The following is a 122,944-nucleotide window of genomic DNA, read 5'->3' on the forward strand; positions in this document are numbered from 1 at the left end:
GACAACGTGACTGACTTTACTGAAGTCATTTTGCCGGCGACGCTGGCGCTTGCGATGGTGGAAACCTGTTTTCGCGCGTTTGCCCTTTCTCTCTTTTCGGCGGCGCCCGTCTTTCTTCTGCCTGCCTTTCATCTTTCGGCGGCACCCCTCTTTCTTTTGCCTGCCTTTCATCGTCGTTCGGTGACAACTCTCTCTCTTGAGTTTGCCTTTCCTCTCCTTTCGACGGCAGCACTGTTTGTCTATCACCTTGTGGTGATAGCTCACTTTTCGGAACTGGCTGTTACTTTCCTTCCGGTTGCAGCTTTCTTTCTTGTGCTTTCCTTTCATTTTCTCCTGAGGAAGCACGTGCTGCTTCTGTCGCCTAGGTTCCTGTTCTCTGACAATATCACTCTGATTGTCAGCCGATTCATATGTGCTACCTAGATCAGGCCTGTCTTTGGCGCCTTTACTAAGTTCCTCAAAGCTGCGCTGTTCCTGCTCAGCGTCTCTGAGTGCGCATTCGGCCTCATCTTTCTCGGACGGGTTGACGTCTACCGCCGCTATGTTGTCTGGAACGTTCTGTTCTCCACTGTCGTCCAGCGCCTTAGCTTCTTCAGGCGCAGACGAACCAGTGTTTTTTCCTGACATTAGTGTTGACACGCAGCTCGCGTCGTGCTCCTGGCGCGTTTCAGCTGATAGCGGATGAGGGTCGGCTCTGCACTCAGTCGCGGTGTTCCCGCTACTGCAGCTGCTTTCTGGAAAGTCGCAAAGCTCAGAGCAGAGCGAAAGCACGGGACTCGTTTCGCATCGCTCGCTGCAAACACCAGCGCACAACTCCGCGTCCGCAAACTCTATGTGCGTCCGCATCCGTTGATCGTAAGTGTCGGGTTTCTGCATTTCTGCCGAACGCGCTGCACAACACGGTGTGCCGACCTCATCTACTTCGCTTGCGTCGGCGCAGGCGTTTTCATTCATGTCCAGACGGACGTCCTCTCTGCCCTGTTCGGCAACTTCTCCTGCTTTCGACACGCTAGGAGATTCGCTTTCCGGTAACTCCGCCACAATTTCAATGGGCGAGACCTCTGTAAATGCATCGTCCGATGCTGTGACTACCTTATCCGATGGTAGAGAGGTTCCCTCAGTTCGCGAATGCGAGGCAATTCCCACTGTTACAGCAGCAGTTACATCTGCCACGTACGGACTACGTTCCTCTGTGCCGCACTGGCAGCTCTGCTCTACAGCTACGCACTCTACCTCTGTGTCCCGATCCTCCGAACCTTCCGCATTTTCGAGCCATTCTAAAATGTCGGCTTTAAACTGGTAGGGAAAATCGTTAAACGATGGAGTGCTATTCTCTCGCAGGTACCTTTGGCGAAGGTCCAGCGGTGACACGTTATATCTCGCCAGTAAGAAGCTTTTCAGCTCATCGTAGTCCGCCAAGCCGCCGTCCAACAGGTGCTTGACAACGTCATACGCTTCGCTGGAAAGCAGGGCTACCAACTTCTGTGCCCAACCATTCCGCTCAACGCGCTTTCTCTCGCAGACGCGCTCGAACTCCGCAAGATATTTCGCCATATCTTCGGCGATCACGAAGGGCTGCGGCCTGTCTCTCAGCTGATGGCCGTTGGTCTCACGCAGAGCGAACAATGTTCTATCTCTGTAATAAAAGATCTCGTGTGCTTCAGACTCCAGGTCCATCAGTTTCGTAGCGCGAGCATGCCGTTTTATCTCAAGCTGCCTCCGTTTTTCTGCCTCTTCGCGCTCAAGCTGCTTCTGTTTTTCTGCCTCTTCGGCCTCGCGCTCACGGCGTTCTTTGATCTCATCCCAGGCCTCATTGGCTTCCTCAGCCGTTACTTCCTTTGCCCGCATGATCTCAAGAATCGCATGCTTTCGTTTAGCGGGGCCCAAATCAATGCCCAACTCTTCACAAATTTCGATGAGTTCCTTCACTTTGAAGTTCTCCATCGCGCACAATAGCCTCTTGTAGTTTGCCCTTTTCTTAGAATTCCCTTGCCGTTCACTACTATAGCGCTACTAGTATGACACGCGCAAGTAATTCTTTCCAACAACGCCTCGTTTACTCCCTCTGCACCAGCTTTCGTTTCAAAGCGCTCCGACTTGGCTCGAAACAGCAAAGCTCTCCTACAGTGCTACACACACAGCCCTACTCTAAACTACAATCACGTGTGCTAGAGCAGTCTGGCGAATTGAGGGGAAAACGTCAGGCACTCACCGCGCCGAGGTAGCTGACGCCGGTCGATCCCGCAGCTGCCATCCACTGTTGAGTTTTGGGGCATCCCACTGTTGTCACCACTGTTGGGACTGGGTGTCCGAGCCAGGAAACGGTCGAGGCGACGGTGAGTCAAATGAACTTTATGTACAGTATGTACAAGGGCTTTTACATAATACAAGGGCCAAGAGCACCACGGGCAGCACAAAGACGAAGGGCGGCCCCGGCGGCGAGCGTAGCTCCGGCGTGATGGCTCTTCTGCTGCCCGTCTGCTGCTCGGGTTCAGCGCGGCTCCGTTTTTATAGCCGCTGGTAACGGTTACGGCAGCCAGCCGTTCAAATCCTCCAATCACTGGCCACCGTTCAAATTAGACCAATGGTCGAGAACCGGCGAGCGACGGAGGAGTTCGCACCGACGGAGAGGAGGAGAGGAGGAAGGGTCCGTGTCGGCGCCGCGGCGACGGGATGAGTCACGCTGCATGTCGCGACTTGTCCGAGAAAGTCTGGGCCTGCTTTGAGCGTCGGCGAGCGCGCAGCGCTTGTTTAGACAGGCCCGCCAGCGAAATGTGGGCGCCGGTACGACACTGCTCTTCAGAAGGCCACTCATCAGCTGTACTTGAAAACAACGGAGAAACCAAAGCTCCGCCCTCCAACCATCACCGCACCCCAGAAGCTCCCTACACTCTAAACAAGTGTAAAAAAGGGAGTAATCTCTTTCACCTAAAGCACGTTCCCATTTATAATATCCCATTTTTAATAGGGATTGCGCTAGAGGCCCGTGCGCTGTGCGATGTCAGTGCACGTTAAAGAACCCCTACAGCTGGTCGAAATTTCCGGAGCCTTCCACTACGGCGTCCCTCATAGCCTGAGTTGCTTTGGGACGTTAAACCCCATAAACCAAACCAAACCAAAAGATAGTTTACTCCCTTTTACTCCCATATAGGCGTACTCCTGTTTAGAATGGACTCGCTTGTTACGCACAAAATCAAAAATCCAAAGTGGCGACAGCCAACTTAAGTGACCGCAGAATGTCAGAATTCAGCAGTGCCGTACCACAGATCTCTCTTTGGCGACTTCGGCGTCTATCACTTTCTCCCGGTAGCAGGGCGTGCCCACGGATGCGAAGCGGAAGAAGCGGCCCGAGTTGTAGCAGCTGATGTACACGAACAGCAGGATGGAGTATGTACAAGGGCTTTTATGTGATACAAGGGCCAAGAGCACCACGGGCTAGCACAAAGAAGAAGAGCGGCCCCGGCGGCGAGCGTAGCTCCGGCGTGGTGGCTCTTCTGCTGCCCGTCTGCTGCTCGGGTTCAGCGCGGCTCCGTTTTTATAGCCGCTGGTAACGGTTACGGCAGCCAGCCGTTCAAATCCTCCAATCACTGGCCACCGTTCAAATTAGACCAATGGTCGAGAGCCGGCGAGCGTCGAAGGAGTTCGCACCGACGGAGAGGAGGAGAGGAGGAAGGGTCCGTGTCGGCGCCGCGGCGACGGGATGAGTCACGCTGCATGTCGCGACTTGTCCGAGAAAGTCTGGGCCTGCTTTGAGCGCCGGCGGGCGCGCAGCGCTGGTTTAGACAGGCCCGCCAGCGAAATGTGGGCGCCGGCACGACAACATAAACACTTGAGTGCAGTGGGGTCGTGCGGGGACCCTGGGGCGTACCCCGAATTCCTGTGTAAATAAAGTTTTTTCTCTCTTCTCTCTTGTCCGCCATGTGACTTGTGAGTCTCGCTAACACAACATGCTCGAGGAGCTTCCCGAGGCATGAGGTTAGCGAAATCGGGCGAAGGTTTTGAATGGTAAGTGGTTTGTTGGGTTTGGGTGTGAATATTACCTTCGCGTAGCGCCACGACTGCGGGAGGCTACCCTCCCTCCAGCACTGGTTGAAGTATTTCGTAATCTGGGTGATCGATCGGTCGTCCAGATTACGGAGCATGGAGTTTGTGATTTGGTCTGCACCAGGTGCGGAGTTGGCGCGGAGAATCAGGAGGGCCGCTCTGACTTCCATCTCCGTGATGTCGGTGTCGAGTGTGGGATTTGCTTGTCCTGTGTAGTGGGGTAGAGGTGTGGGTGCGCCTGGAGAGGTGTACATGAATTGAAGTGTGTCTAGGAGGGTGTCGGGATCGTCAATGTGTTCGTGTGTGAGGCGTGTAACGTGGTGCTGTGTTACTGATTTGGTGCGTGTGGGGTCAATGACGCGTCGGAGGAGTTGCCATGCGCGTTTGCTGGACAGGTATCCGGCGATGCCGTCACATATCTGTCCCCAGTTGGACCGGCAGAGCTCCTCAGAGTGTTGTTGGATTTGTGTCTGCAGTGCGGCCAGCCGCTTTTTAAATGTCCTGTTAAGTTTGTTAGCCTTAGCCGCGCCGTGAGGGGGCTAAAGGATTCCAGGCGATGTCCATAAGGCAGCGGCAAGGCAGCGATCAAGGCATCATCAGCGCGACGCGGTCAGTTTGCAAAAGCCGTTCAGCAGACATGTTGATGATGATGATGATGTCCTTTGGCTTAAGGCACATACCCACGGCGGGGATTGTCTCGCGCATTTGTCACAACCGCCTTTGTCCTCTACGGCGGTTGCCTGCACTGGGCTCGCACTAGCCAGCTATATTGCAATCACACTCTGGCGAAGACGAAGCCATCGGGCGACTCATGGCGAGCACACAACCTGGGGGTCGTAGCAGAGATTTAGGCGGTCGGCGTGGACAATTTCGCGCCCACGACGATGCCGATCCGATGAGGAGGCGAGTGGCTCGACGAGTTAGTTGACCGGCGAGGTTTGCTCAATGATGTTGTAGGGACCGTTTTAACGTGATAGAAGTTTAAGGCCAGAGGTGGAGGAATGAACCCAGAGCCAGACGAGCGAGTCTAGAGGGTAGGAGGGTGCCGGAGTGAAGCCGCCGTGACTGATCTGCTGGTTTTGCTGCGTTACTGTGGTCAATTCACGGGAAAGCTGGCGGCACAATTCGACGTACTCAGCAGCGTGGGAGAGTGGCATTGACTCGGAAGCGTCAGGGTGATAAGGGAGGATGGTGTCCATGGTGCACGTAGGGTCCCCGCCGTAGGGGAGGAAAAAGGGCGAGAACTTAGTGGTAGCTTTCACTGCGGTATTATACGCGTATGAAATAAAGGGAAGGATTTTGTCCCAATTCGAGAGAGAGAGAAAACTTTATTGTAAGAGGAATTCGGGGCACGCCCCAGGGTCCCCGCACGACCCCACTGCATTCAAGTGTTTATGTTCCTAAGGTCCATAACACTGGCAGCCCGGCCGGTGGCAATGGTCTGCACAGCCGGGTCCTCCGAGCGCAGCAGGGTCTCCCAGTCCTTCCAGGTCTTCAGGTTCTCTAGGTCCTGCGGGGGAGGGTCCGCCGGGCAGAGGGAAACTATGTGGTGGGAAGAGGCGAAGGGTTCTGGGCATAGAGTGCATGACGGAGTGGGGAAGGAAGGATGATAGTGGGCTAGGTTAACGGGTGAAGGGAGAGTGTGTGTCTGTAGTCTGCGCCAGAGTGTTGCGTGTCTGTTATCTAGGGAGGGGTGGGGCGGGGGGTAGAGCTGGCGTGAGGCTCTGTATGCCTGGGTCAGCTCACTGAATGAGTGCTTGCGCTCCTTCGTGAATCCCCGACCAGAGGCCACCTGAGCCCGGTTTAAAGAACCTCGGGCTAAAAGGTTGGCTTCCTCGTTTCCGGGATTCCCGGAGTGCGCAGGCACCCATATCAGCTCCACATGGCGGGGCGGGGGTGCATCGGGCGAGTCCAGTATGTCAAAAGCAGGGACATGAATTCGGCCTCGAGCAAAATTTTGTATCGCAGTTTTAGAGTCACTTAAAATATTTCGGGCTCCCGTGCGAGTGATAGCAAGTGCAATGGCGGCTTCCTCTGCAGCCTCTGGGGACGTGTCTGGAGGGAGAGGTAGTGTGAGGAGGGTGGATGAAGAGGAGTCCACCACAGCTGCTGTCGCTTCATCACCGTGCAGGCAGCGTCCACCCATACGGCGTCCGGCTCCGAGCCGTACGCTCGATGGAGTGCCTTCGCTCGGGCTCTGCGGCGCTGCTGATGGTGGGACGGGTGCATATTCCTCGGTCAATTAAATTTTTACAGAAAGATGATTGGGGTAGGACCCTATTGGCCCCTTCCCCTCACAATACTAGGTGGAGCCCCTATTCCGGGGCCCCATTGGCAAGCAACGCCGCCCTCACCTGTCACTACCGTTACTTAGCTTAAAGCATGGTTGAGGTGTCCACTGTTTCAAGAGGGCAGTTATGCGCCTTCCCTCTGGTTTAGGCGTCCACTGAGGTGTGGACTCCTCGCGCTCTCTTCACGCTACGTATATCCTGGCATAGCAAAGCTAAGCCACTGCCAATTTTATATACACCAGAAACCATGCAGATGGCGATATGCAATCGCTACTACGCCTCAGAGAGAGAGGGGGGGGAGACTGTCGGTGAGATGATGGAGAGCGCATGGCGGCGGCTCCGGCGGCGGCCCCGGCGCGCCAGCTGTGCGCTATGTGACGTCATCTGCTCCTCGCGCACGCGCCGCTTGGCTTTTCCAGAGCTCCGCGAAATGTCTCGCCGACTAGCGTAGGGTTGCTTTCGCAATAAAAGCAGGGACGCATCGTCGGCGTACGCGGAGACCTTAACCTGGCCTTAGCCTGGCATGGGGTAACCACGCTCGGATGGGCCTCTCTACGATGCGACGGAGTAGCGGCTCTATGCACAAAAATCAGGGGGCACTTTGTTGACCTAAAGTGCGGTGAGGCGAAAGCCTTAAGCGTGGTGTTGCTGCTTGTGTCTCTGATGTGTGGTTAAGGTGTTAATCTTCGTCTCTAAGAGCGGAACGCGACAGCGTCTTGCAACGCTGCCAGGGAGTCCATTGAACGCCATCGCCCGTTCGGCTCTATGCCTTGCTCGTCGGTAAATTGGTTTTTGAGGAAAGGAAATGTATCTGTCTCTCTCTCATATCTCGGTGGACACCTAAACCTCGTCGTACCGGGAAGGGAGGAAGATGGGAATGAACGAAGACAGCGTATTCACTAGACGCCCCTTTGTTCATTCCAAACCATAGAGCTGGCATGGCGGAGTGGTAGCCTGCTCGTCTCGCACTCCGGAGACCGGGGTTCGATTCCCGAACTCGGCGAATGTCCTACTCGGTTTTATTTATTTATCTGGTCTGACTAGAAATGTTAATTAGGCGAATTGGCTAAGTAAGCAATTAACTAAACTCAGTCTGACTTACTTGGAGCATCATTATACGATCCGTTTAATTGGTTGCATGGTTACTAGCCAAAGTACAATTGGCCCCGTTTGAAATTCGCGCACTGTGACGTCACGACAGTTTCGACCAATTGAAAAGCGTGACATTTCTGTCGACAACCCCTGCTTACAACGATGAGGCATTAAAGGCTTCCGCCTTAATACAAAAAGCATGGCGACAAGAGGCATACAGAAAGGAGCGCTAAGCGCTCCATTCAGTGCCAAACGGCCGCGAGGCACAAGTAGAAAAGCGATTTCCGCGAACCGTGATAAGACGAGAGTGCGCGATTAATGTGAAACGGCCGCCACAAGAGTCAATAATAATAATAATAATTTTATTTCTGCCTCAAAAAGTGACAGAGGAGCTGCAGAAAAAGCTGTCATAAACAGCTTGACTGAGCCGCAGCCCCCTATACCGGGCAGCAGTGACAGGCGACGAGAAAAAAAAATAACAAAAAACAAAAGAGAACAATTCAGAGAAAAACACATTATTAACACCAAGAAAAATGTTACCTCTAGTTTGTACATGTGTGCAATTTGCATGGTCATCCAAACATCATTGTATAAGTTAAGTATATTTTAGCAGTACAACAAAAGCACAATGAATCAAACAATGCAAATTAAAGAAAACAAAAAAACACCACTTAGCGCAGTTTAAAGAAAAAAAATCATTTTGTAACACAGTCTATGTATAAGCAACGCAGCTTACGATGAGTACAGGTAAAGAAGTTAAAATTGGCAGATTTGTATGCATTTAGAAGAGAAGGAAGTGTATATTGCAGGCGCTGTTTACCAGTATTTATGCGTGGTGTAGGCACCAACCAGGTTTCAGGCTCTCTATAAGGGTAACTCGCTTCTTTTTCTTTCAGATTTGCCAGACGTCGAATATGACTTATGTTATTTTTGGTTTCTAGTTTAAAACGAACACTCAGTCGATATTGATATAAATCAAAGATTTTGATTATGCCAGTTTCACGAAAGAACGCTTTGCTGGGTGCTCCATAGTCCGCATTAAAGACGTAGCGAAGAAACTTTTTTTGCAGAACATGAATTTTTTGTAATGAGGAATACGTTGCAGTGCCCCATACAAGCTGGCAGTAGTTAATATGGGCACAGAACAGTGTGTTATATAGAAGTAGTTTAATTGATTTAGGAAGAATGTATCTAATACAGCCAATCGTGCCTGTTACCCTGGCTAACTGCCGGACAACATGATTTGCGTGATCTTCCCAAGACATGTGCGAAGAAAATTCTACTCCTAGGCATTAGAAGTGATCAACAATTTCTATTTCTCTAGAGTTAAAGTTAATACTATCATGTGGGGGGGATCGGTTTGTTTCTTGGTCGAAATATTACAGCTTTAGTCTTTTTTTCATTCACGCGCATATAGTTTGATTGGGACCATCTTTCCAGTGTGATCATTGTCGTGTTGCACATTTGTATCAGGTCATGAATGTTACTTCCGGAGAAAAAAATGCTTGTATCATCGGCATATATGATGAACCTGACATTTGGGTTAATGTTCACAATATCATTAAGGTTGTTTATTTGAACTCTCGATCAAAAAGGGACATCCGTCCCTCTACAAAAACAACGATACATTGCGGCAACTGATGTCGCCCTATGCACACACACTCACAGGGAACGCAAGTGTCCAAAAACAAAAAGTGTGCAAGAAAGTTCTAGCGGATCCATAAGCGGGGGAAGCACGCCGGGTTGAAAACCGCGGACAAAAACCCGCGCACGAAGAACGCGCACCACACACGCGCGCCACACTTAATAAGGCAGGGGCCGCACCGCAACACGGCCCCTGCCTACGACGATGAAGCGGGTAGACCAGCGCCGAAGTAACTGGTGCTCCTCCAGTGACACGAGGTCCACGCACGCTTGGGCGAACATGCGCGCACGCACCCGCCGCAACATGGGGTACATGGCCCTCTGCGGCCGTCCTTGTAGAGCCGCTGCACCTCTCTGGCGCCACAGTACGAACGCCCCGACACAAAGAAGCATACGCACCAAAGGGTCGCGGAACCTTGAATTCAGGCCAAGGGTGATGAAAAAGCAGGACGCCGACATTCTGCCGACAAGTTTAAGGGGCCCCGCCATGAGCGGAGTCACACGCGCGCGCCAGCTTTTTGGGGAGGGACGGATCGGCCGAGCCGTCCGAGTCTGCGGACTGCGATAAGGCGTGCTTCCCCAACTGCCTAAGTCCATGGGTTGGAGGGTAGCGAGTCGGTGGCGTCTCTTACCGCACCCCGCGAGGCGTGGTCGGCAGGTGTCGTGGTCAGGTTGCGGTCGGCGGAGTCCTGAGCCTTCGATTCCTCATCCTCTGGTGGTGGTCGGCGCCGTGGACCTCGTGACGCGCCGGCGGCGCTCAGCTGGTCGGTCGCTCCGGGCTGTTCGCAGGGGACGTCTCCGGTGAGGCGGAGCGTCGCGTCACGTGAGAGCGCGCCGTCGCTCTCGTCCGCTGTTGTGGAAGAGTCGTCCTCGCCGGAGGAGGACGAGTCGGACTGGTTCGTCAGGGAGATCGGCGGGAGGTCGCCGAGGTATGGGATGGTCAGCGAGTCTGTAGACGCTGTTTCCGCGGCACTCTCCTGCGGCACTCTCCGGCTGCTCCTGCGATGAAGCTGCAGGCTCGAAACCGACCGGGGTTTCCGACACGTGAGTGGCGGGCGTGTCGTCGTCCTGGCGTGGCGTGGTCTCCACACTGGGCACCTTCGCCGGGGCAGGAACGGTATCCTGCGGCGGTTGCGCCGCTGGCGATGCCGGCTTCTTTTGAGGGCTGCTGGAAGCGGCCGCCGCCGCGTAGGATCGCAGTCGCAGGCGGTCAGCCGTCCCGTGGGCTCCGGAGCAGCGTCGGCACGCCGCGTCGCATCCGGCCGTCTCGTGCCCGAACTCGTCACAGCAGGCGCACCGCGGCGTGCGGCAGGCCGCGCCGACATGTCCGTCTTGGCCGCAGCGAGAGCACACCTTTCGGACGCCCCTGTAGTCGAACATAACGCGGTGTCCCTGCAGACATGAAGTTAGGTACCGCCTGCTTCATCTCCATACTGACGAGACGCTGGCCGTTGCTCACGTGGCGTAGCCCCTTCAGCGTCGGATGAGAGATCTCGAGCACCTTGCCGTAGAGGCCTAGTGCGGAGGCCAGCGCCGCGTCACCGACGAACAGCGGCACCCGGAATGCCGTTACTTGGACGACGGAGGGGCCCATGCAGGACACTGGGACAGAGGTCCCGTTCAGAGGGAACGATCCCTCCGCTAGGAGCTTTTGCGCCGCCGCAGCCGAGGACACGGCGATACAAAACTTGAGCCCTCCTTGATGTTGGAGGCTTTCGAGCCCTTTCGGGCCGACGACGCTTTCAATGCCGTCGACAACAGAGAGTTTTAGTATTGCGGGCTTTGCGCAATTGTGTGCATAGCGGAATAGCGGGTCCAGAGTGCGCATGCGCAGAACGCTAACGGGGAAGTAGCGTTAGCGTACGAACGCAATTTTCAAAAATTAGCGTTGCGGCCATGTTGCGGCTGTTGCGGCGTTTGCGCCCTTAGCGTAAAAACATGGCGGCGTCCTTCCAAGCGAGAGCCGCCCGCTTCAGTCGATTCAGCAGTCCTTGCGATTCCGGTCGGCATATTTACCGGCAGCTACTGATGTAGTTGCTTTTCGCTATGAATTACCTTGCTTCGACGATAAAGTATAAGCTGCCAGTCAGCCCAGTTTCTAAGCTACGCTCTCGATTCTGGAGCGTGCAACCCTAATGGAACCTCCAGCTGCACTGTTACCGTCTGCAACTGCCCGAAACGCAGCCGAAACCTAGCACAAACGTCCGGAACGAAACTAAAATACAGTCGAGCCCACTTATAACAGTCGCAGATATAACGAACGCTCGCTTAGTACGAACGAGGGCGGTGCTACCGTCAAAATATATATTGGGGCAATGGCACAGTGTCTCACATAGAACGAACTGTTGTAGCCTCAACACTCGGTTAGGGCGAACGCGAAGCTGTCGGGCCCCCGTAGTTGACCGAGCCGGCGGTGTTTGGCGCGGTTTCGCTCGACTGCGAACCCGCGGCAGGCGAATTTCGCGCACTTTGTGTTCCCCTGACACGACGCGAACACAGAGCGCACAAAGCGTCCCCCGGCGCTCCTTTGCGGGTAAAATAAAGTAAAAAAAAAAAGAAAAAGCGCGCGTTGAAAAATGCAAACGAAAAAGCGCGCGCGCGCGGTGACGCAAGAGAAAGTGGCGCCGCCCGCATCGCTGTGATGCATCCACGTGATTTGTTGCTCCGTTGCCACCCCGCGCTGAGGGCATTGCGCCGTCGATTCTTTCTGTGCGATGGCACTGCGTTGACATTGTTGCCGCATCCGTGCCTTTCCCAGATCGGGGAGTTGAAGGCTGCCTCAACGCGCGAGCCCAAGGTCTTGACTTGCGCCTGGTGCGATGGAGGACTGTACGCCGACCTCTTCAGGTGCTAAAGGTAAAGCTGTCGACATCGCAACGAAGATGGCCATTGTTAATGAACTTGCTCAAGGTGCAGAAAACTGGGAACTGGTCAAGAAGTACGGGCTGTCGAAATCGACCATTTCAACCATTGCTAAGGGCAAGGAAAAGATTCTTGGTGCTACCGTGAATGCCGACCCGACGACTAAAAAACGCCTTCGGAAGGCGACCTACGCGGACGTTGAGGACGCACTGCTGAAGTGGTTCGCTGACGCCCGGTCTCGCAACGTTCCGATCAGTGGACCGCTGATGCTCTCCAAGGCTTCGCCTCCCTTTTGACTTTCCCGATTTCAGCCCAGGTTTAAGGCTCGCCACGGAATTGTTTTCAAGGCGGTCGTCGGCGAGGCCGCGTCTGTGAACAACGAGGACGTCGATGCGTGGCTTTCCGACAACCTCCCAACAATCACGAGCTATGCTCCGCGGGACGTTTACAATGCCGACGAGACTGCATTGTTTTATCAGATGTTGCCATCTGCCGCAGCGGTGGCTCAGTGGTATGGTGCTCGGCTGCTGACCCAAAAGACGCGGGTTCGATCCCGGCCGCGGCGGCTGGAATTTCTTTGGAGGAGAAATTCTAGAGGCCCGTGTACTGTGCGATGTCAGTGCACGTTAAAGAACCCCAGGTGGTCCAAATTTCCGGAGCCCTTCACTACGGCGTCTCTCATAGCCTTAGTCGCTTTGGGACGTTAAACCCCATAAACCAACCAACCAACCAGATGCTGCCATCTAAAACGCATGCCTTGAAAGGCGACAAGTGCGCAGGAGGGAAGAACAGCAAGTTGCGCATAACCGTTCTTCTCTGTGTCAATATGGACGGCAGTGACCGGCGGCTGCCTTTTGTCATTGGCAAGTCACGTAAGCCGCGATTCTTTGGAAGCTACGTGCCCGTACGCTACAGGAACAATACAAAAGCCTGGATGAGTCGTGACTTATTTGCCGAGTGGCTTGTCGAGTTCGACCGCGACATGGCACGAAAAAACAGGAAGGTCCTGCTCGTGCTGGATAACTGTGCGGCGCACCATGTGCAGCCTTCCTTGAGTGCGGTGACAGTGCTCTTCTTGCTTCCCAATGCAACCTGCAAAATTCAGCCGCTGGCCTTGGCGATGGACATATTACCGCGCTGGAAAAATTAGAAACGGCAGTGATGCGATCAGCTTTGAAGGAGCAGACATGCATCACGGACTTTTTTCAAAAATAAAGTTAACTTTCGTCTCGCTTGCTCTTTTTGCCAGTATTATAGGTGGTCCACTTACTACGAACTTTGGATACAACGAACAAATGCCGCGTGACGATCAAGTTCGTTGTAAGTGGGCTCAACTGTAGATCTGGAGCTTTTTCGAGGTGTTTTATGGACTTAAATGACGTAAAACGAGTTTATATTAAATTTATAATAGTTTTTTTTTTACATTACACGTCATGTGATGGCAAATATTATTCCTCGAACGGCTTGTAGTTAACATTGCTTTGACTAGATGGCGCCACTGCTTTACGTTTGTTTTTTTTTCATTTTATTCAAATTTCGGGGTCATTTTGCCGACGAAAATAAGCACTACAGTGATAATTCGTTTCAAAACCTCGGAAATATTGTACTTTGGCAAGTTAGCGGCAGTGTCGACCATTTTAGAAGGACCGTTCGCATCCATGTGAAGCTGATGGCGTTTAACGTTTACAAAACGCTATACTAAAAAATTCAGGGGGCACTTTGGCTCTCTAAAGTGCTGCAAGGCGAAAGCGTTTCCTGGCCACAGTTTGTTTTTATTTACTTTTTATTTTTTTCATATTTTGTTTTTATTTATTTATTGCCCCTTTTCTTAATTTCATTGTTTTTTGTTTTTACTTTCAAATCCATTTTTATTTTGTTTTTATTTTTGTTTACTTTCTTACTCTTATTTTTTATTTTCCTTTTCTTGACTTTACTCCCTTTATTTTATTTATGAAGCCCATGCATTCACTAGATGCGCCTTTATTCATGCTGAAACCTTGAGCCTTTTAAGCAGTGACGCCAAAATGTGGACGAATCTGCCGACGCGTCTGCTAACGACAGTATGAGGCATTAAAGGCTTTCGCCTTAAAACTTACTGTGGGGATAAGTTGCTTGCGGCACGCTAACGTAATTTCCCTCAGGTCCGCTATCACGCTAACGCTATACTAAAACTCTAATGTTGTCGGCCGTGGCATTGCCGAGCTTACCCAGAAAGCGGCAGAGTACGCGGCCCAACTCGCCGACTCCAACTGGGTAGATAGATGCAACACGGCCGCGCGACAAATGTCCAGCCGAAACACGTGGCGTCTCTTTCGAGCCCTAATCGACCCAACCCAAACACGAACCGAAACACAAAAACATTTGCAGCGAGCCATGCACGCTTTTCCTGGCAACACGACTCAACTGGCACAGAAACTTCGGGACCAGTATCTGTGTACAGCCCAAGACCCCCGTGGATCTGCGTACTCTTATGCAGGCAGAGAGAACACGGAGCTGGATCAACCTTTCCAGCTCCATGATCTGCGGGCGGCTCTCGCCAAAATGAAACGGGGCACTGCGCCAGGACGGGATAAGGTCACCGTCAAGCTTTTGACGAACCTGCCCGACTTGGCATACCAGTCCCTCCTGGAATACGTCAATGCGATTTGGCGCGGGGACACCCCCCTGCCAATCGAATGGAAAACGGCTTTGGTCACTTTTATTCCTAAAGCTGGCAAACCAATTGACACAGATAACCTCCGCCCCATCTCTCTCACCTCATGTGTGGGCAAACTAATGGAGACGATGGTGCGGGATCGGTTATCTACATATCTTGAATACAAACATGTCTTTGCGAGCACCATGTTCGGATTCCGCCCACACAGATCCGCACAGGATGTCCTCCTGCAACTCAATCGGGAAGTCCTTGACCCCCTCGAATGCCCCCATAATGACCGGGTCGTACTCGCCTTGGATCTTAAAGGGGCATTTGACAATGTAACACATGAGATCATACTCACTAACCTAAGTCACACCGACTGTGGCCTCAACACATTCAGATACATAAGCCAATTTTTAATGGATCGTCAATCCTACATTCGAATTCAAGATAGAGACCATGGTCCTTACCTACTCGGCACGCGGGGAACCCCTCAAGGCGCGGTACTTTCCCCGCTGCTCTTCAATCTGGCCATGATGCACCTGCCGGCCCAGCTGAGTGGTGTCGCCGGCGTGCAGCACGCCCTGTACGCCGATGACATCACTCTGTGGGCCACGCAGGGCAGCACAGGGGATATTGAAACCAGCCTGCAAACAGCGGCGACGATAGTAGACCGCTACGCCCGCCGCTGCGGTCTTCAATGTTCCCCTCAAAAATCGGAATTTGTGCACCTCCGCCCCTCACAGAAGTGCACAACTAAAATATCTCTTTCTCTCGAGAGTGGTCCCATACGCGAAAGTGATGAGATACGGGTACTCGGACTCTACATCCACAAACACAGGCGGCCAGACACTACATTGGCCAAACTCCGTAAGGTGGGGGACCAGGTGGGCCGTATGGTCCGCCGGGTTTCCAACAAACGCGGAGGGTTACGAAGTAAGGATGCCTTGCGGCTGGCAAACGCCTTCGTAACTAGTCGAATTCTCTATTCGACTCCTTATCTCCACCTACGGAAACAAGAGGAGGATGCCCTTGAGGTCATCCTTCGCAAAATTGTTAAACGTGCCCTTGACCTCCCCATCACTACTTCGAACAGCCGGCTTATGGCCCTTGGGGTGGTGAATACTTTCCGGGAGCTCCGGGAGGCGCACCTTACAAACCAGTACACGCGTTTGTCGCTAACGGAGTCGGGTCGCCGCCTTCTTGCTCGACTCCATATACAACACACCCCTCCAATGGAAGACAGGTTTCGCATCCCGGAACTGTGGAGACGTGCCCTCCACGTGCGGCCTCTTCCAGCAAACATGTCACATGAAGACCATAATGGTCGGCGCCTGGCACGAGCGGAAGCGCTAGCCCGATATTATGGCAACAAAACAGGTGTATACTACGTGGACGCCTCCGGCCCTCACCACGGGGGATGGTACACGGCCGCGGTAGTTCACAACAGCAACACAGTTAACGGCCTCACTTTCAGAGCCCGCAGTGCAACACAAGCAGAAGAGGTCGCGATTGCTCTCGCGGCCTCACATTCCAATTCAAAATACATAATTACCGACTCGCGAGGGGCCTGTCGGAACGTCGAACAAGGCAGCACTCCCTTCCTAGCCTATCGAATATACCAAAATTGCATACGGGATACGGACCCCGCACACCGTCACCTCATATGGGCCCCTGCTCATCAGGGGTTGGCAGGAAACGAGGCAGCAGACGCAGCCGCCCGCGCGCTCTCTCACCGGGCTGTTTTCTCCTCCCCACCTGATCAGGAACCCGATTTTAATCCGGTTTATACGTTCAAAAATATCGCAACCTACTTTCAAGATAGCCATCGCCTTTACCCTAGCCCATGTAAAGGCCTCAAGAAGGCGGATGAGCGGCTTCTTCTCCGCCTCTTCACCAATACATTGCTGTGCCCGGCAGCACTAAAACATTTTGACCCCTCCTTTAGCGGCAGCTGCCCGCACTGTGGTGCGGTGTCTTCGGACACCTATCACATGGTGTGGGCCTGCCCCTCCAACCCGGCCATTCCCCCTATCCCCAACCCAACCCGGGAGGACTGGGAGGCGACCCTGCTCGGCTGCCACGACTTACAGGCCCAACAAGCCTTGGTCGGGCGCGCCCGGGCGGCGGCTACCGCCACTGGGGTCCCAAACTAGGGACCTCCACCTAGTGTTTGTGAGGATCGGTCCCTTACGGGCCGATCCAAACACCTCCTGTTCTGAATAAATGTTTTCACCACCACCACCGTTCAATGCGAACGAGAAGCAGTGCGCCTTGGGTGGAGGCGCCCGGGACTCCGGACCAGCAGGACCGGAAGACGGCATGGTGGCAGCAAGGTGGGGGCCTGGAACCAGCAGGACCGATCCAGGGAGGCTCCCAGGCAGCGCGGCGCAGGGACGGCGATCCTCCAGGGGCGACGCCTCTCCTAACTGCTGCTAAGCAGGAAGCCGGGAAGAAGCGCCAACTGGACGGACCATGTTTACTGGCCAAGAAAGAACCGACCTAAGAGCAGACAGCGTAACGCTGATGGAGCTTCCTTCTCCACGTCTGTTATGAACTTCAATTTTGCTGGATAATTTGATCTTAGCCCGTGCCAAGCATCGGTAGTACAACAGCGCGCGATAGAACCGCCGCTTCCTTGGCCCAAACTCCTCGATAGCATCCTCGTGAACCCAAGAATATTGACTGCCATTCCGTTGAGTTCTACATAAAATTTGCCAACTGCCTTCAGCTTTCTCTCTTTTTTTTACTACTTGCATTTATTTCATCCGTACATACAACAGTTTTAATAGAGTTTTGCAGAGCGCCTATTCTTGCACTCCTGTTGTAAAAAAAAAAATTGGCTGTGGTTTAACTCTGGTTAAATTTGCAGAGATTCCCAGGCCGCGTACCGCCACTACCTAAAGGGCGTGGCGACGCCGGCAACACATCGTATTCTTGCCACAGTCACCTCTCTCGACCGAACGGTTACTCTGTCGTGGGTCCCTGGGCATGCCTCGATCCCCGGTAATGAGCGCGTTCATGCGCTGGCCCGAGAACTCTCCTCCCGGACCCCGGATGATCAGCCACCCATCCCTGCGAACGAGGCTACATCGGTCCTGTATACATATCATAAAATTACAACATTCTACAAACTCAGCCGCATGACACTGCCACCACCCCACAGTACCTTGTCGCCCTCATCCAGCGCCACATGGCGGCAATTACAGACAGGCTGTTTTATTTCCCCCCACCGTCTCTCATGCTTTCACCCCACCTTTCCTCCTGATTGTACCACCTGTGGCGTGCCCAGATCTACACTTTTCCACTACCTTTCGGAATGTCCTTCCCCAAAGGCAGTACTCCCCATCCCCAATCCGACTCATCCTTCCTGGGAGGCTGCTTTACGGACCGCTCAGTCCGCCGGCCAGAAATGGCTAGTGGATCGGGCTTTACGTGAAGCGCAAGCCCGTGGACTCCTGGACCAGTAGGGGACCACCCTGGAAGATTTTTTATTTTTTTTGTGTAATAAAGTTGTTTCCATCCATCCATCCTCTGGTTGACGTAAATGGATGCGAAAGCACATTCAGCTTCTATCCTACTTCCGCCATGTTTCCCCAGAGTGCACTCTCTGCGGAGAATCGGCGGAAGTTGACAGTTGACAGCCGTGCTGTGCAGACGTGCGTTTTTGGTGCTCTTCGGATCACGCGTGGAGACCGGGACCGGACAGACTGCGAGTGACTGCGTAAAATAGATGAGTACTTTCCTTTAATAGTTTTAAAAGTGCGTTTAGTTTTTTAGGCTGTTAGGGGAAGTGCAGGTTAAGGAATAGAATTTAGGTCAGTGACCTAATTTCGGCCGGGACTATTTGGCCGACAGTTGTCTCAGTGTTTTTTTTTGTGCGTTAACTTTTAGAGAGATAGCTATTTTTTTCCAAGTGATTGATCGGCATTTGCGGTAGCCAGACTTTTATTTTAATTTTGCACGTGTTTTCAAATGTTTTCGTCTTGAGCGTGTAGATATCTGGGCATTTGGTGCAAGCAATAATCGAGTGTTGCTACGATGGTTAAGCTACTGAAGGTTAGATGTATGGAGTGTGAGGAATCGGTGAATTTAAAAGAAACGCGGTTCGATTCAGTGGAGGAGGCCGAAGGCGCAGATTTTATGTGCAAATTCTGCGTATTAGGTGCACGCCTGGACAGGGCTGAACAGGCGAACAGCGAACTAGTGCTAAGGATGGATGCTCTAGAAACGGAGTTACAGATAGAGAGGGCAGAGAAGCGTAAGCTTCAAGTACAGCTATCTCAGATTGAGTCAAAAACGGCGGACACCGCCATTGGAAGCCACAATGGCGGGCATTCCAGCGCCAGCCACGTGGATGGGGCTTGCACTGGCATGGACAGCGAGGGGCCAGTAGGTCAGACATGTTCAGGCAGGAACAGCTATGCACAGGTGGCAGCTGGGAATTCGAGAGGCGGTACTGAGAAGGGGTCCGAGCTATTTCCAGGAAATGAGGGCACAGTCGCTGATAAGAGGCAGCGAGATCCGGAAGTTAGGAGGGAGTGGCAGAGTACCCTAGTGCTTATCGCTGGTGACTCAAACATGGGGCGCTGCAAAAGAGCTATTCTGGACCGGGTGAAGGGTGATAGGCGGGTAGCAGTCGGGGTGTTTCCAGGAAAGACAATGGACGGTGTCCTGACAGCGACTAAATGTGAACTTTCCGAGAAGGCTGCAAGGCGTAACTTGGTAGTGGTAGCGGCGGGGCTAAATGATGTCCTGAATGGTAACGCCGCACAAGTAGGGAAAACATTAGCTGAGGGAGTTGACGGTATAAGGGCGATAGCACAGCAAGCGCAGATCGTGGTGTGTACAGTGCCGGAGGTACAAGGAAGGAATGCAGAGGTTGCTAAAGACGTTGTGAATCTTAATCGCGAGATAAGGCAGTTAGGCCTCGAGAAAGGCTTTGAAGTGGTAGAAATAAACAAGGAAGTGCACAGGGCAGGTTCGGGCAGAGACTTTGGACGAGATGGCATCCATTTCAGTGGAAGGGTAAGAGAAGAGATAGGCAGGCGCCTAGGAGGCCGAGCGGTAGCTTTTTTAGGGGGTCCACGGTGGCTCAGGGCGTAGGTGTAGGTAGAAGCGATGTAAATGTAACAATGGCGGCTGATCCCAACAAAATGGCGACTAGGAGGCCCAGAAAGAAAACTACGAAAAAGAAATTTAACGCCAGGATCAGTTACATAAACATGCAAGGGGGTAGAAAGAGAGCGAAATGGCTAGAAATAGAACAGCAGTTAAAGGACGAAGCAGTAGGTGTGTACGCTCTATGCGAGACACATCTGAGGGATCTAGAAGATCCACCTTTCATCGATGGCTATGTCTGGGAAGGGTGCAACAGAACAACAACGGAGAAGAAGGGAGGAGGAGTAGGTATGCTGATACATCAAGGAACAAATTGGCAAAGAATAAAATCAACTTGCAAAGAACATGTCTGGGTATCAGGTACAATTGCTGGCAAAAGGACATGGCTAGGGGTAGTTTATTTAGGGACCGGGGACAAATGCAGGCAAGAAAACAAGGATCTAGTTAAGTGCCTCAATGACGATATAAAGCAGATTGGAGACGGTGTCGATATTATTTTGCTTGGAGACATGAACGGCCGCATCGAGGATCTGGATGGATACACAGATTGTAACGGGAAGTTAATGCTAGACTTGTGTGAGCGGCACAACTTAGTTATTGTCAATAGAGAAACTAAATGTGAGGGACAAATCACGTGGGGATCCCGTAACAGGCAAACAACCATTGACTACTGTCTAATGTCGCAGGGCATCTATAGCAAGCTCGCAATAATGGAAATAGACGAAGAGGGGAAGGACAGCCTAGGAAGTGATCATAAACGTATTAGTCTACAGTTGGGAGCCCTAGTCAAAAGAGAAATGCAACGAAGTCCAAAAGACAACGCAAAATTAAATGATGAACAAATAGCGCTAATATCAGCCGATATAGAAGAAGTAATTGAGAAACGCCACATGGAAAATTGGGATTATAATCAGTTGGAACTGCTCATCGCTACAAAAATGAAACAAGTGAAAGGAGTTAACCGCTGGAGAGGAAAGAGGAAGCCACGAAGCTGGTGGAATATGGAAATTAAGGAGGCCATCGAACAACGACGGGTGGCTTCAAGGGAACACAGAGAAGCAAAGAGGGCGCAGTTATCTGTAGAGGAAATAGGAAAAAAATGGGAATCTTAGCGACAAAAGAAACAGCAAGTTCAGGTCCTAGTCCAGGCTAAAATAAAGCAGTCCTCTGATAAATGGCTGGCTGAAGTTCGCGAGGCAAATAAAGGGGGGCCAAGAAAATTCTGGAAACATATAAGCTGGTTGGGAAAAACAAATCAAAGAAAGCAGGAACAGATTATAGATGCTGAGGGAAAATGTTTGGAGGGAGACGATGCTGTGGACTACATTACGTCATTTATAGCTGCGTCTTTTAGCGACGCCAATGGGGTAATCTCCCCAAGTGAGGCGGCAACACAGGACAGCACAAAGGAGAACAGCTTAGAACTGACTAGTCTTAACTGGGAAAAGGCGGAAGCGAATATTCCTAAAACCACATCCGCAGGGATAGACGAAATTCCAATTAAGCTGATTAATGAACTTGGCCCAAGAAGCAAGGACGCGCTGATAAAAGCATTGGAGGCAGTCATAACAAATAAGCAAATTCCGCACAGCTGGAGACAGAGTAAAATGAATTTGATTTATAAAGGGAAAGGAGATAAGATGAACATAAAATCCTTCCGTCCGATTACGATAACATCTGTTATGTACAGGCTGGCAATGCAGGCGGTGAAATTAAAAATGCAGTCATGGGTAGAAGGGAATAGGATACTCGGAGAACTTCAGAATGGGTTCAGAAGGGGTAGGCGGTTAGATGATAGCCTGTTCGTGCTTACCCAATGCATAGAAATAGCTAAGGCGGAAAATAGACCTCTGTTTATAGCCTTTCTAGACATAAGCGGTGCATACGATAACGTGAACAGGGAACTCCTGTGGAGCATATTGAAAGATTTAGGTATTGGTGATGAGGTAATTGATTTTCTACAGGAAATCTACCGAGATACTGAAGTTGAAATTACATGGGAAGGGAAAAAAAGTACCACAACTGTACGGGTGCACAAAGGATTAAGGCAAGGTTGCCCTCTATCACCGCTGCTGTTCATGCTTTACGTGATAAATATAGAAAGAAGGCTAGAAGAAAGTAATCTGGGTTATAATCTATCGTACAGATTAGGCGGAAATGTAGTTGAGCAGCGACTCCCGGGTTTAATGTATGCGGACGATATTGTACTGTTAGCAGATAGCCAGGAAGATTTACAAACTTTGGTTAATTGCTGTGGAGACGAAGGAGACGCTCTAGGATTCAGTTTTAGCGCAACTAAATCAGGTGTGATGATTTTTAACGATACAACTGATCAGGTGCTTACAATACAAGGCCACGAAATACCCAAAGTGGCCGAATACAAATACCTCGGGATATGGCTAAACGAAGGGCAGATATACACGGAAAAGCATGAACAGGCTCTTAGGGCAAAAGGACGAAGAGACGCCGGGATAATGAAACATAGGGCATTATGGGGGTACAACAAATATGAAGTACTAAGAAGTATTTGGAAAGGAATAATGGTGCCGGGACTTACTTTCGGCAATGCGGTTCTGTGCTTAAGAGCAGAAGTTCAGTCGAGACTAGACGTAAATCTGAGAGCTGTTGGAAGATTAGCACTAGGTGCCCACGGCAAAACCACAAACGAGGCAGTACAAGGGGATATGGGCTGGGCATCGTTCGAGGCACGGGAAGCTAAGAGTAAAATACTATATGAAGAACGCCTGAGGAAATTGGACGATAACAGATGGGCAGCTAAGGTATTTAAATATTTATACAGAAAGAACGTTGACTCACAGTGGCAGAAAAGAACTAGAAAACTAACCAGTAAGTATGCCGGTCATGAGGACGGAGAAAGAAAGAGCATTAAACGACAGGTCAAAAACGCGGAAGTTAAAAATTGGATGAATTCAATGGAAAAGAAACATAGTGTAGAACTATATCGATTCTGGAAAAGGCAGATCAGGAAAGAATTCTTCTATGATAACTCAAGAGGCAGTGCCCTACTTTTTGAAGCTAGATCAGGGTGTCTTAGAACGCGCAGCTACAAAAAGAAATTTAACGAAGATGACACATGTGCAGCGTGTGGTAGATCTGTGGTAACAATTGAACACCTCATAATCAAATGTGATGGTATCCATCCGGATGTCGATGCAGGCACAGTCACTCTTTCTGAGGCCCTAGGGTTTAAAGATAACAATGGTCATGTAAATAAATCTGCAGTGGAAGTCAGCAAAAAGCGATTGGAGGATTGGTGGCTGAAAAGCAGAGATGTGGAATAAGGTTAGAATAGTAGGAAACCGTAGGCAAAGTTGATGGAGAATCTTAATGAGAATTGCCAACACAGTAAACAAAAAAAATAATAAATAAAAAAAAGCTGAGCATGGTGGAAATTGCCACCACCCCGTTTCAAAGGGGGCGCTCCTATCCATCCATCCATCCATCCATCGCACACCACCCTGGACCACATCCTCTTCGGCTGCCCTTCCGATCCTCCTCCGCAGGGACAGCCCGCCATCGGTACATGGGAGGAATGGGAGGCCCTCCTTGCGTCGCAGGACCCGGACACGCAACTTCGCTGTGTGAACCGGGGTGCCAGTGCCATGGCCCTACGTGGCCTGGACACATGCGCGTAATGTGAGGGCTGTGCGGTGGCCCTGAGACCTTGCATGGTCCAAACTCGCTTGCGTAATAAAGTTTTCCATCCATCCATGGTGAAAACCTAAATTGCCAAACTTTCGATGGAGGTGAAACGCAAAAGGCGGCTGTGCGCTGTGCGATGTCAGTGCACGTGAAAGATCCCCAGGTGGTCGAAATTGTTCCGCAGTCCTCCACTATGGCACCTCATTCTGTCTTTCTTCTTTCACTCCCACCTTCCTCCCTCACCTAACGGCGCGGTTCAGCTGTCCACCAAGATATGCGACACAGATATGCGCTATTCCTTTACCAAAAGAAAATTGGCTGTGGCTTAGCTAAGGTTAAGCCTGGATGTCTCCAAGCGAAAAGCTGCGGCAAAGCGGAGGAGGAGCCGCGCGTGTAGTGAATATAGGTGCTGTTTTAGAAGGTTGCTTTAGAGACATGTACTGTGGTGTGCATTCTTCTCGGGTGTACACCAAGATATGAGAGACAGGCATTTGCTTTACAGGAATTTGCTTTCCTTAAAGGCAATTTTCATTTCATTTTATTTTCCTTAAGGTCCTTACCGCGCGGTTCAAGGTATCCACCGAGATATGAGAGAGACAGGCGTCGTTTCCTTTCCTTAAAACCAATTTTCTCTTCATTTTCCTTCCCTTGCGGCGCGTTTCGGGTGTCCACCGTGACGTCATGCAGTTCGCGCATGCACACCTGTGGCTTTTTCTGACGACAGAGCCCACGCTAGCCTCGGTGTTGACTAGCCTATTGAAGCTTTTCGCTTCAAAATAAAAAAATGGCTGAGGCTTAGCTAAGGTTAAGCCTAGTCAGATGCGAAGCATATTGATGGCTAGGCTTGGTAATACATGGCTTTCCTTGGTTGACGTTCATCCCGCTCTTCATCGGTCTCTGTGGCACGCTGAAGCTAACGCTTCTCGTTCAAATCAGCCCTGCTTCTAGGCAGCATCCCAACACCTGGCCGCCTCGTAAGTGCCCGGAGTTGTTGTTGTTGTTGTGACTGAGAGAAGGATGAAAAGGAAATTGCACGGGCCTGCTACTGGCTCGAGCCAAGCCACCACCGCTGCCAGGGAAGAGCCGAAGGGTTCTGGGCATAGAGTGCATGCCGGAGTGGGGAAGGAGGGATGATAGTGGGCTAGGTTAAGGGGTGAAGGGAGAGTGTGTGTCTGTAGTCTGCGCCATAGTGTTGCGTGTTTGTTATCTAGGGAGGGGTGGGGCGAGGGGTAGAGCCGGCGTTAGGCTCTGTATGCCTGGGTCAGCTCACTGAACGTGTGCATGCGCTCCTTCGTGAATCCCCTATCCGAGGCCACCTGAGCCCGGTTAAAAGAACCTCGGGCTAAAAGGTTGGCGGCCTCGTTTCCAGGATTCCCGCAGAGATCTCCAGAAAAGTAATAGCCGGATTGAGAAAAATTCGGGGGGCACTTTGGCTCTCTAAAGTGCTGCAAGTCGAAAGCGTTTCCTGGCCACCGTTTGTTTTTATTTACTTTTTATTTTTCATATTTTTTCTATTTTTTGCTTCTTTTCTTAATTTCATTGTTTTTTATTTTAATTTTCTCATCTTATTTTTATTTTGTTTTTATTTTTGTTTATTTTCTTATTTTTATTTTTTATTTTCCTTTCCTTGACTTTACTTCTTTTATTTTATTTATGAAGCCCATGCATTCACTAGATGCGCCTTTATTCATGCTGGAACCTTGAGCCTTTTAAGCAGTGAGGCCGAAAGGCGGACGAATCTGCCGACGCGTCTGTCGACACGGCTGCTGACGCGTCTTTCGACACTCCTGCCGACGCGTCTGCTAACGAGAGAGAGAGAGAGAAAACTTTATTTACAAAGGAATTCGGGGCACGCCCCAGGGTCCCCGCACGACCCCACTGCACTCAAGTGTTTATGTTCCTGAGGTCCATAACACTGGCAGCACGGCCGGTGGCGATGGTCTGCACGGCCGGGTCCTCCGAGCGCAGCAGGGTCTCCCAGTCCTCCCAGGTCTTGAGGTTCTCTAGGTCCCGCGGGGGAGGGTCCGCTGGGCAGAAAGAAAGGATGTGGAGGGAAGAAGCGAAGGGTTCTGGGCATAGGGCGCAAGCAGGAGTGGGGAAGGAGGGATGCTAGTGGGTTAGGGTAAGGGGCGAGGGGAGAGTATGTGTTTGTAATCTGCGCCAGAGTGTTGCGTGTCTGTTATCTAGGGAGGGGTGGGGCGGGGGGTAGAGCTGGCGAGAGGCTCTGTATGCCTGGGTCAGCTCACTGAATGAGTGCATGCGATCCTTCGTGAATCCCCGATCCGAGGTCACCTGAGCCCGGTTTAAAGAACCTCGGGCTAAAAGGTTGGCGGCCTCGTTTCCGGGATTCCCGGAGTGCGCAGGCACCCATATCAGCTCCACTTGGCGGGGCGGGGGTGCATCGGGCGAGTCCAGTATGCCAAAAGCAGGGACATGAACTTGGCCTCGAGCAAAATTTAGAATCGCAGTTTTAGTCAGTTAACATATACCGGGCTTCAGTGCGGGTTATAACAAGTGCAATGGCGGCTTCCTCTGCAGCCTCTGGTGACGTGTCTGGAGGGAGAGGTAGTGTGAGGAGGGTGGATGAAGAGGAGTCCACCGCAGCTGCTGTCGCTTCATCACCCGTGCAGGCAGCGTCCACCCATACGGCGTCCGGCTGGGGGCCGTACGCTCGATGGAGTGCCTTCGCACGGGCTCTGCGGCGCTGCTCATGGTGGGACGGGTGCATATTCCTCGGGAGCGGCCTGATGAGAAGCTCTCGGTGAAGGGATCGTGGGATGGCGAGGAGGGTTGGGTCGTTGGCCGGTATTTTGATTCCCAGGGAGTCGAGGATATACCGACCTGTGGAAGTTTTTGTGAGCCTGATGTATTGGGCCTGTCGGTGGGCCTCCACCAGTTCCCCGATCGTGTTGTGGAGGCCCAGGCCTAGTAATCTGTCTGTGGGTGTGTTGAGGGGAAGATGAAGTGCTACCTTGAATGCCTTGCGAATCAAAGCATCCAAAGCGTTTATGTCATGTTTGGATAGTTGTAAGTATGGGGTAGTGTACAGTACACGGCTGAGGACAAAGGCATGAATGAGGCGACATAGGTCGCGCTCCTTCATGCCTCTATGATGTCCCGAAACCCTGCGGATGAGGTGCGATATCGCGCCTGCAACCTGCTTGAGTTTCTTGAGGGTAGTTGTGCTTTTGCCATCGTTCTGGATGTGCAGGCCCAATACACGGAGGGTGCCAACCTCAGGTACCGGGTAACCATTCAATTCAATGGCAATGGGGGAGCGGGGACAGCGGCGGTTCTTAGGCCGGATGAAGAGCAGTTCGGACTTCTCTGGGGAGCAAGACAGTCCGATGGTCCGTGCGTAATTTTGGGTGAGGGTGGCTGCTTCCTGTAAGGTGTTCTCTATGTCGCCGTCACTGCCGCGGGTGGTCCACAGGGTGATATCGTCGGCATAAAGAGTGTGCTTGAGGTGGGGAATAGTTGCCAATTTCCGGGCGAGGGGTATGAGGGTTATGTTAAAGAGAAAGGGGGAAAGGACGGACCCTTGAGGGGTGCCGATACTCTGAAGTGTGTAGGAGGGGGAAGACAGAGGGCCGAAGTGTATCTCAGCCGTGCGGTCAGTCAGGAATGCTTGAATGTAGGCATACGTGCGCACACCCACATTCAATGGGGATAGAGCAGTCATGATCGCCTGATGTTCAATGCGATCAAAAGCTTTGGAGAGATCCAAAGCTAAGACTGCCTTGGTGTGACCTGGAAGAAGCGGGTCAAAAAGGTCGTGTGTGAGTTGCAGCATGGCATCCTGTGCGGATAGATGAGGGCGGAATCCCACCATGCTATGCGGGTAGAGATTGTTGTCCGCCATGTGACTTGTGAGTCTCGCTAACACAACATGCTCGAGGAGCTTCCCGAGGCATGAGGTTAGCGAAATCGGGCGAAGGTTTTGAATGGTGAGTGGTTTGTTGGATTTTGGTATAAATATTACCTTCGCGTGGCGCCAGGACTGCGGGAGGTTACCCTCCCTCCAGCACTGGTTGAAGTATTTCGTAATGTGGGTGATCGATCGGTCATCCAGATTAAGGAGCACGGAGTTTGTAATTTGGTCTGCACCAGGTGCGGAGTTGGCGCGGAGAATTAGGAGGGCCGCTCTGACTTCCGTCTCCGTGATGTCGGTGTCGAGTGTGGGATTTGGTTGTCCTGTGTAGTGGGGTAGAGGTGTTGGGCCGCCTGGAGATGTGTACGTGGTTTGAAGTGTGTCTAAAAGGGTGTCAGGATCGTCAATGTGTTCATGTGTGAGGCGTGTCACGTGGTGCTCTGGTGCTGATTTGGTGCGTGTGGGGTCAATGAGGTGTCGGAGGAGTTGCCATGCACGTTTGCTGGACAGGTTTCCGGCGATGCCGTTACATATCTGTCCCCAGTTGGATCGACAGAGCTCCACAGAGTGCTGTTGGATTTGTGTCTGCAGCGCGGTCAACCGCTTTTTAAGCGTTCTGTTGTGTTTGTTGCCTTTCCAGCGTTCCAGGATGCTGTGATAAGCCTCCCAGAGGTGGGCTAGGCGTGTGTCAAGGGTCGGTGTTTCGGTTGTAGTTTCAATGTGTCGCGTGTTGTGGTGAACGTCATGCTTGAGTGATTGCACCCATGCATCGATGTCTGCGATGGGAGTGTCTGGGAGGGCGGTGCGTGCTGCGCGAAAGGCATCCCAGTTAATGAGTTCGGGTGTCATATTTGCGTGACGGGGTGGTTTGTATGGGACAGTGATTTCTATAATGTAATGATCATTGCGCAGTGTATGTTGTGTTCTGTTCTAGGTAACGCCGCGGATACAGCGGCTCAGCGTCAGGTCCGGACTGGTGTCCATGCTGACACTGCTGCCGATCCGCGTAGGCGTCTGAAACGTGTTGTGAACAGTGAGTTGGAGGTTCTGCAGGAGCAGCCAGAGCCTGCGACCTCGATGTGTCGTGGTTGTGTATCCCCAGTCAGTATGCTGACTGTTGAAGTCCCCACCGATGAGTAGGGGATGTTTCCCTGCTAGATGGTGTAGCTTTCGCAGAAGTGATTCTAGCGGGGCCATCGGCAGGGACGGGGGGTGGTATATGTTTGCTATAAATATAGAAGGAAGTGAATGTGTGTGATGTATAATTTCCGTGATCACGCAGGGCGTCTCAGACGTAACGTGATGAGTTTTGTAGGTGAGGCTGCGGTGGATGAGTGTGGACGCCCTGGGTGTGGTAGTGGTATCCGAGTGTGTAGATGTGTAGCTGGGGAGGGTTGCTCGGTGTGCAGTCTCCTGGAGAAGAAGTATATGGGGCGTGGGTGTGATGGTGGGAAGGAGAAGTTGCAGAGGTGCGCGCTTTGCCCGGAAGCCGCGGCAGTTCCAAGTTATAATGGGGAGATAGTGTTCCCCCCCGCCATATTGGATGGTGGGTGGATTTAGGAGGGTAGTAAGACGGGTGTCAATTGGTATGTGTTGCTCAGGAAAGGTGGCTTGTGCTTGCGGAGGCATGCATTAAAGGCTTTGGCCTTAATAAGTAGCCGGATCAGGCAGCGAGAGAGGCGATGCCCGGTGGTTAAGCGCGCAGTGGGGCCGTGCGGTGACGCAGGAATCACGCGGTGAGCGGCGGACAACGCAGCGCACATCGAAGGCGCGTCCGCCACGAAGCTTGCGGCTTGCCCAATGTGCAAGGCGTCTCGGCGAACGAGCGATGGCGTTCCATGTACTCGCTGGCAGCGTCCTCCAAATTTTTGGGAGGGGGATATTTCTCTCAACATCTGCGACTCAAAAACCAAAAAAAAAAACAAACGCAAACCACACCGCACACCGATGCGACGAGAACTTAGTGATACTGAAACCGACGACTCGCACATCAGTCACTGCGAGCCTTCATAAACAGCGCCCAATGCTTTCTTCAGTAAGCTGGGAAAATTTGCATGCACGGAGGAAAGAGGAATGCGGTATGTCCTCGACCTGAGCTTCATGCCTCATCTCAAAGGGCACTGCATTACATTGTTAATGAGCTGAAACTGTAAAGACACAGCGTGATTTTTTATTCGCCATCCATTTGAAATATGACATCATCGTTACCAAAGGAGATATAAATCGAAAGGTTTTGAGGAAAGAAACCCTTACTGCCTCACTTCTCTATGTTGAGCAGGCAATATAAAGGGAAAATTTCGTTGATAAAAACTTTTTTTTTTAGGATAGGTAATGGCGCAGGATCTGTCTCACATATCTCGGTGGACAACTGAACCGTGTACACCTGAACTGCGCCGTAAGGGAAGGGAGGAAGGTGGGAGTAAACGAAGAAAGAGGTGCAGCAGTGGAGGGCTCCGGGATAGTTTCGACTACCTGGGCATCTTTTAAGGCGAAAGCCTTTAATGCCTCATCGTTGTACGCAGAAGTTGTCGACAGAAATGTCACGCTTTTCAATTGGTCTAAAGGTCGTGACGTCACATTGCGCGAATTTCAAACGGGGCCAATTGTACTTTGCCTAGTAACCATGCAACCAGTGATGCTCCAAGTCAGTGGGAATGAGTTTATTACATTGCTTAATTACCCAATTAGCCTACTTAACCTTTCTAGTCAGGCCAGATAAATAAATAAAACCCCTAAGGAAATTGGTCGAGTTCGGGAATCGAACCCCGGTCTCCGGAGTGCTAGTCGAGCATGCTAACCACTCCGCCATGCCAGCTTTTTTTTTCTTCAACATGGTATTTATTACAGTGATGTAATGTTCTATGTACATGAACTATATACAAGCCATTATGAAAACAGTGTTAAACAATACACATTGAAAAGACCATGCACTAGAAAAGGGGCAATGCAGAGCACATCACTAATAATGAGTGCCACTCCGGTTCGTACTCAGTCTGGGCATACACGTCTCTTAGATGAACAACCATTCGACTGAAGTGATCCTTTGTAGACACAACAGGTTCACAGTGTCTGTCCATCATGCGGATTTTCCAGAGGCTGTGCAGTCCAATCAGAAAGAACATGTCCAGGGGTTCATCAACAAATGGCAGCGCAGTGAGTTAGCGAACAGAATGTGGAGTCAGATGAATTCTTTTTTTAAATGTGTGTTGCAGGATATCCCAGAAGAGTACTGCATCTTTGCAACTGATGAAACAATGCTCAATTGTTTCTGGTTCATCACAAAGGCGGCAATTAACGGTAGACACAAAAATGCCCTTTTTCTCTAACCATGTTCTAACGGGCAACGTACCGGTGTGTAACTTAAAGAAAAATGTCTGTACACGGCGAGACTGGAATCTTACGTACTCTTTTGATCACAAAAATGAACAAGGGAGGGGAAAACCTCAGGTTGCTTGAGCCAACGTTTCGACAAGGGGACTTGTCTTCGTCTGGGCCCAGACGAAGACAAGTCCCCTTGTCGAAACGTTGGCTCAAGCAACCTGAGGTTTTCCCCTCCCTTGTTCATTTTTGTGATCGCAAAGGACCATCAACCACACCCTATCTCTACCATGTACTCTTTTGAGTACGTCATGCCCCGGTAAACCAAAATACAGAGAGCGGTACATGGGCGGAGGGAAGAGCATACCAATCAAATCCTTATACAACTTTTTCCTGGACACTAAAAAAAGGAACTCAGGAGAAAAACGAACAAGTAGGAAACGGACAGCCAAATACACCTCTTGCATTATGCCCCACAAACACGGACGGTCACAAACATTGGAAGACACAATGAGGTTGGGTAAAACATGAACTAAATTTGTTTGCAGGAATGAACGTGCTATTGGGTGTGTAGTGTCGCGGAAAAACATGAAACGTGACACTATCTGTCGGACATACAGGTGAACTAGACCAAGGCCGCCAGCGCTTACAGGCCGAAAAAGGTTATCACGCCTCATGGATTCAAAAGACGAATCCCACACAAAAGTAGCGAAACCCCTATGAAAACGCTGGATAGGAAGTCTTGCGCAATGAATAATTTGCAGTACATGATATATTTTAGCGGCGAGAAACAGATTACAGGCGGTCGCCCTGCCAAAAATTGAGAGGCCATGGGGGACACACGTTTTAGCATAGCGCTGAAGAGTTGACACGCGGTCTTTCCAATAATGTGCGCTATGCTTATAGGCACTCAAAGGGACGCCAAGGTACTTTGGTGGCCTGCATGCCCATGTTATACCAGCATATTCAGCAGGTGTCGAACCCCAGCTACCAAACCAAAGACCGCAACTCTTAGAGCGACTAATCCGACTTCCTGACACCGAACCGAAGTCGTCCGTTAAACGAATAACCTCATCGATGCTTGGCTTATCAGTACAAAAAAACGCAAGGTCATCTGCATAAGCCAATACCTTCAGTTCGTGACCCATTATTCGGAAACCATTGACAGCTCTACTGTTTATAACACTTATGCAAAGTGGCTCCAATATAATGCGAACAGGAGCGGAGACAGTGGGCACCCTTGTTTCACCGAAGATTGAATTGGGACTGGTTGCGAGAGACAGCCATTAACAATCAAGCGCGTGGTACAGGATTTGTAACAAAGGCGTATGCCAGTAGAAAGTATTGAACCGAAATTGAAGTGATTTAAAAGAGCAAAAAGAAATGAATGGCACACTCGATCAAATGCCTTCGCCAGGTCAATTTGCAGCATTGCTAATTGTTCTTGAGCGTCACTGCAATACTGCAACACCGTACGCGCTACATGTAGCTTAGATTGTATTGATCGTCCCCGCAAGCCACATGTTTGATGAGGCCCAATCAAAGTAGACATTGCAAGCTGCAGCCGATTTGATTGTACTTTAGCAAAAATCTTATAATCTACATTAGAAAGCGTGATTGGTCTGTAGCCATCTACAAATCGAAGTTTTTCCTTATCCTCGGTTTTTGGTATAAAGAGAATATGACTTTTCGTAAATGACTGAGGCAGAAATTCAACATCAATACTTGTCTCAAAAATTTGGAGCAGGACAGGGGCTAGAACGGATTTAAATGCCTTGTAAAATTTTCCTGAGAGGCCGTCAGGCCCCGGGGTTTCCGAAAGCGGCAATTGATCAATTGCATCTTGCAATTCACCCAAGCTTAAAGAACCACTTATTGCCTTGCACTCATCCTCATTGAGTGGGTTAATCATGGACACCAATCGCGGTATATGATCATCATCAGCAGTGCTAGACGTGGCAGCAAACAGAGAGCTATAGTGGTTTTCAAACTCGGTAACTATGACATCTGTACTTGTGACCAGGGCACCACCACAGTAGAGCTCAGAAATTCGCTTGGCAGCCACGTGACGACGCTCATCTAGCAAGGCCTGTCTAGTAGGCTCCTCAGAGTGCAGAGCACGGTTGCTGCGGGATCGTACACGGGCCGCACGATAGCGTCCTACATCAAACTTTTGAAGGTTGCACTTAACAGCACCAATTTCCTCTGTGTACAAGCCAGGAGCCTCACATTCAAGCGCATGCAGATTATAAACACTCTGAAGTAACCGTTTCTCCTCACCATGCTTAAGATAAGACTTCACGGAGCCGATCTCAATAGCTATGCTACGAACTTCTAGCTTAAACATCTCCCAAGCTGCAAATAATGGGACATCCATGACCAAGAAAGATTCAAAAGCTGTCATCACTCGCTGCTGAAAATGCTCATCATTTAGAAGCTCGGAATTAAGCTTCCACAGTTCCCACTGCGGCTGAAATTTGGGACGGGTGCATTCTCCAATCTGCGCAATGACCATAGCATGATCTGAGAAAGAAACAGGCTTGACATCACATGAAATGTACCGTTTAAGGAGATCCACGGAAGCGTAAATGCGATCAAGGCGTGAATGTGAGGCTCCTTTGATGTATGTGAAGGCGGATGACAATCTGGCATCAATTAAACCTGCGTTTTCGGTAATAGACAATAATATACCAGAGCTCATATCGGCGTTTTGGTTAGGACCTGTGTAATCGCGTGGGTCGCACACACCGTTCAAGTCACCCATGAAAACGACATAACGATCACATCCTAGGAGAGTTACAATGTCATGAAAAAAACCTGCTCGTTGCACCGGATTATTTGAAGCATACACATTGATAACCCTCCACGACTCGCCACGCAGTCGAAAGTCACAACATATCAGACGCCCTTCTATGTCAACCTGGTACTTAAAGTCAGAAATAGGTAGACTCTTCTTTAAGAAAAGAAAGCAACCTGCCGAAAGACCCACTGAGTGCGACACACAGACGTTGTAATCTGTTCGGAAAGGTCGCAGGGCTATCTCTGTATCCACTTCACTTTCTATCTTAGTTTCTTGAATAGCGACAATCTCTAGCCGATTGCGCCAAAGCAATCGGCGTAACTGTACCTGTTTCTGCCTTGAACGGAGTCCGCACATGTTGAGTGTTGCGACAGTCAACTGCTGGTTAGACGCCATGGTGGCTAACTTGAGCTTCAATCAGGCATCCACGATGTCTGGGGGCATCACTCCGGAGGGTGAGACCCCCCTAGAGTTGACGCCCTTTATCCTTGATCTGGAACGCCGAGGAGGTTTCTTATTCTTTGACTTTCGACGGCATGCCAGTGATGGTTTCGAATGAACAAAGGTGCGAATAGTGAATACGCTGTCTTCGTTCACTCCCATCTTCCTCTCTGCCCGTTACGGCGAGGTTCACGTGTCCACCGAGATATGCGAGACAGATACATTTCCTTTCCTCAAAAACCAATTCGCCGAGAGAGAGAGAGAGAGAAAAAACTTTATTACAACAGGAATTCGGGGCACGCCCCAGGGTCCCCGCACGACCCCACTGCACTCAAGTGTTTATGTTCCTGAGGTCCATAACACTAGCAGCCCGGCCGGTGGCGATGGTCTGCACGGCCGGGTCCTCCGAGCGCAGCAGGGTCTCCCAGTCCTCCCAGGTCTTGAGGTTCTCTAGGTCCCGCGGGGGAGGGTCCGCCGGGCAGAGGGAAATGATGTGGAGGGAAGAGGCGAAGGGTTCTGGGCATAGAGTGCATGCCGTATTGGTGAAGGACGGATGATAATGGGCTAGGCTAAGGGGTGAAGGGAGCGTGCGTCTGTAGTCTGCGCCACAGTGCTGCGTGTTTGCTATCTAGGGAGGGGTGGGGCGGGGGGTAGAGCTGGCGTAAGGCTCTGTGCACCTGGGTCAGCTCGCTGAATGAGTGCATGCGCTCCTTCGTGAATCCCCGATCAGAGGCCACCTGAGCCCGGTTTAAAGAACTTCGGGCTAAAAGGTTGGCGGCCTCGTTTCCGGGATTCCCGGAGTGCGCGGGCAGCTCCACTTGGCGGGGCGGGGGGGGGGGGGGCACCGGGCGAGTCTAGTATGACAAAAGCAGGGACATGGACTCGGCCTCGAGCAAAATTTAGAATCGCAGTTTTAGAATTACTTAAAATGTACCGGGCTTCCGTGCGGGTGATAGTAAGGGCAATGGCGGCTTCCTCTGCAGCCTCTGGGGACGTGTCTGGAGGGAGAGGTAGTGTGAGGAGGGCGGAAAAAAGAGGAGTCCACCACAGCTGCTGTCGCTTCATCACCCGTGCAGGCAGCGTCCACCCATACAGCGTCCGGCTGGGGGCCGCACGCTCGATGCAGAGCCTTCGCAAGGGCTCTGCGGCGCTGCTCATGTTGGGACGGGTGCATATTCCTCGGGAGCGGCCTGATGAGCTCTCGGTGAAGGGATCGTGGAATGGCGAGGAGAGTTGGGTCGTTGGCCGGTATATTGATTCCGAAGGTGTCCAGGATATACCGACTTGTGGAGGTTTGTGTGAGCCTGATGTATTGGGCCTGTCGGTGGGCCTCCACCAGTTCCCCGATCGTGTTGTGGAGGCCCAGGCCGAGTAATCTGTCTGTGGGTGTGTTGAGGGGAAGATAAACTGCTACCTTGAATGCCTTGCGAATCAAAGCATCTAAAGCATTTATGTCATGTTTGGATAGTTGTAAGTATGGGGTAGTATACAGCACACGGCTGAGGACAAAGGCATGAATGAGGCGACATAGGTCGCGCTCCTTCATGCCTCTGTGATGTCCCGAAACCCTTCGGATGAGGTGCGATATCGCGCCTACAACCTGCTTGAGTTTCTTGAGGGTGGTGGTGTTTTTGCCATCGTTCTGTATGTGCAGGCCCAATACGCGGATGGTGCCAACCTAAGGTACCGGGTCACCATTGAGTTCAATGACAATGGGGGAGCGGGGACAGCGGTGGTTCTTAGGACGGATGACGAGAGAGAGAGAGAGAAAACTTTATTTACAAAGGAATTCGGGGCACGCCCCAGGGTCGCCGCACGACCCCACTGCACTCAAGTGTTTATGTCCCTGAGGTCCATAACACTGGCAGCACGGCCGGTGGCGATGGTCTGCACGGCCGGGTCCTCCGAGTGCAGCAGGGTCTCCCAGTCCTCCCAGGTCTTGAGGTTCTCTAGGTCCCGCGGGGGAGGGTCCGCCGGGCAGAGGGAAAGGATGTGGAGGGAAGAAGCGAAGGGTTCTGGGCATAGGGCGCAAGCAGGAGTGGGGAAGGAGGGATGATAGTGGGTTAGGGTAAGGGGCGAGGGGAGAGTATGTGTTTGTAATCTGCGCCAGAGTGTTGCGTGTCTGTTATCTAGGGAGGGGTGGGGCGGGGGGTAGAGCTGGCGAGAGGCTCTGTATGCCTGGGTCAGCTCACTGAATGAGTGCATGCGATCCTTCGGACTTCTCTGGGGAGCAAGACAGTCCGATGGTCCGTGCATAATTTTGGGTGAGTGTGGCTGCTTCCTGTAAGGTGTTCTCTATCTCTATGCCGCCGTCACTGCCGTGGGTGGTCCACAGGGTGATATCGTCGGCATAAAGAGTGTGCTTGAGGTGGGGAATAGTTGCCAATTTTCCGGCGAGGGGGATGAGGGTAATATTAAAGAGAAAGGGGGAAAGGACTGACCCTTGAGGGGTGCCGATACTCTGAAGAGTATAGGAGGGGGAAGACAGAGGGTCGAAGTGTATCTCAGCTGTGCGGTCAGTGAGGAATGCTTGAATGTAGGCATACGTGCGCGCACCCACATTCAAGGGGGATAGAGCAGTCATGATCGCCTGATGTTCAATGCGATCAAAAGCTTTGGAGAGATCCAAAGCTAAGACTGCCTTCGTGTGACCCGGAAGAAGCGGGTCGAAAATGTCGTGTGAGAGTTGCAGCATGGCGTCCTGTGCGGATAGATGGGGGCGAAATCCTACCATGCTGTGTGGGTAAAGATTGTTGTCCGCCATGTGACTTGTGGGTCTCGCTAACACAACATGCTGACGAGCAAGGCGTAGAACCGAACGGGCGATGGCGTTGAGTCCTGGCAGCGTTGCAAGACGCTGTCGCGTTTCACTCTTAGAGGCGAAGCTTTACATCTTAACAACGCATCAGGGACACAAGCAGCAACACCGCGGCTAAGGCTTTCGCCTCACCGCACCTTAGGTCAACAGAGTGCCCCTAAATTTTTTACGTGCACTGACATCGCACAGCACACGGACGCCTTTTCCGTTCCGCCTCCATCGAAACGCGGCCGGTTTCGAACCCGGGTACTCCGGCTCGGTAGACGAGTGCCTTAACCACTGAGCCAGCGCGGCGGGTAAAAGGAAAGGGGAACGAGGGACTCGTTATGACGTGCATGTGAAGGAAGCCAACATGAACCTATCGAGTTAGGGCAAGCGTCACCCATGTCTCATATTCCATGTCAATCGTCGTCTACGGGTCGACTGTTTGTGCAGCGTAATAAAACTTACGCGAAAGACGAGAAAATTTATAGACGCTAACACAAAAATTAGGCAGTGGCTTAGCTCTGGTTAAGCCTGGATATGCAAGCGAAAAGCTGCAGTTATACTTGGTTTGACGTCACGGCTGTCGCAGTTCGCGCACAATGCACTGGGAGCACCACGATAACGGTGGAGGCGATCAGCCGTCCACACATTGCCTGTACGGAGGCGGAGGAGGAGACGGAAATCGGCGCGGTTAAAATCCAGGGGGCACTTTGGCTCTCTAAAGTGCTGCATGGCGAAAGCGTTTCCTGGCGCACTGTTTATCTTTCGGAATTTTTATCTTTGATATTGTAATTTTTAGAGAGCAGCTCTTTGGCGTCCGTTCCTGGGTTTCGCGTCGTCGTCGGCCTCGTAACCAGCTCCGCCCCCCTTTCATCCCCCCAGCGCTATCGGCGTCAGCGGCATCAGTCAGTCGCTGCTATCTCTTCCCTCCTCCCTTTATCGTGTTGTCCGCTTGCTGCGCGCGCTTCTGCCCCCATCGTTTGCCGCTGGGTGTACACGCCGCCCCCCTCCCCCCTCTTCCTGCGAGTCTCCGGTTGTCAAAGCGCCGGCTCGAACTTAATTCCTTTCTTCGCTCCTCCTCCAATGCAACCCCTGTGCGGTGGCAATCAGAGAGCCAGATCGGTGGCGGCGGATCTGTATATGTGCACCCCCCGAGCCGAAATTGCCGCTGCCGTTCGCCACTGCGAAAAAATTACGAGGAACTTTAGCGGCTAAAGTGCTGAAAGGCGAAAGCCTGAGTGCTGCATTCTGCTACGTGATTGTTCACTGCACATTTTGTTGGTGCATTAATTAACTGCCAATTAATGACGCTTAAGCTTCGCCTTTAGAAGTGGAACGCGACAGCGTGTTGTTGCGCTGCCACGGAGTCCAAGGAACGCCACCACCCGTTCGGCGCGATGCGTTGCCCTTTGAACGCAACGCTTTTTGAGGAAAGGAAATGGGGCTGCAATTCTCTGTCATCTCGGTGGACACCTGAGCCGCACCGTACAGGAAGGTAGGAAGTGTGAGTGAAAGAAGAAAGAGGGGCCGTAATGAAGAAAATGAAAATTGTATTTGAGGAAAGGAAATTACGCATTAACTGTCTCACATATCTGAGTAGACACTAGTCGAAAATTGTATTTGAGGAAACGAAGTTGCGCAGTAACTGTCTCACATATTTCGGTGGACACCCGTCAAAATTCGCGCGCGGTGACGTCACGACAATTCGGAACAATCTGAAACGCGGACAATTACGCCTTGCTCGTCGGTAAATTGGTTTCTGAGGAAAGGAAATCTGTCTCTCATATCTCAGTGGACACCTAAACCTCACCGTAACGGGAAGGGAGGAAGATGGGAGTGAACGAAGACACCGTATTCACTAGACGCACCTTTGTTCACTCCAAACCATAGTGCTGGCATGGCGGAGTGGAAGCGTGCTCGGCTCGCACTCCGGAGACCGGGGTTCGATTCCCAAGCTCGGCAAATTTCTTACTTGGTTTTATTTATTTATCTGGTCGGACTAGAAAGGTTAATTACACTAATTAGTTAAGTAAGCAATTAACTAAACTGAAAGTTACTTGGAGCATCACTATACGACCCCTTTAATTGGTTGCATGATTAGTAGCTAAAGTACAAGGAATACGTGTGAAAAAAAAAAAATTCTGCTCTAGCGGTGGCGGAGGGCTATAGAACCGGGCGGTCGCTAACAATACTCACCGACTCTCAAACAGCCTGCCGAAATTACATGAATGGCAGGATAGGTCGTCACGCGCTCCGTATACTTTTCGCAGCGAGCGACAGAATTAAAAACCAGGAAAAACAAAGCGACAAGATCCCACACAAAATTGTGTGGGTACCGGGGCACACGGGGGTGGCAGGGAACCAAGAGGCCGACAGGATAGCTCGAGGATACATTACTTTCCGAGCATCCGATGAGCCCGCGGAACTCGCGCCAGCACCCAGGGATTACTCGGCCATACTACAAAACTACAGAGGCAGAAGATTGCGGTATCCCCCACCGCACAAATCTCTCAGCAGAGAGGAAGCTGTCACTTGGAGACAATTACAAACAGGCTCTTTCCCAAACCTACATATACTAAACAAAATGCACCCTACCATATACGCGGACAAATGTCCCTGGTGCGACGGAAAACCTACTCTCTATCACATCACATGTGCCTGCCAAAAGATAGACGTGGTCCCCAAAATACAAAACCCGAGTGCGGAGCAGTGGGAGACTCTGCTGTCCAGCGACCGCTGTGAAGACCAAGAAGGTCTGGTACAGCGAGCTCAAAGGGCGGCAGTGGCCAGCGGAGCCCTGGACTGAGGGCAACCGACCACTGATTAGAGGCGGACGACTTCGACAGAGAAGGCTCCTGGGGGTAAAATCAAGGAGAAAACGTCTCTGAAGATGCTCCCAAACCGCAGGAAAAAGGACTAGAGTAAAATAAAGTTTTTCCTTCCTTCCTTCCTTCCTCAATCTATCGAAAAGGTGAAACAGCTTATTTGCTGCGCTCAAATTTCGCGTTAGGACGTAACGTAATCGTCGGTAATTTTTTGTCATTTTATTTTTCATTTTTATTTTTTTTTCTTATTTTTATTCCTTTATTTATTTGTTTTTATTTACTTTTTGACATTTTAGTTTTTATTTTATTCCCAGCCTCGACGCAGTTTCTTCTTAAGTAGTGACGCTGAAACGTGACGTCACTCGGTCGCGGCATACGGCATACCCGAAGCTCGGCTCCGACACCTGGTAGTGAAGCTATTCGCTTCAAAAAGCTCATGAACAATCACAATAGCGCCAACGAGCATAGTCTTTTGTTCAGAACGCCTGTTAGGGACATGTCCGCATGAGATGTGTCTGCTCAGGGCAACAAATGTTATTTAAATGTCAATTATTTAAAAACTGCGAGAAGTAAATGTCAACATCGAAAATGTCGCGGCCCAAATGACAACTCTACATTCGATGCGAAAACGTTAAGACCTGTGACATCTTTCTCAAGTATTTAATCCTCTTCGCCCTGAGTTCACCCACCTCATGTTTTGCCGACTTATTACGACGCTTCAAAGAGAAACAACGCGACAAGAAGCGATCTGGTAATGACAGCTACCCGACGCGGTGGCTCAGTGGTTAAAGAGTTCGTCTACCGAGCCGGAGTACCCGGGTTCACTCTAAGCCCTTTGTCCGGTGTACCATGGATGTGGTCTCTGAGATCCCCCTTTCTTGTGGCAAAGTGTATACGTTGGCCAGACTGGGCGTTGAGTTAACGAACGTGCCAGGGAACATGAACGAACCTTGGAAAACGCATCAGACTCATGCATGCATCTATCCGCCCATTGCCGTTCTTGCAATGATCTAAACGATCACAACTGTTAGCCACGGCTTGACGAGGTCCAAATTCGGACCAGGAGCAAACATTAATGTCCTTATTTATTTTCAATACTGCAGGCCCCTTTACGGGGCGCTTGCAGGTGGGCATGTACAACATTTACACTGAGGCAAGAGCTACATCAAGCAACACAAGGAAATTTCACAATGCGGCAAGAACACATGCCAATGTAAATCCGGTAGAACAGTGGTTCATTTGCCTAACTGAGGACAGCCGATGTATAATCGGCTCTTGGCGAGGTTATCATAAGAAGTAATCAAACAGGGTTAACTGTGAACAACATGCACGTAGAAAATAAAATAAAAAATGATAAAGCTTTGGCGCTCAACACAAGATGTCTATATGATGAAAATAATATCAATCATAATAATATCAAAGATATATTAGCCCCGGAAATATCGGAAAGTCTTTACTATCGAGGCGAGAGGCGACATGTGTGTCAGCACCACCTCTGTCTCCCTGCATATCAGCGAATTCACATTCCTTAAAAATAGGGGACGAAATGCAGTCTGCTCGCCTAAATCTACTGTGCTTTATGTGCTGTCATCTTTGAAAGAGAGGGAGAGAAAAAAAGCGACCTCACTTTGCCCTCTCCCCCTCCTCTTGACCTTTCCTTCTGACGTCAGTCATAGATGCGCATGCGCTCACTGCCGTCTTTTTTATATGTTCAATGAAAATAAGTGTCAATAAACACAGTTGCAGTCAGCGCCCGTGCTGTCGTGTCTATCTGTGTAGTATATTCTTCTGAAAATTTAGCGCTGTTTAAATTAAAAAACAAGGGGCGTAGGTTTTTTTTTAATTTTAGGTGTTGCATGAATAGGAGATCAATGTTGTAATTATTTTCTCCCTTAAAGATAAGCGATAAAAAAGAAGAAAAACCAACCACATGCCGCCGGTAGGCTTCGAACCCACGACTTTTGGATTCGGATGTCGTCGGAGTAGGATGCCGGAGTTCGTGCGTTCGGATCCTACCGGCGGCATATCGTTGTATTTTCTTCTCCTTTCTCGTCGATTATCTTTAAGCGACAAAATGATTACAATTTTAATCTGTCATTGATCAACATCACAAATAAAAAAAAGCATCCTCTGCGCTTCTTGGTTTCCCTGATTGCTTTCTTTATGTTGTGCTGCTTTCGTTAGTTACGAGCGTTTTAATTATATCATTTGAGCGTACTGGTTAAACAGGAAGGGCGAGAAAATCTTGGAACATTAGAATTTCGTTGGCGCGAATAGACGGCAATAGCAAGTAGAAGTGTTACACGCAGGGCATACGTGTGCGTTGCGAATTATTGTTGCCAAGTATAATTTTTGTTTGCATAGTAGAAGCTGCAGAGAAAAGCATCAAGCTCAAAGCGACATTATTTGCATCCAGTGTAAATGAAATTTCACTGACGCTCATGAAGAAAAATTGTTTGGCGTATACATGCCCAACAATTGTGGGAGAAAACATTTTTGAGCAGGAAACTTTTTGTGAGCGCGATGTTATCGTATAATCGGAGATATCGCTGTAACAATCAGTATAACCGCGGTTTTCCCGACGGAAATCTTGTATTTTTTACCTGTTAATGGTTTTGCTATCGTCATGAGCGTTCCTCATTAATTTTTTTTTATGGCAGACTTAACTGTTCAATGCGATCGATGGAAACCCTTTAAAAGAAAGATTTTGCTACATATAAGAAGAATGGACCACTACCTTCAATATTTCCTAACAGTGTCTTATAATTCTTCAGTTTTCAAAATTCTTCTCCCAGAAGGTTGGATAGGATACAGTCTACCTCCCAGCATGTAGATATCACGTTGCAACAGCTTTATAGCAAGAGCGTCAAACGAGACGCAAAGAAAAGTGAAATGCCCGGAAGAAAACGAGACCTAATATGAGGCGTCGTAACACTAGAACTTTGGACGTTTATTTCGAAAGTGCGAAGATCGCTCGTGGGAATGCAATGAAAGCTGTCTACATTTACTACACCGTAGTAATGCATTAGTACATTAAAAGACTGCCTCTGTGCCTCATCGTGTGCGTTATTTTTGACTGCCCTCCTGAAAAAATCCTCATAACAAAAAATCTACCCGTATTATTTTAGGTACTACATGCTTGATACATTCGAAATAAGTCCCTTGAGGTCGGAATCGTAAGGGGGCGTAGTAGTAGTAGTAAAAGACCTTTATTCGACCATAATTTATAGGCCGATCATGTCGACCGCCTGGTCGACCAGAAGTCGCTGTTCTTCCCCTTCAGCGCAAAGCCAGTCGAGCCAGGTGGTGATGGATAGAGAGGGTGGGGGGGAGGAACCCGACTGTTGAGCAGTCGGGCAATAGAAGAGGCAATGGGCCAGGTCCGCATAGACACAGGGGCAGTTGGGACAGGAAGGGCCCGATAGATAGCGATAGAGAAAGAGGCGGGACGGGGTGATAGCTGCATTCATTTGGATGTGCCGAAGAAGCCGAGACTGCGGCACCGTGAGTGATGGATGAGGGGGAGGGTAAAGGCGTTTGTCGCGGCGGAGCTCAAGGTAGACCTCTTTTATGGTGCGGCGAAGGGTGAGTCTCCCACCGTCCTCCGAGGGCTTGGGCCAGGGGATCAACGGTGCCCGGAAAAGTGTGTCGCGGGCGAGCAGATGGGCCAGCTCATTGCCGTCAATCCCTGAATTCCCAGGGAGCCAGCGGAGGGAAACGATGGAAGGCTGCAGTGCGGTGACCGCTCGTTGGACCTCCTGTTGGAGAGAAGGGGTCAGGGTGCGTTTCTGTGTGTGGTGTATAGCGGCTGGTGAGTCTCAATAGACTGTGTACTCTTGGAGAGAGGGAAGGAGGGCAAATGATTGGAGGGCATGCGCAATGGGGAGGACCTCGAGGGACAGTGCATCCGGAGGGTGTAGATACGGCCCGCTGGTGTGGGTTTCAGGAGCAGGAAGGTGTGGATGGTACAGGGCGTAGCCGCAGGAACCTCGAGGAGCCACGAAGGAGGCATCCGTGTAGGCTACACCCTGGGTATCAAAGAGAGGGGAATGGTGCTGCGCGGCCGCATGACGACGGCCGGCGTGCAGGACGGGGGACATGTTGGCCGGGAGGGGAAGGATACGAAGATTGGGAGCGGGGGTGGGAATAGGAGAGGTAAACGGGGAGATTAGAATGGGCGAGATACCCGCTTGAGTCAATAACCACTGACCCTGACGGATAAGGGAAAGCCGGGCAAGCAGCGAGTCACGATGGAGAGAGAGAACGGAGAGGATGAAAGAGGCCTGTGGCAAAGATCTTAGCGGTATAGGTAGTGATAGGGAGGTTGAGAGCTGCCTTGTAGGGGCCCACAGGGGCGGTCTCGAGAGCGTTAGGTTGAGTCTGAGTGAAGGAAGCTTAGGTTGCAATGTAAAAGCCCTTGTTGAGTGTCACCACCTGCCACTCGGTAACTCACTTCCTGCGGCGCGTGGTCACTCGACGCTCAGGTCTCCACGAGGCTCACGCGTGCCGAGTTGCCCACGCGCTGGACCTCAACAAGATCTTGTACTTTGCACCCTACATTGCCTCGTTCGGCGTCGAGCCGAACGAGCGATGGCGTTCCACGGACTCGCTGGCAGCGCTGCAACACACTGTCCCGTTCCACTCTTTACGGCGAAGCTCAAGCGTCCTCGAAATTTCTGGATGGGGGATATTTCTCTCACCATGTTCGACAAAAAAAAAAAAAACGTGAAACGCACCGCACAACTCCGCCACGAAAACTAAGCGATACTGGAACCGACGACTCATACAACCGCCACTGCGAGCCTTCATAAACAGCGCACAATGCTTTCTTCAGTAAGCTGGGAAAATTCGCGTGCAGGTAGAAAAGAGGAATGCGGGATGCGCTCCACCTCAGCTGCATGCACTCACCTCAAAGAGCACTCCATTAAACTGTTAATGAGCTAAATCTATAAAAACAAAGCGTGACTTTTTATTAGCTATAAATTAAATTGTAAATTGGTTTTTTGAGGAAAGGAAATGGCGCAGTAACCGTCTCACATATCTCGGCGGACACCTGAACCGCGCCGTAAGGGAAGGGAGGAAGGTGGGAGTGAAAGAAGAAAGAGAGAAAGAGGTGCCGTAGTGGAGGTCTCCGGAATAATTTCGACCACCTGGGGATCTTTAACGTGCACTGACATCGCACAGCACACGGGCGCCTCTTGCGTTTCGCCTCCATCGAAACGCGGCCGCCGCGGTCGGGTTCGAACCCGGGTACTCCGGCTCGGTAGACGAGCGCCTTACCACTGAGCCACCGCGGCGGGTATCCACTTGAAATATGACATCATCGTTACGAAAGGGGAAATAAATCGAAAGGTTTACCTGCCTCACTTCTCTATGTTGAGCAGGCAAGATAAGGGGGAAATTCTGTTGATAAAAATTGTTTTTTTGAGGAAAGGTAATGGCGCAGGATCTGTCTCACATATCTCGGTGGACAACTGAACCGTGTACACCTGAACTGCGCCGTAAGGGAAGGGGGGAAGGTGGGAGCAAAAGAAGAAAGAGGTGCCGCAGTGGAGGGTTCCGGGATAGTTTCGAGAGAGGGAGAGAGAGAAAACGTTATTACAACAGGAATTCGGGGCACATCCCAGGGTCCCCGCACGACCCCACTGCACTCAAGTGTATGTTCCTAAGGACCATAACACTGGCAGCCCGGCCGGTGGCGATGGTCTGCACGTCCGGGTCCTCCGAGCGCAGCAGGGTCTCCCAGTCCTCCCAGGTATTGAGGTTCCCTAGGTCCCGCGGGGGAGGGTCCGCCGGGCAGACGGAAAGGATGTGGAGGGAAGAAGCGAAGGGTTCTGGGCATAGCGCGTGCCGGAGTGGGGAAGGAGGGATGATAGTGGGCTAGGTTAAGTGGTGAGGGGAGAGAGTGTGTCTGCAGTCTGCGCCAGAGTGTTGCTTGTTTATTATCTAGGGAGGAGTGCGGCGGGGGGTAGAGCTGGCTTGAGGCTCTGTAGGCTTGCGTTAGATCGCTGAATGAGTGCATGCGCTCCTTCGTGAATCCCCGATCCGAGGCCACCTGAGCCCGGTTTAAAGAACCTCGGGCTAAAAGGTTGGCGGCCTCGTTTCCGGGATTCCCTGAGTGCGCGGGCACCCATATCAGCTCCACTTGGCGGGGAGGGGGTGCATCGGGCGAGTCCAGTATGCTAAAAGCAGGGACATGGACTCGGCCTCGAGCAAAATTTAGAATCGCAGTTTTAGAATCACTTAAATTGTACCGGGCTTCCGTGCGGGTGATAGGAAGGGCAATGGCGGCTTCCTCTGCAGCCTCTGGGGACGTGTCTGGAGGGAGAGGTAGTGTGAGGAGGGCGGATAAAGAGGAGTCCACCACAGCTGCTGTCGCTTCATCACCTGTGCAGGCAGCGTCCACCCATACGGCGTCCGGCTGGGGGCCGTACGCTCGATGGAGTGGCTTCGCACGGGCTCTCCGGCGCTGCTCGGTGGGACGGGTGCATATTCCTCGGGAGCGGCCTAATGAGAAGCTCCCGGTGAAGGGATCGTGGGATGGCGAGGAGGATTGGGTCGTTGGCCGGTATTCTGATGCCGAGGGAGTCCAGGATATACCGACCTGTGGAAGTTTGTGTGAGCCTGATGTATTGGACCTGTCGGTGGGGTCGTGGGATGGCGAGGAGGAATTGGTCGTTGGCCGGTATTCTGATGCCGAGGGAGTCCAGGATATACCGACCTGTGGAAGTTTGTGTGAGCCTGATGTATTGGACCTGTCGGTGGGCCTCCACCAGTTCCCCGATCGTGTTGTGAAGGCCCAGGCCTAGTAATCTTTCTGTGGGTGTGTTGAGGGGAAGTTGAAGTGCTACTTTGAATGCTCTCTAAAGTCCTATAAGACAAAAGCGTTTCCTGACGCACTGTTTATTTTTCTGAATTTTTATTTTTGATATTGTAATTTTTTGTCATTTCATTTTTTATTTTTATTTCTTTTCTTATTTTTATTCCTTTATTTATTTGTTTTTATTTACTTTTTGTCGTTTTATTTTCTCGTTTCTTTTGTTGTTTCCATTCCCTTTATAGATATTATTTTTAATTTTTTTCTTATTTTCTTATTTTTTGTTGCTTTTTCTCTTTTTTTTCATATTTCATTTTCCTCGTTTATTTTTTATTTCAGTTTCCTTTCTCAATTTTATTGTTTTTTTCTTTATATCTCATTCCGTTTTTTATTGTTCATTTTCCTTTCTATTCTCAATTTTTATTGTTCTTATTTTTCTTATTTTCATTTTTTATTCGTTTTATTTTAGATATGAGTCTCATGCATTCACTAGATGCGCCTTTATTCACACCCAGACTCTGAGCATTCGAGGCGGCGCGGTGGCGCCTCCGCTTCAAATGCCAAAGGCCTTGATTCGATTCCCAGCCTCGACGCATTTTTTTTTTTTTAGTAGTGACGCCGAAACGTGTCGTCACTCTGTCGAGGCACACGGCGTACGCGAAACTCTAGTCCGACCTTCGTATTGAAGCTTTTCGCTTCAAAAAGCTGATGAACAAGCACAATAGCGCCAAGGAGCATCGTCTGTTGTTCAGAACACCTGTTAAGAGTCAAGTCCGCATGATATTTGTCTGATCAGGTCAACAAATGTTATTTAAATGTCAGTTATTTAAAAACTGCGAGAAGTAAATGTCAACAACCAAAATGTTGCGGCCCAAATGACAACTCTAAATTCGATGCGAAAACGTTAAGACCTGTGACATCTTTCTCAAGTATTTAATCCTCTTCGCCCTGAGTTCACCCACCTCATGTTTTGGCCGACTTCATTACGACGCTTCAAAGAGAAACAACGTGACAAAAGCGATCTTATAATGACAGCTGCCCGACGCGGTGGCTCAGTGGTTAAAGAGTTCGTCTACCGAGCCGGAGTACCCGGGTTCACTCTAAGCCCTTTGTCCGGTGTACCACGGATGTGGTCTCTGAGATCCCCCTTTCTTGTGGCAAAGTGTATACGTTGGCCAGACTGGGCGTTGAGTTAACGAACGTGCCAGGGAACATGAACGAACCTTGGAAAACGCATCAGACTCATGCATGCATCTATCCGCCCATTGCCGTTCTTGCAAGGATCTAAACGATCACAACTGTTAGCCACGGCTTGACGAGGTCCAAATTCGGACCAGGAGCAAACATTTATGTCCTTATTTATTTTCAATACTGCAGGCCCCTTTACGGGGCGCTTGCAGGTGGGCATGTACAACATTTACACTGAGGCAAGAGCTACATCAAGCAACACAAGGAAATTTCACAATGCGGCAAGAACACATGCCAAGGTAAATCCGGTAGAACAGTGGTTCATTTGCCTAACTGAGGACAGCCGATGTACAATCGGCTCTTGGCGAGGTTATCATAAGAAGTAATCAAACAGGGTTAACTGTGAACAACATGCACGTAGAAAATAAAATAAAAAATGATAGATAAAGCTTTGGCGCTCAACACAAGATGTCTATATGATGAAAATAATATCAATCATAATAATATCAAAGATATATTAGCCCCGGAAATATCGGAAAGTCTTTATTATCGAGGCGAGAGGCGACATGTGTGTCAGCACCACCTCTGTCTCCCTGCCTATCAGCGAATTCACATTCCTTAAAAATAGGGGACGAAATGCAGTCTGCTCGCCTAAATCTACTGTGCTTTATGTGCTGTCATCTTTGAAAGAGAGGGAGAGAAAAAAAGCGACCTCACTTTGCCCTCTCCCCCTCCTCTTGACCTTTCCTTCTGACGTCAGTCATAGATGCGCATGCGCTCACTGTCGTCTTTCTTATATGTTCAACGAAAATACTTGTCAATAAACACAGTTGCAGTCAGCGCCCGTCCTGTCGTGTCTATCTGTGTAGTACGTTCTTCAGAAAATTTAGCGCTGTTTAAATTACAAGACAAGAGCGTAGGGTTTTTTTTAATTTTAGGTGTTGCATGAATAGGAGATCAATCTCGTAATTATTTTCTCCCTTAAAGATAAGCGATAAAAAAAGAAGAAAAATCAACCACATGCCGCCGGTAGGCTTCCAACCCACGACTTTTGGATTCGGATGTCGTGGGTGTAGGATGACGGAGTTCGTGCGCCCGGATCCTACCGGCGGCATATCGTTGTATTTTTTTCTGCTTTCTCATCGATTATCTTTAAGTGACAAAATAATTACAATGTTAATCTCTCATTGATCAACATCACAAATAAAAAAAGCATCCTCTGCGCTTCTTGGTTTCGCTGATTGCTTTCTTTATGTTTTGCTGCTTTCGTTAGTTACGCGCGTTTTAATTATATCATTTGAGCGTAATGGTTAAACAGGAAGGGCGAGAAAATCTTGGAACATTAGAATTTCGTTGGCGCGAATAGACGACAATAGCAAGTAGAAGTGTTACACGCAGGGCATACGTGTGCGTTGCGAATTATTGTTGCCAAGTATAAGTTTTGTTTGCTTAGTAGGAGCTGCAGAGAAAAGCATCAAGCTCAAAGCGACATTATTTGCATCCAGTGTAAATGAAATTTCACTGACGCTCATGAAGAAAAATTGTTTGGCGTATACATGCCCAACAATTGTGGGAGAAAACATTTTTGAGCAGGAAACTTTTTGTGAGCGCGATGTTTTCGTATAATCGGAGATTTCGCTGTAACAATCAATATAACCGCGGTTTTCCCGGCGGAAATCTTGTATTTTTTTACCTATTAATGGTTTTGCTATCGTCATGAGCGTTCCTCATTAATTTTTTTTTATGGCAGACTTAACTGTTCAATGCGATCGATGGAAACCCTTTAAAAGAAAGATTTTGCTACATATAAGAAGAATGGACCACTACCTTCAATATTTCCTAACAGTGTCTTATAATTCTTCAGTTTTCAAAATTCTTCTCCCAGAAGGTTGGATAGGATACAGTCTACCTCCAAGCATGTAGATTTCACGTTGCAACAGCTTTATAGCAAGAGCGTCAAACGAGACGCAAAGAAAAGTGAAATGCCCGGAAGAAAACGAGACCTAATATGAGGCGTCGTAACACTAGAACTTTGGACGTTTATTTCGAAAGTGCGAAGATCGCTCGTGGGAATGCAATGAAAGCTGTCTACATTTACTACACCGTAGTAATGCATTAGTACATTAAAAGACTGCCTCTGTGCCTCATCGTGTGCGTTATTTTTGACTGCCCTCCTGAAAAAATCCTCATAACAAAAAATCTACCCGTATTATTTTAGGTACTATATGCTTGATACATTCGAACATATGTCTCGTGCGGTCGGAATCGTAAGCGGGTGTAGTAGTAGTAGTAAAAGACCTTTATTCGACCATAATTTATACGCCGAGCATGTCGATCGCCTGATCGACCAGAAGTCTCTGTTCTTCCCCTTCAGCGCAAAGCCAGTCGAGCCAGGTGGTGATGGATAAAGATGGTGGGGGGTAGGAACCCGACTGCTCAGCAGCCGGGCAATAGAAGAGGCAATGGGCCAGGTCCCCATAGATACAGGGGCAGTTGGGACAGGAAGGACCCGATAGATAGCGATAGAGGAAGAGGCGGGATGGGGTGATAACTGCATTCATTTGGATCTGCCGAAGAAGGCGAGAGTGCGGCACCGTGAGTAATGGATGAGGGGGAGGGTAAAGGCGTTTGTCGCGGCGGAGCTAAAGGTAGACCTCTTTTATGGTGCGGCGAAGGGTCAGTCTCCCACCGTCCTCCAAGGGCTTGGGCCAGGGGATCAACGGTGCCCGGAAAAGTGTGTCGCGGGCGAGCTGATGGGCCAGCTCATTGCCGTCAATCACTGAATTCCCAGGGAGCCAGCGAAGGGAAACGATAGAAGGCTGCAGTGCGGAGACCGCTCGTTCGACCTCCTGTTGGAGAGAAGGGGTCAGAGTGCGTTTCTGTATGTGGTGTATAGCGGCTTGCGAGTCTGAATATACAGTGTACTCTTGGAGAGAGGGAAGGAGAGCAAATGACTGAAGGGCATGCGCAATGGCGAGGACCTCGAGGGACAGTGCATCCGGATGGTGTGGTGGTGGTGGAAACTTTTATTGGCAATGATGTGAATCGTGGGGGCGCAGCCCCTACATGGCACTTGGATGCCTCCTCAATGTGAGGAGGAGGCACCCTTACAACGCAAAGGATAGCCCCTGGAGCGCAATCCTTATGTGAGCGCTGGAGATGATCCGGCGCTGGTCTTGAGCGGACGAGCTGGCCAGAAGAGACTAACAGTAAGACTCAGCCGCGGTTGGTGATGGGGGATGAGGGAAGGTGGGGCATGTGAGGAGGGTGTGTAAGAAGTCTCCTGGTTTGCCGCAAAGTTTGCATGATGACGGGAATTGGTCTGGGTATCGGGCATGCAGCAGTATTGGGTATGGAACAGTTCGGGTTTGTAGTTGTCGCCAATGTGCAGCCTGCGCTATGGTGAGGGATGGAGCTGGGGGTGCGTATTCCCTTTGTTTGTCTCGGTAGTACGAGAGAATATCACGGAAGGAGAGCAGGCACTCCGAGGCTCGTAGAGGGGGCTCGACTCCTGCCCGGAATGTGAGACCTCGGGCTAGGGAATGAGCCTCCTCGTTGCCAGGGAGGCCAGCATGTGCTGGCGTCCAGATGAGGGTGATGAGGCGCCGGGGCTGCCAGAAACGTAGTAAACGAGCAGCGGTGCTGGATATGTAGCCCTTGGCAGAATTTAAAATTACAGATTTGGAATCGGAGATAATTTTTGTGGCAGATGTAGAAATGAGAGCAAGCGCGATGGCTGCCTCTTCTGCCTCTGTGGTCGAATTGGTAATGATTGAGCTGGAGGTTAGAAGCTTTGCATTATTGTCGGCTACCGCCAGGGCCATACAGGAGCCTGTCGTATATTCCGCTGCGTCCACGTAGACCACCTCATGGTCCTCGCTATACTGTTTGTGAAGGGCGCGAGCCCTTGGTACTCTGCGTTCCCCGTCTCGCTCAGGGTGCATGTTCTTGGGGGATGGGGGTTACGTAGAGGTTAGAGCGGAGGGTAACAGAAAGGGGGACTCCCTCGGTAGGCTCTGTAATTGGGGTCAGGGATGGTGTAGATACGGCCCGCTGGTGTGGGTTTCAGGAGCAGGGAGGTGTGGATGGTACAGGGCCTAGCCGCAGGAACCTCGAGCAGCCACAAAGGAGGCATTCGTGTAGGCTACACCCTGGATATCAAAGAGAGGAGTATGGTGTTGCGCGGCCGCATGACGACGGCCGGCGTGCAGGACGGGGGACATGTTGGTCGGGAGGGGAAGGATACGAAGATTGGGAGCAGGGGTGGGAATAGGAGAGGTAAACGGGGAGATTAGAATGGGCGAGATACCCGCTTGAGTCAATAACCACTGACCCTGACGGATAAGGGAAAGCCGGGCAAGCAGCGAGTCATGATGGAGAGAGAGAAGAGAACGGAGAGGATGAAAGAGGCCTGTGGCAAAGATCTTAGCGGTATAGGTAATGATAGGGAGGCTGAGAGCTGCCTTGTAGAGGTCCACAGGGGCGGTCTTGAGAGCGTTAGGTTGAGTCTGAGTGAAGGAAGCTTAGGTTGCAATGTAAAAGCCCTTGTTGAGATCCAGCGAGTGGGCAACTCGGCACGCGTGAGCCTCGTGGAGACCTGAGCGCCGAGTGGTGGTGGTGAAAAACATTTATAATGCAATAAATATTTACAGAGAGGTGATTGGGGTAGGCCCTATTGGCCCTTTCCCCTAACAATACTAGGTGGAGCCCCTATTCCGGGGCCCCATTGGCAAGCAATGCCGCCCGCGTCCGGTGAACCAAGGCCTTTTGGGTCTTTAGGTCCTGACAGCCGAGCAGGGCCGCCTCCCAGTCCTCTCTGGTGGGGTTGGGGTTGGGGGGGATAGATGGGTTTGACTGACACGCCCAAACCATGTGGAAGGTGTCAGCCACCTCCCCACAGAACTGGCACGCGCCATCAAAGGATGTATTGAAATGTTTAAGCACCGCCGGGCACAGTACAGTGCTAGTGTGACCACACGCCGCAGGAGGTGAGTTACCGAATGGCAGGTGGTGACACTCGGTAACTCACCTCCTGCGGTGCGTGGTCCCTCGGAGCTCAGGTCTCCACGAGGCACACGCGTGCCGAGTTGCCCACGCGCTAGCCCTCAACAAGGTCTTACTTTGCACCCTACATTTCCTCGTTCGGCGTCGAGCCGAACGAGCGATGCACACTGTCCCGTTCCACTCTTTAAGGCGAAGCTCAAGCGTACTCGAAATTTTTGGATGGGGGATATTTCTCTCACCACGTTCGACAAAAAAAAAACGTAAAACGCACCGCACAACTCCGCCACGAAAACTAAGCGATACTGGAACCGACGACTCATACAACCGCAACTGCGAGCCTTCATAAACAGCGCACAATGCTTTCTTAAGTAAGCTGGGAAAATTCGCGTGCAGATAGAAAAGAGAAACGCGGGATGCGCTCGACCTCAGCTGCATGCACTCATCTCAAAGAGCACTGCATTACACTGTTAATGAGCTAAATCTATAAAAACAAAGTGTGACTTTTTATTAGCTATCCACTTGAAATATGACATCATCGTTACCAAAGGGGAAATAAATCGAAAGGTTTTGAGGAGAGAAACCCTACCTGCCTCACTTCTCTATGTTGAGCAGGCAAGATAAGGGGGAAATTTTGTTGATAAAAATTGTTTTTTTGAGGAAAGGTAATGGCGCAGGATCTGTCTCACATATCTCGGTGGACAACTGAACCGTGTACACCTGAACTGCGCCGTAAGGGAAGGGAGGAAGGTGGGAGCAAAAGAAGAAAGAGGTGCCGCAGTTGAGGGCTCCGGGATAGTTTCGAGAGAGGGAGAGAGAGAAAACGTTATTACAACAGGAATTCGGGGCACACCCCAGGGTCCCCGCACGACCCCACTGCACTCAAGTGTATGTTCCTAAGGACCATAACACTGGCAGCCCGGCCGGTGGCGATGGTCTGCACGCCCGGGTCCTCCGAGCGCAGCAGGGTCTCCCAGTCCTCCCAGGTCTTGAGGTTCCCTAGGTCCCGCGGGGGAGGGTCCGCCGGGCAGACGGAAAGGATGTGGAGGGAAGAAGCGAAGGGTTCTGGGCATAGAGCGTGCCGGAGTGGGGAAGGAGGGATGATAGTGGGCTAGGTTAAGTGGTGAGGGGAGAGTCTGCAGTCTGCGCCAGAGTGTTGCTTGTTTATTATCTAGGGAGGAGTGCGGCGGGGGGTAGAGCTGGCTTGAGGCTCTCTAGGCTTGCGTTAGATCGCTGACTGAGTGCATGCGCTCCTTCGTGAATCACCGAACCGAGGCCACCTGAGCCCGGTTTAAAGAACCTCGGGCTAAAAGGTTGGCGGCCTCGTTTCCGGGATTCCCGGAGTGCGCAGGCACCCATATCAGCTCCACTTGGCGGGGAGGGGGTGCATCGGGCGAGTCCAGTATGCTAAAAGCAGGGACATGGACTCGGCCTCGAGCAAAATTTAGAATTGCAGTTTTAGAATCACTTAAATTGTACCGGGCTTCCGTGCGGGTGATAGGAAGGGCAATGGCGGCTTCCTCTGCAGCCTCTGGGGACGTGTCTGGAGGGAGAGGTAGTGTGAGGAGGGCGGATAAAGAGGAGTCCACCCCAGCTGCTGTCGCTTCATCACCCGTGCAGGCAGCGTCCACCCATACGGCGTCCGGCTCGGGGCCGTACGCTCGATGAAGTGCCTTTGCACGGGCTCTGCGGCGCTGCTCATGGTGGGACGGGTGCATATTCCTCGGGAGCGGCCTTATGAGGAGCTCCCGGTGAAGGGGTCGTGGGATGGCGAGGAGAGTTGGGCCGTTGGCCGGTATTCTGATTCCGATGGAGTCCAGGATATACCGACCTGTGGAGGTTTGTGTAAGCCTGATATATTGGGCCTGTCGGTGGGCCTCCACCAGTTCCCCGATCGCTCTCTAAAGTCCTATAAGACAAAAGCGTTTCCTGACGCACTGCTTATTTTTCTGAATATTTATTTTTGATATTGTAATTTTTTGTCATTTCATTTTTTATTTTTATTTCTTTTCTTATTTTTATTCCTTTATTTATTTGTTTTTATTTACTTTTTGTCGTTTTATTTTCTCGTTTCTTTTGTTATTTCCATTTCCTTTATAGATATTATTTTTCATTTTTTCCTTATTTTCTTATTTTTTGTTCCTTTTACTCTTTTTTTCATATTTCATTTTCCTCGTTTATTTTTTATTTCAGTTTCCTTTCTCAATTTTATTGCTTTTTTCTTTATATCTCATTCCGTTTTTTATTGTTCATTTTCCTTTCTATTCTCAATTTTTATTGTTCATATTTTTCTTATTTTCATTTTTTATTCGTTTTATTTTAGCTATGAGTCTCATGCATTCACTAGATGCGCCTTTATTCACACCCAGACTCTAAGCATTCGAGGCGGCGCGGTGGCGCCTCCGCTTCAAATGCCAAAGGCCCTGGTTCGATTCCCAGCCTCGACGCAGTTCTTTTTTTCAGTAGTGACGCCGAAACGTGTCGTCACTTGGTCGAGGCACACGGCATACGCGAAACTCTACTCCGACCTTCGTATTGAAGCTTTTCGCTTCAAAAAGCTGATGAACAAGCACAATAGCGCCAAGGAGCATCGTCTGTTGTTCAGAACACCTGTTAAGAGACAAGTCCGCATGAGATGTGTCTGATCAGGTCAACAAATGTTATTTAAATGTCAGTTATTTAAAAACTGCGAGAAGTAAATGTCAACAACCAAAATGTCGCGGCCCAAATGACAACTCTAAATTCGATGCGAAAACGTCAAGACCTGTGACATCTTTTTCAAGTATTTAATCCTCTTCGCCCTGAGTTCACCCACCTCATGTTTTGCCGACTTCATTACGATGCTTCAAAGAGAAACAACGCGACAAGAAGCGATCTTGTAATGTCAGCTACCCGATGCGGTGGCTTAGTGGTTAAGGCGTTCGTCTACCGAGCCGCAGTACCCGGGTTCACTCAAAGCCCTTTGTCCGGTGTGCCACGGATGTGTTCTGTGAGATCCCCCTTTCTTGTGGCAAAGTGTATACGTTGGGTAGACTGAGCGTTGTGTTAACGAACGTGCGAGGGAACATGAGCGAACCTAGGAAAACGCATCAGACTCATGCATAAATCTATCCGCCCATTGCCGTTCTTGCAAGGATCTAAACGATCAGTACTGTTAGCCACGGCCTGACGAGGTCACAATTCGTACCAGGAGCAAAGATAGATTAGCTCGGGAAATATCGGAAAGCCTTTTTCATCAACCCGCCGCGGTGGCTCAGTGGTAAGGCGCTTGTCTACCGAGCCGGAGTACGCGGGTTCGAACCCGACCGCGACGGCCGTGTTTCGATGGAGGCGAAACGCAAGAGGCGCCCGTGTGCTGTGCGATGTCAGTGCACGTTAAAGATCCCCAGGTGGTCGAAATTAGTTCGGAGACCACAACTACGGCATCTCTTTCTCTCTTTCTTCTTTCATTCCTACCTTCCTCCCATGCCTTACGGCGTGGTTCAGGTGTCCGTCGAGATATGTGAGACAGATACTGCTCCATTTCCTTTCCTCAAAAACCAATTTACCAATTTGCCTTTTTCATCAAGGCGAGAGGCGGCATATGCGTCAGCGCCACCTCTGTCTCCCTGCATACCAGCGAATTCACATTACTTAAAAATAGGGTACGAATTGCAGTCTGCTCGCCTGAATCTGCTATGCTTTATGTGCTGTCATCTTTGAAAGAGAGAGAGAGAGAAAAAAAAAGCGACCTCACTTTGCCCTTTCCCCCTCCTCGACCTTTCCTTCTGCGGTGAGTCATAGATGCGCATGCGCTCAGTGCCCTGTTTCTTGTATGTTCAATGAAAATAAGTGCCAATAAAAAATTTGTTTCGTTTCTTTCGAACTGCTCGCACGCAGAGTCTCGTTCTGGCCGCCGACGGGTGCACACGTCGGCGGCTGGCGTCTCTCATTCATGCCCTTTGTTTTCGCTTATGGCGTCTATGAAGGCCCTTATTTCTTTGACGCGCGCCCAACACAGGCCCGCCACCCTGGATTACTCAACTGTCGTCCATGGATAACCTTCCTGCGCCTCCTCCTCGGTGGTTTTCAGCAGCAATACTCCTGCGCCCCTGCTCAACAGTGGTTTTACTAGCAGACTCTCTTCACCACCATCGAACGGATTACCAGTGTGCATTGTTGGCGTGTGTCTGCTACCCGGACTGCTTGCTCTGGACTCTGGACGAACGGTGACTTCTCTCGCTCGCACCTCGTGTGCCTGCCATTCTCTTTTATGCGAAGCATATTACTAGAGCTACACTACAGCCCGTCGAGCGTGGCGGTGGAGCTACCATTGACCTTTAGCGTGACTCGTGACACCACGTGACAACATGACGTCACAGCAGAGGAGAGATGGGCTGCCGGCTCGCGCGGTCGGCCGAGCGCGCTCCCGAGGAACATGCACCCGTCCCACCATGAGCAGCGCCGCAGAGCCCATGCGAAGGCACTCCATCGAGCGTACGGCTCCGAGCCGGGCGTCGTATAGGTGGACGCTGCCTGCACGGGTGATGAAGCGACAGCAGCTGTGGTGGACTCCTCTCTATCTGCCCTCATCACACTACCTCTCCCTCCCGACACGTCCCCAGAGGCTGCAGAGGAAGCCACCATTGCACTCGCAATCACCCGCACGGAAGCCCGGTACATTTTCAGTGATTCAAAAACTGCGATTCTAAATTTTGCTCGAGGCCGAATCCATGTCCCTGCTTTTGGCATACTGGACTCGCCCGATGCACCCCCGCCCCGCCAAGTGGAGCTGTAATGGGTGCCTGCGCACTCCGGTAATCCCGGAAACGAGGCCGCCAACCTTTTAGCCCGAGGTTCTTTAAACCGGGCTCAGGTGGCCTCGGATACGGGATTCACGAAGGAGCCCATGCACTCATTCAGTGAGCTGACCCAGGTATACAGAGCCTCACGCCAGCTCTACCCTCCGCCCCACCCCTCCCTAGATAACAGACACGCAACACTCTGGCGCAGATTACAGACACACACTCTCCCCTCGCCCCTTACCCTAGCCCACTATCATCCCTCCTTCCCTACTCCGGCATGCGCCCTATGCCCAGAACCCTTCGCTTCTTCCCTCCACATCCTTTCCCTCTGCCCGGCGGACCCTCCCCCGCGGTACCAAGAGAACCTCAAGACCTGGGAGGACTGGGAGACACTGCTACGCTCGGAGGACCTGGCCGTGCAGACCATCGCCACCGGCCGGGCTGCCAGTGTTATGGACCTCAGGAACATTAACACTTGAGTGGAGTGGGGTCGTGCGGGGACCCTGGGGCGTGCCCCGAATTCCTGTTGTAATAAAGTTTTCTCTCTCTCTCTCTCGCCTTGTCGTGCTAGCGTCCGCTCCCCTCTTCGTCTGCCACTGACTCCAACTCTGCGCGCTTCTCATGCCCGCAACCGCTTCGCGTTCTCGTCTTTCCTTTACTATTACTGCGCGCAAGAATTCTGCCCGCTATCTTCCAGCGCGCAATTCTGCTCGCTTCCGTCCACAGCGCTCAATCTCGAGCTCTCTTCTCTCTATTGGCCCTCCGCTCCTCGAATCAGCGGCTGCGCTTCCCACGGGTCCGCGCGTCCTTGACTTGCGGATGCTCGCTCACGCTCTGGCCTTGTTTTGCCCTTGTCTTTGCCGCTATATCTATTCACCCGGACCCTTTCCATCACTATCCTTTTATTCCCTCTTCCCCCAGCACGGCGCAACGGCGGAGATTCCCTCTCAAGAGGAGACAGTTGAACGCGCCGTGTTCCTCTTTTCAACTCATCATCACCAAGAACCTCTCTCTCTCTCTCTCTCTGCCAATAAAAAAAACGGAGTGTCGTATCTGTCCTCGCTTCGGCGAGCGCGGCTTCGGCCGCCTGTCTGTGTTTTGAGGAGCGTCCGCTCCGGCGGACGCAGTTGTTGCTGCGACGCGCGTCTTTTCTTTCCTTTTTCTCTTTCCTCTGATCTTTTAACTCTCCTCTATCTGCACGTGGCAGCGGTAGTGGCTTGGCTCGAGCCAGTAGTCAGGCCCGTGCAATTTCCTTTTCATTCTTCTCTCAATCAAAACAACAACACTGTCAAAACTCAGGGGGCACTTTGACTGTCTAAAGTGCGTAGAGGCGAAAGCGTTTTCCGCACCACTTTCAGTGCTTCTGTGGCACTGGTGGCGTCACATGTAATTGAGTACTAATTACCAAGTGATGACAAATCACTAATTAATGCTTAATTACTGATTAATGCCTGAATACTAATTCACTGCTAATTAATTACGCTTAAGTTTCTCCTTTACGAGTGGAACGCGACAGCGTGTTGTAGCGCTGCCAGGGAGTCCACGGAACGCCACCACCAGTTCGGCGCGATGCCTTGCCGTTTCAACGCAACGGTTTTTGAGGAAAGGAAATGGCGCAGTAAATCTCTGTCATCTCGGTGGACACCTGAACCGCACCGTAGAGGAAGGGAGGAAGTGGGAGTGAAAGAAGGTAGATAAAGAGGAGCCGTATTGAAGAAAATGAAAATTGTATTTGGGGAAAGGAAATTACGCAGTAACTGTCTCACATATCTCGGTGGACACCTGTCAAAATTCAGGGGGGGTGGGTGCACTTTTTTGACCTAAAGTGTGGTCACTGATGTGTGGTTAAGATGTTAAGCTTCGCCTCTAAGAGTGGAACGCGAGAGCGTCTTGCAACGCTGCCAGGGTGTCCATAGAACGCCATCGCCCATTCGGTTCTACGCCTCGCTCGTCGGTAAATTGGGTTTTGAGGAAAGGAAATGTATTTCTCTCTCATATCTCGGTGCACACCTAAACTTCGCCGGAAGGGAAGGGAGGAGGATGGCAGTGAGCGAAGACACCGTATTCACTAGACGTGCCTTTGTTCATTCCAAACCATCGAGCTGGCATGGCGGAGTGGATAGCATGCTCGTCTCGCACTCCGAAGACCGGGGTTCGATTCCCGAGCTCGACCAATTTCTTACTAGGTTTTATTTGTTTATATGGCCTGACTAGAGAAGTTAATTAGGCTAATTGGGTAATTAAGCAATTAACTAAGCTCAGTCCCACTTACTTGGAGCATCACTATATGGTGCCTTCAATTGGTTGCATGGTTACTAATTGATTGTAAAACATTTTATTCGCCGGGAAGAGCTTGGCAAGAGGTCGCGTTAAGTGGTCGAGAGTACATAGCCCTCGACGACTTTGTCAGCCCACTCCACCGCCAAAACTTGCGTTCTGGGGTCAGAGCTAGCCAGCACGGTCTCCCACCGCTCGAGAGAAGGAGCTGTAACTAGATCACCCGGAGGTTACTATTGATTGTAAAACATTTTATTCGCCGGGAAGAGCTTGGCAAGAGGTCGCGTTAAGTGGTCGAGAGAGAGGTGGTGGTGGTGGTGGTGAAAACTTTTATATTGTAAAAAAAAAAGAGTTTGGGAGCCACAGAGTGGCCCCGCTACATGGTCGGCGTCCCTAGTCCGGGACACCGCACGACGAGGCCCCGTCTCTCGCCCGTTGAGTGGGCTGACAAAGTCGTCGGAGGTTACTAGTTTGATTGTAAAACATTTTATTCGCCGGGAAGAGCTTGGCAAGAGGTCGCGTTAAGTGGTCGAGAGTACATAGCCCTCGACGACTTTGTCAGCCCACTCCACCGCCAAAACTTGCGTTCTGGGGTCAGAGCTAGCCAGCACGGTCTCCCACCGCTCGAGAGAAGGAGCTGTAACTAGATCACCCGGAGGTGGCTCTATTTTGCAGTCCCACAGGATGTGATCGTAGGTAGCACGTTGGCCACAGTGTTTGCAGTTTGGGTTGTAAAGATCTGGATAAATATGCGCGAGGAGTGATGGGGTGCGTATCGATCTCGTCTGTAGACGACGCCACGTAACCTCTTGTTCTTTAGTAAGTCTTTTGTCTGGAGGGGGGAAAATTCTCCTCTCTAATTTAAAATGATTGGTGAGATCATGATATGTGATCATTGAGTCCTTCGTGAAATTCAGGGAGCCAGACTCATCCACTGCCCGGTCGACGAAACCTCGGGCTTTATTGTGGGCTGCCTCGTTCCCCGGATTCCCCGAATGGGCTGGGACCCATATCAATTCGGAATAATTTGGTGAGAATTTGGTTGCGTTAAGGATTCTAAGGGAGGTGTTTGTAATTCGCCCTTTAGCGAAATTATTGATACCCATTTTGGAATCGCTGAGGATGATGCTCCCTTGGGTATGTGCTAGGGCAAGGGCTATAGCCGCCTCTTCTGCCGTTTCAGAGGATTTCGTTTTGATTGTCGCCGAGACGATGTGGTCACCATTCTCGTTCACAACCACAATTGCAAAGGCATTGGTATTTTTGTATTCTGCAGCATCTACATAAAGTGTTGCAGCGCACTGTCTGTATTTCTTATGTAAGGCTTTGGCTCGTGCTTGTCTTCTACCCTCATGGTGTAAGGGGTGCATGTTTTTGGGGAGTGGTTTGATTAGTAGGGCCGTCCTATAGTCGCGGGGTAAGTCTACTTTAGCATCGTTATTCGTAGGTTGATAGTTAATTCCGAGCCTGGTAAGAATACTCCTGCCAGTTCTGGAATTGGCTAATCGCGCTGTTTGAGCCATTAAATGGGCTTCTTTCAGTTCATTGTAGGTGTTATGTATTCCCAACCTCATAAGCCTTTCGGTTGAGGCATTTAGTGGGAGTCCTAACGCAGCCTTATAGGCCTGCCGTATCATGCTGTCCAATTTGTCCTTTTCTGCTTTCGAAAATTTGAGATAAGGGGTGGCATAGAGTATCCTGCTTAGCGCAAAGGCCTGCACTAGGCGGCATAAATCTCTTTCCCTCACCCCTTGTCTGCGGTTAGCTATGCGGCGGATTAATCGCGCCGTCGCTTCTACCGTGCGTTTTAGCTTAGTGAGTGTGTCAGTATTCTTTCCATTTGTTTGTAAATACAACCCCAGTATTCTCATGGTCTGTACCTCTTTGACAGATCGCCCATTAACATAGACGTTTATTTGCGGGGGGGATGTCGTGGTACGCCTACCTCTTTGTTTACGACGGATCACGAAGAGTTCAGATTTTTGCTCAGAACAAGTGAGGCCGGATTCCCATGCGCATGCCTCAATGATGTCCACTGCTGCTTGGAGTGTGTCTTCTATGTAGCCTTCGCATCCTTTGGTTACCCAAAGTGTGATGTCATCTGCATAGAACGTGTGATGTAGGTCTGGTATTTGTGTCAGTTTGGGGGGAATTTTGATGAGGGAGAGGTTAAAAAGGAAAGGGGACAGGACGGAGCCCTGTGGCGTTCCTTTACTTCCTAGTGTGATTGGGGCAGACTCTATTGTTCCGACCGTTATCACTGCTGTTCTGTTAGTGAGGAAGGATCGGATGTAGTTGTACGTCCTTTCTCCGGGGTTGATTTCTGACAAGTTTGTCAAAATGGCTTTGTGGGTGACGTTGTCGAAAGCTTTAACAAGGTCTAAACCCAATATTGCTTTCGTTCCTGTTCCCTCGTCAGCTTCAATTATGTCCTTGTTAAGCTGCAAGAGTATGTCCTGGGTAGATAGTTGGGCCCTGAATCCTAACATTGTTTCAGGTAGGAGGTTCATGTCCTCCGCATAGTTTTGGAGCCTATTGAGGATGACATGCTCCATGAGTTTGCCTAGGCATGATGTTAATGAAATTGGGCGTAGATTCTCAGTGCTGAGTTTCTTACCCGCTTTAGGAATAAAAGTGATTTTCGCGTGTTTCCACTCTGGTGGTATGTTGCCTGCATGCCAGTATTTGTTCATAAGGTCTGTAACCGCCGCGATCGACGTTGCGTCTAAGTTCCTGAGAGTCTTATTTGTTACTTTGTCTGGTCCTGCCGCAGATGTTGTCCGCAGTTTTCCAATTGCGTACCAGACCTCTGCGTCTGTGATGTCTGCGTCTAAATTTGGATTAGGAGTCCCCCGGTAGTCTGGTTGTGTGGTACCATCATCCGTGTTTAGATAACGTTCTGCTAGCTCTTTGATTAGGTCTTCAATTGTACCCTCATATTTATGTATGAGTCTGTACAGTTGACTTTGTTGCACGGGACGTGTTTGTTCTGGGTCGAGCAGGTGTCTTAGAAGATGCCATGTCTTCTTATTTCCGAGCTGTCCATTGACGCTTTCACATATTTGGTTCCATTGTTGTGTTTGGAGAGTAAGTGTATGTTCCTCGATTCGCCTCTCGATTTCAGCGATCTTTTTGCGTAGTCGCTTGTTGTGTTTTTGCTTCTTCCAGCGTTTTTGGAGGCCTTTTTGTGCCTGCCACAGGTGTAACAGCTTTGAGTCTGCAATCTGCTCCTCCTTCTCAACTGGCACCACAACGCTAGTGGAGCTGACATCCTCATTCAGGGAGATAACCCAGTCGCTAAGGTTAGAGATCTCCTTTGGAGCTGTTTTGTCGCGAAGTTGCCTGAACTTGTCCCAATCTGTGGTTCGTATTTCTTTTGCTTTGTTTTTAAGTTTTGTCGTGGGGAAGGTGATGCTAAGGATGAAGTGATCACTACCAAGGTTTTGCCCGGTGTTGACCCACTTTGCGTCCTTGACGTTTTTAGAGAGGGATAAGTCTGGAGATGTGTCTGCACATACACTGTTACCCATGCGTGTGTGGTCGCTCGGGTTGTTTAGCGTTGTGAGCCCTAGTGACTGTATGATTTGCCAGAGCAGGTTCCCTTTCGGAGTTGCTTTGGTATATCCCCATGCTGGGTGTTGAGCGTTGAAGTCTCCCACAATTATTACTTGAGCCCCAGCAGCCAGCTTTACTGTGTTTATCAACAAGTGTGGGAGTCCATTGCCTTTGTTTCTGGGCGGGTTGTATACATTAAGGATGAAGAGATTTGAGTCTCTTTTTTGCCTTGGTACTATTTCAAGTAGGGTGTAATCTTCTTCCGAATCATTTATAAAATGTTGAATTGCGGTGATATTTCTATGCACCAGAGTGGCTGTGAAGGAGCCAGCTGCGCTACTAGTATCATAATGAGGTGGCAGATATGCTTTATAGCCTGGCAGTGTAGCCCTGCCGCTAGCTTCTTGCAATGCAATCACGTCTGGGGTTGGAACAGACGGTGCTTGTTGGATGTGGAGCTGCAAGTGGGCCCGCTTGCGGCGGAAGCCTCTGCAGTTCCATTGCCAAATTTCAAATTTTTGGCGTGGTGCCATGTTGGGTTATAGATGGTTGTGGCGTCGTGGACAGATCCAAGATGGGGGGTAGGCGGGCCTCAATAGTTGTAAGCCTATCCATTATTTGCTGCATGCAGGTGGCTATTTGGGATACCTGTCCCTCTAGTGTTGCAAAGCGAATATCTATCTCTGCAAATTTGGTAGTAACGAGGCCTTGGAAGGTTGCTTGTTCTGTTGATATAGCGCTAGTTCTCTCTGACAGAGTATTGATGTCTGCCCTGAGTTTGGTAGGCGCTTTCGACGGCTGCGGGGTGTCGGCTTCCGAAGCCTCGGCCTTTCTTTTGGATTCCTCGCCTTCTTTTGTAGGAAGCGGTCTTTTAGTGGCTATTCTGGCGTCTGGGTCCGTCGCGTTATGGGCCGAAGACTGGGACGCGGTGGAGGGAGTGTGGCAAATAGCGTCTGTTTCCATCGCGTTATTGGTCGAAGCCTGGGACGCGGTGGGTGGCATTCTAGCCGCAGTGGCATTCTGTACCTGATGCGCTTGTAACAGGCGTTTAATGTCAGCCAACTCTTTTTTAAGGCTGGCAATCTCTCTGTCTCGGGATTGTAGTTGGATCTGAAACTCCTTCTCTCGAGCGTCAATAGATTGGGAGGCCTCTGCTGGCCAGCTCACCTTTTTATTGGAGCGGCTATCGCTGCGTCCGCGGCTTGAGCTTCTCTTGTCGTTCCCGGCAGGGTTCCCCAGGGGCGGGAAGGAGCTGGAGTTGTTCCGGCTGTGGCTTCCTCCATTTCCGGTAGCACCGTGTTCCTTCTTCCTGGGCCTAGACTGGTGTCCGTGTAGCGATGAGTCGTTGTCCCCTTGCTTGGGTGTCTGGTTGCCATGGGGCGTTCCTTGTTTGTTCTTGTTGATCAGCCGGAACTTGCAGTTCCGGCTGCCTGTGTTGTGGCCCCCGTTGCAGACGATGCATACGGGTTGACAGGTTGGCTGTTCTCCCTCAGGTGGAGGCGAGTGATTTTCTCCGCAGCGGCGGCAAAGGTTCGTTGTAGGTTTGTAGCAGACGTCGGCCCGGTGTCCTACCCTCCTGCAGTTGTAGCATACTTCATGTTGCTCCCTGAAGGGGTGGACCCGAAAGACGCCGCACTGATAGATTACTTGGCTGGGTAGCTTCTTTCCAAAAAAGGTGATTTGTATTGTTCTGGATTGCCCGATCCTTCGGGCATCCACAACTTCTATTCCTTCGTTTCTATTTCCGAAGCCTTGGCGAACCGCTTCGGGCGAGTCTCCCGCGTAGGCGTTGTAAATGACCCCTTTTACCGAGTCTTCGGGCGCCGCCACGTACGACGTTACGTTGTAGGTTTGACCTTGGAGGTTCAGTTTTTCAATCTTGGCGTATGCAGTCGCCCGTTGACGATCGGGCGTGCATAGCGTGAAGGTGTTGTTGGTCGTATTGACTCTGATAATGTCTTCATTCTTCACCGTATCATACGGCAGCCTGGCCACCTCGCAGGCGCAGAAGAGTAGTAGTCCGGGCGCAAAGTCCCTCAGATTCCAACCTTGTGGTCGGCAGACGATTTTGTAGTCATCGGTCGGTAAGCGCGGGAGAAGGGCTTTCTTGCTGAGTGCAAGTAGCTTTTTCCCGTTCTTTCGCGATGGAAAATTGGAATTAGACTTGCCTTGGCCGTGCCCCTGCGCAGGCTCGTCGTCGGTTGATGCGGGCCCTTTATTCTTCAGGCCTCGTTGTCGGTCGCGGTACCGAAGAATGGTTTCCCATTTTCCGTCCTCGAGCTCCGACGCTGAAATTTTCTCGCCTTCCACGGCGTACTCCATCTGTGCGGGTCCCTGGGCGCTCAGTTCCCGGCGGAGAGGTGGCGAGCTAGGTCGAGCTCGATGGCTAGGCCGGCAGTCAGCCGGCAATATGCCTAGGTGTCCGTAGATTGGCAAAATCCGGCTTCAGCAGGCACTGGACAATGGCCCGGATGTCGTCCAAAATATTCGAGCCCGAAGGCTGACTCTTTCTGCCGAAAAGTGGCTTCGAGGCGGGAGCCCATGCGAGACACGTCAGCACCGAGGTTACTAGCCAAAGTACAATTGGCCCCGTTTGAAATTGGCGCACTGTGACGTCACGACCGTTTCTACCAACTGAAAAGCGTGACATTCTCTGTCGACAACTGCTGCTTACAACGATGAGACATTAAAGGCTTTCGCCTTAATAAACACAGTTGCAGTCAGCGCCCGTGCTGTCGTGTCTATCTGTGTAGTACATTATTTTGAAAATTTAGCGCTGTTTAAATTAAAAGACAAGGGGCGTAGGTTTTTTTTTAATTTTAGGTGTTCATGAATAGGAGATCAATGTTGTAATTATTTTGTGCCTTAAAGGTAAGCGACAAAAAAATCTGTGGCTTAGCTTGGTTAAGCCCGGTAATTGCGAAAGCAATATCCGTATGTACGCCATGGTACAGCTCGTAGTGTAGCTGGTGGTGGTGCTTGTGGTTAGACTTGTGGTGATGCATCGGTTATACAATCCAATCCAATGCAATCCAAACCAATCCAATCCAATGCAATCCATTCCAATACAATTCAATCCACTTCACTCCAATCCAAACCAATCCAATCAATTCCAATCCAATTCATTCGACTGCAATCCAATCCAATCCAATGTAATCTATTCTAATCTAATGTAATCTAATCCAATCCAATCCAGTCCAGTCCAATCCAATCCAATCTAATCCAATTTAATCCAATGTAATCATAGAGTTTCTTACTATTACCTAGAGGGAAAGCTGGCAAGCCGTCTATGGGAGTTTGCATGGAGACCCCACGTGACCACCTCAGCCACCATGGGCGCTCAAAGCATCATGGGGCGGTGAGCTACTTGTTGCGGAACTGCAACTTTTGGCCAAAAAATAATCAAGAAATAAACCTGTTTGATAACTACAAACGTCCTGACATTGAAAATCTTGTCTAATGATTGCAACAAACGAGCAAAAAAGCATTTAAGTGCAAAATTTGCCCAAAATAAGAGACGACTCGCTCTCCTATTGGCCAAGCAATGAACACTATAAGAACTAATATTTCGTAATTAACAGGCGCACTTTTAAAAGTAAATATGTTTTCAGAAAAAATGTTGTTGCTTAGATACTTTAAGAGGTTTTTTAATGGCATTTCAGAAGAGTAAAACCTTTTATTGGCGTCGTGTGTCGTCGCGTTTTCACTACTATGGTTTTTGCACACTGCGGTCGCGCGAAAGTCGTCTGCGCACACACGAACAACGTTTTTGAAATGAAACGTCTGAGTAGTACCACTCTGTGTTCCCGAAAAACTACGACTGTTCCGCAACAAGTAGCTCACCGCCCCATGATGCTTTGGGCGTCCACGGTGGCTGAAGGGCAGCGCCGCCAGCTTTCCCTCTAGGTAATAGTAAGAAACTCTATGAATGTAATGCAATCAAGGTCAAATGAAGGTCCAGTGGGCGTGTGAACAGCATCGTGGCACGGTTACTTGACAGCATGCGTTTGTTCATGCAGATAGCGGGATATCTTCAGATCTACGAGGCATCTACCGCTCCAACAGACATCACTTGGATTGCACCTGCACCGTACTGCTGTTATGCTGACCTGGCTTCATATGACCCGTCCTGGCAACCCTCTTGGACCGTGGCTCCTTCGCAGAAGTTCAGCTCATCGCCAACGACATCACCATTTCCTGTGGATATAAACGAACGCCAGCGGCCCGCGCCTTCCAGTGGGCGTGTGAACAGCATCGTGGCACGGTTGCTTGACAGCATGCGTTTGTTCATGCAGATAGCGGGATATCTTCAGATCTACGTGGCATCTACCGCTCCAACAGACATCACTTGGATTGCACCTGCACCGTACTGCTGTTATGCTGACCTGGCTTCATATGACCCGTCCTGGCAACCCTCTTGGACCGTGGCTCCTTCGCAGAAGTTCAGCTCATCGCCAACGACATCACCATTTCCTGTGGATATAAACGAACGCCAGCGGCCCGCGCCTTCCAGTGGGCGTGTGAACAGCATCGTGGCACGGTTGCTTGACAGCATGCGTTTGTTCATGCAGGTTAGTAATGACGTTCCTATGTTTGCAAAGAAATCTAGCAATGTTTGTCTTGTGCTGTTCCCACGCCCACAAGTGCTATTAGGTTTGCTTGTGCAGTCATTTGATGTGTGTGCTCAGCTGGTTCTGCAGTCGGGTGATGTCGAACTTAACCCTGGCCCTGGTACGCGTTCTAAGAACAGTGAAACGGATGACTCTGTACAGGAAAAGCTTAATGACGTGTTAACTTTATTACAGAGCGTTAACTCACGCACTGCTGGAATGGAAACCGAACAGTCACGATTAATTGCTTCCATATCTGAAATAAAAGAAAATCAGGAATCTATGAAAAAGAATATCTCCGATATCGATGCGAGGCTGTCGGCAGTTGAACTTCAAGCGTCTGCTTCTGACGAGGCTCAACAAGAGCTGCTGACCCTGCGCGATAACCTGATTAGCGAGAATGCCAAATTGCGGCTTAGTCAGTCACAGCTTGAAGACAGGCAGCGAAGAGACAATTTATTGTTTTTTGGCTTACGTGACAGTCCAACGGAAACATGGGAAGGAACGGAAGACAAGCTTTTGAACGTTAGCTCTAACTGCTTCAGTCCGGCGCTTACGAAGGATGCGTTTGAACGTACTCATAGGATTGGTACATTTACGGATGATAAATGTCGCCCGGTCATCGTGAAGTTCTGCTCCTTTAAAACAAAGCAACAAATTCTATCCCAGTCAGCCAAACTTAAAGATGAAGGTATCACCGTAAGTGAAGATTACTCGTTAGAAACGCGTCAGGCCAGGAAAAAGCTGCTTCAGTTCGCTAAGGGTCAGGACTCGTTTTACAAGCTTAGGTACAACAAACTGTACATTAAGAACAAATGCTACAGTTATAACCCTGCTCGCGACTGCGTTTTCATGGAGGCTAATCTTCGGGCATCAGCAACTTTTCTTGATAGTAACTCGAGTCACGGTAGCGCTGCTTCGTCACATGCTGAGCAGACTGATCGATTGTCTCCTTCGCCAGTCCACAATCAGCAGTCAAATCACGGTACCTCTGGCTCGACCTACGCGCCGTAGGGCTGCGCGAGGGGCAGTGGGCCGGTGTCCGATACTGGCAACTCGCTTTCTTTTCTTTTTTCCAACATACGAAGCTTACTACCCAAGCGGGATGAACTTAATCCTATCATTGATTCGTGTGATGCTGATGTCGTCTTACTAACCGAAACATGGCTTTCTTCCAAGATAGCGTACATTGAACTATTTGACTGTAAAAAACGCTATAACGTGTTTAGATCTGACAGAAGTGAGAGATCTGGAGGAGGTGTTTTAATAGCTGTCGCGGATAACTTTGTAGCAACGCCTATTAATATTCCAACTAGCCTGGAACTGGTTTGGGTGGAACTTAGTGTACGTTTTAAGAGAATGATTTTGGGTATATGTTACCATCCCCCGTCCTCGAGCCCAACATTCGTTGATGAACTGCATGATTCCCTTAACATGATCACTGTACGATTTCCGAGTACACCTATTGTCTTAGCTGGCGACTTTAACTACCCTAGTATCGTGTGGACTAATACATCACCTTATCTCAGCTCTTTTTCTACGGAGTGTAAAAAGTTTTTGACAACTTGTATGGATTTCAATCTTTCGCAGTTAGTCTCTAAACCTACTCGAACTACTTTATCCTCATCGAATGTTTTAGATCTTGTTCTAACTAACGTGCCTGATCTTATCCCTTCGATGTTTTACCTACCTGGTCTCAGTGATCATTCTTTGCTCCATTTTGATGTACAAATTCCTGTATATATCCGAGTTAGTCAGACTAAACAAATTAGAGATTATAAACGGGTGACTTTAACGCTATTAACTACGAACTAGCTCGTTTTTTGGACGATTACTTACCAGGCTTTTCACAGCGTTCTGTTTACACTAACTGGGATTTGTTCAAGGATATCGTTGAACATCTCATTAACACTTTTGTACCATTAAGATCTCTGAAGTGCGATCGGGAACCACCCTGGTTTAATAATGTTTTAAAAAGACTCTGCAATAAAAAGAAGCGCTTGTTCCGCTCTGCGAAGTTGTTGAATTCTAAACAACGATGGGAGGCCTACTTTTCCGCAGCTGCAGAGTACAAAGGTGCGCTAAAAAACGCAAAGGACACATTTTTTAACCACACCCTGCCTGCTATGCTGGTCAATAATCCTAAAAAATTTTGGAATGTAGTTAACAAGAAAGACGCTTCCACAATTCTACTTACTTCTTCTGATGGTGTTGCCTTTCCTCCATACGAATGTTCTTCTGTTCTAAACAATACATTTGCTGCGGCATTTTCTAGCAATGTTTCTCTTGTTCATCGCGCGTGCCCTGTTTTTGATGCTCTTCCTATGGATCCAGTTGTATTCGACGCGTCAGGCATCCAGTGCATCATAGAAAATTTTAAGGTTTCCTCTTCCTGCGGTGTTGACAACATTAATTCGAAGTTTTTAATTAATACAAAGTTCTATTGTTCCATAATTCTTACTAAATTGTTTGAACAGTCTCTTGTAACAGGTTGTATTCCCAATGATTGGAAAATTGGGAAGGTGATTCCACTGCATAAGTCCGGAAATAAACATTCTCCTGATAACTTTAGACCTATATCGCTCACTAGTATTCCGTGCAAGATCATGGAACACGTCATATATTCTCATCTCATCTCTTTTTTAGAATCTAACTCCTTTTTCAGCATTGCCCAGCATGGTTTTCGTAAGTCTTTTTCATGCGAAACTCAGCTAATATGTTTCACACATGACCTTCATTGCATCCTTGACCACGGGTCTCAGGCAGACTGCATATTTTTGGACTTCTCGAAAGCGTTTGACACTGTTTCGCATGAGCTTCTCTTTCTTAAATTAAGCAATCTTAACATAGACCCTAATGTCCTTGCATGGCTACAATGCTTTCTTTCTAACCGTTCACAATTCGTAACAGCGAACAATATAAACTCGCATTCTTTGCCTGTCCGTTCCGGAGTGCCTCAGGGATCAGTTCTTGGGCCCCTCCTTTTTCTCATCTATATAAATGACTTACCGGCTAACATTTCTTCTTCAATTAATCTTTTTGCCGATGATTGTGTTATTTACCGCGAAATTAAAGATGATAATGATGTCTGTTGTCTTCAATCCGATATTAACAAGATTCTTGACTGGTGTTTTATTTGGAACATGCAACTAAACATTAATAAGTGTAAACATGTACGCATTTCTCGTCTCTCTAATGCCCCTTCCTCTTATCACATTAACAACGTGTCTCTCGAAACCGTGTCATGTTATAAATATCTGGGTGTTTACGTTTCTTGTAACCTGTCTTGGAAAACTCACGTTGAATACATAATAAATAACGCTGATCGCATGCTTGGGTACCTTCGCAGAAATTTCTCACGTTCATCTAGTTCAACAAAATTATTACTTTATAAAACATTGGTACGGTCCAAGTTAGAATATGCTGCATCTGTCTGGAGCCCTGGCATCGATTCACTTGTTTCAGATTTGGAAGCTGTGCAGAACCGCGCATGCCGTTTCATTCTTTCTAATTATCACCGAACAAGCAGTGTAACCGCCATGAAATCAAGTTTGTCCCTACCACTTCTTTTCCACCGCAGATCAATAGCCTCATTGTGTCTTTTTCATAAAATTTACCACAACAGCTTTCTCAACCCTAAGTTACTGTCAAGACCATGTTACATATCAGCACGCGTTGATCACCGTCATAAAGTTGGAATCCCATCTTGTCACACCAAATGTTTTCATGACTCATTCATACCTCGAACTTGTGCCAGTTGGAATCACCTTCCCCACGACATCGCAGGTATTTCTGATAACAATGCATTTCGTCAAGTCCTTAATGTTTCTTTCTGAGGATGTGTCGTTTATTACTGTATAAAAATTGCCTTTTACTGTCTACACACTGTTTTAATATATCCCTACTGCATTCTAATCTTATTGCCTTCCTGTGTTTTCAATTTGTCATGTATTCCTGGTTTATTTTTGTTTTCTCTTGTTGTTGCTGTTTAGACTGAAAATTTTATGTATTCCCACTCCCCTCTGTAATGCCTTCGGGCCCTGAGGATACAATAAATAAATAAATAAATGGTGGCCACCGGCCGCGGCACGATGATGGTCACCGGCCGCGGCACGATGATGGTCACCGGCCGCGGCACGATGGTGGTCACCGGCCGCGGCACGCAATGGCGTGAAAGTGCAAGTAGTATTGCTTTCGCAATACAAGAAGAAAAATCAACCACATGCCACCGGTGGGCTCCGAACCCACGACTTTTGGATTTGGATGTCGTGGGTGTAGGATGCCGGAGGTTGTGCGTTCGGATCCTACCGGCGGTATATCTTTAAATTTTCTTCTGCTTTCTCATCGATTATCTTTAAACGACAAAATTAGTACAATTTTAATCTCTCATTGATCAACATCACAAATAAAAAAAGCATCCTCTGCGCTTCTTGGTTTCGCTGAGTGCTTTCTTTATGTTGTGCTGCTTTCGTTAGTTAGGCGCGTTTTACTTATATCTTTTGAGCGTATTGATTAGACAAGAACGGGGAAAAAACTCTTGGAACATTAGAATTACGTTGGCGCGAAAAGACGACCATAACAAGTAGAAGTGTTACACGCAGGGCATACGTGTTCGTTGCGAATTAATGTTGCCAAGTATAATTTTTGTTTGCCTGTCAGGAGCTGCAGAGAAAAGCATCAAGCTCAAAGCGACATTGCAGCATCCAATGTAAATGAAACTTCACTGGCACTCATGAAGAAAAACTGCTTGCCGTATACATACCCAACAATTGTGGGAAAAAACATTTTTTAGTGGGAAAGTGTTTGTGAGTGCAATGTTTTCATATAATGGGAGATTTCGCTGTAACAATCAATATAACCGCGGATCTCCCGGCGGAAATCTTGTGCATCTTTTTTACCTATTAACGTTTTTGCTATCGTCAAGAGCGTTCCTCATTAATTTTGTTTTATGGCACACTTAACTGTTCAATGCGATCGATGGAAGCCCTTTAAAAGAAATATTTTGCTACATATCAGAACAATGGATCATTAGCTTTAATATTTCCTAACTATGTCATAATTCTTCAGTTTTCAAATTTTTTCTCCGAGAATGTCGGAAATGATGCAGTCTAGCTCCCAGCATGTGTATATCACGTTTGCAGCAGTTTATAGCAACAGCGTCAAATGAGATGCGAACGGAAGTGAAATGCCCGGAAGAAAACAAGACCTAATATGAGGCGTTGTAATACGTGAACTTTAGACGTTCATATCTAAAGTGCAGAAACCGCTCGTAGGAATGCAATGAAAGCCGTCTGCGTTTACTAAACCATAGTAATGTATCAGTTCATTACAAGACTGCCTCTGCGCCTCATCGTGTGCGTTATTTTTGCCTGTCCTCCTGAAAAAATCCGCAAGAAAAAAATCTACCCGAATTATTTTAGGTACCACATGCTTCCTACATTTGAACATTGGAAACCGCATTATTTCAGCAACTACATGCTTCTTATATTTGAACACACGTCTCTTGCGATCGGGATCGTAAGCGGGCTTAGCACTCGAAACAATTGAGCTCACTTCAAGGTATTCCCAGGCACTGCTGTTGTGTAAAACAGTATCCGAAAATAGCTCTATGTTTTTACGTATGCCTATCCTCTAGAGATAATCAGTATAATTAATGATGTACGAAAGCCTTAATTCTGAAGGGAATATATTTCCGCTTCGCGCGAGTCTCTAGATCTGGTTTTCGATAGCCGTGTAATGTCACCACGGGCGCAAGAACACCTGATTCTTGCCCGTTTACTGTGCGGTGTCAGTGCTCATTAAGGAACCCCAGGTGGTCGAAATTTTCGGAGCCCTTCACTACGGCGTCTCTCAAAGCCCGAGTTGCTTTGGGACGTTAAACTCCGTAAACCAAACCCAACCAAAACACCTGATTCCAATTCTTCATTTGCTGTTAAAGGAACATGTCCTGGATCATTAGTGCAAGATATTAGACATCGATTCACTTGCCCCTAATAGAGATATTTTGTACGCCATGAATGTTCAACCGAATAATGACTGCCGGTCACCGGATTAACTGACGACTGCAGACGCGAGCTTTATCAGCGACCATCTGCGGCTCTATTTCAATCGCGTAAGTCAAGCACAAAGCTCAAATCACAGTTGTGGCGGCCGATATGGAAGCATATCGCAGTGTGCTGGGGTGTGTTTTAGGTTTATTGGTTTATTGGGGTTTAACGTCCCAAATCAACCCAGGCTATGAGGGACGCCGTAGTGGAGGGCTCCCCAAATTTCGACCACCTGGGGTTCTTTAACGTGCACTGACATCGCACAGTGCACGGGCCTCTAGGATTTCGCCTCCATCGTAATTCGACCTCCGGCGGCAGGGATCGAACCAGCGTCTTTCGGGTCAGCAGCCGAGCGCCATAAATACTGAGCCACCGTGGCGGGACCTGGGGTGTCTGAAGAGATGGTAAATAATACCAGGTCATTATAATTAATTCACAGCCTGCGGCTTCGCGCATAACGCACGGACATTTTTTGAACATTCTCTCCCACTTGCAGCTATTTTTTAAGGCGAAAGTACAGAAGGAAAAAAAGTGCGTCTTCTCATTGAAACGTGCGGTCAAGAGATCTTCGCTGTTGCGAAATGTGCCTGAAATTATTTAAAAATTCTCACCCGCCATCTGCTGAAAAAATGTTCACAGACCTGCAAGCGTGTGGCGAAAGCGAGGTCGAAGATATTTCCGGGCAAGCAGCCATCTTATTTACCGAACGCATACCTCGCGATTCAACGTCAACGACCATGCTCCCTGCGTCGTTAGGAAGAAAAAATACCACCCCGGGAGCACGCATTTTTTTATACACTTAAAACACATTGTTTTATTAAAGGGCAACTGAAGCGGTTTTAGAATCCGATGAGTTTAGGGTTAGCGAATCTGCAAAATGTGCACGTAAAGCCTGCGAAATCGTTTTGCTCCATCATTTTAAACGGTGGCGTAATCGCCGAATAAAGTCGTCTTCGGCATTCAGCTTCTGTGAAGTGCACAGCGAAGGGCAGAGGCCCCGATAATGACGTCACGTATGACGGCCCAACGTTTCCACCCAAGAAACGGTTATTCCATCGACGCAAACCGACGCCATCGAAGGTGAAGCTCACGATGCATTGTTTGGCGCCATCTGACGACGCACAGCAGCATGCAGGCGTGATCAGCGGACATCTGAAATTTCGCCAACAATGACGTCACTGCCGAGTTTCGTCGCACTCCTCCAGCGTAGTGAGGAGACGCCTAAACTTCGTCGCGGTTTTAATCTACGATTATGTCACCATTTTAAATGCTAGTTCAAAAATACTTTGCATCATTTATCTAGAAGCTTGATAGATTCGAATTCTTCACTAAACTCGAATTCTCAAAAAACCGTTCCAGCTTTCCTCTAATGCGAAAGCATTTCTTGCTTCATGAGTGGCGTGAACAGGATGTGCCACCACAGGCAAGGCGTGTCGTCATTAACTGTCGATCATCCTCTGACAGTGTTATGATTTGCCATGGTTAATAATTATTTATAGGAAAACTTAAGCGACCTAATTTCTAAATATAATGTTTACTTGATTAACAAGACAATTATTTTCGCCAATTAGTGCGAGTAAATCATGAACATAATTGCCTTCTTATTTAATTAATATATTTAAAAATTAGGCGATTTAAACTTTTATTACCGATCATAACAACACTCTTCCAGGATGATCGACACTTAAAGAAATAGTGCAACAATGGATTGATAATTAATAAAGCGTATATAATGCAAACGACCGGACATGCCTTTAAACGTATAAATTAATTATTAATCTGTTAATAGTAACAAATTATTAATTATTTGTGAATTAGTAAAAAAATGGCTGACAGTTGGCTGATAAATTCAATTGGTTAATTCATTGACGGATTAATTCAATTCGTTATTTACTCGACTACTGAAAATACTTACCGACAGTGATTCAGTACATCCCTAAGCAAGAGAAGAGGCAGCGGAACTTGAAATGCTCTCGCATTTCTGCCCCACCGCGGTGGCTTAGTGGTTACGGCGCTCGGCTCCTGTCCCGAAAGACGCGGGTTCGATCCCGGCCGCGGCGGCCGAATTTCTATGTAGGCGAAATCCTAGAGCCCTGTGTACTGTGCGATGTCAGTGCACGCTAAAGAACCCCAGGTGGTCGAAATTTCCGGAGCCCTCCACTACGGCGTCTCTCGTAGCCTGAGTCGCTTTGAGACGTTACACCCTGATAAACCTAAACCTAATCTCGGATTTCCATGCGTAAGGAGACTTACATGCACCTTTGTTTTTTTCCCGTTCCCCAAGAAACACGCGTCCTGAGCTTAACACCGCGGTCACTTCCTGCGCATTACCGATTTGCATATTGACACACAGTCGTGTCGGTAGTGTAGAAGACTGCGAAAAGAGCTTCAAAAAGAAACTTTACTGGGCTGGCTTCTGCACTCAGTGAACTGAATGACTCGGCGACGGCGTAGCAACAAGCGTCCTCGGAATTCGTCGAACAGAATGCGTGCAATTCTTGGCCGAGACCAATTTAAAGCTGGCCGGGAACATTCGACATAAGGAACCAAAAACAACTACAGCAATCTGGAAAAATGTAGAAGCAGTTGCGCGTAGCTACTATCAATCGAGATATGTCTGGTCGCATCGCGCGTCACAAACAAAATGATAAAGCTGCGTGCCGGCGGTTTGGAGCGTGAACGAACAAAAAGTATAGCCCCGCCGCGTTGGCTCAGTGGTTACGGCGCTCGGCTGCTGGCCCGAAAGACGCGGGTTCGATCCCGGCCGCGGCGACCGAATTTCTATGGAGGCGAAATTCTGGAGGCCCGTGTGCTGTGCGATGTCAGTGCACGTTAAAGAACCCCAGGTGGTCGAAATTTCCGGAGCCCTTCATTACGGTGTCCCTCATAGCCTGAGTCGGTTTGGGACGTTAAACCCCAATAAACCAAACCAAACAAACAGTATAAATATTCGCGGCATTAATCCCCTCGCAAACAAACATCGACGCGATGTTTTAAAACAAGCAAAGTGATCAATGAAAAAAAAAAACACGGAGAGTACGAAATAAACACTGAGCGTGGAAGCAGTGTTCTTTAGCGCGCATAATATGGCTTTAGACGGACGACATGGAAAACTTCTGGTCGTGCGCTGCGTCGCTGAATTGCTCTCATTCCCTCAGGGACGATTTCATAGTGCAATTCACGTAGTCGATGAACCTCGAACTGGTAGAAATAACGGGGAAGAGCTTGTTCGGTGGTGGTATGGACCGGAGGATAGAATTGCAAGCCACTTTCATCCCGGGTAACTGGATGATGATGATGATGAAAACGTTTATTTAAAGCCACAATGCCTTAGTTGAAGGGAAGGCTGATCGGGTCCCTAGTCCGGGACGCCGTTGGTAAAAGCCGCTGCCCGTGCTCTGGCGACGAGGGCTCATTGTTCCTCGAGGTCCGAACTGGACAGGGCCGCCTCCAGCCCTCCCGCGTTGGCTGATTTATGATGTCAGCGCTGTCATTTTTTTGACAAGCCCATACCATAAGGTACAAGTTCGCCTTCTGGCCACAAAGTTTGCACTGTGCCGAAAAGGACTCTGGCTCAATGGCGTGAAGCGTAATTGGATTATTGAAAGACATAGTTTGTAGCCTGCGAAGGTGACATTCCTCTGATTTACTGAGACCCTAAGCGGGCCTCGGGAGTGCCTGCCTTTCAAGGCGCAAATGTTGCAATATTTCTGAATATGTTGTTAACGGAGAGGGGGAGCCTGAATCAGGAAGGGAGGACGTAGAAGGATTCCGGGCCCGCTTCGGCCCGAGCTTTTCTTCCGGCTAACTGGAGAAAGCTCCGCTGAAGCCATGACTTTGTGCACCATTCGTTGTGAATTTAATTGCAGTAGGAATTGGCGCTAGTGTTTGTAGTAAAGAACAAGATCTAACCGCAAGACGGTTCTGAAAGAATAAAAGGTATATCGCTCTTTCCCTCACTCTCACTACCGCTTTTTAATTTCTGACCCGCGCGGCCTTTGTAACCGCTGCGCGTCATTTGCGTGTTTCGCGAACTCCGTCAGCAGCGTTATCTCTGGCGCTGTCGCCTGCTTTGCGGCCCCGGTCACAGACATTTTGTTCATGCAGTTGGGGCCTAAGACCTACAACTATATCCGGGCCTTCTTAAACGGTCGCATAGCCTCACTGCATATAGATGATATACAGACCCCGCCCCCTTCACGCTTGGTAACATTGGTACCCCGCAAGGGGCGGTGTTATCTCCCTTCCTCTTCAACCTCACCCTCATCCCCCTGGCCAAGGCTCTCAGCCGCATTCCGCACTTAGGACACACACTTTACGCGGATGATATAACGGTTTGGACCACATACGGCTCGGATGGCGACATAGAATCGACCCTTCAGGAAGCCGCTACAACTATAGCTACTCACACGGCAAACATTGGGCTTGAATGCTCCCCCACAAACTCAGCACTCCTCATAATCCGCCTGCGGCGCGTCCCTACCTCCCCCATCACGATCTACCTGCATGACACTCCCATACCGCAAACGCCTACCCTCCGCATTCTTGGCCTGCATTTACAGGACACGGGGAAAAACAACCTTACCCTGAAAGCACTAAAACAGTCCACTTACTCCGTCATCCATCTTCTTAGAAGCGTTTCACATTCACGAGCCGGTCTAGACGAAGCAGACAATCTCAAGGTGCTGCATGCCTTTGTGCTTAGCCGCATTCTTTACGCCACTCCTTACCTGAACCTCTCCTGTGCGGATAAATACAAGATCAATGCTCTTATCCGCATGGCTACCAAAGCAGCGCTAAACCTACCAAAGAGCACTAGCACGGACAGACTCTTCAAATTAGGAATGCACAACACTATACAAGAACTTATAGATGCACATGGCTACACACAGTACCTTCGTCTGGCTGGCACGGAAACTGGACGATATATACTGGGTATACTCTGGGAATTCGCATACCGGCACACACGACAGACTCCATCTCTCTCCCTCGCGCCATACACAGCGCGCTTATCCTGAAACCCCTTCCTAAGAATGTCCACCCTGAATACCATCAATCCCGCCGAGTCGCGCGAGCCAAAGCTCTCCATAAAGAATATGGCACTTCAGAGGATGTGCGATGGGTGGACGCCGCGTGTGGTCAGACCGTTCAGAAGCTGTGGCTTACCATCCAGCAGCCCCCCATTTACCCATTTCATAGACCCACCTTGTACCCCGGAAGAAGCAGAGGAAGCAGCTATAGCAATAGCCATTGCCCAAACCAATGCGGCTTATATACTGAGCGATTCCAAAACAGCCATTCTTAACTTCGCCCGCGGACGCGTCCATCCCCCCGCGTGGCAGATATTGAGAATGTGCACCCTAAATCCCGATAGGTGTATTGAGCTCGTGTGGGTGCCGGCTCACTCTGGCAATCCCGGAAATGAGGCCGCCGATAACATAGCCCGAGGACTTATTTGCCGGGCAAATGGCGACCCCAGCCGGGATTTCTCGAGGGAGCGGGCACACACGTTCTCAGAACTAACTCAACAAGCACGCCTTGCCCGTAGACTCTATCCCCCTCCCCACCCCCGCCTATCCCACTCCCAACAAATCCTCTGGAGGCGACTCCAGACCCGAACTCTTCCTACCCCCCAGCGTCTATCCTACTTCCGCCATGTTTCCCCAGAGTGCACTCTCTGCGGAGAATCGCACGCCACCCTGGACCACATCCTCTTCGGCTGCCCTGCCCATCCTCCCCCGCGGGGACAGCCCGCCATCAGTACATGGGAGGAATGGGAGGCCCTCCTTGCGTCGCAGCACCGGGACGCGCAACTTCGCTGTGTGAACCGGGGTGCCAGTGCCATGGCCCTACGTGGCCTGGACACATGCGCGTAATGTGAGGGCTGTGCGGTGGCCCTGAGACCTTGCACGGTCCAAACTCGCTTGCTTAATAAAGTTTTCCATCCATCCATCCATGACGTCGGTGCTGCGACAGCTGCGGTCGTGTTTGGTTTTGTGCTCGTGACCTTCGAAACTGCCAAGAGTGCAGCGAGACCGACACGTATACAACGGGAACCGCTATCTGCGCTCGCTTTCTCGGGAGCCACTGCTCAATTCGGTGGCGTGGATTATGAACAATGATTTAGTCGCTGCTGCTGACGAAGGAGTCACCGAGCTTGGTCCGCAAAGAGTGAAGGCCACTGCCTGGCAGTGGTTTGACTTCACGCATTTACGTAAATACTAAGCAAAGTTTAGCAATTATCTACAGGGGTAAGGTGCATCGTGCATGCTTTAAATTGCGTGCACTCACTGCGCACACATTGACCATTCTGCCGCGGTGGCTCAGTGGTTATGGCCCTTGGCTGCTGACCCAAAAGACGTGGGTTCGTTCCCGGACGCGGCGGTCGAATTTCGACGGAGGCGAAATTCTAGAGGCTCTTGTGCTATGCGATGTCAGTGTACGTTAAAAAACCCCAGATGGTCGAAATTTCCGGAGCCCTTCACTACGGCGTCCTGAGCCTGAGTCGCTTTGGGACGTTAAACCCGCATAAAACAAACCAAAAAACCTTCTGTACTACGTGAACATTGTGCAGGAATGATCGCTCATGTATTGCTTGAATGACTCGCGAAATGTACTGGAAATGTCAGCTGCGCCGTTTGAGCTATACATTGAGGTAAAGGACACTCAAGGCATATTTTAATGCGAAAGCGTTCAGGCGCTCGCGTCGCAGAAAAGGCGTCTTCGTCGTTGACCTTCAGCGAAAAAATCAGTAAAAATCGCGAGAGAAGCAACCTAGGAGGCAGATGGGCCACCAAGGTCACGTAACCGCGTGGCGTCCTCACAACCTGCCCACCATATTGTGAGCAAACTGCGCACCGTGGCAGTATAGGCAGTTAAATTAATGATTGGTCGTGAGAGGTTCTCGGGTTGCTCGGGAAGAGCAGCCAGTATCGCACATGTTCCACCCGCGGCAGCACCTGCCATCGCAGGCCGCTGGCGCATCGCTTAACCGCTACGCCACTACGCCAGGAGTGGTGCGAAGTTAGTTTATGTTGGTTTATGGGGTTTAACGTGCTAAAGCGACTCAGGCTATGAGAGACGTCGTAGTGGAGGGCTCCGGAAATTTAGACCACCTGGGGTTTTTAACGTGCACTGATATCGCACAGTACACGGACCCCTAGAATTTCACCTCCATCGAAATTCGACCGCCGCGCCATAACCGAACCCGCTTCTTTCGGGTCAGCAGCCGAGCATCATAACCACTGAGCCGCCGCGGCGGAGAAAGGCGGGAGTGGAAGAGGAATGAGAGAAAGTGGTACCGTAGGGGAGGTCTCCGGAATAATTTCGGCTACCTGGGGATCTTTAACGTGCACTGACATCGCACAGCACACGGGTGCCTTTTGCGTTCCGCCTCCATGGAAACGCGGGCGCCGCGGTCGGGTTCGAAACCGGGTACTCCGGCTCAGTAAACGGACGCCTTAACCACTGAGCCACCGCGGCGAGTTTATGGAAGTCCGCACCGGTTTGCTTGCGTCCACATTTGAAGGCAACGGTTATGTTGAACCCTAGGAAGGGCAGGCTCCATCAAGAAATTATGGCCGGCGGGGTCATTCAAACTGGCAAGCCAGCTTGCCTACATTCTTTGTTGCCCAAATTAGGTTAAGAATCACGATAAACTCCGAGATCATTTAGTGGTCTGATATTGATTAGTTTTTGCCGGACGTCACAAACTTCTATTTATCGCGCCATTTTGACAACATGGGGTTTGCAACAACGTCGAACATTTTCATATGCTGCGCTATGATACACTTGACATATAGTGCCAAATGGACTGCTTGATAAATGCCGTGACAAGTCAACTGTTTTTGAGAATTCCGGTGAGAGGAATTCTGATGGATTACATCCGCAGCTGGTGTCCCTATGGGTGGCTGTATCTAGCATGGCAAGAAATGTATATCTGTATCATAAAGGCTCTTCAAACTCTGACATTATCTTCGACTATTTACTGCCGGCTGTTGAGAGCTATTTCATGTTTGCATTGTGAAATGAGTTAATTAGTTTCAAAACATCTCTTCGCATGTGTTTTAAGCCTTGTTGACAGAGTTGCTGAACCCGCACCGGGGAAAAACAGTGAAAGAATTTTGCTGACGTCAGAGGTCGGTGTTTCTCTAAAAGGCAGCCTGCAAGCCGTGCGCAGCCTGACAGAAAGAACCCAGCAAGGGGTCAGGAACGACGCGATGGCAAAATTTGTACTTATCATTATGTGCGTGCTCGCAGGAATGGCCTATGCAAGGGGTGGAAAACAAACCGGCGAGGGCTCTTCGGTGATGCTTCAAGAGATAAAGGCTCTTCTGCAGCGTGTGAACGCTTGGAAGGTAAACACCCCTAATAGCCGTACTTTGAAATACAGGCGATGTCTTTGTTTCGTTTACTATTTATGCGAGTTTAATAAGGTCCCAAAGCACCTGAGGCTATGAAAGACGCCGTAGTGAAGGGCTCCGGAAATTTCGAACTCCTTGGGTTCTTTAACGTGCACCGACATCGCGCAGCACACGAGCCTCAAGAATTTCGCCTGCATCGAAATTCGACCGCAGTGGCCGGGATCGAACCCGCGTCTTTCAGGTCAGGAGCCGAGCACTATAAATACCCGGCCACCGCGGCGGACTTTTTTTTTTTTCGCGGTAATCGTACACATTGCAAATTTTATAGGCTTCTGATCAGCCTTGGCTTGTGTGCTAAGCATGTTGGAATCGGCGCATTTCTTAATGTTGGGCGCGTTCTAAGTAGACTCTGAACATTTCGTTGGGGAAGTGCGGAAAGCTGCTCTACGCACACTTTATGGACTTTAGCACACTTTATGGTAACTTCCATATCTGTCGTCCTTCACCAAGTCAAAGCCGCTGGAGCAATAGCACTCATTATTTTAAAAAAATGTACTCTTCCTTTATCAGCCTTATGTGCCTTTTAGATGCATATTAATTCTTCTCTCAAAATATGGAGTATTTTGAATCCTATACATATAAAAAGAACTACATGAGTGGGGAGGGAGCGGGGATTTCAAGAACTCAGGCACGGCCCACATTTCCACTCACATGGAATTGCGTTCCAAATCTTTAAAAACATACAACCGTTAAAATATATTTATCATTTAAAAATATTGCCGAAACGAAAACTCAACTGCAGCATCATAAGTAAAACATTTCTCCCCGCCGCGAAAAAGTTGCAGTAGCAGGCACCCCTTCCTAGTTCGTGGGTCTTCACGGTGTCCATCTTTATTATTATTTAAAATAAATCCTTCCTTGTAGACGTGAAATGGCATTATCATTCTCTTTAGCAGGAAGTTCAAATATGGCCGGCATCACTGACTTCGTGAAAACAGACGCTTCGAAAAAAAAAACGAGGACCAGGTTTGATTGATTGATTGATTGAATGATTGATTGATTGATTGATTGATTGATTGATTAATTGATTGATTGATTGATTGATTGATTGATTGATTGATTGATTGATTGATTGATTGATTGATTGATTGATTGATTGATTGATTGATTGATTGATTGATTGATTGATTGATTGATTGATTGATTGATTGAGCAACTTTTACTTCCATCAGAAAAGACGTTTATCCCCGCACCCGGCCCTCAGGCCTGGGAGACGGAGAGTTGCGCGACCGCAGTTAGAGGCCGCCTTGCAGTCGTTGACTGGTAGCGGTCTCTTCAGCCAGATGGATGGTGGTGTGCTGGAGCACAGGGTCCAGGCTTCTTAACAGGGTCTCCCGGGCTTCTCTATTGCCGATATTTTGGCCCGCTACGGGAGAATGTAGAATTTTAGTTCCCAAGCTCTCACGAGGAGATAACAGCGCTCTAACCGCATGGCAGCTTTGTTTGGTCGCGCTATATTAAATGATCTCATTTTCTTCCAGGTCGTGAACAACAGCAAACCTGTGTACCTCGCCAAATTTTCAGTAGGAGAAAACTCTCTATTTCAGAGCCTTCAGAGCCTTTTGTGTGTGTGGTCGAAGTATCTGAGATATGACCACAATACCACTTACCGAACTCTCACAGTATCGTTGACCAACGAAACGTAAGCAAGCTCTCTTTTCATTCAATACGCGCCAAAGGTGTTTGCAGGGAAGTCACTGCGCTCGTTGGTCCGGCTCCAAAATAATGTCACTCAAACGCCGCACATTTTGGCATCACTAGGTACTCTTTAGGCCTTGTGTTTGGCGCTTGATGGCCTTAGCTGCCTATGTGCTATTAAACTCAACATAACACAAACACCTTTGCGATAAAGTAAAGGTGCGTTTATCGTCTAACGTTCTCAGCGCGCGGGCGAGCGCCGGTTGTGGTTGGATATGTCTTGTGGCCGATGCCGCACGAGGGACAAACAGTGATGCCAACTCAGGTCAACGTTTTCTTCCTAGATTGAACCCCAAAAAATCATTAGATTGAAGAAAAATCCCTAGCCTATAATTGTTTAATTGTTAATGCGACCATTTCAGCTTTAACAAAGTCTCAGCGCAGTTCACTGTTTCGTCCATTGGTTATACATTTTGTCAGACATAAATAAAAGCGTGTTAGCCACAATTGCACTTTTTTTTTTGTAGATTTACCTTACATATAGGGCCCACACATGGCGCCACTTTTTACAGAGACGTGTGATCACTGGAGAGAAAGACAGTGAGCAAAGACGCTCACGCGCAGACGACTCCCGTTTCACCGCACCGGCTTTTGAGCTGCTCCTTCAGCCGGCTTATCTTTACGCGCAAAGAACCTATATGCGGCCCTTTGAAAACAAATGCAGTTGATACGAAGTTGAAAGAACTGGCATTTTCTGCTAAGCCCCGTCAACACATGAAAGTATTTTATTCAGACACCATTAATGGTTGTTTTAAGGATTGTTTTAAGAGGCACACAGAAAGACGAAAATGTTTGAATTAAATATGAAAGATCCCTTCTCGCCAGATAGAGAACATTCAGAAGCGGTGAAATGGCGTATCTCACCGCACAGTTATTTATTAATCATAGTCGCAATCAAAGACCGTCAAATAGTTTTGGAGCTACTAAGGATTGACGCCCCGAGAAACTGACATAACCAAAAATGTAATGTTGTTATAGTCACACAGCAATGATACAGACGTAAGATTGGTAATTACAAAATCAGAAAGTGATTCCTTACAACTTTGAATGTGTTTTTTGGTTGAACAGCGCGTTTAAATCAAGTGGTCTAGCATACGTGGAGTATGCGAACAATTGTGGCACTTTTTGGTAAAGGTAAGCGGTGAGCGTAAACGTAGCACTACAAGTCAAAATTCAACTTCGTCTTTCGTAGAGGAGCAGTCACTCGAAGCGCCAGAGATGGCACGCACGTTAAACAGTTTGAAATTCACATGGTTGCGTTTTTCCTCCCTGTGCAGCAGTTGATAATTTCGCGTTGCAGAACTGCTTTCGCCCTCTCTCGGCTCGGCAGAATACTAAAAATAAAGGAGTAGTAATTAGCATTTTTCATAGTTTTTTTCTGTTTCAAGGGCAAAATAACCAGATACACCTGCCATTAAGCCGCTTAGAGTAGCCATTCTACGGCCTCTCAAAATCCCTAGATTTCACAAAAAAGACGCTAGATCCCTGAAGCAAGGAAAAAAACCCCTAGATCTAGGGATAAATCTCTAGGGTTGGCATCACTGGCCCGGACGACCCTCTTCAATTAGAGCCGTTCGCGAACCGCCGCATTCGCCGTTGCCACTTCCACCGTGGCCGCTGCTGAAGAAGTGCGTGCGCAGAACGTTCGGCGCGCCATCTGTAGTCAAAATGACGAAGCGGTGAACCTGCGACGGGAGGGATAGGAGAGCGGGAACCAGTCAGCCGGGGCCGGCGTCGGCCAGCGCGAGCATGTGCCGCAGAGAAGTTTAAATGTACGACATGCCCAGGACCAGGCGTATGCCGAGTTGCCATCCAGCGTCGATTATGCAAGGTTCACAGTTTCTCCCAAAATTAACGTCAGCACTCTTTCAATAGAAATAGAGGTCGGAACTCTCTTTCATTAGGAAAAAAAAGTTGGCTGTGGCTTAGCTAAGGTTAAGCCTGGTGTACGTAGCGAAGAGTGTCAGTCACTCACACACATCACAAATCTGGCCAAACGAGTTGTTCACAGGGTCCGACGTAAACCCTGTGGACGCACTCGCGCTTTCACTCAGTCTTAATACGAGTTCAGTGTAGCAGTGAGTCTCTGAATCATCTTCCATGTTTTCCTCCTTCTGCTCCTCCTCCTCCTCACTTTGTTGACTACCAGTGGCCACAGCGGTGGCCACAGCGCCTCGTTCGGCTTCTTGGCGACGTCTTTTCGCGAGCGTTCCTCGCGTTGTTCCGGTGTTTCAGATGCACTTTTCGCCTGGGCTCGATCTTTCCTCCGTTGTTCGGCGGCCAGCTCCCAGGCGACTACCTCTGGATCGGAATAACTATTTCTCCGCTCTTCTGCGTCGTTTAGCAGCAGCCGCACTCTGCTTGGCTTCCATGTCGAACGCGGCGCCCGCCTGTTCCCCGTCAAGCGTATTATATGCACGCGGCGCACCCTCCTCGCGCATGCGCTGTAGCTCGCGGCGCATCTGTCGTAAACATGCGGACCGGCTAAGGTCAGGCGGTGGACGTGGCGAGGAGGCGACGGACATGCGCAGTAGCGCGCGGCGCATCTGCGGGTCGGGCGGCGGAGTCGGCGACGGCTGCGGCGAGGAGGCGACGCACCTGCGCCTCTCGTGACGTCACTTGGTTTTCGCACATGCGCAGAACTGGCGTCTCCCGCGCACGTGAAACTCGCCTCTGACCCGCGTAGTGTAGCTTTTCGCTGCAAAAAGGAGCCTTTCTGATATTATTGGTCAATGATAATGATGTATTGGCTTCCAGAAGAGGGATTGTACGGGCTGGTTGGTAGTAGATGTTGACGCAAAAGAAATAAGAGCGCTTTTGAAGGACGGGACAGATAACGAGACAGACACCTGCGCAGGTGTCTGTCTCGTTCTCTGTAGTTTTTTTTTCTGTCAGCATGTATTGGCTCCCCCGCAGTGATACTACGCTGTTGTGCCGCCTGTGGCTGGGAGTGGCGTTCACAAACGCCTATTCCCATCTCATCTCAATGGCTGACCCTCCTGCGTGTGGCCAGTGTGGTTGTGACGAGACGATCAGCCACCTCCTCTGTGACTGCCCTCGTTTTGAGCGAGAGCGCGGTTGCCTAGTTACTTCTCTGCTCCGCTTGGACTCGCGTCCTTTAACAGAGTCTAACGTTCTGGGGCCTTGGACGCAACCTTCCAGACAACGGAAAGCGGTGAAAGCGCTCCTGAATTTCCTAAGGGACTCGGGGTTGCATTCCCGCCTATAATCTAAGTTTTCTGTGCGCGCCCTCTGTCCCTGTGACATAGTGGTCGATGGACACTTGACAGACTCATTTCTTTGCCGCTCTTTTTCCTTTTTTCCCCTTTGTTCCCCTCCCCAAGTGTAGGGTAGCCAACTGGGCATCGCCTGGTTAACCTCCCTGCCTTTCCGTCCTTTTCTCTCTCTCTCTCTCTCTCTAGATCGAATAGTGTATATGCAGTGAAACGTGCAATGAAACGTGCCCTCTCCATTGAATATGTTTGGTTTGGTTTACGGACGTTTAACCTCCCAAAGCGACTCAGGCTATGAGGAACGCCGTAGTGGAGGGCTCCGGAAATTTCGACCGCCTAGGGTTCTTTAAAGTGCACTGACATCGCACAGTACACGGGCCTCTAGAACTTCGATTGAATATATCAGCTGCTGTTTGGATGATAAGTGATTAGGGATAATCAGTATGGACGCGAGGCAATCTGTACAAACAAGTATTGACTCACTCCCTCTTCATGTGGCCGTCGATCAGAGCCGTGTGATCACACTCAAACTGCAAACACAGAAGCTAGCGATAACCCCTATTTCGGCACAACTCCATTATTGATGCGATATCTTTTCCTAATATGAGGATCCTGTGCGCACATGTAATTAAAAGAGCCGGTAAAGACGGCGCGTTGATAAGGGGCTCGGCCGCGTGAAGTTCTGTCGTTAGGAGCTCTCGAAAGGGACTCCCTCAAGAACCGTCCCCGCTTTCTTTGCCAAATAATGGACTTGCGTTTGGTCTTAAAATCCGACGTGCTACTAGCGTGATGAGATTTCCATTTTCTGTATTATTTGCGGCGTAGTGATTTTTCTAATGCGATCATGTCATCAAGGAATCATGTACAAGGTGCGCCTAAAGCTCCCGGGCCACAGGGTCTGATATTCAACAGTACATACTGGCACCTGCGACGCCTGTGAAAGTATCGAGCACTTTACAAGTGAAAACGATACGTGTCGTACGGCCATCGAGAATTTCAAAATCATGCTTTTAACCGCCGCGGTGGCTCAGTGGTTATGGTGCTCGGATGCCGACCCGAAACATAAACAGAAATTGCCTCGCCGCATTGGCTCAGTGGTTACGGCGCTCGGCTGCTGGCCCGAAAGACGCGGGTTCGATCACTGCCGCGGCGGCCACATTTCGATGGAGTCGAAATGCTAGAGGCCCGTGTACTGTGCGATGTCAGTTCACGTTGAAGAACTCCAGATGATCGAAACTTCCGGAGCCGTTCACTACTGCTTCCCTCATAGCCTGAGTCGCTTTGGGACATTAAGCCCTCCATCTCATGTCCATGTCAAGATCATCAAGGCATCCATGTCAAGATAGAGCACCCCTTGATAACCAGTGAATGACAGCAGCAGATGCGCGCAAAAATATCGCCAGAGAACACTGCTCGTTGCAGTGTGCTGTGTGTGTGAGAGGTTATAGGTAAACTTGTTGTGGTCCACTGCCTGTGCAAGAAGCTCAGACCTCTCGTTTGATCGAAAGTATCTTTGGGTTTCCTTCAGGGGTTCGTTTCGATTTGACACCTCATATGCTAAGCAGCAACTATCGGCAGGGTAACAATATGTAGACGATTGGACTGCCACAAATTGAACCTAACCTTTGTCACGCATTGCAATAGTGCAGTGCACGGTACATTCTTCTTCTGTCAGCAGTAACCCGAGCTGAAACTGTTCGAATTCGAGAATTGCAGTGTTTCCCTGGTAAGCCTCGGTATAAATTGCGCATGCGCACCACATACAAGCAATTCTTCCAAGATGGCTATTTTTTACTTTTTTGCAGTTTACTTCCTAACTAGGTGCAAGAAATATCGTATGTGTATTGTAATGTTCTCACCCACGTATTTTTAACACTAGCTTGATGGCTGTACCTTTTTCTACCTCTTGATCTTCCTAATATTGCACTGTACACTGCGCCTCAATTACTTTCGGGGGTATTTTAGAGAAACTGAAGCCGTTGGGGGGGAACCCTAAATAAAGTAAATAAATCACGATGCAATCAAAAACCGAGGCCGAGATTTTAGTTGTAAGGTGCATTTCCTTGAATCAGCTATACGGTGATTTGGATAAGTCATCGCCTTGTCACAGAAGCTTTTCATACTGCCTCTGAACCCACACTTTTATAGGAACGAACAAGGTACGAGAGGCGACGTTATTCTTTAGAAGTATGCTTTATATTAGTAGTAATCTGCTCTCTCACTGCTTTCCAGCGGTTCTGTAAACATTTCTCTGCAAGTGAAGCCATCTGAGGAAGAGCGCCCACCGATTCTGGTCGTCCGTGTATTATGTAAGTTCACTAAGCTACTTGCGACGCGAACAATTTGCGCGCAGTATTTCCATGGTGTAAAATTAGGCACCGGCAAACAAACGCTATCTCGCCCCCGAATAAGTGGCACCGGTGCCACTTACGCAGGAACCTTTCGTATTCCGGACGAAAACAACCCCATTTCCTGATTCTCCTTGCACTGAGGTGCCAAAAGAAATGGGTAGACAAATTTTGGCCACATTTATAAGCCAAAGTTTCCGCAATTTTTGCATTGTCTTTCATTAATAATTGATCCGCGCCAATAAATGCGCGGATATTTTTAGTATACCCCCGAATAATTTAATGCCTATAGTTAAAGAATTACTGGAATATTGCGCAGCAAGTTCGAAGTCTCAAGCTACAACTTCCTTGGCGTATAACCGCAGCTGTGATACAATAAAAAACCCACCACCAAAGATCAGCGGCTTCGGAATTCGCCTACTGACCCAGACGTAGAGAGGATTTCAACTCGACACTTTCAATAGAAACCAGACACGAACAATGTGTGCTGGCGATCCTTCTATGTTGGGATAATAGAATGTGATTGCTATGTCTATCGTTGAAGTCGCCAGCTATCTTTTCCACAGGCTTAGAAAACGCCCAACTCGAGATATCGTAGCTCTTTGCGTCCTTTCAACCGCCATATCCGTTGCACGGGCAGACCGTGTACTCTCCATCTCCAGTTCGACCGCGATTCGCGCACGGGGTTCCTCAATGCGCAGCTCTTAGCGGTCACTTTCCATGAATTAGTCCCTCAGTTCGCTCACGCTTTTCTCACGCCTTATAACGTAAATAAACTGCTCGTCCTGCGGCGCACCCCAAAAGTGTCAAAATATGTTGATGTGATATAGCACCAAGTTCTATTCTCGGTGTGCGGGGAAGTGAATAGATATTTCTAGCAGATCACGTACCACGAACCGCGCCCCGTCCTATGCACTCGGTGATTGGTCCCGACCCGGCAGGCTTTGCGCGCTGTTGACGGGAACGTGGCGACATCTGGCGCCCTAAGGCGATCTGCGAAAGCGCATTGGCGGGGCGCGGTACGCGGTAAGCGGAAGTAGAGCACTGCACGGGCCTCAAGCTGAGGCCCGAGCCCGGCCCGGGCCCGAGACCTCAAGCCCGAGCCCGGCCCAGGCCCGCGGCTTCAGGCCCGGGCCCGGCCCGGGCCCGCTAAATTATCCCTCTAGCGAGCCCGGCCCGGCCCGTGAATCCCGGAGTGAAGCCCAGCCCGGGCCCGGCACGGCCCGTTTCAAAGTAGCGCTTGAGGTATACTGCTCACTCTGAGCAAGTAGATTCCTACTACGCCGATAACGAACTGGCCGACAAAGATTCTGAAACTGCAGTTTGGCTTCCAGAAAGTTGGTTCTTTTTAATCCAGAAGGAAGTGATTAAGAGTAGTGCTCGCCAGGCCCGTCTTTTGGAGTGTGATCTCGTGTAGGTGGTCAAGGATAAACTCGGAAGTCCCGACAGCTAAATAAAAAGGGCTGCATACACGCGTAGTAGTCTACTTTCCGTTCCCCCATGATTTAAATCAGTTATATTCTCCCGCCCGCGAAGTATACATATTAAAGCTGCCTAGGAAGCAGTACGATGACCTTTTTTTAGTGAACACGATCTCACAGGTTGAGCTCATAGCCGAACTGGTCGCCTTTGAGCAGAAACGACAAGCTAAAAGGCTTGAGTATTTCACGGTATGTGTTTGGAGACTATAAGCGTCCTAAACTAATATGTTCTTCCCGAATGCATTTCTAATAGTGTATAGGTATGTTTTCGGATTACTACCGATCAATGGCCAATTAAGGCCGGTTGAATTTTACTCTTACTGCTCCGCGGCATGAAAATAAGGAATTAATTCAATGAATAAAGCTTAGATCTTTCTCGGCGCGTACTATACTCAGCTCATCCGTGTCGCTGCTTCAATGCCGTAGTTGTGTACTTCACTCTGCAATAGTGAATGAAAAGTCGGACCCCAGCCGTTTCTGTACGGACCCAAGCCCGACTCGGGTCCGCAGCTTTAAGACCGAGCCCGGCCCGGGCCCGCAACTTCAGGCCCGGGCCCGGCCCAGGCCCGGCCAAACAAATCATGTCCCGGCCCGACCCGGCCCGCGAGCCGGGCCGGGCCCGGGCTTTCGGGCTGGCCCGAGCCCGTGCAGTGCACTAAGCGGAAGCACTAGCGGTAAGCGCTGTGCTAAAAATATCAATAATACGTGGATGACTGTTTCAAAATGGAAGGAAGCAATGAGCACTTTGCATCTTAGGAGAAACATACACGCTCTAAAAAAAACGCCCAGTGGCACTAAAGCATCTAGTAAGTGCACTGTCCAGCTGAGCATATGCTGTGGCTAGTAGTTGGGGCGTTGGACACAGCGGATCTGCGTGACGTGAACAGCGGGGTGTATAAACTTAAAAAGTCGTGACTTAGCGCTAATCTTGTGTCCTTTATTTCGTCCCTACCTTATGCGATGCTATCCTCAAGAATGTTTTCTCTTCCTAAATGAGCTCACAAACAAACCAACAATGCAATGCTCGAGATTTCCATAAATACCTTCTACAGTTTGAAAATAGTGCTCTCGAAAAAAACAAAAACCGAGGAGGTCAGTGTGAAAGTTTAAGAAGGCTGTACATGTAATATGGTTTTGGCCTATTCGGCGAAAACACTGGAGAAGTCAGAAATGTAACTCAATATGTGCTTCATTTTCGCTTTCCTCAGTGTGGTTCTGCTAAGAGCTGTCTGCAGCATTTCGTGATCAAGGTTTCAGATATTTGTGGCGCAAATCTTTAGGCCAGTTATATTTGCCAGAAAGCTGGGGTAATGAGCGCACGCATATATGGACACCTAGGGCATCGACAATATTTGGTAATTGCGCATCTGTTTCGCAATGATCATTTTCAAATATGTCTGTCTCACTTTGATTTTTATACGCTTTAATATTCTTTAGTATCAGGTGACTTTCAGCCGTCCTCCATTTAAAGTCTATTATTTTCAAATACCTCATTCCATACTTACGACAGGGTTAATGTTACACGTCTGAAGACGACAAAGTGAGCTGTAGAACAAACTTCTCATCAACAACAACAACGGATCCGCCGTGCTCGGCAACCGGCTTTTGGATCACGTCATTGCCGTCTGTGATGACGTCCTCTTTCTTCGGCTTGCCGTAGCGCATCGTTTGCTAGAGACACAGGGTACATCAGCATTCTGGCCCTGTAACCTCAGGGCTGGCGTTAGCTGTGGTCATAGGCTGTGGCTTCTTGGCTCCCCCAGCTCACTTGTAGAAATCCCACCCGCCGCTCTCCCTCTACCCCGTCCCTCTGCCCAGACTATTTGCAGGACGATCAGGAGAAGACCCAGCCTTGATGACCAAAACACTCCACCGCTGCTAGAGCGAATGACGCTACGACGATACACAAAAAGACTACAATCCCCGCCAATGCCGTTCTCGCGTCCACTGGTCTTGGCATTAGGCTCCCTGGTGACCGGTAGATTGTCAGATATAGGTCACCGTTCACCAGCGCCCTCATGTGACCCCTAGAAGAAAGAAGCCTTTCACCAGTAGCTTCCTATCATAGAGTTTCTTACTATTACCTAGAGGGAAAGCTGGCGGCGCTGCCCTTCAGCCACCATGGACGCTCAAAGCATCATGGGGCGGTGAGCTACTTGTTGCGGAACAGTCGTAGTTTTTCGAGAACATGGAGTGGCACTACTGAAATGTTTCATTTCTAAAACGCTGTTCGTGTGTGCGCAGACGACTTTCGCGCGAACGCAGTGTGCAAAAACCATAGTAGTAAAAACGCATAGACACACGACGCCAATAAAAGGTTTCACTTTTCCGAAATGCCATTAAAAAACTTCTTGAAGTACCTAAGCAACAACATTTTTTTAAAAAACATATTTACTTTTAAAAATGCGCTTGTTAATTACGAAATATTAGTTTTTATAGTGTTCATTACTTGGCCAATAGGAGAGCGAGTCGTCTCTTATTTTGGGCAAACTTTGCACTTAAATGCTTTTCTGCTCGGTTGTTGCAATCATTAGACAAGATATTGAATGTTAGGACGTTTGTAGCTATCAAACAGCTTTATTTTTTTATTATTTTTTGGCCAAAAGTTACAGTTCCGCAACAAGTAGCTCACCGCCCCATGATGCTTTGAGCGCCCATGGTGGCTGAGGTGGTCACGTGGGGTCTCCATGCAAACTCCCATAGACGGCTTGCCAGCTTTCCCTCTAGGTAATAGTAAGAAACTCTATGCTTCCTATACTCCACCCACCATAAAGTCAACCGCCAGCATTCTGAGCATCGATATAGGGCGATCACTCTTCCAGTGTCATGTCCATTGCATAGACATGGGAGAGGTCTTTCCCTGCAGTGGTGGTTAGATAACAGAAGGCGACAAAGCGGGCGGACGCAATGTACGCTAAGTATTTCACGTAGTTGTGACTGCAGTCCGGCGAACAGGAAAACAGCGAGAATCGCTTCGAAACGAAACTTTATTTGGGCTGACTTGCGCCCGCAAAAGAACTGAATCACTTGGCGGCGGCGTAAGCAACAAGCGTGCTCGGCGGTCGTCGAACAGGTATTGCCGCCGCTTTCGGCCGTGCGCTTTTTAAAGCTTATAGCGAACGTTCGAGATAAAGCTTGGAAAGTTACTAGAACACTCTGGAACAATGTAGAATCGGCTCCGCCTGGATGCGATCAGTCGAGATAAATCTAGGCGCGTCTTGCATCACGAACAAAGAGATAAAGCGGCGTGCCGGCAGCTTTGAAGAATGAACAAACACTACAAACATTCGCGGCAGTATGATGGATGCCTTATTGCGGAGAATTTGATGATGACGACGAATGGACAGGACTGGCACTATTTGCCATGAACGTTTTAACCACGATTAGTTATAACATGCAGAAGGGGTGAAATGCGGTCTAGTTGGTACATTGTAAATGGAAAAAAACCAGTCACACAAGGCGAGGGACAAGAAGAGTCTCCCTCTCCATTTAGTTATAACATCTTTGTTAAACCACCTTAATGGGCGCTTATGGGCTCTGCGAGGAACATATATAACACATGACCGATATCGAAGGTTTCTAAAGCGTCGTGATATGGTCCTCTTTGGAAAAGCCGACATGCATAACGCCGTGTTGCAAGAAATAAACGCCAGCTTCGTTGTACTTGACATTTCTGAGCCGCCGCAGTGGCTTAGTGGTTATGGTGCTCGGCTGCTGACCCGAACGACACGGGTTCGATCCCGGCCGTGGCGGTCGAATTTCGATGGAGGCGAAATTCGAGAGGCCCGCGTACTGTGCGATATCAATGCACGTTAAAGAACCCCAGGTGAAATTTCCGGTTGCCCTCCACTACGGCGTCTCTCATAGCCTGAGTCGCTCTGGGACGTTAAACCCATAAACCAGACCAAACCTATTATTTCTGGCTGTGAAGTTTCAAGTTCACTTACAACGAATCTCGCATACAGCGAACGCAATCTGTGCCACCGAAAGGTTGGTTATAAGTGGGCTCGGCTGTCGAAAGAAAAGCCTTTTCATCGAGCCTAAAGCTACTATTTCTTCCACAGACAACGCATCCCGCATATTTCCTGGCCTGGGCCCGAACCATTTTGTTGAAATTGACAGCTACGACCTACCTGTGCTATACGGCGACCCCAGGTGCCTTATCCTGGGACATTCGAAACCTAAAGGTGAGAGCGCACTCCTTTACCCGTCTGTTAAATGAAGTACTCTTCACATGCTTAAACACGTAACAGAGAATCGCCGTGGAGGTAGAGTAAACGGGAGGTACTAACGCGTGTTAACAGGGGAATTTCGAATATGGTTTTTCACATCAAAGTTACAAATGTGATTTGTACTTCTGTTGAATTTTTAATATGTGCTCAGAGTCCGACGGCATATAAAGGCGAAAGCCTTTAATGGCTCATACCGTTGTCCGTTAACAAAGCATGTCACACGCGTTTAACTCGGGAAGTGAAAAAGAAGAAAATCAAAGGTTGCTTCACATAGAGGAGGAAAAATAAACCTAGAAGCCAAGTTTGATGACTCTAGATTAAATAGTTAATTAATTATAGGCAAAAAGGACAAAATTGCGTCAAATAGTGCGGACGTCGATATAGTCACAGGAACGGTGTGACGTCACATCCACCGGATGTCGTCACAGCATAGTGAAAATTGTGACAGAATGGTCGGAAAAACGTCGGATTTGTGTTAAATTGGATGGAAATATGCGTAATTAAGCGTAATTAACACTTAAGATACCCGAAAGATGAGTAATCTGGGTATCGATATAGCCACGGGAACGGTGTGAGGTTCCATCCATCAGAAGTCGTCACGACATAGCGTCCTCGGCTTTCGCCTCTCAACACTTAGGTTGCCAAAGTGTCCTCGCATTTTTTTATGGTTCGCCTCGGCTATGTTGAATAAAATCTCATAAAAAGGCTATTTGTACATAGTGTAATTACCGCACTACTCCTATCTTTTCTTACTATCGCTTCCGCTTTCTTTCTCTCTCCCTGTCCTTTTATTCCCGCTAGCCGCAGCTCAGGTGCTTCAGGCTTCGATGGCAAATGCCACGACTAGCAACATCTGTTCCTTCCATATTTATTCTTGTTTATTTTTTTAACAATAAATACCTACTAACAACAGGGCCGGAGGCCAGGCTTGCCTTTTCTGACAGCAAAATTTATTAATCGCGCTTGAGCCGTGCATGAAAATAGTTTTACAGGTACATAGACACATCTATATAGAGCTACTTTATAAAAATGTTGAATGGATAGTCCACAGACTTTTTATTGACTCTATTGACTTCCTATAGATATTGATTTTTGTCTATTCATAGTCTATAGACCGTCTATAGACAAAAGTCTACTAAAAGTGTATGACCATAAATCCATCGATTGTGTATAGACTGTCTATGGCATTTGTATTGCCTACAGACTAGTCTCTAGGATTTGCCTATAGACAGTGTATAGACTTTATAGACAAAAGTCTATAGACACTCCATATACTGTCTTAAACTTTTTGTAAGGGCTAAGCAACCTGTACTTCTAATACGTTCCCGAAATTTCCATTTTTGCTCCCGTCATCACGCTGAACAAATGAAAACTGAGAACTTGAAGGATATACGAGACAGAACTTTATTCATCCTAATCATTAATGACCGATCCTCAGTCTTTCATACCCCTTAACAACGTGTACTAAATCTCTTGCCAATATTGGTGGGGGTCTGAGACCCCCAAGACCCCCTGACTTTAAGCATAGGTTAAAGCACGCACGTCGCTATATCAAGGCGAAAGCCTTTAATGCCTCATCGTTGTCGGCAGAAGGTTGTCAGCAGAGATATCACGCGTTTCGGTTGGTCGAAATAGTTATGACGTCAGAGTGCGCGGATTCGAAGTAATGTGGTCACCCACGGATGGCTGACGCCCCCTTTTGGAGCACACGACAACTAATAGAATAGTTGTCGTTCGCTCCGACAGGGGGCGTAAGGCGTCCGTGGGTGACCACATTGCATACCTCATTACTGCGAACAGAGCCATGGATACAACCGAGCTCATCAAACCAGAGAGAGAGTCGTGCTAAAAAAGCAGTCTAAGTCGGCAGTCAAAGTGTGTAGTTGCAATGTGTAGTCAAAAGTCAAAGTGTGTAGTCAAGTAAAGCACTAGTACAGCACAAACAGTCTCGCAGTCAATGCCAAACAGTGCGCCAGGAAATGTTTTCGCCTTGCAGCACTTTAGAGAGCCAAAGTGCCCCCTGAATTTTTTCGTCTTTCCTTCGTGTTCCAAAATTATATTATTCGCTTACCGCTACGAATAATTTATGTAGACTAAGAAAAAACATCCGGTACAAATTACCTACAACTAATAGGCACGAAGATTATTTGTTGTAGTATGAGAAAAAAAGGCACTGGTTTCCAAGCGCACGCTAATGTATGCGGCATCGTTTCTCATGTCTTCTTAATCTTTAATTGTTCATGTGTTGAGTGTACACTGTTAGTTGACCAGTAAAAATCAACTACCAGGGCTGTAGTTGATTTTTACATGTAAACCTGGAAGCTTTTTCAGGCCGCTTTCCACCCCCAGAAAAAAAATTGAATATTCTAGTTTTGAATTACTGGCTTCTTAAAATATCAAAATGTCGCCTAATCTCCCGCTTTTTCCCTGGTTTATGCGAATCAGCACTTCTTCTGAGATGTCCCTTTTGCCGAGACACATAGCTGCACGTTTTTAAACACATCGTCTGCAATAGAGGTGCATACTTCATTTCTGCACCCCGCACCTCATGAATTCACTGCCGCACATCATGCATGTGGAGCCAACATCCTCTTTCGGGTATATTTTTTCAGCTGCGATTTGCGCAATCATTAGGTAATTGCGGTTTTAGCCGGTAATACATGTAGAAATTGGACAGCTCACCGTTTGTTTATTATTTCGTTTTTTTTATAGTTGACTACTCTTGACTTGGTCAAGCTAAAAAGTGTATAATACACAGCATCTGGTACTGATATATGTATACTGAATTTTGTATTTCTGAAATGTTTTGCTAGTTATATATTTATTCGTTTGTATTTATATTTGGTTTTGTAGGCCGAGAACCCGCCGGGTGTTCCATGTGGACTCCACAAGATGAGAAGAAACTACCTTTTTGTTGCCAGTTCATTTACTATCTCATGTGCGGGTCCAAATTTCCCTCGTACAATCCGCCACAGTGTCCAAGAAGATCTACTGAGAACATCGCCAGTTAGGCTTGTGGCTTGAATAAATTTGCACGAGTGATTTGAAAGGTTGTCTGGCTCGGGTCGAATGAAAGGTGAAAATTAAAATTTCAAATTTGGTCTTTTGAAATTTCTTCAGAGATAAGATCTCCAAGCACCACCTAATCTTCTTCAGCTATGATCTGATTCTACTGCGTGCATTTCTTGACCAGTAGACGGTCCACAGCTGTTTCCACCATTTATCAGTGCGCGTCAGGTACGCAAACAATAAGCCGTCGATGTTTTCATGCTACGCCAATGCTGGAGTTTCACTACCGCTATCCCATGAGCGGCGAGATATCCTAACGTGTATTTTTGAAGTTCACGGGGATCAGGGTAATAGTGTCACGCGACGCTGAAGTGGCGACGAAGAGGTGAAGCAGACGCGGAAGAAGAAGCCCGCCATCTTCGCGCTGAACCACAAGGCTCAGGTAGACTCATACCTTTAAATAAACCTGTAGCAATAGTACAGGGAGGAGAAACATGTTGCAGATATAAGCATACATAATTGCGCTTTTGAAATGACAGGAACAACACAGGAACGACATAAACACTGGTGCGCAAACTGTCCACTGATGTTTATTTCTGTCCCGTAACAATATATAAGGGATATCAAAATCTTCAACTGATTAAAAATGCAATAAATTGGGGATGTCACATTGAAAAACTTAACAGATTTATTCAATGTCTCGACCAGGGGCTGGTCTTTTTCAAGAATGAATATATATATACATATATACAAGCCCTTTCAAGTCAAAGAACAGATATCCCGAAAAACACAGCTATAGCAGCAACTTTGCTATGACATCAACCAGCACCAGTAGTGTACTTTGTCCCAGCGGATAAGTTTTACTTTGTTCTTACTTTTCTAAGAATAGCTTTTCTCGTTTGGAAAGAAAAACTGACGGGACACGAACACAAATCCCTTCTTTTCCCGATTCCATGCAGTAAGCTCGAGTTGAAACCCTCTCAATGCTCCAAATATAATCGGTCCTATTTTCGATCCCGGAAATTACCGGAAAATTGTTTATCCTATCACGCGGCATAATGAACCTCTCCCATTCTCCCAATAAATCGCAGCTCGTAAATAGCACGTGTTTATTGCCGAAGTACAAAATGTCCATGCCTTATATAGAGGTTGCACTGTGCAGCGGTCGAAGACACATTTCAGGAAGGACAGGGCGTGTTCTCTTTACGGCACCCTTATTGTTGTGTGTGCCGTGACGACAAATTTTTCTCTGTCACCTTAACTTTGTCCCAACTCATGGGGCATGCTCTTTTTCCATTATGCTCAGCCGAAGCACTGCACCAAGAGTGCCTTTTCTGAATGTCATATGGCTGCTCTTTGAGCAATTGCGTAAACTTTCCAGCTTTGCCTATGCAGGCAGCGTCAAATTCTTTGCAAGGAATTGGAATTTTATTCAATTCCTCAGGGAATAACGCTGAACGGTCCATGTGGCGCCTTCGACTCGCGCCAGCACCCGTTGCAACTTCCTAGTAGGCACGTGGAGGACACTGAGAGAGTCTGGCTTATCTTCGATGTTTCTTTAATGTTCGCTCGGTAGTTTTTGTTCTTTTCTGATCTTGGACAAGCGATATCTATAGAAAAATCTCTTATGAACTGATATGTGTCTAGCATGAATTCGGATGAGCTACATGTACTGGTGCGGGCAAAAATAAATGTGGCTCTGACTCAACTCAACTGAGCCAGGACATAAAGAGCGAAATCTCGTTAAGCATGGTTAGACACGGTTTAGCTTTGGTTCATCGTTATTCTTTCAATTCAGCGGCAGCAAATTGTTTAAGCGAGAGCAAATCACGTGATGCATCACGCGCCGCAAGTGCACGGTGGTCGGCGCAGCGGCGGACGTGACTGTCAAGCGAGAGAGCGAATCACGTGAGACACCACATGCCGCAACTGGCGAGGAGGCACGGCCGAGCAGCAGCATGCGCAGCGGCGGACGTGACTGCCAAGCGAGAGAGCGAATCACGTGACACACCACATGCCACAACTGGCGAGGAGGAACGGCCGAGCAGCAGCATGCGCAGCGGCGGACGTGACTGCCAAGCGAGAGAGCGAATCACGTGACACACCACATGCCACAACTGGCGAGGAGGAACGGCCGAGCAGCAGCATGCGCAGCGGCGGACGTGACTGTCAAGCGAGAGAGCGAATCACGTGACACACCACATGCCACAACTGGCGAGGAGGAACGGCCGAGCAGCAGCATGCGCAGCGGCGGACGTGACTGCCAAGCGAGAGAGCGAATCACGTGACACACCACATGCCACAACCGAGCAGCAGCATGCGCAGCGGCGGACGTGACTGCCCAGCGCGCAGCTATGGCGTCGATGAAGAAGAAGATCGAGGCACCTGCCAGGCGCAATTTTGCGCATGCTTCGTGCTTCCCGTTAGAGGTCAAATCTAAGACGCAGATGACCTTCAGGCTGAGCATGGGAGGAGCAGAGTTTTTAACTTTAATAAATGGAGCATACTATTACCTTCAAACATTTTTCACGGGCTGCCGAATTGAAAATGGCAGCTATGATATGTGAAGGCTGGTAGTGGACGCTAAGTTTGGTTCCTCATGGACAAATATTGCTTCTTCATATCCCAAAGGAAAAGCGCCATCCCGACTAAAACGAAATAGCATGCCCCGTTCGCTTATGTCCTCGTCTGTAAGTCATTTCTGTCGCGTCTCATATAAATGAATATTCAATTCATATTGTGTTACAAACGTGCCACGTATGAACACGTATATGCTGCTACGACTTCAAACGTGTCCAAAAAGTGTCCCGTATGAACTTATCTCTGCTACATAGGAGTCCATACGTGTCACTAGTGTCTCCATGAACGCATAGGTCTGCATGCGGGTTCATACGAGTCACAAACAGCGCCTCGTTTGAATTCATATGCCTTTAACACAAGTCCCAAATGTGTCTCGTATGACTTACATGTAGGACACCTCAACCCATACTAATCAGACATCCGCACTTAGTTGGTTTGGGTTGTGCGTATGGACCTGAACAGCGGGAGGCCGTACCGTCCAGCTCAAGCCTAGAGGGTCAAGGACAGCTGGTTCACCGGGCGCAGCAAGCAGCTAAGGCCGTAGAACTTTGTACTAACGGGCCCCTCACATATCAGACCTCAAAGCTCTCTATTGAATTAGATGTTTAACACCACCCACACATTCACGCACATGAGCCCAGATGTGTGCCGTATCAGAACAGAGCGCGTTGTTGCGCCAGTAAGTCGTTCATTATCAAAATTGGTCCGCACCCTTTAGTCTGTTCTCATCTGCACTAGCCCGGGTGATTAACATTCTAGGTGCTCAGCGTTCGCTATATATGCCATGGCAGCGGAACAGTTAATTTCGGTCCGGGATCTCGTGGCCAGTTTCCACCCGCTGTACATTTTGGTGCCACAAAACATGGTAACACCTGCCGGTAACATTTATATAGTACAAAAAAATATGCGGCTGCATAATTTGCCGGACCCTAGAACGCTGGATGGAGTATCTCGTGGCCTAACATCATTGAGGTCAACAAGTTGCCTTACCATACCAATTACAGTTATTCTAAACTGGCATCTGCCAATTTCAGTTTAGAGTCACGAAAGTATGTTACCTGTGCGCGTGCACGCGTCTTTGCTTGAGGGAGGCAACAGCTCAGCATCGTCGGTGTGTGCGTAGACGATGAATGCCAGGGCAATTTTCACTAACAATTTTCGCGTTGCGTAGCTAAAAGTCTACTGCACCAGTCAGTAAAACGTCTCAAATGAACACTTAGTTTCCTTACGGTCCCTGTGCTCGTGCGTATAGCGGTGGAGGCATTCTGCAACGCAGCATAAGAGCGCGGCTTCTATTCCTGGCTGCGGTGGCAATATTTGTGATGCAGGCGAAATACGGAAACGCCCATGAGATTTCTCTGCACATTAAAGAACCTTGGCCGAAGTCAATCATGTTTTCTACGGGGCGGGCATCACTTCACAGCGTCGGCGCATTATACTGCCCAAGCAATAATAATAATAATAATAATAATAATAATAATAATAATAACTTGTTTATTTCCATCAATGATGGGGGAGACTGCGGATAAAAGCCGCTTGACAACAAGCGACTTGACTGAAGCCCGCAGCCTCCCTACAAAGCAGGCAGCGATAGAACAACAAAAAAAAACTCGCAGAAAGCACAATATTCACAATTAATGCACGCACAGTTGACATTCACAAAAGGTAACATAACAGTAGGCAAGATAACACTTTTAGTTGTTATTGTATGTTAATGAAATGTTTGCGTAGGGTTCGTACAGAAATTGTCTGTATATCTATACCTGATTTGTGGAACGAATTTGTGGAATGTCTGAATGTACGCGCATAAGCTCTTTGGCCCAAATGTGGGAGCATGAGCGTTGCGGCCTATCTTTTATATTTAAGAGTCGGTATAGTTAACTATATATGTTCTCAGCATTCGTGCGGACGAATGAAACCAAAAAACTTTGCAGTGAACGCATTTCGATAACGCGCTCGGAAGGATCGTAGCGCATCGTCCTCGCTGCTGTTCCACCAGTTCATGCAGTCGCAGCAAGTAAAACACGAAGCCGCCCAAAATTATACGGTGTCGACAGCGGTTTCAATCCTACTCCGTCTTGCCGCACTTAACAAAGCGCACTAGTACGCGCGCCGGCACCGAACGATCGCGCAACACCTACATTACGGCAGCCGCAGCTCGGCGACTAGGCGGGCGGGCGGACGGACGGACGGACGGACGGACGGACGGACGGACGGACGGACGGACGGACGGACGGACGGACGGACGGACGTATGGATGGACGGACGTATGGATGGACGGACGTATGGATGGACGGACGGATGGATGGATGGATGGATGGATGGATGGATGGATGGATGGATGGATGGACGGACGGACGGACGGACGGACGGACGGACGGACGGACGGAGGATGGATGGATGGATGGATGGATGGATGGATGGATGGATGGATGGATGGATGGATGGATGGATGGATGGATGGATGGGTGGGCGGGTGGGTGGGTGGGTGGGTGGGTGGGTGGGTGGGTGGGTGGGTGGGTGGGTGGGTGGATGGATGGACGGACGGACGGACGGACGGACGGACGGAATGGATGGAATGGATGGAATGGATGGAATGGATGGAATAGATGGACGGATGGACGGATGGATGGATGGATGGATGGATGGATGGATGGATGGATGGATGGATGGATGGATGGATGGATGGATGGATGGATGGATGGATGGATGGATGGATGGATGGATGGATGGATGGATGGATGGATGGATGGATGGATGGATGGACGGTGCAGGGGTGGTATTCTGCCGGTGTCGCCTTTTGCGACATGTCGCATATGGGCGGGGCCTAAAAAAGTGCTTACAGGTGCTCGAAGAAACAGAAAAAGCCGCCGGCACTTTCGTCTGCGGTGCATTCATTCACTCCGAGAAGCGACAATTTACCACTGCTGATCCACTAGGAGCAGTAGTTTCGTATCTTTTATAGCAAGAATATTTGCCATCACATGCCGTCTAATGTTCAAAAAAACATTTGCAAATTTAATATAAACTCGCTTTACTTCATTTAAGTCTATAAAACACCGCGAAAAAGCTCCAAATCTATTTTTCTTTCGTTCCGGACGGTTGTGCTAGGTTTCGGCTGCGTTTCGGGAAGTTGCAGACGGTAGCAGTGTAGCTGGAGGTCCCATTAGGCTTGCGCGCTCCAGAATCGAGAGCGTATCTAAAAAACTAGGCTGAATTGCAGCTTAAACTTTATCGTCGAAGCAAGGTAAGTCATAGCGAAAAGTAACAACACCAGTAGTTGCCGGTAAACATGCCGACCGGAATCGCAAGGACTGCTGAATTGGCTGAAGCGGGCGGCTCTCGCTTGAAAGGACGTCGGCATGTTTTCACGCCAAGGGCGCAAAAGCCGCAACTGCCGATTGCGTTCGTACGCTAACGGTAGCCCGTCGCCCGCGCGAATCGCTTCAGCGCATTCCGTTGTTCGACTAAGCGTAGTAAATTGGGGCGACGTCACGACGACGTAGCAGAAAGGCGGATCCGTGTTGTCACGCCGCCGTCACCGCGGCTCGAGCCAATCAGCGAAGTGCGACTGCGACATGTCGCAAAAGGCGACACCGGGAGAATACCACCCCTGGTCTACGACGTTTACTGTTGGCGAAATTAGAAAATATAAGCAGCCCTCCCATCCTTTTCTACTAGGAACGTTGGCGATACCTTTTCCCTGCATTGTAAAAGCACGTGATGCAGCTGCATAAAAGCCAGCTTGTGCAAACTTAAACCATGGAATAACCATATTGCGATATGCTCCAACTAAGCTAGGTAAAGCCAAGGTCATCATGTTAGGAGATTTAACCCTCATTTCACCTTCAGATAAAGCAAAGGAAAGGTGAATAACTGGCCCCATGCGACAGTGGAAACCTTAGTCACGCCTTAAACTTCGAAACGGATGAAGACCGCGGGAGCTTCGAAAGCAAATGAAAGGCGCATAACTGGCCACCCTGTGAGAGTGCACACCTTAGTCGTGCTTTAAGGTAAACGTGGCGGCAGTGACAGATGTGCACTGCATGCGTTGGCATTGACGTTATAGGAGAAACACGGCACTTAGGCTATAGGCCGTCGGCGTCCATTGTGTTCATTGGCATTGACGTAGACGTTTTAGACTCCGACGGTTTATAAGGAAATGAAGTACGCGTAACTGGCTCCCTGGGTGAGTGGACGCTTGAATCCCGTTTGTAGGTACCGTCTTTGTCAAAAGTAACCAGGCTGCATGGTTTGCTTCTAGCTTGTATAGTGGAGTCCTTATGGCTTTCCTAAAGATCAAAAGGCGTTGGAAGGTAAGAAGACCTCCAGTCCTTATCTTTAACGACGATTTCAGCTCAGGGAAGCTGTAACAGCTCCATTGTACGAGCTAGAAGCAAACCATGCAGCCTGGTTACTTTTGACAAAGACTGTACGTCGGGTGATGAGAGAAGTCTCGACTGCATGCGTTAGCGCTGTCAACGTCGTGGCAGACACGTGGCATTGCAGCAATAGGCCGCAGGGTTCATTGGGTGAGTTCTCTCGCGATTAATCATGAACTACCACCTGTCAGGGTGGCAGGATGGCCGCGCTGTTTATGCGGTCTCCGGAACGCACTCGACGTTAAAGACGCAAAGCCACGTAAAGTTGCCCGATACGCTATAGCTATCGCTCTCTAACCAGGTTCGAAAGTAGTTAAACAACGCCTAATTTTTTACTCCATGTCTAACAAGAACGTCGTGCACATTTGCACGAATATTGTGCATATGTTATGCTGTAATATGCACTGAAACCTGTCCAATCTTGTGGACCAGACGAACACCACTTTTGTACTGCAGAATCTTCGGTAACAAGTACTCTTTTAAACACGCAACACTCTGGCGCAGGCTACAGACACACTGTCCCCTTACCCTAGCCCACTATCATCACTCCTTCCCCACTCCTGCCTGTACCCTATGCCCAGAATCCTTCGCCTCTTCCCTCCACATCCTTTCCCTCTGCCCGACGGACCCTACCCCGCGGGGCCTAGACAACCTCAAGACCTGGGAGGACCCGGCCGAACAGACCATTGCCACCGGCCGGTCCTCCATGTGTTATGGACCTTAGGAACATAAACACTTGAGTGCATTGGGGTCGATCGTCCGGGGAGCCAAGGGCATGACCAAATTTCTTCGTAATAATAAAGTTTTTCTCGCTCTGTCTTTATGTATGCCTGGAGGTTTACACTACTAAATTTGCTTAGGTCCGCATCAGGAATTGAAAGAAAAGTCCCCATGCTTTCTTTGGTTTCAGTGGTGCCTGGATTTCGGCAGTTAAAGTACTTCGTTATTATGAGACTGGGGTTTTTTCATCCCAAACGTTCGCATGATGAGTTAAACCCCAATAAACCAAAACCAACCAGCAGGTGAAATGCGGAAACGCCTATGAGATTTCTCTGCACATTAAAGAACCCCTGTTGGCCGAAGTCAATCATGTTTTCTACGCGGCGGGCATCACCTCACAGCGTCGGTGCATTACACTGCCCAAGCAATGCCTGAATGTAAGTACGCCCATAAGCTCTTTGGCCCAAATATGGGAGCATGAGCGTTGCGGCCTATCTTTTATATATAAGAGTCGGTATAGTTAACTATATACGTTCTCAGCATTCGTGTGGATGAATGAAACCAAAAAACTTTGCAGTGAACGCATTTCGATAACGCGCTCGGAAGGATCGCATGGCAGTGTCCTCGCTGCTTTTCAACCAGTTCATCCAGTCGCAGCAAGTAAAACACGACGTCGCCCAGAATTATTCGTTGTCGACAGCGGTTTCAATCCTTCTCCGCCTTGCCACACTTAACAAAGCGCGATCGCGCAACACCTGCATTGCGGCAGCCGCAGCTCAGCGACTAGACAAGCCCCCATCGTATGGCGCCATCTGTACGCGTTCGATAGAAGCGAAAGAAGCTGCGAACAAGATCTGGGTCGCGCCGCCGGGCGCAGTGTCAGCGCCTATTCGTACACCGTGCTCCGGAATTATTTAGACCACCTGGCAAGCTCATCAGCTTCTGTTGGGCCCGACCCCAAACCTACTTCATATCAAGCAGCATGACAAATAATTAATTATCCTTTATTCTTTCAAATAACGTTACGCCTAATTAACAACCTGATGAAAACGCAAAAATTGAGTGTCAGTAAGGTATTCTCGGAAGGCTTGATCGTAAATGCGCTCAGCTGTTTTGTTAGGCATTAACTAAAACTTGATGCAAGATTGTCTCCTGGATAGACGAATATTTGGCTCGTTCTACAGGCAGCGGACATGCCTGATGTTAGCAATATGGTCGAACAGGAACCCGTACTCTTTATTACAATTCCCGGTCGGACGCAACTTCGTTTGATAACGTATGCAATAGCAGAGGCGCCACAGAGATGTCTTGCCATAAAGAGAGAGAGAAAATCTCTGCCTCTCCCTCAACCGAGAGTATAGTAAGCATGAAATGCAAGACAATGCAGAAGCGTACGCGTACACGACAAGACGCAGGCCTGCAGCGCGTTCGAAACTGTCTAAAGTGAGTAGAGGCGACAGCGTTTTCCGCACCACTCTGCCTATGTGACACTGGTGACGTCACCACTAGATTACGTCACACATAATTGATGACGAAGCAATGGCAAATTACTAATTAGTGACTAATTACTAATTAACTAATTAATTAACTAATTAATTAACTAATTAATTAAGCAAATACTAATTAACTGCTAATTAATGACGCTTAAGCTTCGCCTTTAGGAGTGGAACGCGACAGCGTGTTGTAGCGCTGCTAGGCAGTCCACGGAACGCCACCACCTGTTCGGCGCGATGCCTTGCCCTTCGAACGCGGCGCTTTTTGAGGAAAGAAAATTACGCAGTAATTCTCAGTCATCTCGGTGGACACCCGAACCGCCCCGTAAAGGAAGGGAGGAACGCCACCACCCGTTCGGCGCGATGCCTTGCCCTTTGAACGCAACGCTTTTTGATGAAAGAAAATGGCGCAGTAATTCTCAGTCATCTCGGTGGACACCCGAACCGCCCCGTAAAGGAAGGGAGGAACGCCACCACCCGTTCGGCGCGATGCCTTGCCCTTTGAACGCAACGCTTTTTGATGAAAGAAAATGGCGCAGTAATTCTCAGTCATCTCGGTGGACACCCGAACCGCCCCGTAAAGGAAGGGAGGAACGCCACCACCTGTTCAGCGCGATGCCTTGCCCTTTGAACGCAACGCTTTTTGATGAAAGAAAATGGCGCAGTAATTCTCAGTCATCTCGGTGGACACCCGAACCGCCCCGTAAAGGAAGGGAGGAACGCCGCCACCCGTTCGGCGCGATGCCTTGCCCTTTGAACGCAACGCTTTTTGATGAAAGAAAATGGCGCAGTAATTCTCAGTCATCTCGGTGGACACCCGAACCGCCCCGTAAAGGAAGGGAGGAACGCCACCCGTTCGGCGCGATGCCTTGCCCTTTGAACGCAACGCTTTTTGATGAAAGAAAATGGCGCAGTAATTCTCAGTCATCTCGGTGGACACCCGAACCGCCCCGTAAAGGAAGGGAGGAACGCCCCCACCCGTTCGGCGCGATGCCTTGCCCTTTGAACGCAACGCTTTTTGATGAAAGAAAATGGCGCAGTAATTCTCAGTCATCTCGGTGGACACCCGAACCGCCCCGTAAAGGAAGGGAGGAACGCCCCCACCCGTTCGGCGCGATGCCTTGCCCTTTGAACGCAACGCTTTTTGATGAAAGAAAATGGCGCAGTAATTCTCAGTCATCTCGGTGGACACCCGAACCGCCGCGTAAAGGAAGGGAGGAACGCCCCCACCCGTTCGGCGCGATGCCTTGCCCTTTGAACGCAACGCTTTTTGATGAAAGAAAATGGCGCAGTAATTCTCAGTCATCTCGGTGGACACCCGAACCGCCCCGTAAAGGAAGGGAGGAACGCCACCACCCGTTCGGCGCGATGCCTTGCCCTTTGAACGTAACGCTTTTTGATGAAAGAAAATTACGCAGTAATTCTCAGTCATCTCGGTGGACACCTGAACCGCCCCGTAAAGGAAGAGAGGAACGCCACCACCCGTTCGGCGCGATGCCTTGCCCTTTGAACGCAACGCTTTTTGATGAAAGAAAATTACGCAGTAATTCTCAGTCATCTCGGTGGACACCCGAACCACCCCGTACAGGAAGGGAGGAACACCACCACCCGTTCGGCGCGAAGCAACCGGCGCTTGTACGCCGGTCCTGTAGGAGGGCTTAGAGAGTCTTGTTAAATCTCGTACGGTGCCCGGATGTTCTCGTTTCAGTGCCCGGATGAGTGGAATTCAGTGCCCGGATGTTGGCTCTCGGTCTCGGCGTGACGTCACCATACTGCCGACAACAGGAGCTAAAAGCATTTCATGCTTAAAAACATTATTTGAAGAGGAATTCGGGGCACGCCCCATGGTCCCCGCACGACCCCACTGCACTGAAGTGTTATGCTCCTAAGGTCCATAACACTGGCAGCCCGGCCGGTGGCGATGGTCTGCACGGCCGGGTCCTCCGAGCGCAGCAGGGGCTCCCAGTCCTCCCCGGTCTTGAGGTTTATAGGTACGGCGGGGGAGGGTCCGCCGGGCAGAGGGAAAGGATGTGGGGGGAAGAGGCGAAGGGTTCTGGGCATAGGGCACATGCGGGAGTGGGAAAGGAAGGATGATAGTGAGTTAGGGTAAGGGGCGAGTGTGTGTCTGTAACAAGATCTGGGGCCGTATTACGGAACTGTCAAATCAAAAACTTGTCAAAAACGCGTCAAAAACTCGTCAAAAAGCCCCGCCGTAGTCGCGCTCCTATTGGTCGGCTGTGTCCGGCGGCCATGTTGCTTTCTTGCGTCATGGGTGGCTGGCGTTTACGTCACGGACATGACAGAAGTGGTGACGTTGCACGCCTAATTATGCAGGCGCATTTTGACGATTTTTTTTGACGGCTTCGAGGTGGTCAAAATTGGACCGTTCCGTTTTTGACAGAAAATGGCGGCGGCGGCAGCGGCGTCGTATGTTGCTGAGGCGGCTGCGGCGACGCGAGCAACGGCGAAGGAGGGCGCACGAAGACGCGTTTGACTTGCCGGACGAGCTGTTCCGACGGCTTTTTCGACTGGAGAGGCAGACTGCGGTGTGGCTATGCGACGAACTCGCCGATGAATTTGGAGGTTTGCGTGCGAATGCGCTGTCGATGCAGCGGCGGGTGCTGTGTGCACAGCGGTTATTTGCGACCGGCGGCTTATGCAAGCTTCGGCAGCCGACGACACCTCTGTGCCACAGCTACATACAAATAAAACATGCTTAGGCTGGCAAAGAACTTTATTTTCACCTGCAAATCGCACTTCGTGGCCGTCTTCTATTTACCGGTCGAGGAAAAAGAAACAGACGACCATACATCACATACAACGCTTCACGCTTTGACACTTTTTTCATCGATCGTAAGAGCCGAACAACACAGACCTTAACAAGTTGGCTTCGTCGATTTTTCTGCACTCAGAACAACCGCACAGTACCTTGATTTTCGTCGCCACGTAAGAAAACAGTATCAAGGCGTGGAACAGCTGTTCACGTGCAAAGCGGCTTGTTGACGTTTTACCGCCGTCTGCGCACCCCCGCGGCAGCAAAAGTTACCCACCAGGAAATTTAATAGCCTAACTTCTTGCGCTTCTCGTTTTTCTTAATATTTTTTAGCTTTCAACATCATTTTTTGGCAAAATAAAATAATAATTATTTTTATCGTTGTGCATTTCTTTACTCTTTTAGCAAAAAATTAGCATACGGTCCCTCGTCGTGCAGGCAAATGCTTCGGGGCGCCGCTCTGCTGTAATCGGCTGATTCCTCGTTGCGTCAATTTTGCGTCAGGCGTCGACGTCACATCGTTTCGTCATTTTGACGTCACTGTCAATAACGTTTGACAGATCTTTGACAAAGTTCCGTAATACGGGCCCTGGTCGCGCCGCCGGGCGCAGTGTCAGCGCCTATTCGTACACCGTGCTCAGGAATTATTTCGACCACCTGGCAAGCTAATCAGGTTCTGTTGTGCCGCACCCTAAACCTATTTCATACCAAGCAGTCTGAAAAAAAAATTAATCTTTATTCGTTCAAATAATGTTATGGCTAATTAACAACCTGATGAAAACGCAAAAGTAGAGCGCTCGTAAGGTATTCTCGGAAGGCTTGATCGTAAATGCGCTCAGCTGTTTTGTTAGGCATTAATTAAAACTTGATGCAAGATTGTCTCCTGGATAGAAGAAGACTTGGCTCGTTCTACATGCAAGCGATTTTCTTGCTAACCATGCCTGAAGTTCGCTGCATCGGGCGACATTTTGTCGCCGTGATGTGTTCTACATGCAAGCGATTTTCTTGCTAACCATGCCTGAAGTTCGCTGCATCGGGCGACATTTTGTCGCCGTGATGTGTTTTTCTGTTTTAGAGGGACAGTTTTTATGCTCCTGGGTCCAAATAAACTTTTCAGTGCTTTGTATTAGGCTGTTTACGAATGTCCGGTCGCACGCAACTGCGTTTGGTGACATATGCAGCGGCCGAGGCGCCACAACGATGTCTTTAAAATGGAGGAGACAGGATATTGTAACGTACTTGCTGACGAAGGGGGGTTTATTAGTAGGCACGAAAGGGAAGACCAGGCAAGCTGGGGCAACAACAGCGACAGACTCCACACGGCGCGAGCCCTACTTCGTCGTCGTCGCCCTACTTCGTATGCGCCACCTGGCAATACTAGGTGGCATTATTCCCCCCTTATGAAGAAAAAAAAAAAAAGAGCGCTGTCGCTGCCGACGTAAGGGTGAAACAAAAAAATAAAAAAAAAACAAGCAAACCCGCAACTGAAGCGCGCGAAAACATCAGCACGGTTGCGTCACCGTGTATAGTACGGCTTAAGCCGCACAACGTGCACAGTGTCAGAGTCGGGCTGTCGGCGTCGCGGTTGCGCAGCACCGTCCGGAACCACTTCATAGTTAACCTCACTCACACGCCGTACCACTCTGTAAGGGCCAAAATAGCGGGAGAGCAGTTTCTCACACAAGCCTTGGCGACGAACAGGAGTCCATACCCAGACTTGGTCACCGGGTTTGTAGTCAACCTGTCGGTGGCGAAGGTTGTAACGGCGCGCATCCGAGCTCTGCTGTTGCCCGATGTGCACGCGGGCCAGCTGACGGGCTTCTTCAGCACGTTGGGCAAACTGTTGGGCGTCTGGGGCGAGTTGGTCATCCTCTGGGCACGGGAGCATGGCATCAAGCATGCTCTGGACTTCGCGTCCGTACACAAGGCGAAACGGGGAGAAGCGCGTAGTTTCCTGCAGGGCGGTGTTGTAGGCAAAGGTGACATACGGCAGGACCTCATCCCAAGTTTTGTGTTGAACATCTACGTACATGGACAACATGTCCGCAAGGGTCCTGTTTAATCGTTCGGTCAAGCCATTGCTCTGCGGATGGTAGGCCGTGGTCTTGCGGTGTGTTGTGCAGCTCAGCCGAAAGATGTGGTCGATTAGTTGCGCTGTAAACGCCGTCCCTCTGTCTGGAATCACGTGGGAAGGAGCGCCATGTCGCAGGACGATGTTGTGCATGAAAAACTCTGCGACTTCTGAAGCTGTGCCACGAGGGATCGCCTTGGTCTCGGCGTAGCGAGTCAAATAGTCGGTAGCAACTATGATCCACTTATTGCCGCCCTGCGACAAGGGGAAAGGGCCGAGGAGGTCCATGCCGATCTGGTCGAACGGAGCGCGAGGGGCAGTAACGGGCTTGAGAAAACCCGCCGGCTTAAGTGGGGGCGTTTTCCGGCGCTGGCATTCTCGGCAGCTTTTAACGTATCGTTTGACATCAGCAGAAAGTCCAGGCCAGTAATACATGTTCCGCACTCTGGCGAGCGCACGTGAAAAGCCCAAGTGGCCAGACGTGGGCTCATCGTGGCAGGCGAAAAGAACGTCAGATCGGAGGTCGGCTGGAATGACGAGAAGGTAAGGTCTATCGTTGCCTCTCGAGTTCTTCTTGTACAAGAGACCTTGCCGCAAACAGAAGGAGCCAAGACGTCGAGAGAAGTGGCGAGGTATAGCCGTATCACTACCTGCAAGGGCGTCAATGAGAGGGCGAAGGTCCGAGTCCGCCCTCTGCCGAGTCAGTAGGTCGGAGGCGGTGAGAGTACCAAGGAAGCCGCTGTCGTCATCGGGCGCTGCGTCGGCAGGATCAACTGGTGCACGCGACAGTGTGTCGGCGTCTTCGTGTCTGCGGCCGGACTTGTAAACAATAGTAATGTCAAATTCCTGGAGCCGTAAGCTCCAGCGTGCCAGGCGTCCAGATGGGTCTCGCAAATTTGCCAGCCAGCATAGGCAGTGGTGATCGGTGACCACTTTGAATGGGCGGCCGTAAAGATAAGGGCGAAACTTCATGGTGGCCCACACGACCGCAAGACATTCTTTTTCAGACGTGGAGTAATTGCTCTCGGCGCGGGAGAGAGTACGGCTAGCATAGGCGATAACTCTCTCAAGGCCGTCTTGGTGTTGAACAAGGACCGCGCCAAGACCGATGTTACTGGCGTCGGTGTGGACCTCGGTATCGGCATCTTCGTCGAAGTGCGCAAGAACGGGAGGTGTTTGAAGGCGCTGGCGGAGCGTAGAGAAAGCGGTCTGTTGCTCAGTGGTCCAGACAAAGGAGGTGGTATTCCTGGTGAGGCGCGTCAACGGCTCAGCAATCGTGGAAAAGTCCGCAATAAAGCGCCGATAATACGCACAGAGACCCAGGAAGCGCTGGACAGCTTTCTTGTCGGTCGGAACGGGAAAACGTGCGACGGCGGCAGTCTGTTCGGGGTCCGGCCGCACTCCCTCAGCGCTCACAACGTGACCCAGAAATTTCAGCTCTTCGCAACCGAAATGACACTTCTGGGGCTTCAGGGTAAGGTCTGCCGAGCGGAGGGCTTCGAGGACAGCCCGCAGGCGCTGGAGATGTTGGTCAAACGTTTCCGAAAAAACTACGACGTCGTCCAAGTAAACAAGACAGCTTTGCCACTTGAGGCCTGTGAGGACGGTGTCCATCATCCGTTGGAACGTAGCCGGGGCAGAGCACAAACCGAAAGGAAGCACTTTGAATTCATAGAGGCCATCTGGAGTCACAAAGGCGGTTTTTTCGCGGTCCCGTTCGTCTACTTCAATTTGCCAATAGCCGCTCTTTAAGTCAATGGATGAGAAGTACTTAGCGCGCCGTAATCTATCCAGCGAGTCGTCAATGCGCGGCAACGGGTAGACGTCCTTTTTGGTCACACTGTTCAGTTTGCGATAGTCGACACAAAACCGGAGAGTGCCGTCCTTCTTCTTAACAAGGACTACAGGTGAAGACCACGGGCTTTGGGAAGGTTGAACAACGCCATCGTCAAGCATTTCCTGAACCTGAGTTTGGATAACCGCCCGTTCTTTAGCAGAAACACGATAAGGCTGCTGTCGTATAGGGCGAGCGTCGTCATAGGTGATGATGCGGTGCTGCGTGATGAGTGTTTGACGAACCTTCGAGGAGGAAGCGAAGCACGACTTGTATTCCTTCAGCAGCTGTTCCAAAGCCAGGCGTTCCTCCCGAGACAGGTGGCAGTTTATGTCGACGTTTTCAAGGGAAGGTTCGTCAGTGCCGGCTGCCGCGGACGCAAAACAAACGGGAATATCGGTAACAGGTTCGGCAGAAGCGATAGCCGTTCCTGCAAAAAGGTGCCGGTACTCATTAGAAAAATTAGTGACCAGGACCGCAGACCGGCCACCACGAAGCGTCAGTAGACTGCGAGCGGCGCAGATGCCTTGAGTAAGCAGGAGTGAACGGTTAGCCTCGGCGACTGCTTCTGCGTCATGCAAGTCGTTGCAAGTGACTTCAACCAAAACACTGCTCCGTGGCGGCAACGTGACACTGTCTGCAGAAACACGAAGGGCAGCACTGCGATGGCAAGATTCGGCGAGGTGGGTCGCTTTACCGGTCGAAAAGGTGATGATTCGTCGGCGGAGGTCGATGACAGCACCATACTCCCGCAGAAAGTCAATGCCGATAATGAGATCGCGGGAGCAATTGCATAGAACTACACAACTGACGACGAACGTAGATCCCTGAATCTGAACGCGAGCCGTGCAAATACCCTTCGGAGTAACGAGATGACCACCGGCAGTACGGAGATGCACTACAGAACAAGGCGTAAGGACTTTTTTTAGAAGAGTCGCCAATTTATCACTGATAATTGAATAGTCGGCCCCGGTGTCCACTAATGCACTGACTCTGTGACCGTCGAGAAGAACAGGTATGTCCAAGGAAACGCAGCTGTCTTGGTCAGATGACGGTACTATCTGTTCACGGTCGGAGCGTAGCGGCGGCGGCGGGAGCAGAGTGGCCGGTTGTCAGGTGTGCGCCAGACATCGGCCTTCCGCAAGTGCACTCGGCGGTCGTCGAAATACGGGACTGGTGGAACTGGGGACAGCGGTGCAGGAGGCGTTACTGGAATTGGCGGTGGCGAAGCTGCAGCCGGGCGTCTCGCAACTTCGGCATAGGTGGGGCGGCTGTAGTCTCCCGGCAGAGGTGGTGTTTCGACGGTAGGACCCCTGAACGCCTGTTGCACCTCCTCGCGAACAAGAGCGGAAAGCGAACCAAGTGCAGACTGCGAAGGGCTGCAAAACTTGAGGACCTCTTCACGCACGATGGTGCGAATCAGTTCGCGCAAATCGTCAGGGTGGCTCCCGGCGGTGGCAAACGATTCGGTGACTGCAGCAGCATGCACGGGCCGGTTGTAAGTCGCAGAACGTTGTTGAAGAACCTTTTCCATCGTCGCGGCCTCGGCAAGGAATGCAGCGACGGTCGATGGTGGGCTGCGCACGAGGCCTGCAAATAGCTGTTCTTTGACGCCGCGCATGAGTTGGCGCACCTTTTTCTCTTCGGGCATGGCCGGGTCAGCTCGCCGGAAGAGCCGAGTCATATCCTCCACGTACATGGCTACAGACTCATTCGGCATTTGAATGCGAGACTGCAAAGCCCGTTCAGCCCGTTCTCGGCGATCCGTGCTGGTGTAGGTCTCCAGCAGGCGTCGGCGGAACTCATGCCATGATGTTAGCGCATCTTCTCGGTTCTCGTACCACGTACGTGCCCCATCCTCCAGGCTAAAGAAGACGTTTCGAAGCTTGGCTGCGTCGTCCCACTGGTTGAACGAGGCCACGCGTTCAAACTCGACCAGCCAGTCTTCGACGTCTTCGAGCTGACTGCCATGGAATGGTTTGGGCAGTCGCGGATTCTGCAAGGTATAGTAGGCTGCAGCTGGCATAACAGGTCGATGGGTGGGTGCTCTTGCAGACTCCAAAAGCCCGTGTTCGGGAGGTAGGCCTTGGTTTCTCCGGCTAGCACGGTGCACAGGGGTGTCCACCAGCGAAGGACTGGAGCCCAGGGTATGCGGAGGAGTATTAGACATATACAGGGATCTTACCCAGCACCTCCACCAGACTGTAACGTACTTGCTGACGAAGGGGGGTTTATTAGTAGGCACGAAAGGGAAGGCCAGGCAAGCTGGGGCAACAACAGCGACAGACTCCACACGGCGCGAGCCCTACTTCGTCGTCGTCGCCCTACTTCGTATGCGCCACCTGGCAATACTAGGTGCAATATCTTGCCATAGAGAAGTATACCATGGCCTTGCGGGGACGTCCACAGAAAACTGGCAGTGGCTAAGCTAGGCTATGCGAGGGTATACGTAGAGAAAGCACAGCTGGCGAAGCGAGTGCAAAGACGAGGCAAGCGGTGTGACGTCATACCAAACGGCGGCGGCTCAGCGGCGAGGCGCACGGTGTGACGTCAAGCAGATGGCGCGTCGAGCGCGCGGCGTCCGCCAGCTGCGGCGGTTGCTAGGCAACGGCTCAAGGTCGGTCTCTGTGCCTCCTCGGAGCACCGCCACAGCGAAATCGCAAGTTCGTGGCCAATGTAGCTTTTGCTACAAAAATGTTTCCCTGACTAGACCATCCAAACACTTTCTTTGACACTACAATGTGGAACTAGTAGTAAGAGAGGAAGCCTTGCTCCTGCGCTGGTCGACGAGGTTCATTGTTGGCGAAAATGGGAGCAACCGCGCCAATCCTTCCCTGCTGGGAACGTTGGCGAGTGTTCGTACCTTTTCCCTGCATTGTAATAAGCACATGATGCAGCTGCATGAAGTCAGCTGGTGCAAACTTAAACCCCGGAATAGATCATATTGTAGTATATGGAAGCGAAAGCTTCACCGCGCTACGTAAACCAAAGGCCACTGTGTTGGGAGATTTCACCCTCATTTGACCTTCGGATGACGCAAAGAAAAGATGCATAACTGCCCCCCTGGGACAGTGGACACCTTAGTCGCGTTTTAAGCTACAAAACCGATGAAGAGCGGCAGCTTCGAAAGCAAGGAAAAGCGCATACTGGCCCCTGGGGGCAGTGGGCACCGTTGTCGCTCTTTAAGCTACGAAACCGATGAAGGGCGGCAGCTTCGAAAGCAAAGTAAAGGCGCATAACTGGCCCCCTGGTGGTGGTGGTGAAAACGTTGCCACCAATTGCCAATGTGTAAATCGCGGGGACGAAGCATGCCCCCTCAATGTGAGGAGGCACCCTTACAACGCGGATAGCCCCTGGAGCGCAATCCTTCTGTGAGCGCCGGAGATGATCCGGCGCTGGTCTTGAGCGGACCAGCTGGTCAGAAGAGGCTACCGCAAGACTTCGCCACGGTTGGTGATGGGGGATGAGGGAAGGTGGGGAAGGGTGTGCAAGAAGTCTCCTGGTTTGCCGCAAAGTTTGCATGATGACAGGAATTGGTCTGGGTATCAGTCCGGGTTTGTAGTTGTCGCCAATGTGCAGCCTGCGCTATGGTGAGGGATGGAGCCGGGGGTGCGTATTCCTTCCGTTTGTCTCGGTAGTATACGAGAGAGTAGTACGAGAGAGGTGGGACAGTGCACACCTCAGTCGCGCTAGGGCCCCTGCCCACCCCATGGTCGCAAACACTCTCTACCTCACTTTGAGCGAGCCTCCTCTCCTTCCATTCCCTCCTCGAAATTTTTCTCTCCCGCTCCTCGTTCGGCAAGGCAAAATCACCCCTTCGTTCTCCAATGTAAGCCGGAGGCGTGGTGTCTGTGGAGTGCGTCACAGGGCTACGTCATGGCCCCGCCTTCAATAGAATTCTTTTCTTGGTTTTTGCTGCTGGGCCTGTTCGAGGGGAGGGGGGGGGGGCGCTGCGGGCGCGCACACTGAACGATCGAGAGGCGCGATCGGCTCGACCACGTAGATTTGTTAGCGAGCGCATCCTTTCATACATCTGTTTGTCATTCCCAGTTAGCGAGCCACCTTTTCATTTTTTTTAGGCCTCCCCACCGCTTCACGAGCCGAGGGGCGGAAGTCGGTTCTGTTCGAAACACACGGCGAAGTGCGGGCCCGGCAACCGCCCGTTTGCTTTTCTTCATGTGTGTTTGTGTTCTGTGTGTTTGTGTCTTTGCTCCGCTCCGAAGCCCATTTCGTTCATTGGAGTCAAGGCGTACGCAAGATGCATGAAGGATAAGCGGTGTCTGTGCGGAGCGGTCAAGTGGGCGAGCGAGGGAAAGGCTCTGCTGCACTAGTAATTAAAACCTTGTTTTGGGGGGCTTGCATAGAAGAAAAAAAACTGAGAAGGGAGCGCGCACGCAGAGCGTCTCGTGACGTGATCACGGCGAGGGGGCGAACCAACTCCCTCAGTTTTACAATTTTTTTACTTTTTATGGCTAGGGTTCAAGGCTGTCGCCGCACGCTCCCTCCGCAGTTTTTTTTTTGTTCCTTCATGCGGGTTTGGAGGCATGAGCCAGAACAGAAGGCGCTGCGGAAAGCGTTGTGCAGACGACACGACGCCAAGGCTACGCCCAACCTTCTCCCGTCAGTCAGAGCGAAGCACCAATGGAGTGCCTTTAGCGAAAGTAACCCCCCATGACGTCAACGGGGTTCAGAGTAGTGGGGCGGGCCGTTTTTATTGAAGGAAAGAACGAGCGGGCTTTGATTTGAATTTTCGCAGCTTTTCGGGGCGCGCATGGCTCTAGTATTTTGCAGAGGTTATCTTCGATGCCTCATCTATGCAATGGGCTTGTTTTTCAAAAATGTCCGGACCCTGGTCAGTGGCCCTTTAAGCTACATGGCGACAGTGACAGATGTGCGCTGCATGCGTTGGCATTGAACGCGGCACTTAAGCTATAGGCCGTCGGCGTTCATTGGCGTTGACAACGTTTTATACTGCGATGATTTTAAGGAAAGGAAATGGATCTCTGGGTCAGTGGACGCCTGAATCGCGCTTATAGGTGCATGGGGTGGTGAGAGGGAGATGTCGGCTGCATGGTTAGCGCTGACAACGTTGTGGCAGACCCGCGGCACTGCCGCAATAGGCCGCAGGGTTCATTGCGTGAGTCAACTCGCTATCAACCATTGACTGCCACCGCCATGGTGGCAGGGTGGGCGCGCTGCCTCTCCAGTGTCCGGAACACACTCAACGCTACAGACGCCAAGCCGCGTATCGTTGCCTGATATGACATAGCTTTCGCTCTCTAACAAGGTTCAACCGTAGTTAAACCGCGCCTAATTTATTGCTCCACATATAACTAGGCCACAGTGCACATTTGTACGAATATTGTGAATGCGTTACGCTGTGATATGCATTGAAACCTGTCCAATATTGAGAACCAGGTGCACATAACTTTTGTCCTGCAGAAACTTTGCAAACAAGTACTCTCTTAAACGACCACACAACACTCTGGCGCAGACTGCAGACACACACTCTCCCCTTACCCTATCGCACTATCATCCCTCTTTCCTGTACCCTATACACAGAATCCTTCGCCTATTCCATCCACGCTCTCCCCGCCGGACCCTCCCCCGCGGGGCCTAGAGAACCTGAAGACCTGGGAGGACCCGGCCTTGCAGATCATTGCCACCGGCCGGTCCTCCATGTGTTACATATCTTAGGAACATAAACAATTGAGTCCAGTGGGGTCGTGCAGAGACCCAGGGCCATGCCCCGAATTCCACCGTAATAATAGTTTTTTCTCTTTCTGTCGTTGATGTATGCGTGGATGTTTGCACTACTAATTTTGCTTAGATCCGCAACAGAAATTGAAAGTCCCCATGCTTTCTTTGCTTTCAGTGATGCCTGGATGGATTCTGGCAGTTAAACTACTTCGTGATTATGAGGCGGGGGTATTTTCATCACAAAAGTTCGCATGGTGAGCTTATGTACGAACCAAGAATTAGTGGCAAGAGGATAAAAATAAATGCAATTTTTTTTGACGGCCACCGCCAACCAGACGTCAAGAACCCGTTTAGCCAGCACACGCTAAGAGCCATTATTTTAAACGAAAAACGTGCAGAAAGCCATCTTGAAATATTTGCAAGAGGTCACAAATGCGGCAATATCGGCCGTTTCTAACGTTACGATGTATATGTTGCAAAGTGATGACGACATTCCTTTAGAGCAGTGATTCCAAAGCACCATCACTATCTCTAGAGAAAGCTTCTTTCTTCACCGCTCGCTCACTGTCATTGCCCAGTCTTTCTTCTCCTCCTAATAGACTTTTTGTTTGTTCAGTTCGCAAGTCCCCATTCTTGCTTACATTTATTAAAGGGAAACTTAAATGGTTTTGAAATTTCATGAAATGCAGCGGCTGGAAAGGAAGGACCTTGTAAATCATGTTTCAATTTTTTCTCGATTCTGTTTGTAAATGAGCCAAATTCGCTTGTATAAAACATGTATAAAACCCACCACCGAAACGCCCTCGACGCTTCCGGGAGCGCCGGGAGGGGGGAAGACAAAAGGGGAGAACTGGCGGAAGTGACGTCATTCGCGGAGAGTAGGCCGGCCGTCCGCCTTAGCTCGCTTGCACCGCTCCAACCCTCGCATTGGTGTACGACGGATCAACGCTATGTTCTGGCGGTGCCGTTTGTATTCTTCACTTCGGTCGTTCTGAGATGAACTGGCCGTACGCAGCATACCTGAACTGCCTACACAGAATGTGTTATTACTGCGAGTGCGTTATATGGCTATGTAAGCGTTATCAAAAAAGTATCCGCAAATTTCGTCCGCACGTTCATGTTGTTCTATAAAGATATGTAAAAAAAGTGATTGCATTAGGTAGCGGGTGAAAAAATCTCACTAAATTCCAAATTTGGTTGATTTGGAGTAATTAATTGAATGCCAAAAACCCACTTAGACGTCACAACAACCACGGACGTCGATTTTAGACGTCAGAATAGGCATGGCATCAATACAGTATGTGGGCGTTTGGCTTTCACGTTGCTCCAATGTGGTTCACCGTAGTGATCTGAAAGCAAAAATAAAATAAAAACTAAACTAAAAAATGGAAGGAGAAAAAGTGGACTGGGAAAGGCTCTCACATTTCTGCTCTTAAGTAGACTTAACTGCAATCCTGTAATTTTAATCAGTATTTCTCTTCAGGTTATTTTAATTTCTCATCTGTTTATAAACTTTCTGCTTTTTCGAGTTGGTTCACAACCATGCTGAACTAGAGCCACTCCCAGAACTGTTTTATATCCTTGTAACGCAGGCAGTCTAACCGCGGTTATACTTAATCGCGATTCGCCGTTGTCACACACCTCGCCACCGTCTCGGTTATGGCAACCAACGGCCCCTTGGATGCAACAAAGAAGCGACGTGGTGATGGCAGAGCGGAGGTATATGTCCACTGTGAGCTCACTCCAGCTCACTCAGTTTAGCATTCCTTGCAGTTCCAAAAGGCCTACGGGTGTAAGTAGGGACCTAGGTACAAATAAATGAACAAACAAATAAACTGCTTTACATCGCGCATTTCATGTCAGCAAGCAGAGGATTTGAATTCGATCATGTATACAAGCCTTAGATAGAGTTGGTGCTCTGCCTTTTTTGCAACAGCGAGTGCACAATGGCGCTTCAACGCGCTTGTCCCGTGTGCTTCTTCTCTCTTGTCCCGTCCTTTTTGCAGTTTTTTTTGTTCTCATTACTTCCGACGCGGTTTCCATTTTTAGTGCACTAGTACTTACAGTGGCCATTTCCTGCATTTGGGCCTTCTGTGTCTGTCTGCCTGTCTGAACCGGTTTTGTGACAGGTTGCTCGCCTGCCCACCGGGTGGTGGTCGCCAACCTGCCCGTGTCAGGCGGCAGCTTATTTAACCGTGACAGGCTGCTCGGGAAGAGCAACCTGGGTTGCAACCCAATTCAAGCAACTCAAGTCCCACTGATGGAAACACCTGCTATAGCAACTGCCTTCTACCACTGCACCACTGCTCACTTGCCCACAGAGTATCTTACTTGCCACGGTGTAGCCGGTGGTAACCAGACGAGAACCTGGGGCGCTAATTAGGCAGCACCGACCGTAATCGCACCGAGCAAAGCGGAATGAGCAGCATCGGTTAGGAGGAGAACGTGATTCAAATGATGCTCGCACAGTAGCTAAACGGAAGAAGTTGGAGTGCTAATCAGAGGGTAGCCTAGTACCACCTAGTAGGTTGTAGCTCCAACCGACAATCGACGCCATGCTAGCGCACATATCCGCATTTCGCCTAATTACCCAAACCGAGTGACATTTTTTTTACAGCGCAGCTCCTTGGCGCCCGTTTCTGCATTTCGTGGCGTCGCCATTGTAACCAGCAGTAGACACCTTAGCCACGCTTTCAGCTGTGAAACCAATGGAGCGGGAGCTTGGAAAGCAGACGGAAGGCCCATAACTGCCCTCTTGGAACAGTGGACACCTCAATCGTGCTTTAAGCTAAGTGGCAGTAGACGCACATGTGCGCTACATCCGTTGGCATTGACAATGTGTCTTTTGTGGGTAACTCCAAAATGCCTTTGGATTAGTGCTAATAGATTCAGCGAGTACAGAGAGTACATGTCTTTGGCGGTAGCGATAGCTTCGGTATAGGCTATATGTAGCTCTTGTAGACGGCACTCAAGTTTGCTTTTGGGATTCTTTTTGTATTTTTGATAAGCACGGGTTCTTTGCTTTATCTTCCGTTTAACCTAATAAAGTCATTCAGGGTTTGTCTACCTTTTTTTTGTCTGAGAGGTGTTTGAAAAGAACAAGGTTCTCGACCAGTGATGACGGCACTTGTTTCCACACAAAGTCCGTGCTCTCGGATGTATGTTGTGTGTAAGCCTGAAATGTTGCCTCTAAACCCAGATTGATTTCCTTGTAATTTGTCCCGTAGTAGTCATAAATCTTTCGAGTTTCATGGAAGGCAGGAATTAGTTCTGAC

At 49.6% G+C, this 122,944-nt stretch overlaps 1 protein-coding gene across 1 annotated transcript; it reads left to right on the plus strand.

Moving 5' to 3' along the window:
• Positions 1-11,953: 11,953 nt before the first annotated feature.
• LOC149366454 (uncharacterized) lies at positions 11,954-105,802 on the plus strand. Its single transcript, XM_089570879.1, has 6 exons — positions 11,954-12,153; positions 81,806-82,049; positions 83,597-83,757; positions 89,279-89,355; positions 94,940-95,062; positions 105,660-105,802. Exons 1-6 carry the CDS (start codon positions 11,954-11,956, stop codon positions 105,800-105,802), a joined length of 948 nt encoding a protein of 315 aa, XP_089427005.1.
• The last annotated feature ends 17,142 nt before the right edge of the window (positions 105,803-122,944 follow it).

This window comes from Amblyomma mixtum, chromosome 1 (assembly GCF_055824585.1).
Source record: "Amblyomma mixtum isolate Tamu chromosome 1, ASM5582458v1, whole genome shotgun sequence".
Taxonomy (NCBI): Eukaryota; Metazoa; Arthropoda; class Arachnida; order Ixodida; family Ixodidae; genus Amblyomma; species Amblyomma mixtum.

Excerpts from the sequence above, each read along its gene's own strand:
- LOC149366454 (XM_089570879.1), top strand. The coding sequence starts at position 11,954 with ATGGCCATTGTTAATGAACTTGCTCAAGGTGCAGAAAACTGGGAACTG. Across the intron at positions 12,154-81,805 it reads GAGGACGCACTGCTGAAGTG|TGAAAGAATTTTGCTGACGT; the intron begins GTTCGCTGACGC and ends GGGGAAAAACAG. Across the intron at positions 95,063-105,659 it reads GGGACATTCGAAACCTAAAG|AATCCTTCGCCTCTTCCCTC; the intron begins GTGAGAGCGCAC and ends CCCTATGCCCAG.